General features: G+C 41.1%; 10 protein-coding genes across 18 annotated transcripts; 4 read left to right on the plus strand and 6 right to left on the minus strand.

The window, feature by feature from the left end:
* Nucleotides 1–7,095: 7,095 nt before the first annotated feature.
* rbbp6 (retinoblastoma binding protein 6) lies at nucleotides 7,096–20,942 on the minus strand. 5 transcript variants are annotated; one of them, XM_048246894.1, is made up of 17 exons: nucleotides 19,666–20,942; nucleotides 18,744–18,843; nucleotides 18,564–18,600; nucleotides 16,415–16,459; nucleotides 14,474–14,562; nucleotides 14,297–14,393; nucleotides 13,999–14,138; nucleotides 13,629–13,801; nucleotides 13,417–13,520; nucleotides 12,918–13,297; nucleotides 12,722–12,800; nucleotides 12,579–12,639; nucleotides 12,361–12,487; nucleotides 11,865–12,269; nucleotides 11,574–11,669; nucleotides 9,563–11,485; nucleotides 7,096–9,459 (listed from the first exon to the last, which is right to left on the minus strand). In XM_048246894.1, the coding sequence occupies exons 1-17, from the start codon at nucleotides 19,829–19,831 to the stop codon at nucleotides 7,839–7,841; spliced, it is 5,643 nt and encodes a 1,880-aa protein (XP_048102851.1). In that variant the 5' UTR covers nucleotides 19,832–20,942; the 3' UTR covers nucleotides 7,096–7,838. The 5 variants fall into 5 exon arrangements, with proteins under 5 accessions (XP_048102851.1, XP_048102850.1, XP_048102848.1 ...); XM_048246893.1 differs by having other exon boundaries at nucleotides 13,999–14,141; XM_048246891.1 differs by having other exon boundaries at nucleotides 11,574–11,693; nucleotides 19,666–20,941.
* A 139-nt stretch (nucleotides 20,943–21,081) lies between these two features.
* Nucleotides 21,082–33,610, minus strand: flii (FLII actin remodeling protein). The gene is made up of 30 exons (XM_048246895.1): nucleotides 33,490–33,610; nucleotides 32,371–32,481; nucleotides 32,204–32,275; nucleotides 31,962–32,042; nucleotides 31,472–31,557; nucleotides 31,188–31,349; nucleotides 30,973–31,076; nucleotides 30,271–30,446; nucleotides 29,911–30,068; nucleotides 29,732–29,816; nucleotides 29,223–29,370; nucleotides 28,912–29,045; nucleotides 28,391–28,603; nucleotides 28,114–28,293; nucleotides 27,602–27,684; nucleotides 27,436–27,510; nucleotides 27,244–27,327; nucleotides 26,599–26,770; nucleotides 26,252–26,356; nucleotides 25,877–26,068; nucleotides 25,394–25,582; nucleotides 24,447–24,586; nucleotides 23,978–24,194; nucleotides 23,667–23,821; nucleotides 23,463–23,523; nucleotides 23,250–23,378; nucleotides 23,029–23,135; nucleotides 22,815–22,920; nucleotides 22,481–22,546; nucleotides 21,082–22,360 (listed from the first exon to the last, which is right to left on the minus strand). The coding sequence occupies exons 1-30, from the start codon at nucleotides 33,550–33,552 to the stop codon at nucleotides 22,226–22,228; spliced, it is 3,789 nt and encodes a 1,262-aa protein (XP_048102852.1). The 5' UTR covers nucleotides 33,553–33,610; the 3' UTR covers nucleotides 21,082–22,225.
* A 352-nt stretch (nucleotides 33,611–33,962) lies between these two features.
* On the minus strand, nucleotides 33,963–46,516 carry top3a (DNA topoisomerase III alpha). Of its 3 annotated transcripts, none has more exons than XM_048244802.1 (20): nucleotides 46,360–46,516; nucleotides 45,900–46,065; nucleotides 45,713–45,772; nucleotides 45,553–45,626; nucleotides 45,391–45,466; nucleotides 45,191–45,299; nucleotides 40,652–40,795; nucleotides 40,336–40,506; nucleotides 39,868–39,971; nucleotides 39,624–39,698; nucleotides 39,462–39,544; nucleotides 39,160–39,367; nucleotides 38,208–38,393; nucleotides 37,766–37,895; nucleotides 37,537–37,650; nucleotides 37,011–37,176; nucleotides 36,472–36,615; nucleotides 35,481–35,603; nucleotides 34,512–35,266; nucleotides 33,963–34,293 (listed from the first exon to the last, which is right to left on the minus strand). In XM_048244802.1, the coding sequence occupies exons 2-20, from the start codon at nucleotides 45,999–46,001 to the stop codon at nucleotides 34,142–34,144; spliced, it is 2,976 nt and encodes a 991-aa protein (XP_048100759.1). In that variant the 5' UTR covers nucleotides 46,002–46,065; nucleotides 46,360–46,516; the 3' UTR covers nucleotides 33,963–34,141. The 3 variants fall into 3 exon arrangements, with proteins under 3 accessions (XP_048100759.1, XP_048100758.1, XP_048100757.1); XM_048244801.1 differs by having other exon boundaries at nucleotides 46,210–46,516; XM_048244800.1 differs by having other exon boundaries at nucleotides 45,900–46,516.
* Nucleotides 46,517–46,696: 180 nt separating this feature from the next.
* On the plus strand, nucleotides 46,697–52,118 carry smcr8a (Smith-Magenis syndrome chromosome region, candidate 8a). Its single transcript, XM_048244803.1, has 2 exons — nucleotides 46,697–49,444; nucleotides 49,680–52,118. The coding sequence occupies exons 1-2, from the start codon at nucleotides 47,193–47,195 to the stop codon at nucleotides 50,128–50,130; spliced, it is 2,703 nt and encodes a 900-aa protein (XP_048100760.1). The 5' UTR covers nucleotides 46,697–47,192; the 3' UTR covers nucleotides 50,131–52,118.
* A 108-nt stretch (nucleotides 52,119–52,226) lies between these two features.
* On the minus strand, nucleotides 52,227–59,733 carry shmt1 (serine hydroxymethyltransferase 1 (soluble)). Its single transcript, XM_048244804.1, has 12 exons — nucleotides 59,632–59,733; nucleotides 58,769–58,874; nucleotides 58,422–58,567; nucleotides 58,084–58,199; nucleotides 57,825–57,985; nucleotides 57,648–57,729; nucleotides 57,063–57,275; nucleotides 56,115–56,231; nucleotides 55,854–55,976; nucleotides 53,233–53,349; nucleotides 52,938–53,048; nucleotides 52,227–52,742 (listed from the first exon to the last, which is right to left on the minus strand). Exons 2-12 carry the CDS (start codon nucleotides 58,859–58,861, stop codon nucleotides 52,570–52,572), a joined length of 1,452 nt encoding a protein of 483 aa, XP_048100761.1. The 5' UTR covers nucleotides 58,862–58,874; nucleotides 59,632–59,733; the 3' UTR covers nucleotides 52,227–52,569.
* A 960-nt stretch (nucleotides 59,734–60,693) lies between these two features.
* pdap1b (pdgfa associated protein 1b) lies at nucleotides 60,694–63,697 on the minus strand. Its single transcript, XM_048244807.1, has 6 exons — nucleotides 63,551–63,697; nucleotides 63,096–63,187; nucleotides 62,919–63,011; nucleotides 62,713–62,831; nucleotides 62,434–62,585; nucleotides 60,694–61,203 (listed from the first exon to the last, which is right to left on the minus strand). Exons 1-6 carry the CDS (start codon nucleotides 63,561–63,563, stop codon nucleotides 61,148–61,150), a joined length of 525 nt encoding a protein of 174 aa, XP_048100764.1. The 5' UTR covers nucleotides 63,564–63,697; the 3' UTR covers nucleotides 60,694–61,147.
* Nucleotides 63,698–64,131: 434 nt separating this feature from the next.
* bud31 (BUD31 homolog) lies at nucleotides 64,132–65,269 on the plus strand. The gene is made up of 4 exons (XM_048246359.1): nucleotides 64,132–64,339; nucleotides 64,485–64,607; nucleotides 64,713–64,879; nucleotides 64,969–65,269. The coding sequence occupies exons 1-4, from the start codon at nucleotides 64,246–64,248 to the stop codon at nucleotides 65,017–65,019; spliced, it is 435 nt and encodes a 144-aa protein (XP_048102316.1). The 5' UTR covers nucleotides 64,132–64,245; the 3' UTR covers nucleotides 65,020–65,269.
* A 15,801-nt stretch (nucleotides 65,270–81,070) lies between these two features.
* On the plus strand, nucleotides 81,071–83,810 carry cpsf4 (cleavage and polyadenylation specific factor 4). Its single transcript, XM_048246971.1, has 8 exons — nucleotides 81,071–81,419; nucleotides 81,796–81,846; nucleotides 81,941–82,093; nucleotides 82,189–82,284; nucleotides 82,386–82,479; nucleotides 82,570–82,642; nucleotides 82,803–82,967; nucleotides 83,051–83,810. The coding sequence occupies exons 1-8, from the start codon at nucleotides 81,317–81,319 to the stop codon at nucleotides 83,117–83,119; spliced, it is 804 nt and encodes a 267-aa protein (XP_048102928.1). The 5' UTR covers nucleotides 81,071–81,316; the 3' UTR covers nucleotides 83,120–83,810.
* A 91-nt stretch (nucleotides 83,811–83,901) lies between these two features.
* atp5mf (ATP synthase membrane subunit f) lies at nucleotides 83,902–85,446 on the minus strand. The gene is made up of 4 exons (XM_048246972.1): nucleotides 85,349–85,446; nucleotides 84,365–84,472; nucleotides 84,164–84,280; nucleotides 83,902–84,069 (listed from the first exon to the last, which is right to left on the minus strand). Exons 1-4 carry the CDS (start codon nucleotides 85,362–85,364, stop codon nucleotides 84,041–84,043), a joined length of 270 nt encoding a protein of 89 aa, XP_048102929.1. The 5' UTR covers nucleotides 85,365–85,446; the 3' UTR covers nucleotides 83,902–84,040.
* A 15,631-nt stretch (nucleotides 85,447–101,077) lies between these two features.
* slc29a4a (solute carrier family 29 member 4a) lies at nucleotides 101,078–118,217 on the plus strand. 3 transcript variants are annotated; one of them, XM_048246974.1, is made up of 12 exons: nucleotides 101,078–101,114; nucleotides 103,776–104,126; nucleotides 106,178–106,461; nucleotides 108,460–108,591; nucleotides 108,827–108,940; nucleotides 110,191–110,319; nucleotides 110,448–110,522; nucleotides 111,510–111,778; nucleotides 114,361–114,487; nucleotides 115,293–115,480; nucleotides 116,552–116,792; nucleotides 117,412–118,217. In XM_048246974.1, the coding sequence occupies exons 3-12, from the start codon at nucleotides 106,299–106,301 to the stop codon at nucleotides 117,549–117,551; spliced, it is 1,578 nt and encodes a 525-aa protein (XP_048102931.1). In that variant the 5' UTR covers nucleotides 101,078–101,114; nucleotides 103,776–104,126; nucleotides 106,178–106,298; the 3' UTR covers nucleotides 117,552–118,217. The 3 variants fall into 3 exon arrangements, with proteins under 3 accessions (XP_048102931.1, XP_048102930.1, XP_048102932.1); XM_048246973.1 differs by lacking the exon at nucleotides 101,078–101,114 and having other exon boundaries at nucleotides 103,680–104,126; XM_048246975.1 differs by lacking the exon at nucleotides 101,078–101,114 and having other exon boundaries at nucleotides 103,680–104,126; nucleotides 111,510–111,769.
* Nucleotides 118,218–131,066: the final 12,849 nt, after the last annotated feature.

The following is a 131,066-nucleotide window of genomic DNA, read 5'->3' on the forward strand; positions in this document are numbered from 1 at the left end:
CTCCCCACCCCGTCTATGTCGGCACCCCGTCTAACGTGCATCTGAGCATAACTGCTTGCTTTTGAGGTAAAGTTTTTGCTTGTTGCTAAATGAGCAGAAATCAGGTGTTGTTTGATCCACAGGAAAGGCAGAAGAATGAATTGTTCAGCATAAAACAACACTGTACACAAGACACAATAACTACTCTGAAATATATACTCTGAAAAGTATATATACTTATACTTACTTAAATAGACTATTACATAACAATTACAAGTACTTCCTATTGTACTTTGGGATGAATCATATGGGTGGTGTTAATTTGCTTCCAGGGAGGCATCTGTTTCTAGATCCAAAATGCAAAAAAGAAAGTCTTTTGAGGGACACCTTTTTTATCGCCCTCACCAGATTTAATTGAGTATTTTACACTAGGAGGTGTCTGCCCTCAGATTAGTCTTCTGAATGCATGAGCTAGGAGAATCCCTAAAAAGTTAGGTCACACACAGTCTTACCTGCACGTTTCCAGTGGCTGACTATGATCACATGGTCACTCACACACACACACACACACACACACACACACACACACACACACACACGTATAAATGACAGCTAATCATCGATTCGAGGAAAAGAATAGTGTCTGTTGCATGCCATGTTGCCCCTAAACACAGGTATATTTTTTGGAAGCACTTCCTTCACCATCACCATCACAGAGAGCAGCCGCGGAGATCCATCCCCCTATACGTGCTGCAGGAGCTGTGCATCCAGGCAGTCAGGCAAGGCTCCGTGGGGCGTGCCCCCTTTCTCGCGGCCAAGAGAGCGTGCTAGCCTATGGCCTAATGACGTTGCCAAGGTGAGAGGAAGTCCCAGGCATGGTCCTGTTTTGTCAGTAAGACACAGAAGCGTGCACCACATCCCAACACCGGGGGTTCGTTACAATCACTGACACAATGAGCAAATGCCCCCAGAGAGGCCAAGGAGAAAGACACATGAGCTTTTAAGTAACAGCTGCAGAGCAAAGGAAGGCTGCAGCACACACACACACACACACACACACACACACACACACACACACACATACACACCCAAGACAAACCAGACATGGTACCATACTTACTTTTAGTACTTTTGATAGGGAAGAGTGAATAGTATTCATGAAAAGCAATAAGTGTATACTTTGATCCTCAAGGAAAACGTGCATATGAAATGGGAAGACTGTAGCCTAGAAATCTAGACGCACCCTAGCGGCAGCAAATGTATAGGAAGACAGGAGAATGGAAGGAGAATACTCACAGGCCCTGATGCCCTCTGAAGAGGATGCTTCTTTTCCCTTCGTGCAAGGTTGTTATGACTGCTCCAAGCTGCACACTCACACTCACTGTGAAAAACAAGAAGTCGGTGCTTGGGGAGTTGATAAAAAAAGACATCTGTTTGCTACAGGCAACACTCTGAGGCCAGTGTTGTCAATTAGAGAAACCCAAACAACTGAATACTGCTGTCTGGTATTTGCCCATAGGCTATCAAACAAACTGCAGTGAGAAGAGACATGGCATTTTATTTCAAAGCTTAAAGTGAATGCTGGCTTACCACAAAAGTATGCTAATATGTAACTGAATACTTAGCTATGAAAATGGATGGGAAATATCATGATTAGTATCCCTTTTGAAAGGAATTACCACAACATCTTTTGAGTTTCAAATATTTTGCACATGAAATGTTTAGAAAGATTTTTAACATCAACATCAATAAACAGAGCTAGGCAGTTCCTGAATGTAGCTGAATCATTTTGTTTGACTCTCCTATCGATTTCCCTCTCTTTCCCATCTCCTCCTCTGTACTGTACACCGTGGCAACCTATCAGCCTGCCTGTACTGGCTGACAGAGACGGCTTGCTTGTTGTCGGGGAAAAAGTGATTCACGGCCTCGGGGAAGTTTACAGTGTAGGGGTGGCAGAGTACTCAGGTGTGCCAGGCAGTATGTGGTGCTAGGTCCAACTCACAGAGAGCACACTGTGACAGGACTTCCACCCCCGGGCCAACAAGCCTGCCCAGTCTCCCTGGCATTGAGCTCTTGCCCTGGGGGAGGTGGGGGACCCTTCAGCCCCCCACGGTTACTGAGCATGACGGAGCCAGGGAATGAGGTTACCCTGGCACAAACTCAAACTGGTAGAGTCCGACCAAACACCAACGGGTGACACAAGAGTGTGTGTACGCTGCTGCAGGCATACACCCTTAACATGCATTGTTAGTCCATGTGAAGAATCAACACACTCTGTAATTGATAAAAAAAAATTTGATTATCTGACTAACTAGCTAACCAATTGGCAGAGACAGCTGATTGCTTTAAAGGTTTACAGGGTTCTGAATCAGACCTTCTGTAACTCTGACCTGACTCTCAACATGTTTGAGTTCCATTGTCTGGTGTGACTTTAGTTGTACATTGTGAATGAAATGAGGCAAATGGCACTGTGGCACACTGCTGCCGATTAAATGCTCAAAAGGACTGAATTAAAAACACACTGGGAGGTATCCTATGAAGACAATGACACTCTTCTCTGGGTGTTGTGAGGGCATATTGGCTCTCTGCTGCCATTGTTTCACGCGGCGACGAGCCCAGCCTCCACGACTAGGCTGAGCTTCTTCAAGGACGTGACAGACTTGGCTACCTGCCAGGGACTCAGACAGACAGCAGGGCACTAAAACAGGCTGGAGGAGATTGAGGGCTCCTACATGTGAACTACAGCCAGACACCCATCCGCTCACAGAGGTCCTTCCCAACCCATTACAGGTTCGCACCCAGCACCCAGGGGAGCTGTAACTGGCTGAGGTAGATAAAAACCACTGAGGATGGAGTGTCAAATCAGGATTATAGTCTTAACGAGCACAAATGACAAAAGCAATTTGTCGTTCCTTATGAACAGTTTATGATCAGAATCCCCCAAGTGGAGGCAACATCTGAATGTGTGAAGGTGACATCTGAATGCTTCATTTTAATAAATAACATCAGACTGTATATATTCATAATCAAATGCGAAACAAAATTTGATCAGTGAATCCAAGATCCCAAGAATGAGCTCACAGATCCCCTTAATCAGCACAGGCACTCACAAAGATACGCAATCGCACCCTCATGAACAACCCCCCACACACACACACACACACACACACACACACACACACAAACACACACACAAACGTACACCCACACCTTTTGCCAATCAACAGACCACACGCAAGACAAATACGTATTTGCAGCTGCTATTTGCCAAAACAAGACCGATCTGCATATGCTTAATCTTAATTAGGCAGACTTGGCACCAAGCCTGGAGACAGCAGCACCAAAACACATCCCTAACACAAAGGAAGCGCACCGACCAAAATGGGCACGAGGAGAACTTAGATATCCTGACAAAATAAAACTCAACGAAACAAAAAAACAATAAAGAGCCCAACAAAATCTGAGCGACAACAAAGCCACAGACAGTCGGATTGGATGATGACATAGAAACGGTGAGTGAAGCAAACCATTCAGCTGGCGTTCTTCGGGAGGCTCTGGCGATATCGGTGCAAGCGTGCTGAGATTTCTTCACTGCTGTGCTATGTATGGTGGGCAGTTCCTCCTGATCTGTGAGCTACAAACACATCAGACACAAGAGAGAATGGGGCCAGATGCACAGACAGACAGACAGACAGACAGAGAGACAGACGGTGTGTTGGAATACTAACAGCACTGAATATCCCCAAAAAGAACACAAAAACTGATGCCAGTCATTAGACCGTTGTTCACCCTGATGTTCTGCGGAATGTTTAATCCTCGTTTATGAAACATATTGATATCCTATCATGATATTTTTTCACTTTCAAGAGACTGTGGGTTTGCACATGATATGTTTGTAGGGCAGGGATGCGGAAATAGAAACAAGTTTATGTTATGTTTTTTTTTCATGATGGATTAGTGTGTACCACATATTCAGAGTGCAGACATGTACGCACGCGCAGACACACACACACACACACACACACACACACACACACACACACACACACACACACACACACACACACACACACACACACACACACAGCAAGCTATTTTGACAAGATTGTACAAATTGATTCTGTCCAAGCAATGCTGACCACACAGTCATGCAAGTGGCAAGCTCTTGCAACTGTTCTCTACTGATGGGTGCCAAGCATAAACACAACCACAATAACAAAAGCACCAAGGGAGCTGACCATAAACAGTGATGACACAACCTTCAGTTCCCTCTCAATTCATAGTCCTACCTAGATGAACATTTCAGACAGTCATCTGCTGTGAACCAAACAAAAACAAGCAAACAAATATGCCCGGGGGGGGGGGTTATTACAAGTTATGCTGGATTGCTGCCATGTGGCCAGCTCTGTGGACAGTTTTCAAGCACCAACACAGACACAACACAGCATTTGTATCCCTCTTGCCCATTATTTATCCATGTGATCACACCACAACAACCACACTCGCCTACAGTCAACCCCCAGTCATGTTAACAGCAAAACACCAAACCTGATGGCAGAATCTAAGGTGGGGTGGGGGCATTCCAATACCACCCCTTTATCCTATTTAGCGACATGTTCCCACAGTGCGTGCATAAAAGTCCTTACCTGACAGCAGAGCAGACCAGACTGGCAGAATGGGAGCCGTGAGAAGGCAGGCTTCAGCAGCAGACTAGCACACTCTGTCAGCACACAGGCAGTGGCACAGAGAAGCACCCCATATGGCTGCAGGAGGGGGAGGCTGGAGACGAATGAAAATGTCGATAGATGGAGAGTAAACTCCTTGGGTGCCAGATCCTAACAACAGAGCGTTCTCTCCTTTAAAGTGACGCCCTTCTTTAGTAGTAATCAGCCCACAATCAGGGCTTGACATAATCCACATACATGTCTGTATAACTCAAATATGTGAATATGCAGGATAACAGGATGTTATCATTGCTGACAAGACTTAGCAGCACCCAAACAACACTAATTGTTGCTACAACACCTTTCTGTCAATTTCATCCTTGAATTAATGTTTCATTTTAGAACTACACCACTTCAACTTCACTTCACTTCAATCATATTAACAAAATGTGGTAGTGGACAGAAAACTGGACCACACTAGGGTACTCTGTAATGTTACATTGTCATGTCTGGGGAATAAACCCAGAATTATGATAATTTTGTTGGAAATGGCAGGTATTTGAAATATAGGTAAACTTTCCATCAAACATAAGATTAGAAAATATAGTTGACCTTGTTGAAAGGTCAAGTAGGGCTATTTATGAAAGTTGAAAGTATTCATGCATCAAGCTAAGTAACCGAATTTCAATTTCAATATCGTAACTGATATATAGTTGTAAAACTTAACCATTAAAGTTTTATGTCAAACAGATTTTGTCCACTCATACACATTTGTTGTAAATATTGTAGCGTTTCACCGAGAGCCAGAGTTTCATGAACTGGTTTATTGTCACCGAAGCACACAATGCAGCATATAACACACAGCGGCCCGTGTCAGGCCCAAAACTCAAAAAGGCAGAACTTCCTCGAACCATAGCCTATATTCCCCGGGGGTCCCGCCCCCCTCTCGCCAGGCTGCCAACCATGAGCGTGCCCGGGGTTATGCATAGCACGGGCACTCCCTGATTGACAGCCGGTCGCTACAATATGCTTATAAAAAGTAGGCTATTAATATGATGATGCAATTTATTTAACCAGTCCTACTTAAATGAACACAAGGAACAATAATACATGGTAAACAAATATTTAACCCTATACTAATGGCAAAAAAAATACATTCGTTTCAGATGTTCACTCCAACACACCTATAGCATTGGACGTGCATATCTATGAGATGGAAGATTTTTTTACCCCTCTGAAAATGAATATATTAGCCTATTAAACAAAACAAAAAAAACATAAATAATTATATTTAAAGAGGATTGATTTTTTACGACAAAGCACTTAGACTACCCTGCTTGTGAAACTACCCAAATATCTCTCTTTTAATGGAAAAAAATACAGGCCTCTTCAATGATTGCTATTATTGTGATTGAATGCTACTTCTTAAACATGTCAAACCCGTGCATTGTCAGACTACTTGACGAAGACTACAGCATGTGCAGGTAGCTTAGCTGCCAACATTGTGCTCTGAAGTGCTTCAGGCAGGGGAGAAACGTCATGCTGTTTAACAAATGAGTTCCACTCAGCATGGTATGATTATTGGTGGAGTTGCATTGGATTTTGATTATATTGATATGTGTTAAAATGTCAATGTGGTTTTGCTCTGATGAAATGAGGTAGATCTAAGCTGTTGTAGGGCAGTGATATGGAAGTAGAAACAAGTTTATGTTTGTTATGTTAAAATACAACGAAATCGAAAACTTACCCCAACCCCTGACAAGCCCCTTACTCACGTCGAGCACGTGAGCACGCTGCAGCCAGTGGCCCTTGCCATCTCACTAATGAAACGCATGTCTCGTCAATACAGGACACTATCGATGTGGTCGTCACCCGCCCTCTCGTGGTAAGACGAGAAATTGCCAGGCACGCAGAGCACTTGGTGAACATGGTGTTCTAACCTTTCCCTCTCCTGTTACGATTCGATACACAGAGCAACGCTTAGGAAACGTGTAAAAAATGCTATTTCGGTTGGTAACCAAAGGTGAAAATACTTATTGTTGCAATGACTATTTAGCTTAGACTTCTAAGTTTGAAGACATGACGGACATCGGCCCATGATCGAGTCAGCAAACGCATAAAGCTAAAACCTATAACCTATAAATATCAACATGCAAAACGACACAAATAGGCCTACACAGTTGCCAACCAGTCAGACCCATACTATTGTAGATAAGCATCAACATATTTCCCACATAAATTACACTTTAAGTGATCTACCTCTAGATCTTTGACACTTTGTAACCTTGAAGTAATTAGTGTTAAGTTGCAAGTTACAATCAAACTTCTCCCCTGGTAGTTTTCAATGTAGGTAGATTCCATTTGTTTAACCTTTAGACCATTTACGACTAATTAAACTGGAGACTTTGTTGTGCATCACATAAAATAAATAAATAAATAAATAGACACAGAATTTTTAATTTGCTGCAAAACAATTTTATTAACCTTCAAAACTCAAAAAAGAAGAGAAAAAAAGACAACTAAAAAAAAACAGCTAAGTTAAATTAAATGTGAAGGCTATGTAAAATAAAATATTTTTATTTTGTTTTCAGAGTAGAGGAAATATTCACAGTGCAAAAATCAGCCCACACCCTTATTATGTGCCCGATGCCAAAAGATCACTATCCAGTTCCACAAGTATGAATGCTTTCATAATGGCATAATTATGATATGATTTTTTTTAATAGACTGTAAGATACGAGGTATGAAAGGGCATGGATTTCCAACTGCAACAAGGCAGTAACATTCATTTTTCACATCTCTAAAGTGCTTCCTCTACAACATATTGTTCAAATTATTCTTTTTTAAATGGTATGTGGAATTGTAACCAAATTCATTGAAACTTGAGGAAACCAAAAAATAAATACATAAAACAAAATTAAAACAGTCATTTGTAAGGAGCCCTAGGTGTCTAAGAGAACGCATCAATCTTAATCATTCAAGTAGTAATCTTCATAACAACTGCATTCAATATGAGCATGGTCAAAGATTAAGTTGGTGAGCAGTTCCCAAAGTCTGAAAATGTTGAGCAGAGCAGTAGTCCTTGCAAGAGGAAAAAGTAAAGTCTGCGTATCTACATCCACATTTAAGAAATAAAAAATAAAAACAAAAAAAAAAAGTTGTGTGGATAATGTCCGAGGCTCAACTTGAATATTCTCATACAGATACTTTATCCTCCTTTTGGTCATCTGCTCTCTCCTTCTCGTCCTTGTCTTTGTCCTTGCTCTTTTTCGATTTCTTTTTCTTATGCTTGTGTTTCTGTGCCTTCTGCTCTGCGTCGGACTCGTTGCCCACGTGCTTCTTATGCTTTTTGTGTTTCTTGTGTTTCTTATGCTTCTTCTTCTCCTTTTTGTCCTTCTTGTCCTTTTTCTTTTTGCCGTCTGGCTGGCTCCCAGTGGAGCTGGCGCTGCTGCTGCGCGCATGGCTGCCGGCGGGACTCTGGCTCTGGCTGGGCGAGGCACTGCTGTCCCCATCCCGCTCTCTTCCCCTGGCCTCCGCCCTGCTCTCCGTGTCCGAAGCCTCGCTTTCGCTCTCGCTGTAGTCCGGCACAAAAGCAGCCTCGTCCGTCTCGCGGCCTAGGTCAGACGAGAGTCGTGCGGACCGGGCCGACGGGGGCTTGACTTTGGGGTGGTCTCTCTCCACCCGTAATGTAGCGGGGGCGGCGGCCCCTCTTGCACCTTCAACACGAACCTCGGGTGAAGACATCCTGTTGTCAGGGGTGCGGTGTCCACTGTGCTCCCGGTCACGGTTGGGCCGACTGTCCACATGCCTTGTGCTTTGGCCCTCTCTACTCACCGGACGCTCCGTCCTGTGCTCCTCAGGTGCGCGTTTTGACTCGGGCGCGCTCTGGTGCTGCCGTTTGTCTGTTGGCTCAGTACTGTGGCCATCACTGGTGGAGGAGCGCTTGGCTGACTCAGTGTGAGCCTCCCGGTCCCTTCCTCTTGAAGTGGAAGGTGGGGAGTCCCTCCTCCTAGCGGGATCTCTAGGCTTGCCGTCTTTGGGTTTGGTATCGGAGTGATCCCTTCCACCTGAGCGGTGGTCGGTCCTGCGGTCAGTGGAGGAGGCAGTGGTGTGATCCCTGCTGACAGGCTTGCGGGAGGCTGGATCAGGTCTGTCTGACTGTCGGTCCCTGAGGGAAGACTGGGTCGAAGAAGAGGAGCCCTTTTCACTGCCATGGTCACTGCTTCGCTCCTGGGTGCGTTCCCGTTCCCGGTCACCATTGGACCCGAGGGGTTTTCTCTTCTCGGAAGACTCGCGGTCAGAGGCAGGGCGCTCTCGCTCCCTCTCCCTCCCTCGCTCTCGGTCCTCTCGGTCTTTTTCCCGCTCCTTGTCCCTCTCCCGTTCCCTCTCCTTTTCTTTATCCTTCTCCCTGTCTCTCTCCGTCTCCTTCTTCTCCTCCCTCTCCCGGTCAGTAGGTGTGGAGTCTTTACCTGGCTTGGCTTCCATCTGGCTTTCCTTGGAAGAGGCGAGAGCCTTGTCTCCTGGGGGGGTTGCCTGATCATTCACTTTCACAGCAGCAGTAGGGAGTGGCTTTTGAGGGGCATCCGTTCCAGCACGACTGCCATTACGATTCAGTGCCATTTCCTTTGACTCGTCCTCTTCTGACTCAAAGTCCTCCTTTTCCCACTTGGAGCGTGGCACTTGGATCAAGACAATCTCATCCTCAGCAGCAGAGGTGCGGTCATTGGTGTATTCTTCAAGGGTCTTTACTACGGTCTTTCTCAAATCGGCCTTGTCTTCCATCCGTTTGACGGGACTACCTCCAGTTGAGCTAGTGCTGTGAATTACAAACAAAAAAAGCAATGACTTCATTAGCCAATGCATTTAAGCATATGATTCAGATATAACAGGATATAACTTTTTGATTCCCAGCAGCTTACCTCGTGTAGTCCACCAGGACCGAACCGTCAGCAGCCTGCACTCTCCGACGCATCTTTCCCCTCGTCTTGTCAGGTCGGCTCTTTGGGGGGACATCAACGGCTTCAGGTGAAGGTGCCGTGTCTGTGCTGATCCTTTTCCCAATCTCACGGTTGATCTTGATCTTCCTCAGAGGCCCTGGTTTGATGTCCATCAGAGGTGGGATCGCAGGCTTTACCTTCTCCTTCTCTGATGGCTTATCAGTCTCTACTTTAGCTTTGGGCTTTGGTGAGCCCTTAGCCATATCAGGAACATCAACTCGTGGAGACTTCACTGAGCCCAAATCAAGCTCTTTCCCTGAACCTGGATCATCTTTCCTTCTCCTCTTCTCCTGCTTGATTTCGGCTGCCTTGACAGATGGCTTCTCCTCAGTTTTAATGGCTTTCTCAATGTCCCTCTTTGACTTAACCTCTTTGGTAAGAACTTTCTCTGGTTTGGCTGTCGAGTCTTTTACCGGGTCCTTCTTGGCCTTTGGTTCATCTTTGACTGGTTTAGTGTCTTGATGGTGCTTTACTGGTCTTGATACTTTGCGAGACAATGGAGCCTTCTCTTCTTTCACAGAGGTGGATGGCTTGATGGTCTCTGCCTTGTGAGGAGGGTCTTCCCTGGTTCGTTTGAAAGGAGGCTCAGTCAGAGATGTCTTAGAATCACGCTCCATGTCCATCTCTTTATCCCTGGAGGACTTGGTAGCCTTCCCAGATGTTTCTTTCTTTGAGGCACTGTTCTCAGCTTTCCGCTTTACCTTCTCAACTTTGCTCTTCGTTTTCTCCTTCCTCTCTTTGTCTGAAGCACTTTTGTAAGTAACTGCAGCGCCGTCCATGGGCTCGTCTCTGACAGGAGTGGCATCACGACTGGAAGCCATCAGAGGACCATCCCCTTTGCGCTCATCTTTTCTTGTGTCGTCCATGGAGTCAGAGTGGCTGAACATATCACTATCGTCACCCTTCCTCTTCTTCCTGTGTTTCTTGTGCTTCAGGCCTTTGGGGTCGACAGCCGCACTGCTGAGGGTCGGCTCTCTGTCTTTGGGCCCCTTCAGGGGCTCCTTGCCAATGCTCCTTCTGCTGGGCCCAGCAGTGGGTAACGGAAGGAGGCCATATTCCTTAGCACACCGCTCCTGGTATGTGAGTGCCGCTGCTGCTGCTGCTGCTGCTGCTGCTGCGGCTGCTGCTGCTGCAGCTGCATTGCGACCTCTGGGTCCTCCGCTTCCACTGCCTGAGTGGCCCTGGGCAGGTGGGGAGTAGTCATCTCTGCGCCCTCGTGCATAGGGAGAATTCTCTCTTTGGCGCATCAAGGGCAAACGCTCAGGGGTGTACGGGTCCCTCGGCACTAAGGGTGCCCGGCCTCTGGGCTGATCAGATGGAACGTTGTGGTAGGACTTGCCATACTTCTCATACCACTCGCGGTACTCCCTCTCCCACTGCTTGTACCTTTCCCGCTCATAGGGGTCGGACATATCCACTTCCCGTCCATAGCAGGCTTTGAGGTCGTATGGGATTGGGTCCCTGAACCGCCCTGGGTATTTGCGGTCACGGTCAAGGTCAAGGAGCGGCGGAGGGCCGAGCTTCTTGTTAGGGCTGTGGCTCCTGTACGGTGGCGGTGACCTTGAGCGTGACCGGTAGGGTGCACTACTCACTGGCCCACTGTCTCGACCACGGAATGAGGGGGAACGGGAGCGAGAGCGATGGTAGCCATGTGATCGAGACCTGGAACGGTAGCTACGGCTGCGGGGCCTTCCACGGCGGGAGTAAGGCGAGCGAGAATAGGAGCGAGAGCGGCTGATTGATCGGGAGTACGATCGAGACCTAGGAGAACGGGACCTAGAGCGAGACTTGGAGTAGCTGTAGGATGACCCGCTGTAGGATGAGCCTCTGTATGGAGACCTGGACCTATGAAAAGAATAACATGATCAATTTTTTCCTATAATGTATGACAATCACAACATACAGAATAATACTCAAATTGACTTGTACTAACCTAGAATAGGATCGTCTCCTTTCCTTTTGAATCTTTCTATACTCCAGCAGCTCCTTGGCAAAGTCATTGGTAAACTTCTCCAATTTAGACTTCTCCCTGGTAACGAATCGACATTGCGAACTATTTACCAAAAACAGGAAGGAAAAAACTTGACAGTTAAAATACAGGAAAAGGGAAACAGTCAACAAGCTACATCACCAAGGACACAATAGAGATGAAATTTGACAAGAGTTTAAGAAACATTATTTTTTGTGAATCCCCAAAGGGCAGGCTTATTCAAAAAGCACTCACTCCTCTTTAAGCCTCCGCTGCTGCCGGTAGAACTCCTCCCTGGACAGAAACGGTGTTGGTGGCACAGGGGTGGCTACGGGAGTCTGGGTTCCAGGTGGCACCCAGGGAGCGGGCACATTGGGCAAAGCTGGGGGATAACCGGGAGGGGGGACATTGTAGCTGGGCGCAGGCTGCTGACCGGGGTTGAACGGCATGGGGTATTGCGGGGGCACCACGTTTGGCGGTTGAGGCATGGGAAGCTGAGGTGGGGCATAGAGGGCGGGAGGTGCGACCCCAAACACATGAGGAGCCACAGGAGGCGGCTGCAGTGGGGGCTGCTGCGGTTGCTGCTGGGGCGGCGGCTGGACAGGTGGTGCTTGTGAGCGTGGTGGCCGGTCACTGTGCATCCTACCTCTGCCAGAAGGGCTGTAACACATATATAATGGATCAGTTTAAGCACTGGACACATTTACAGAGCAATGAGATCATACAGGACCGCATTTGTGGCAGTACTTACGGATCCCATCCGGATCGGCCGCTTGGCCTCGGGCCACTGGATCTCATGGGTGGTCCTACTGGATGGCCTTTGAAAGGATCACCTTTGAATGGATCACCTTTGAATGGATCACCTTTGAATGGATCACCTATTCATGTCAGAAATAACAGTTTTACTAGTCAGTGTTGATCGTTAATATTCAATACAAAGGCATCAATGGGACATACTGTTTATCTCACCTGATCTCTGCATAGGGTGCCCAAGCTGGTGTGGCTGTCCAAGTACTTGAACCTGGAATCCCTACAGACAGTGCATGGAGTTGTAAACCAAAAAGATCCAATTTAAGAGTCATTCATTAAGATGGTCTAGTGCAGACACTCACCTTTGGAATGAGAGGAAGTGGACCAGATTGATCGGTGGAGACAGTCACAGATGGGACCGGTACCATTGGGTCAGACTCCCTGCAGGATAAAAATGCAACGTTTTGCAAATACATACGAACTGTAAAATCTGATGCCATCAAAATTCCCCTCCATGGCAAGACAGAGGTGGGTAAAAGAAGTCTGAATATCACTCACCTAGGTGCTGGGTCATCCTCCTGCTTAACAGGGCACTGCGGAGAGGACACTGCAGGGCTGTAGCTGCCTGCACTGGGGGAGGCATTACTGCTCACCAAGGGGTTGGTGCTGGATGGAGGGGGGGTGCTGGAAGCCTGCTGGGTGACAGCTGAGGGTGCTGGGGCAGAGGGTGCTGATGGAACGTGTGGAGGGGTGTTGGCAGCCGCAGGCCGGGTCGGCATGTTGGCCATCAGGGGGTCCTGCTGGCGAGAGGTGGGGGGCCGGACAGCCTGGACGGGGCGCTGAATACGGGGTTGGGGGGCCTGTGCCATCGCCTGGGCTTGATTTGCCTTCCTGATCCGCTTGGTATACCCGGTCTCATTTTTGAAGTTGTTCACCGCCTAGTGAGGGGAAAAACGTGTCAAAAATGATTAATTAATGCTATTTTTCAATCATGCCAACCTAAACACAGGAAGACAATGATCTGAAATATTTGGCAGAGATCACTTCAGGGTCTTACTTGGCGTAAGAACTTGTTGGCGATTAAGGCATCTGGGGAGACGTCTGATTGGGTACAGGTGGGACACGTGTGCTCCTCTGACTCCAGCAAAGAAGTACGGATACCTGTAGCAGCAGCAGAGGAAAACATAAGAGAAGATAGACAGTGTCAATCTATGAGATCACCCAGAACTTCACCTTGTGGTTAAGCAAAGGGGACCTGAAAAGACTCACATTCGTCACAGTAGCTGTTTCCACAGCAGGGGATTACCACTGCGTCAGTCATGAGGTCTTTGCAGAGGAGGCAGAGCAGTTCATCCGGAACAGGGTCCTCTTCCTCTGAGGAAGACGACTGTTCCTGAGGGAGGAATGGGGGCTTCTCCTTCTTCCCGATAGCATAGGCCTCCCTATAGTGCAGTGATAAAAGAATATTTAAAATCCCAAATGGACAGCTACAAATTTGTACCTACTTATACCTACCACAGATGATCAGTAAAACTATAATGTCAGATACACCACCACTCGGATAATAATTTTGAATTGTACAAAACACTAAACCAACACCAAATTAGGATTAGCGATCACAATTTCAATATTCTCTTACGCGTCTATGGTGGGGATGGCATAGCGTCCTGTGTTTGTAAGCATCGCTCCCTTCATGCTTGGGTCATCCACCTCCATCATAAAGCTTCGAGGGATTCCTGTGCTTTTTTTGATCCGTTGTGGAGCCTCAAAACTTTTGTCCTGCTGGCACACAAGACATGATAAATGATTACTTCTCAGGTTAGACTGAGGGTAAACACAAAACACAACATTTAATGGATACACATACTTCGCTTAGAATACTCACAAAACATATAATGGAGAAAAATGACACGCAAATATAAAGAAAACCCACTTACCCCGTTTGTTGGACAGTTCCGGATGTAGTGTCCATTCTTCCCACATCGAAAGCAAGTGTAGTTTGGAGGGGGAGGTCCTACAAGCTTCTTCATGTAACTGCTCAAACAAGGCTCGTGTTACATTCTGTTTTCCCCACATTCAAATCACTTGAACATTACTGAGAAAAACATACTTACTGTACGGGATCATAGTCATGATTGGACTGCGACATCATGGCTTTAATTTTATCTTCCTCAGATGCGTTCGCCTCCGCAAGATTGGCGGTCTGTTTAACAGGCAATGTTTTCATAGACAAAATGGTCATGGCATTAAGTATCTACACTCAATTCCTGAAACGCACGCCTATCCTGTAAAGAGTAGCCAGTTGCCTTTTCCATGAACGTTGCTCTCCAATAGGAAGTGGTCGGGGAGTATCTTGAGCCTTAAATTTGGTTCATCACTGCAATGACACATCACTTTTGCCTGTTAGCCCCTGTTCAAACTGGCAGAGTACGAGTAAAAGTTTAAATTAAACGTATTTCTTCACCAGATAGATTTGAGAATAACTTTGACTTGTCAGCTTGTTTAGCTATAGTGTCCCAAAGCAAAGCACTGACACTAGATGCATTAAAAAAAAAAAAAAAAAAAAAAACACAGTTAGCAGAATTCACACTTTCTAATCTACAGAGACATATATTACACTCATCGCTCCCAGTAATGCCCAGGGTCTAAGAGATTTAGCTGCTGAATTCCACGCATACATGAAAAGAGCAAAATGATTAAGCCGTTTATTCACCAATACACATTACTTAAAAAAACAAAAAAAAAAAAAATTAAAAAAGGTGCTTCAGTATGAAATGGTTATCCTCAAAGCAAAAAATGTATAATTAAAACCACAAATACACAAGGAGGAAAATTCCACATTGTCTATACTAATGCATACAGATAATCAGCTTCAAAATGGCACTAACGGCAGCTAAGCCAAGACGACAGCGATTTGTAATTCCAAATGTCCATGACAGTCATAAAAAAAAAAGAAGTGCAGGATTGTATCGCCTTGTGGTATCTGAAGTACTCAGATACATCACTTTTCATTATATAATAAAAATGATCAGCGCTGATGTAAGTCCTTTGTGTAAGGGGTAACTTGGAAAAAAGACGTAGCTCTGGAGGAAAAGTCTTTGTTTCACACAGGGAAAAAGAACTGTAGGGGCAAATCTCTTCAGTGGGGTGCACGGCCCAGGAATAAAATATACATATATATTTTTATTTTTTATTTTAAAGGGGTGGGGGGGGTTGAATTGGGGGACAAAACCTCCCATCTTCTAGCCAAAGGACTTGGCTTGGCAAGCGCAAGGCTTTAAGTGTACTCCCCTCCACAGCAGCGTAGAGGCACATAAGCTGACTCTTTACAGGATAAAGGCATGCACAAAAGCAAAACACTGACTGACAATTAACACAGCATTTCAATGGACACAGATCAGTAACAGCAGCCAACTCATTTCAGTCACTGGAGGTGTATAATTAAATGACACTCATGCTGATCAGATTCACTTTTCACATTTACAGAGGCAAACTTTGAGCGTCAAGAATGCTTTCCTTTGCAACATTTTGCTAGTGAATCACATTTAACAGAGGATTAGGATCTCTTGCAGCAGAAGAAATGGTTCTGCGTACTTCAACTTAATTAAGCACATCATAAGCCAATGGCAAAAATGCCTTAAATCAGAGTTCTGATTTCGCTGAATCATTTCCTCTGCTACACTAAAGCCTAGACAAGTTGCAGTTGTCTACTGAAGGTATACATTCCCCCCACTTCAAGACAAAGATATGGCCACTACAGTGTCACCACATAACATTTACACCACAACACAAGATAATTTACAGAACATAAAACATCTCATGGAACACAGTGAACTGGCACACAGATATTGTTTACATCACACTACAGGGGGATATGTCCAACCATGAAACCATAAGTAAATTTCACAAATTGCAATTAACATAATTTCAATTTTCACAACAAAACGGTCACTGCAGACAATAACGAGCTAGAAAGTCATGGACAGACATATCCACAAATATTGCATTTGACACACTTCAAAGACAGCAACGAACAAAGGGCAATATTGGTATACCTTTGAGAGCTGGGCCAATGAAATTGTTGCAGGAGAATCATCAATCTGTTTGTGGAAAAATTAGAAGACAAAACAAGTTTACTATTGCAATAAGGAACAAAGTGGAATGTCGCCCCACTGGTAGACACTGGCCATCCAAAACTGAGACAGAAAAGAATGCACCCTACAAGGACTTTAAAAGACTTTAGCACCAAAAATGTAACAGTGGTATTGAATGTGTATACTGCAGAATATTACAGAGAGAAAAAATAAAACAAAATCACAGCTAATATTGTAGACAACCCGATATTTCCGTCTGGCAGAGAAGCTGCTTAAATGTTTCCAAAATATCGGTCTCTCCTACGGTCATACAAGGACTGACCAAATAAAATAAAATAAAAAAAAGTTATACATAGGTATTAACTGGGAACAGCTGCTGAATAACTAATGGAGTATCCAAACAGAACTCTCCACTTAAGTGGTTACAAGAAAGCTAACACTGTTGTTTGCAAGAGATGAACAGTGAATATGCTGCCAGACCAGATAAGGCTCTCACCAGTGAACACACAGGGCCTTGCAAGAGGTATCCAGTAAAGTTACAAGAGGTATTTTATTGACAAAAGTTGTGTTCATCATCATACACAGCACTGAAACCGATCAGTTTGTGTAAACAATACACTTGTCAAATACCCATGGTACAAAAATCCATAGCTCGGCAAGTTATTAACTGCGATGCATCAGCTATGTGAGCAAGATTTATGTCAGTAATGAAATCAAACCAACCCTTTGTCAGGGATCAAATGTACACGTACCACAAGTAAACCAACAGTGCGACAATGGCAGCAGATATATTAGTAGCATGTTTTGAAAAATAACATGTTTTTTTTTTTTTAATTACAGCAAGAGCAAAATAACACAGAACCCTTAAATCCAACCACCCACCAACTTGTTAGCAGAATTTTTCTACATCTCGCAATATTTCTAAACTAAGGGGCTTGTACTGTACATCAAAACCCAGTTTAAATCTTTTCAAAAGAAATCTACCATCTCATTTGACTTCAACAATGTACCAAGACATACAGATTCTTTTTCACAACATCCGCATCACTAATCACAAGTCTATTGTAAGAAGAATAGCTGTGCAATTATAAGCCGCATGCTTCGATGCACAGCACTGCATACAAATACTGTAAACTCAAAAAATGATCGTAATAGGCATCTTTCTGGTTTTAAAGATAAATTTATATATAGATCAAAATGCACATCATTCATGACATGTTAGTATGCGTCTTTTTGCCATCATTAATAACCACTATTGGTGCAAGCCACAAAATATAGTCAGCATTTTTTTTTTAAGGAAAATCAGGTAGGTGTTACTGTGAAAATCCAGATGAGCATATTGAAAAAGAATTAGAAGAAAAAAATAGACACTAATTTGGGGGTCCTTTCCTATAAAATACTACAGAAATTATTCTGGTTTCAAGTGTGATTTCATGTTGGGAGTGAAAATACATCAATTCCATCAATGCTTTAACATTAAGTACACAAAGTTTGCTCATCATCCTAATTATCTGAGATTAGGAAAACTACATGAAGTTTTATGAGGGCGAGTCCTAATCCATTTAGCATATACAGTTGGGTACAGAAACAGGCATGAGACCGATACTTGTCCCTTATCATAACCAAAGTCTTTAAACATGGAAAGTCAGACATTGAGCTGTGTGATACAAAGAGAAATTAAAGGCAAAACACAATTTTTATTTAAAAAAAAAAAAAAAAAAAAAAAAAAACTTTTACAGATGTAACACTTCAAAGACAGACAGACTGAACATGCCATGTCCAATAACCATCAGAATTTGAATGATCAAATACATAATTCTGTACAACAGAATTCAATTATAACCTGGTTTTCAATGTGAAATACAGTGCAGTGTGACATGCACTTTAACACTTATTACATATTATGGGATTATGCTCAAAAATGATAAAAGCATCATTTCAAAACATTACAATGTTATAAAACGCTACCACCACACACCACATTGTGGTTTTGGGTTAAAATGGGCTAAGTTTATACTATAAATGAAACTAGTGTATTATTTGTTGAACAAAAATACTGTGAGTGTAGTGTAGTTTATGAATTGAACAAAAGGGAGTGTTTTTTACATACTGCTTTTGATGGTCCACTTGAAGTTTCTGATCGATCACTATAGGGAGATCCAAAAATACAAAATGTTATTAACTTCATACTTAAGAACCATACATTTGCATCTAACTGCAATTACAGTTAGTAATAAGTCTTATGTGATCATCTAAGTTAGTTAACGTTTCAACAACCCTTTCAACTTACATAATAAAGGTTTTACTTGTTGCCTTGACACCACCAATTGGGATTCGTCTAATGATGACAGAAGAATTTTTTGGTATAAGCGCTCCATCATCAGTGTACTCTGAAAAACATAGAGTAGCATACAGTACATTAACATACAGTAACATTTAACCACGACACAACCGACTTTCATTCTGTGGCCAGAGGATTACGTGTATTGACAAACGTTGTAACATTGGCTAAAGGAACCCGTGCCAGGGCCCAACCAAAGCATAATCATTTATTTATTCTCCAGTGTAATCTTACAAACCCAGAGGCCTATGACTGATGTTATGTCAGGTGGCAATCACATAAGTTTGGAAGTTAACGTTACTTAATATCAAACAGGAAGCCATGTGTACTGCCATCTTAACGTGTGTTTTTTCATTCAGTTTATATGTAAAGATGACAATCTAATGTACTCAAATCGAGCAAGTTAACAAAGTGATCAACCGGTATACTCTGTAATGGCGGTCACAGTGTGGGCTGTTCTCGGTGTATGTATTAGCAAGCTAGCAGAAGCCATGATGGCTAAGAGCTAGCTGAGCTAGTGCAGGCTGATGTAACTACCGTTAAACACACGTGCCAATACATTGACTTGCTGCTGATTCAACTTATGCAGCACCCTTGTTGAATTCACCGAGAGACAATTGGATTAGCCCATACCGACAGCCATTGATGCGACTGGCAAACCCTGACAAGTTGGTCAAATGAAGACAGTCACCCTTTGTTATCAGGAAACCAAAAGTGAAAACGCTAGCCCACGTTGTTACTAGCGTTGATGGGCCTGGTGAAGGCTAGCGATGATGTTGGACAACTAGAACTGCTAGCCAGCAATGTCAATGCCAAATGTAACTCAACAAATCACCCTAACGTTGATCATTTATTTGGTTTAGGAACTTACCCTCTTTCGTCTGGGCGTTGGTAATCTGTAAGTCGCAGTCAGCAGCCTTGAGTTTCTCCCGGCCCATGATCTGTCTTTTCAGATCACTCAACGTGATATGAAGACCATCAAATGTGACCGTGTCATAGTTTAGCTTTGATGAAAACTTGTAATGAACACACGACATGTTGGGAAAAATGCGTTGCTATCGATTAACCAACAAAAATAAAGTCACCTATATATCGAATAGTTAGAATGGCCCTTGTTCGAAAGCCTGCATACAATGCTAAAACACAGAAAACCAGTCGATTAGCTATGCGAGCTAATGCGCTAGCAACAAACCGTATGAGTTGTCCATTTTGCTAACTGCTAATCTCGGCCCCAAACATGGCCAAAATTGTGAGGGTGGCAAGTTGATGGTAGCTTGCTACCCACCGTTAGCTTTCTACCCACCCAACAATAGACAAAACTGGTGTAAAATCCACAAATATAAAGAAAATATTAGCGTGTGTATTCCCCACGGATATGTTCAACTGCCTACAGCTAAGTTAACTCAGTGGTTAATAAATCTTGTCATTTGTATGTTGAATAAATTCTTTTTTTTTTAGTTCGCCACAATCAGTGCCATGACAACAAATGATCTTCCAGAAGCATTCGTGACAAGAGTCCAGGCGATGCTTTCAGGATGAAGCACCGCAAAGTAAAAATGTCCCAATTTTTGATACAATGAAATGTTGTTGCTCAACTGTCCGTACAGTTAACGATAATGTTAACAGTTCCAAGAAAGCAATTGTAGAAATCTCAGTTGGCATCAGGTTTCGTTTAAAGTCCCTTGAATGAGTGACCGAAAAGTCCAATGGTCAATTGAGCAACCGTGTAGCTGCTAACGTTATTAGTCACCAAGTTAGGCAATCCAGTCCAATGTCAACGGAAGTCCAGATATCCAAGTCACACGCTCCTCGGAAAACACAAACATGAAAAAAGAAAGGAAATTACAGACTTGAAGGCTTCGTTGATCTCACAAGGCCTCAAAATGGCCTCCCAGCTTCCTTGACGTTTCCAAAACAAAAAACGACGTACGCTGACTAGCAAGTTAACATTGGCTAGCATGTAGTCCCGCTAGCAGAAGGGCTGATTCGCTTAGACAAAACAAAACGAACGTTTAAAGAACTGATTTTATTAAAATATATTTACAAAAACATCTTTAACGATGATCTCCTCTATCCAACCGTTCAATCATCAAACCGAATCCGCTATTCGTCTTCAACCCAACGACAAAAATAACCTCCTCACAGACACAGTTGAGTATCATTTGGGGTTTCCGCAACGATCGCAGGGGCTACTTGTATGCGTATAGGAAATAAAGTGCGCATGCGCAAAACGGAGACATTTTTCACACAGGTTCTCATTGAAGTAAATAAACTATTTGATATGACATATTTTAGAAGAAACTTTATTTCCATATAAAATACATAAATAGAGCATCTGCAGGTGGGTCTACAGGCAAGAAATATTTTACAAATAGCAATTAAAGCACGTAATTATTTAGATATTAAAGAGGATGTGGGACAAAATGAGACAGTGGCTTTTGAGCATATTTTGCCTTATATTATAAAGTGGTGAAAATATTAAATGCATACCAAAACTGTTTTGTTTCTAACTAGCAGAAATATCTCTCACTTGTGATCGATCTCCTGGCATGACCACAATTCTTTTAACTTTATTTCTTACATCATGGCAATCTTAAGTTACACTTGAGGCAGCCATACATTTTGTAGAGATAGTAAGGGGCTTTTAACCATGTAACAACATGCTAATTGTATCACAATGTATGTGGGGGAAGTCAGCCCCTTACAAACCTAGCCTTTTCTCCACCAGTCATTCTTGGCACAGTCATTTTCCATACAGTGGGGCAAGGGCTCACATAATTGCTAGGACGGCATTCTCATGCAAAATAATCCAAACCATATCAGCTGTTAATGGCACAAACCACATACAAGAATGCATGACTGAAGGGTTCCTTTGTGCTTTTCATTCTATATAGGCATCTTTTTTATGTTTCCATAAGGTGGACTAAAGCCTCTAAAACATCTGTTTGATATGGAATTTAAAATAATAAAAAATACAAAAACATTCAACAGAAATATATGCACAGCAGTTTATACAAGCTATCCTGCCGACGCTGAAGCATCAATACACCATTTCCATTTTTCCCACATTCATTATAAATTCTTTCTGTTTTTGTTTGTTAATGGATATGTTGTAGAAAAAAAAAGAGTAATTCCTTGAAGATATCACTTTAAAGTATATGAGCTCTAAGATATTGCATCTGACCTCTGAAATGATCTCTATGACCCTTCGCAGGCTAACCACCAAACACGTAAAAATACATCTCTATTGTTTAAATCCATAGCAAACGTACCATACATGTATACAAGCCTTGTGAAGAAAGGTGATGATCATATATATATATATATATTGCAATGTCCTATGGGAACAGAGGGTTTCTTGCAGTGTAAATGTCTACGGGCTGTGGAGCAAGGTGGCTGTAGGGTCGGCGGTGAAAGACCTCCTGAGGGCTCTATGCAGGAGCGGTCTTGAAGGTGCTCCAAGCATGGAAGCAGCGTGTAAAGCAATGGGGCTCGTTGCCCTTGCGCACCAGTCTGAGCTTCCTCGGGTGCTCCGTATCCTTGGACCTCATGTGCTGGATGTAGACCTGATACAAATGACAGGTAGATAGCATGTCATATTCCCAAGTGTATTGAAGAGCTGACTTGTTTTCAGTGTACAGTTTATTAGGTCTGTTGATGTTAAAATGTTGACCGCTTGATCTCACCTGACAAGCTTTCAGACTTAGTTTGATTTCCACTTGGCTGGTTTGGGTGCCCACCCACATGTAAACCTGGAAGGAAATAAGAAACACCATGGCATCATCAAATCCTCAAAATGAACAGTGTTCTTGCATCTTTTTATATTCACACTTAAAGAAAGACGAAACAAAGACATAGACAAAAAGACTCACGAACAAAGCTAGATAGACAATACACTTGCACTGCAAACACATTGAGTGACTTGTGGGCCAAAACATCCTCTTTCCAAAGAAACTTTATACAATGCAGATGAATTCTGAATCAGCTACATGATAACATCACCCCCAGAGAAAGGTTTACCTCTTTTCCATTGTCCAGAAGCATAATGTCATCATCAGCAAGGTCATCTTGACAAAAGTCTGAGCACTTCTCAGATACAGCAAAGTATCCCTTTTCATTGGAACACCTTAAGCATGCAAGTAAACAGACAAATAATCAAGGCCAGACACTTTTTTTGCCTTTAAAATCAACATCACCAAATTGTAAAAAAAAAGAGATAATGAATGATACCAACCTAAAGAGTCTTGCGTATTTCATGTAATCAGCATCCTCATCATAAGGCTTTTGTGAGCCAATGCCAACCCAGAAGAAGTTTTCAGGCTCTTCTCCCTCGTTTATCACCTAGCAATGATTAGAATGGTGACAGGTCAGCACTTGTTTTTCATATTTTCTACCGAATGTCTTCTTAAAAAGATGGTTAACTCAATCAGCTTTGTTGCTGATTATTCATTTTACCTGCTTACTGTAGGTGTCATCAAACATGCAGTTCATGATGTCCTCAGCGAGTTTGGCTTCATCTGGGTCTGCGGCTCGGCCAACCCACGTGTACACTATTCCCTGGTTGTCTGTGCTCTCAAATGGCACCTGCAGAAAGCCAAACAAACAGCTATTGGACACTGGTTATTGTTATAAATGGTTAACAGGGCATAAGCACAAATATAAACATACCTTCAATATGAAGCAGAATTCTGAGTTGAGGTTGCTTGAATCGGTGAGTATTTGAATCGTCCTGAAATTCAAAAACAGGATATTAACACTGTCCATTCATAACAGAAAGGAAAATGTTTGGCAAACATTTTCTACTTAGACCAAGATTTACTGCTCAACTATCACTGGTAACTAGCCAGTTAGTAAAGAGTAGCTTATGGTTACCTAGTACACAGGGCACTGCCATTCGTCCTGATGTGGTACAGACTTGGCTGGACATTGTCCACCTTTAACTTTCTCTTCCCTTTATGGATGATGAACTTCCTCTTGAAGTGAGAAAGAAACTTGAGGTTTTCTTGCTGTTGGGTCATTCTGACCACCTAGAATAGAAAAATATCACATTACTCCAACCCAATCCAAGAGTCATCAGAAAATAAAGATTAACCATTCTACAACACACCCCCTAGTCCGATCTCTATGATCACTGCTCAAGACAAAAAAAAAAAAAAAAAAAATTGAAAAGGGGACACACACACCTCCAGCTTGCCGGGAAACAAACTCTCAAACTTCTTCTGCAGGCTGAAGGTGAATGTGAGCCAGCCCATGTTGGAGGCCTCCCTGCCTTGCCAGAAGTACACCACACACTGGAAGTCCTCTTCTGGCTGCTTCTCCTCATCATCAGCATCGTCTTCCCCTTTCTCCTTCTTCTTCTCTTTCTCTGCATCATCCTCGTACTCAACAGGCACCCAGTACCTGGGCAATCACCAGAATAAAAACATCAATTTATCACCGTCTATTGACAACCAAAAAGTAGAAGTTGCAACTTAGACGATGGTTATGCACTCTTGACTTAAATCCACAGTACACGATTCTGGTACAATGTTATTGCTATTAGAGCTCACAAGCTAATCAAATCACATCCAGGTCCTGAGTCACTTGGTTTGCGTATTGGATTAGAATTGTGGACTGCAGGACAAAAGCAGGACAAAAGAAAGCCATGTTTACCTGCATAGGAACACATAACAGTCCTGGGTATGAAAGTGACCAAACTCTTCCTCTGGCAAGCGCGCAAATTTCTTCCCTTCCAGAACAAAACCTTCCATTCCATCCAAATCTTCATTCCATTCTTCCATCATCGTCTCAGCCTGAATGAAGAGATAAGAATTAAAAGAAGACTAGCGGCTTGAACACACTGCCTGCGTTGCGTGTTTACATTTAGGTGCCCATGTGACCAGTTTAGAGCAGCCACACTGCCTCAGTCATACGAGCGAACCAGCCAGAGAATAGAAGGGGGCGTCTATATTTTTCCGCTAGATGCTAGAAACTGGTTGATAGTCATAATTTACATTTAAAAGAGGAAAATGGAGGCTACACATGTACCATAAAGTAACAGAAACTGAAAGAAGGTTATTATCACATTCTGTCGATAAGTTAACATTAGGTTAAAGACAGCAGGCCTAGTTTTCCCAGCTTTCTCTTTCTCTGGCAACCAAGGGTAAACAAGATGACGTGACTGCTTTCTGGTAACAACTAATCCGCTTTCTGATCTTCATTTCAGCTCTTTAATGATTTATAGAGATTAACAAAGGCAAACTCTATGTAGAAATGATGTGAACACACAAACAGCGCCGTTCTGCAAATGTGACGGATGCAATGCGTCCAGGCAGTAAGACTAAATCCCAACTGAAATTTGTTTTTGTTCATATTGGTAGGCATTTTGTCTGATAAAGGTGCAAAAGATGTGATTAACAATCATCATGGTCAAATGATGGAATGATGGAATATGGTCAAAACGTGACATTCTACTTGCATGTAAACAGGTTAAACGGAATATTGACATAAACGGAATTTGGGCAATAAACTGATTCAAAAACGTTTATTCCCGGCATGAAAATGTGATAAATGTAAAATGTCAGAACACTACATCAAAATACCGGTTCTTGATTGGTTACCTCACTGAGGGGCATTGGGGGCTGTCTAGGAAGAAACAGGGCCGTCAGGTCTGCCTTCATCTGATCCTTCTGCTCGGCATCCTTCTTCACCTTACCAGACAGGTTATCTTTCTGTTGGACACTTTCAGCGTTCCTAGTATAGTCCACCTTCAGCACATCATCCCAGTTCTTGAATTTGGACTTGAACACCTTCAAAGTGGGTTTGAGGTGACAAAAAATAATGAATGAATGAATTTTGACAAACAGTGAAACCACTGCCTCAATACACAAATATCAAAACACCTCCACATAGCCATAATAAACAAAAAAAGCACTGGTTTAACATTTTCCTGTTAGGTTGAATTGTAATTTTTGTTTTTAATTTTATTGTTTGATCAAGTATTGTTTCTTTTTCCTTCATCTGTCTCACTGATGACATAGTTGCAAAGTATCGAATGAAAGAATACTATGAAATCTCATGTCATTCTTAAACCAGGGGCTTACCTGGTTCTCGGTCCCCTCCAGGTTCCGGATGACCACAGCGTGTTTGGGCCGGTGCAGCATGCTACATAACTCCTGTCCCAGTTTCAGCGCAGCTGCTCTGACCAGCCTTGGAGATTTGCGTCCGATCCATATGAACACGTCAGACCAGCAGTCCAGGATGTAGACTCCTTTGGTGTCCAAAAGGCTTTGCAGCTGGAAACGACAGCAAGAAAGTGAATTACAATGGTCACAAACATAAACACAGAGCAAGAGATACATGATTTACTTATTATTTTAATTAGCATTATTTTTTTATTTATTACTATTATTATTGACTACATTGACTTGAACTACATTGACTACATTGACTTTATAGACCAGTTAGAAGATGTTTACCAGTCTGAGCTCAGGAATGACATCCAGTTTGAGCTTGTTTTTGTGTTCCACAGAGAGCTTGTAGTTGATCTGGGGAAGCTCCAAGTATCCCAAGCCCAGTCCAACCTAACATAACAACAATTGTTTTCAACAAGTCTAATAATTCACTAGAACTTAATTCTAAATTTTGATGGGGTAAACAAGGTGTAAACAGGGCTCAAAGTGAGGAATATGTATGTGCCTGAATTTATCAGAAAGTTGTTATATAAAATGATCTGTTTTCAAATCTTTAAATGGCCAGGCCACGCCGAGTGCCTGAAAACTTTGAGCCCTGTGTGGATCACAAGAGAGCACAGAGAGCTCCAGACCTTGTAAAGTTTGGGCCGAATTGGAGCAAAATCGTCGGGAACATGCTTCTTGATCTCCTCGGGTTGACCTCCAAGTGGTTCCCAAAACTCAGGGGGCTCTGCATTCTGCATAAGTGTTGTGATCTCAGCTTTGCTCTTTCTCTCATTCTTGTTGATCTTTTCTGCAAATAATCTGTTGGGACACAACAATGATGCAACTGTTCCACGATGATGGAAAACTAAGCACAACTATAGGTTTCAGTGATTTAACATGGCTGTCTAGGTTTACTGTCTACAAAACAAGGTGGACTCAACTGGTATGTGACATGTCTGATGACACAATATGGTGTTAACACTGCGCTATGGCTTCACTTCTCAGGTAAGATCAAATTGCAATTGCAAATTTGCAATAGTTGATATTTTTTTATTAAATGGAACATCAACATTATGTTGATGTTCCGTTTATTAGAAAATATCAACTATTGCAAACAACACAGTATATTAGTGGATCAGACATAATATTACATTGATGGTGCATAGAAATCTGATGCCGAAAGGATTGTATGGCAAATCTTATTTGTGTTTATACTCGCATTGAGGGTCACTATTGGTGGCAGCATTGGAGACCACAACAGAGGTATTGTCACAGCTTAGTTCGGGGCCTACCTGGCTTTTGTGGTGCCACTAAGTGTGGCATTTGCACCTCTCCACACAAAGAGCTCCAAGCCAGCGTCCAGCAAGAAGACAAACCTGAGACAAACAAGGCATGTGATTAGCATGATAAGGGCCTCAAAGCCACAAGGACCAATGGGCAGCCTTGTTTACAGAGGGAAGGATTAGAGATAGTCAGGGGCTTACCGTGGGTCGAGGGAGGATGCCTTAATAGGGACAGATTCCAATCTGATATTCTTTTTTCCATACACCCGGTACAGCCTGTAGTCAAAACAAAGCTTAAGGTGAGTAACAGTGGAACGTGCCCTGCACCTGTTCCATCTTAAGTCTTCAAGCAACGTTTCCCCCTCACCTTGTTGGGTACTGCGTGTCCTCAACAGTGTAGAATCCACTGGCAGTTCCTCCCTCAATGTATGAGATTTCATTATCAAACACCTGCGGGTTACAAGCATGTAAATTGAGTTTACTCAACTAGGTCAATAATCATTCTAAACTACACAAAACCACTGTGTTATCAGAATGCTCTACAGCCAGAAATAATATATGGCAGAATGCCATACCATTACTTCCTGGAATAATGTACGAGAACAGCGGTCACAAAAGCGGAAGAAAACTTTAATGACTGTGTGCAATACTTTTCCTGTAACATCTTTACATTTTGGTCACCAACAATATTAATGGGGAATCAGATGTTTTGGTTTACATTGGCCGCCACCCGAATAAGGCGAATTGATAGCTAAGGTCCCTACAATACAAACACACCGATAGATAAGCAAATAACCTAAACAATAGCTGAAAGCAATCCCTTGTTTTGGGGTTTTCTAGCTTCCTCAGAATAGTCGAAAAGGGAGTCACTATGCTTACTGCATTGAACTCCTCACTCTCATCTCCCATTTCCTCACGGATTGTCCGGCATTCCGCTCCCAGGTAGTTGCGCAGATTGACAGCGTGGATGGCAGAGCCGGCCTTTTTGTCCAAAGTAGCCTCCTGCCCAATCCAATAGAAGATCTGCCAGTTCAAGGCACCATTGTCATCCAAGCTTGTCTGGAAAACAAACAGAGAGAACATGAAAACATGTTTCCAATTTTGAGAAGATAAATACGTGTTCAATACATGTTAAAGACTGGGTGGTGGGTCCAACCTTAAGCACAATGTAGGAGTCAGCTTCGTAGAACTTTCCATGGAAGGCCTCTTCCACCTGCATGGGCACAAAGTTCTCAATCTGCCATATTTGGATGCCAGGTATCTGACCAGCATCTTCAGTGAAGAACTCAGAATAGTCAAGGTGAGGCTTCTCCAGCTGCTTGTCCCAGCGCTTCGTCTTCAGGTCCCCATATTTCATATCCCCGTTTTCCTGATGATACGCAAGAGACCAAGGTCCAACTTTAGTGGAAATGCACTTCATGTAGTTATGTTCATACAACATACTTGTGAGGATATCTTTTCTGGAATTAACTGACAATTAATTCCAGATCCTTGGTGTCCTTGGTGCTATTTGTGCTAAGCAACAATGACATTCTTAAAATATCTTAAAATAGGGGCCTTATAAAAGGTGGACTTGCATCAGCAATGTTCTACTTAATTTTTCATATCTCAAGGCACACAAAAGTTAGGCTTAGGTAACTGCACTGCATGTGTGCTGAGCGTGCTGAATATTCTTACCTCAATGGATTTGTTCTTTTCCTGGGCCACGTCCGACATGCCCTTCAGCACCTGCTTGGCCTGGTCATCCTGGGCTGAGTCCTTGCGTCGCCTCAGTCTCATCTTCCTGGCGAGTGGATCTCGCTGACTGGTTCCTATACATGCAACAGGCATAACAGGGTCAGACACCATCAGGATAGGGGGAAAAAATATTACACACATTGCCGGCATGGGAGGTCACCTGCAGGTGTGTGTGTGTGTGTGTCACACAAGAGAGATAAAGATTAATTTAACAACAATGGCAGTTAAAACTCAAAAAACCTAAACAATACCTCCACCTGCTGCAGCCACAGTCGCCGGTGAGGCTCCAGCCAAACGCAGCTGGTTCTGCAGTGAGAAGTCAATGTTGTACCACTCAGCTGTCCGATCCACTGGCTTGGGAGGCATCACCAGGTTAGGATTCTCTCGGACATCCAGAACCTATAAACAAGATTTAAGTTACACACTAGTCCATAAAACCTGGAGAATAAAGTACTTCAGAACAACTACCATTTTCTGTTTTGTTTGCTCTAATCTCAGGGAATACCATCACCAACGTTGTTCAAAGTTGCATGAGCATCTATCTCAAAATCTCAATTTCCATGTAACATAAGCAAACACAACATACAAAGAGCTCTACAAACAAAGAGAAATAACAGAGAGGAAAGATGTTGCACCATCTCTTGATGTTTATGAGGCAGGTGATGTAATTAGTGGGCAAGAGAAATAACACAGGTATGGGCTTTTTTTGTAAGCCTCCAAGTGCCCTAAGAAGCTGTTTAAAAGTTTTGATCACACTTACTTCCAAATCAGTAAGGAAATGGATAGCCTCTGGCAATGTCACAAGGCGATTCTTGTTCAGCACAAGTTTCTTCAGCTTGCCGCACCTATTGCAGAGATTAATGCCATGTGTCAACACAGGAAAATACACCACATCTAACTGTACAACATCTCAGAAGATAAAGCATCAGAAACACACACCTGCATAACCCTTCAGGTACGAGCTCCAAGTTATTATTAGCGGCCATGAATTCCACCAGGTTTGACAGCTTCCCAACTCCAGATGGCAATCCATCGAAGTCAAGCTTATTAGAGTTCACATACAGCTTCTTCAACTTGGCCAACTTGCAGATGGCAGACTGTGAATGAAGCAGACAAGGAGAAAAGGACATCTCTGGAAATTAGGTAGAGTAGTCTCACAAACCTGAATGATCTTACGATTCAATAGCAGCCCTTCTAGCACTGTAATCTGGCCAACTACAAAGTATTACTGACAAATAATGAGCTTGAAATCTGGGCATGCTGTTTCAAACATACAAAAACAGCAAGGATGGCCATTACCGGAAGTGAAGTGAGCTGATTTCTGGAAAGGTTTAGTGTCTCCAGCTGTGTCCACTGATCAATGCATAAGGAGAGCTCAGAGATCTGATTGCTGCTCAGGTTAAGGCGCTTCAGACTGGCCAAGGAGTAGAGGCACTCTGGTACCCTAGTCAGGTCATTACAGGACAGATCCACATCTGGAAATAAGGGACACACACACACACACACACACAAGTCACAGGTTGGTACCATACTCATTCTTCATAGCATTAGCAATTTAAGTGGAATGAATGAACTCCAGTGAGTGATTGCTATTGTTCTCCTGATTGCATGCAATTCAATGCATCCAACAGTTGTACTGTATGCGAACATTCATTACCCATTAATACCCATGAGTCAATGCTGCTGTAATACAATGCTATCTACATCCACCATATGCGCACACCCCTCCCCCAACATAATGATCAAGGGTTAGAGATCAACATTGAAATGTCCTTGTGAATAGCTTGTGAGGCCATTGTTACATGTAAAATATGTCCAGTTTCAGCCTAGATCTGATTTTATCTTTCTGCATTCAGTTCATGGCAATGGCATCAGGTTCCTGTTACAACCACTGAGAGGAATTCTGGCTCAGCATGATTTCAACATAATGGTCAGCAGACCAGGTTGGGGTTCTGCTTTAGCCTATTTCACGCCCCACTCAAATAACATGTTTGTATATACCTGCTAAATTAGCAAGGCCTTCTAAACTGGTGGGCATGTTGCTTTGAGTGCGTTGCGTGTTTCTCAAATGTAGGGTTTGAAGAGCAACCATGGCTGGCAATTGTCTGTTCATAAAAAAAGAAAGACCGAATCAGTAAGGCATGTTTTCAACAAATAACACATGCTTTTGTAGCATGCTAATAACTAGCTGTATATCAACAATGGCTCTTATTTACCTTAACTGGGCATGCATGAGAGGATTGTTGTTCAGTATTAACGTCTGCAAGTGAACCAAACGTCTCATCTGGGGAGGCAGGCTATCTAATTTATTGTCACTTAGGTCTAAGTACAGCAGGTCAGTTAGGTTAATGAACAGCTGGTTTGGTATGTTGTCAATGCTAGAGTAGAGGGGGAAAGGAGAAAATAATAAGTTAAAAGGGAAATAGTAAATACATCAAAGTACAGAGTAGTCATGACCGACATGATAACCATGTCTATCAGGTAGGTTGTTGTTTCTCACCCATTGTGACTGAGGTTAAGAACCAGCATATTCCTGGAATTCTCCAGGTCCCTTGGAATTTCAGTCAACTGGTTATAGCTCAGATCCTGAGAAGAATATAAAATGGCTTAATCCTTGTGCTATGTCTCTAATCCAAAAAAAGCATTTCACAGTATCAAGGCTTAAAAAGCAAGGAAAATGTCTGTACCTCAAGTTATCAAAACAGCAGTCATATACAATGTCCTATTTTCAAATCGTAACGGCCCAGCCCATGCCTGAATTTAGGCACAGTGCCTGAATAGTTTAAGCCTTGCAGTATCTTTGTTATAAATAGACTGGGTTATACATCTGGCTATTCCTCCTCACACAGAGGCGTCCTCATAAAATCAAAGGGCGCAACAAGGGCAATGAAAACAGGCAACTGAGAAGTTGCACACTTAACAGATTAACAAGTGGTGTTCCAAGACAAATCCCCAGTGTGTGGTAAAAGAAAGGGGGAATGTTTACATACCAGTACCGAGAGGTCATCCAGCTGAAAAATATCATCTGGAACTCCTGTGTTCTTTAAGTTGTTTGCTCTTGCCACAACAGCCTTGGGTGTCAAAAAAGAGGCATAAAATAGGCGTAAAGTTATGAAGACAAGGATTATTATATTAGAACTCTCACAATTCACATATGAGGCTAAACTACACAGATGTGTTGACAAATAATCCATGTCGGCCTAAAATATGCCAAAATGATTATTTCTATTACCCTTAGGTTGGGAAGACTGGAGAGCTCTCCATGTAAGGTTGTCAAGCTGTTGTGACTCACTGACAAATGTTCCTAACAGAAAAAAAGAACCAAAAAGTTATGAAAAGAAAAATAATTAAAATAATGGTAGTAGCGTATTTCAAAATAGCTAAAAATACTGTAATCACCAGCTTCTGGAGGGAGGCCAGCTCCTCTGGAAGATAGCAAAGTCCTGTTCTGTTTAACTTCAGCCATCGCAGGCTGGACATAGATTTTACATGCTCCGGAAAGTAGCCCCCCTGAAATCAAGACATAATGGTTAGAGTCAAAATAAACGCCGGGACGGCCATTTCTGAAGTTAATGTGCATAGTGGTGACATACTACAAATCAATGGATTGAAACATTCAAGAAAGAAATGATGTCATGCCGTTTCCTGACTCACTTGTGGGTGTGCCTCTAAAGCAACGCTATTTCTTACACTAAGACAAAGACTATAACTTCTCCAACAGGACTTGAGCAGTTTCGTGGTAGTGGTTAAATATGCTTAAATATACAGCATTCATAACATGAGGTAGCATAACTACAAAAAACAACGTCCACCAAAGACAACATAAACACAAGACAGGCTGGCTAACATCAGAGACTGCTAACGTTCACACCAACCACACTCAACAATGTTGAGAAACCCAGTTAGCTGTTAATACACAGCTGTTGGAAAGCAGACCTCGAGCTATATTAACCTACTTTGTTATTCTTCGTTAGTTTCTTACTTAGAGCATATCTGCTTATTTAAATGAATAGGATGAACTTATAACAGATCAGCAGCGGCACAAGACAAGGGGTAACGTTAATCAATCAGCTAACATCAGCTAACCGACCAACTTTTAATGTGCTAACGTTATGCCTGTCTTAGCCCAGACACTAACGCTATAAGACAGACGCCAATATAAGTAATATTCCTGAAACAGGCGTCGATATTTACCTTCCTACTATTAAATGACCAATGTCTGAGCAAACAAAACTAAAATGCCTTAAATTGAGAACACTTGTGTTACCATGCAATTTATGACAGTCGATTGCTACCGCCCTGGCAGCTAGCTAGAGAGCTAGGTTAGGCTTCTAGTTTTACATGGTAACTGCTTATATTATGCTATCATAGCTAGCTCATGTTAGCCACAGTTATCAAGCCCTTATGCCTAGCAAGCTAAGGCTAACTAACATTCAGAAGAATACAAAACCTAACCCGACATAAATACAAACTACTAGCTTCTAATCAACCATTTACAAATCAACAAAAGGGCCTTACTTTAAAATCGTTCCCACTTAGGTCTACCCCCCTGATAAAGGGGAGAACTCCTGTAGCAGCCATCACGGATTCAGGTTGACAGACTTTTCAGGCTATTTCTGGTAGTGTTCAAGAATTTGACAAGACCCTGCAGACAGCTGCCGGAAGACACACCCGTTTCTCAAAATGGTACAGTCCGCTTCACCCATAGACAGTTAAAGAAAGGCTTTACCCCATGACTATAAAATAATGTGACCCCAATGCCTAAATGTTTTTGTTTTCAATATCCTCAATAATATGTTTTTCCCTGTTTGAATTAACCTACACCTTATCCTTAAATTTATGTCCAAATCATTGACTGTATACAGTCAGTCACTGTCAATAAGATGACTGCATACAGTCAATGGTCCAATGTAATGTTTCAGCATTTACAGACATTTTAATGAATCATTCTATGTTAGCGGAAAATATGCAAAAAAAATATCAAACACAGACAGATTTATTTACATTTATTTACCAATTCAACAGAAATAGTTATGTAAAATACAGCTTAATTTAAGAAAGGAAATCAAATTTCAATGGCATAGAGATGCAAAGCCAACTATAAACTTCATTTAAATTCTATGTCCAATATTTGTTTTTTTACATTAAATCATGTTTTGGACAGTCCTGCTTAATTGCCCTGGGGGCATGTTGTCCGTGTGTGTCCAGGCTGATGGCATATCCCACAAGTCCTGGGTCTCTTAGCCCCCGGGGCTTTTGTCGAATGAGGTCCTGTCTTTCTTCCCCTTCTTTCTGTTTCTCCATTGTTGAATCCTCTTGAGACTGATGGAGAGATTTAGAGGGGAACATTTTAACAATACATGCCACAGCCCACAGTATGTCAATATTGTGAAATACAGAAAATGTTGCTAATACTAGAAATGTTAAAAATATATTCATATATATTATATATGTACATTGTATTTGTATGTGTATTTATATTTTAAACGGTACGAGTCAAACTAGTGTTTTATCAAGGGTGGAGTACTCGAGTATCATACCTGATGGTGGGACGTTCTCGTCAGCCCACTGGAAGAAGCCACACTGCTGCTCGCGCGGTTTCCCACAGGTGTGAAACATGCGCCCTTTATTGGGCCCATCCTTCATCACTGTTCTGGTAACGGCCGCTTCATTACAGTTACACATGGTCTCGTCTCCGTTTCCACCACCAGACCCTCCGTTCATGAACCCTTGGTTTGTGTTGCCAAACCCAAGAGATGGCCTGGGAGGCTGAGGGGTTGGTCGAGGAGGCTGGTTTCTCCCTGTGGTCTGCCCTAGCCCCTGGTCATTCGGCTGGTCTGCCCACAGGAAGAAATTACAGTTGCCCGAGTTGCACTTGTAGAACTGCCGACCCTGATTGGGACCTTCCTTGCGCACGGTGAGGAGAAGGGCATCCTGACCACAGTTGCACACCGTGGCGTTGTTTTGGACAGCGGCAGGTGGCTGGCTCGACCAGACAGGTGCAGGGGGAGGTGGAGCAGACGGCCTGCCACTCTCAGCCCGAGGCCTTGGGGCGGGAGGTCTACTGCTGTCAGCCCTGGGCCTTGGACCTGGGTTGGCTCTGGGCTGAGACTGCTGACGTGGGGTGGCACTGAAACTGGATTGACTGGCTTGTCCTCCTCCTCCTCCTCCTCCTGGCCTCAGGTACTTCAGATTCAGCACCTCTCTCAAAGTCTCATCACATCCACCGATGCAACCCACAAATTCTAAGGGCATCATGGGAGGAAGGCTTCCCCTCTTGAATTTCAACTTCAACCTACAAACACATAGAACATATTACTTTGCACAGTCTTTTAAGTGACAGATTTTTAGTGATGATGATGAATTGTTACTGAAATTAACTACACATAGTTTTGAACTATACCCTTCAGAATCTTGTTTTGTATACTACTCCACACAAGTCAGCTAAATGTGTAAATATACATATGTGAATGAAAGGTAAATGATTAAGCATAAAAGTGAACCCATACATGTGCACAGGATGAGGTCGGCAAGTTGGACAGATGCTGTCGTCTCTTCTGACCTCCAGCACAGAGTCTGGGAACCACACGGCTGACTTGCAGGCGGGGTATCCTGTACATGACAGAAATTTCCTGCAAGGGGAAGTGAGTGAGGGAGACAGATAAACATTCACAACATCACAATGGATACTAAATAAAGGGCAGTAATGTTTTAATGTCAGGCCAATACTGCCTATATGTGCCATAGTAGACTACTTGCCAGAATCTAACTCAATATACTTTACCATCTGTCTCTCTCAATAGACCAGGGTGCTCATGTACGAAGCTTGCGTACGCACAAAAATGTTGCGTACGCCATCTTTCATGCTCACGGTCGGATGTATCAAGAGTAAATTAATGTGAGAATGAGCATTTCTCCTGGGTTTCTCCACGCCAAATCCCCATCAAACCCTGTTATGCAAACCCTGTCACCTACTTGCAGACTGACCAATGAATCTGCCACAGTGTCTGACCCTATAGCCACTGCCACTCTCTGCCACTCACATTTTTCATCACTTTTTTTTCATTTGCTGATTTTGGAGGTTGCAGGTTCGAATACGGATGGATCCACAAATGAGGCCATTTTCTTGAGTGGCCTTCTAGTTCTTGAATTTCCCCTGGGGATCAATAAAGTATCTATCTATCTATCTATCTATCTATCTATCTATCTATCTATCTATCTATCTATCTATCTAGTTAGTATATTAAAATTAGTGTGATTGAGGGAGGAGAGAGGGTGGAGTGTAGTGCTCGTGCATATGTGCTTAATTTCACGTTATTTGGGATGTACAAAGAAAAGCTGCCTGGAATGCTGCATATGCACAGTTACATATATCAGATTTCTTTTGTGCGTACGCTACTTTCCTGGTTTGCATGTACGCAATGTTTTGGTATGAATTCTTCGCAAGCCTTTGTACATGAGGCCCATGATCTTTTTTGGTTTCGTGGGGGGTTGTCTTACGTGGTGCTGTCCTTCTTCTGTTTCAGGACCATGTCTCGATTGCAGCTGGGACACTTCCGCACAGGCATGGGCAGCTCTATCTCCTGCTCTTGCTCTGTGTACTCCTGTGCCTGGCCTAGGTAACTTGACAGAGCCTCATCCAACCTGCCAGGGCAACAGGAGAGTAATAGTAACGACCATATGGCCATGAAAAACATAGACAACTAGAGAGGTGCTCAGGCAGCGCAGACTTCCACTGAGGCCAAATGCTATAACTAGAGTGGCTCTAGGCCAGAGCATTTAATGGGTTCATCTTATGCTGCATCTTTCCATCAAGTTTCATGAAAGACGAGTAGTTGTCATATTGCTCCAATTCACAACTAATCAGGAGCTGGCTAACAATAGCTTGATGTACGCAAACAAAACAAATCAAAACTTACAAATATTCTTCAGTTACAGCATGTCATTAACTCTTTTCAGATAGACTGTTCTGCTCCACTGCTCTTCCTACAGAAAACAATACCAGGAGGCATTTTAAGGGTGCTGACTGTGGAACTCACTTCTTTGCCTTCTGTACAGATTCGATGAACACAGCCTTGTATTTGGCCACATGATGTCGCAGGACAGAGGCTTTATCTTTCCTTCCCTCAGAGACCAGTTTAAGGTCCGCTTCCAGCTCTGCTCTCAAGTCCGGCTTGGACATCTCATAGCCCATGGAGTTGTAACCTGCAAGTTATAAAGGAAATGCTATGAATCCATCAAGGGAGAGGGGAGAGAAGACACCTGGGTAGTTCACACAAAACTAAAAATATCAGATTTTTACAGTATTTGCTCTACGTCCTACAGATACTGTGTGACACTAAACTCAACACAAAGAATTTTGGCAGACACAAGCATGCTCTAACGAGAGGTCATTTGTGAATTATCTTTGCCAAAGTTTTATAACACAACAATATTTAAGTGCACGTGACCCTTAATCTAGTGTAGCTGTTGTAGTAGTACATAACAAATGCAGAACAACCTTAGTGCCATTTACTGGTATTGCATTTGTGTTTCCAAAAACAATGTAGAACAGAAAGGGCTGACCTTCCACCAGGCCCATGCCAAGCTCCCCTGGGAGAAACCTTTGGTCTGCAGTCAGTCCAACATACATTCGGCTTTTAATGGTCTCGATGTGATCAGCATGTGTGGCATCGGTGCCTAGAAGATAAAGTCATTAACACTTGTCTGTCACATTATTCACACTTGATTCTCAAGCACTTCATGAACACATTCAGGTACTCTCTGCATTTAATTTTCTTGCAATTAGTCGTACCAATGCCATGTTTTTCCATGAGGGAAATGAGGTCAGCTTCTGTCAGCAGTTGTGGTGGGCTCGTCTGTCCATCAACCATCTCTATGGCCGATGGCTGAAACTGAGACCCCTGTTCATAGACTGGAATTATCTAGGGCAGAAACACACATGAGTAAATCCACACGGATCATTCCATGTTAAATCAGATACGGTTGTTGCTGCACCATATCAGATTTTGTTCAAACTTTCTCTATATCATAAATGGTTCCCAAACCAAGGTCTGCAAAATACTTCTGTTCAAATCTTAAGTTGTCTTATACACACTCAGTGCTGTGGTAAAGGATGTCCATGCTCTCAAATGACAGGAATTTACTTAAACTAACAGTAACATTTTATGTAATTTATAACAGAATACAGCAGGTTGTTCACCAGATTACCTGTCTGTATGTATGTATTTGCCTACCTTTGTGTACCATTTATCATAGGGGTAAACATCCAGATAGTTCCGGGCGATGATCATAAGGCCACTTGCAGAGAATTTCTCCTCAGCTATATCAATATCAACTGTGGTTTCCTGTCCCTGGGCATCCTGGGAGCAACAAGCCAGGAAATGGCGGACTATGAACTCATACAGACGTTTTTCGTTGCCCTGTTTCAACAAAAAAGAAAGTGTAAGTAGTGTAAAACAAGGCTATCTAATTTGTGAAAATACAACAAATTATAAACTGGCTACATCTCTGATTGAAAGCACATTTTTCCCATATATTTACATTTTACATGTATTCATTTAGCAGACACTGTTGTCCAAAGTGACTTACATATGTCAACTATATTACAAGGGATTACATTGTCCCCAGAGCAACATGGGGTTAAGTGCCTTGCTCAAGGGCACAGCGGTGGAAGCTGGGAATTGAACCCACAACTTCTAAGGCTACTGCACGCTAGCCCTAGCCTGGCGAGCCAGACCCACATTAAAATGTAGGGTCTGGGCACTCACCGTTCGCAGTGCTCAGTCCGAGGGGCGGGATAATCAGTTGTCTTTCAAATTCCCTCTGCACGCAATAGGACGCAATAGCACATTTGTTTTCAAGTAGCAGGGAATTCAAGCCAAACCGTTGCAACTCTGCCATCAATCATTATGTTAAGCCCACCAAACGACTCTATACACGATTTCAATGCCTGATTAAGTTTCGATTTCTGGAGCTCACAAGCCAACGGAGAGTTGCTAGACTAGCCCTGGCAGCAAATGTAATTTGCTGCCGCTAGGGGCGTGTCTAGATTTCTAGGCTACGCTAGCCCAGCTACTTAACAACTACACTACCACCACCCTGTGCATATAAAGTGAATTATTCTCACTACACTACAATGCACTTCATCAACTACAGCAGCAATTATGTTTAATTCTGCACAGTCACCTGCAGGCTGTTGGTGTATTTGGTGGGGTGAATGGGGGGATGGGCTTGATCAGATTTGTTTCCATTTCGAGGAGTGGGCCCACCCCTATCCAGAATGCCCTGTGCAAATGCCCCCCACTCATTGTCCTGAGTCTGTTGCTGTACCAGGGAGGTCAAGTTGAGGTCTTTTGGGAAGATGTTGGTCTCAGTGCGGGGATAGCTGATAAGCCTGATGGGAGGGGGAAGAGGGGTTATTAGTTAATGCTTTCCATTCATGTTCATGTTGCCACCAGCTCTGTAAAACAGACAGCCTACAGACTTACCCTTGAGTGTAAAGTTTTTCCGCTATTTTCATGGTTTCTTTCGCATTGATCCTCAATTTGCGTGAGGCCGCTTTCTCGAGTTCCTGAAAATATGAAAATCAAGAATGTACCTCCAAGGGGCTGTTTGGGAGCTATGTTATGTTTTTGAGTACTCATACTTACAACAGTGTCAAGAGGCTGTGGTCTCCATTTACTTTTGGGTTTACTTGTGACAGCAACCACAGTGGCAGTGGGATCCTAAGATAAAATAGGGAGAGAAAATAAAATAATCACACTCAGATGATATTGTCACAACAGTTTATGGCACCAAAATCCTTAGAATAAATTCCTGTTCAAACTTCAAGTACATTTTTCTTTGACATCATCTTTGGAACATTGCATTACTCTTTCACTATGACAGACCCACCTCCATGCAAATCTGATAGAGTACAAGGCAGGCAGTATGGCTGAAGAGACGATGCCTTTTCCAAACAAATTCTACCATTTCCTCCTCATTTGGTTCATGGAGAACTGAAAATACAGAACCTCATTCATTTCAGAGTAAACAATAATGAAATGATGCATATGTTCCCGTGCAGAGCCAGACATATACACCTTTGTCTGCAAGACAAGATGTAACTGTCAGTCATTCCCAGAATCATATTGATTGATTGTTAATGAGTTCTTCATCAGCGGCACAGTGTCTGGTCTCAAACTAAATATAAACTGCTTATTAGACATGACCTCTCTAAGAACACACACTGTTAATATGACCACACTGCATTCTTTCTTTTTATGAGTGTCAGGTAAATGAAAGCCATTCAATATACACCATGCATTGCCGTATATTAGTAACCCACTTACCATGCTCTATCTGTTGACAATGCAAATTTACCTTTGATCTTAAAGAAGGTCTCAGGGATGAAAGCTTGGATAGATTTGAACCGCTCCACCACAAATCCCAGTGTAGGAAACTGGCAGCTTCCATAGCTTATGAGCTGATTGGCCAGAGATTCTGGGAAGATCTTCTGTAAGCGCATAGTCTGAAACCTCGTAAATGCTGCTCCTGGAGAAATATTCATTAATATCACAGTGTTAAGAATTTCAGATATACTTTTAGATAGTCAAATACATCACACAAAACATGCATAATGTTTTGTTGTGCCTTAATTACCAATATCAAAACAATTCAATGAACAAAAAATATTTACCAATTCGCAAATCTAGCTCTTGTCTGACATCCACTGCATCACTGATGTTGACATTTGGCTCTGTCAGTGTCTCACATGCTCTCCTGATAGAGTTTGGTGTGATTTCAGAAAAATGGGCTCGAAACACTTGGATGTTTGGCTTGACTGTAAGAGAGTTATAATGGAGGATTACATTTTGTATTGAAACCTTTGTTTTCACTAACCATTTTCAAATCATCAAGTATACCGTATTTTCCGGACTATAAGTCGCTCCTGAGTATAAGTCACATCAGTCAAAAAATGAGTCATGAACAGGAAAAAAACATATATAAGTCGCAGCGGACTATAAGTCACATTTATTTAGAAAAGTATTTCACAAAATCCAAAACCAAAAACAGAGACTATGTAACTGGATTATTGAGGCCAAAAAGATGAATGAAGACGAAGGAGTGAAGGCAGCCAAGAGGAGGGCAGGAAGGTAATTGCAAAGCAAAAGATTCACTGAAAGAAAATGCCATGTGGTACACCAAAATGTATTTAAAATGAGAATACAATGCAATCAAGCATTTTGGGCGATGTGGAGTCACAAGATGGCAGCAGATTAAATGCTCACGAGAGAGAAAAAGATGCAATTTGACTGAAGCAAGCCAGGCGATAGGCCAATAGGCCCGACGGTAATTGTAAAGCAAAAGATTCACTGAACAAAAATGCTGATATTGATACATGAAAATGTAGCTAAAAATGTGGAGAATGCAATGCAATCGAGCATTTTAGACGATGTGGAGTTACAAGCTGGCAGCAGATTAAAGGCTTGAGAGAGAAAAAGATGTGGTTTTAAAAGGACGTGCAGACCGAAGCTGCAGCAAGCAGGTGATATTTAGAAATGTATTTTACAAAATCCAAGACTAAGAACAGACAGACTACAGCAGGGAAAATAAGTATTGAACACGTCAACATTTTTTTCAGTAAGTATACTTCCAGTGAGGCTATTCGCATGACATTTTCACAGACATTAGTATTAACTTAGGTAATCCACACATATATAAAAATCCAAACATCAATGTCTAAAAGTAGAGTTATGAGTAAAAAAGTGGAATGGCACAGGGAAAAAGTATTGAACACGCTAGGAAAAAGCAATACACAAAGGCAAGGAATGGCAAGGAACAAACTGGATTTTATCAGTAATTAGAGAAATTATCCCTCCTATCTGTGCAAATTGATAAAAGCTGGGTTAGTACATACTGGTGGGCTATAAAAAGGTTTTTTGTTACCAAGGTGTCACACAAGAAACATTTCATGATGGGTAAAAGCAAAGAGCCCTCCCAAGACCTTTGCAACCTTATTGTTGCAAAACATATCAATGGAACTGGTTACAGATGCACTTCAAAACTTCTGAATCATCCAGCAAGCAGTATTGGAGCCATTATCTGCAAGTGGAAGGACCATCACTGCATCATCAACTGGCCATGCACAGAATCTCCTTGCAAGATTTCTAAACCAGGAAGTCAGAAGGATAGTCAGAAGAGTAGCCCAAGATCCAAGGACCACTCAGAGAAAGCTCCAGAAAGACTTGGAGGCAGCAGGTACAATTGTTACAGAGAAAATCATAGGTAATACATTCCACCACCATGGCCTCTATGCACGCTCATCCCGCATGACTCTATTGCTGAAGAAAAACATGTAAAACCTTGTTGAAAGTTTGCTACACAACATTTCGACAATCCTATGAAATACTGAGAGAATGTATTCTGGTCTGGTGAGGGCAAAATTGAATTTTCGGATGTCTACATACACACCAAATTTGGAGAAGAAATGGCACTGTGCATCACCCTAAAAATACCATACCAACAATGAGGTTTGGAGGTTGTGGCATCATGTTGTGGGCTGTTTTTCATCTCAAGGTACTAGCAGACTTCATTCAGTTGAAGGAATGATGAATGGAGTCATTTTGTTCTGGGAGAATCTTTACATCCACCAGGATGATGAGGATGAGACGTGGCTAGACCTTCCAGCAGGACAATGATCCAAACCATTCAGCAAAGGAAACTCTCAATTGGTTTCAGAGAAAGGAAATCTAGGCCCTGACTTCAGCCAGAATACTGTGACTGATTAGTTTTCGTCATGCAGGAAATGCCTTGAAGCTGTCATTACGAATAAAGGCTTTTCCACAAAGTATTTAAGAAATTTCAGCAGGCGTGTTCAATACTTTTTTCCTGTGTCATTCCACTTTATTACACACAACTCTACCTATGGACTTTAATGTTTGGATTTTTTTATATGGGTGGATTACTATTATTAATAGTAATGTCTGGTGAAAATTTCATGCAAATAGCCTCATTGGAAGTATACTTACTGAAAAAAATTTTGACGTGTTCAATACTTATTTTCCCCGCTGTATATCAGACAGAGGCCAAAAATATTGAGAATTCTACAGGGAATGTTGAAGATGAAGGAGTGAATAGTGGCAAGAGGCAAGCCGAAGGCTGCTGACAAGGGCCCGACGCTATTGTAAAGCAATTTACAAAAGATTTACTGAACAAAAAAGCTGATGTGGTACATGAAAATGTAGCTAAAAATGTGAAGAATGCAATGCAATCAAGCATTTTGGACGATATTGTGGCACAAGCAACAGAACAAATGCTCACTGGCCACCTCTGAGGGAGCGAGAGAAAAAAAGATGCGCAAATAAAACCAGGGCCTAAATTTCAGCGCGGGTATTGCGCATAAATTATTACGTATTGAGCATACTAATAAAAGTCCCGCAACTCTAGCCATCATAGTGCGAGAAATTCCCACACATTTTACAGCGCTGTCTGACGTTAATCTAATAATGGAGCGGCCTGAATGCGGGACTATTGACTGGACGGACCAACTCTGACTTCAATTGAACCCCATGCAGAGACACACACACACACACGCACGCGCGCGCACACAGGACCACTTTGGGGGTGCCTCTCTCTCTCTCTCTCTCAGCAGGATTTGTCACCGCTAAAGTCAAATTATAGCCTATAGGTGCTTCTACATCAACCGCTATCGACAGGAATGTTATAATCAATTGCGGACGTGAACAGACAGCTACAGACACGGAGCATAGTAGGCCTACTTTCACTTTCTGCATATTAACGTGAAAGATAATTAGTAGCAAAACAGCGATCAAATATTACATGGCAGTGAGTTTTGTTTTCAAATGTTTTCATGCATGTCTAGATAACGGGTGAGGAATGTTTAGGGGACAGACTATCGTAAATCCTCAAAGTATGGCTGGGCAAAGCACAGCACCTTTATTTGGACCATGGCTTGTAGGCTATTCGAGTCAGCTATAGGCCTTTATTTCTTGCGTTTTACTGTGAGACATAGGCCTATACTTTTCGTTATAGGAGCGGCATAGGCCTATATCAATGGCAATGGTTCATTAAGTTTCATGTATGAAAGAGTGTCTGGATTTCCATCCGCTTATTGCGAGATAAGGCATCCGCTTTCATTCATTCATGGAACGTGTGCTGTGCTGCAAGGGAAAACTTATTCCATATAGCCAAAGAGGTCTAAGATAGCCTACATTAAGTTATTTTTTTAATTATGCATGATTTACTTTTTTTTTTAATAAAATTTGTAGGCTGATGCCTGGCAGCAACAATTGTGTTTAAATGTAGGTTATTGCTTCAGCCTCTAGCTCAGAAAGGGGCTGCGTGCGACTGGTAGCTTGAGAGCAACGTGTTGGAGACTCATGGTGTAGGATGATGACTTTACATTGGCAACAATATTACACCAACCAACAATATAAATTATTAAGAAGAGCTCTTTTATGAGTTAAATTGAAGCAAAATTATACTGGCTTTTATTTGTCCGAATCTGAGGGCCGGCTATAAATAGAATCCCGGCCATAATTTGAGCATTTAAGTATGCACGTGTGTTTCAGGCATAGCGAGTACTAATCTCTGACTGAAAGTGCACAGGACTTGTGCATTTGAGAGCGCTCTCTCGAAGCTGTAGACGGTAATGTTTCATGTCAGTTAATATAAATTAACATTTAAAAACATGTTCAATTATATAATTTTTTTCATATATAAGTCGCACCTGACTATAAGTCGCAGGACCAGCCAAACTATGAAAAAAAGTGCGACTTATAGTTCGGAAAAAACGGTAAGTATAGTATATAAGTCTGGTCTCTGCATTTATCCCAATCTGTGAATTAGTGAAACATACTTCTTGAATTTCCCCTTGAGGATCAATAAAGTATCTATCTATCTATCTATCTATCTATCTATCTACTCAGCACACAGTGAACACACAGTGAGCTGAAGCACACAGTAATCCCGGCGCAGTGAGCTGCCTGCAACAACAGCGGCGCTGGGGGGGCAGTGAGGGGTTAGGTGCCTTGTTCAGGGCACTTCAGCCGCCTTCTACTGGTTGGGGTTCCCTCCGGTTCCAAGTCCGAAGCGCTAACCAGTAGGCCACGGCTGCCCATCATTTGTTTTATTCAATCATTCAGATTGTACAAGCATAGATCAGTTCTGGTTCATAGGTCAGACCACATTTACATGATACTGGAAAAACACTCACCTGCTTTGCAAACATCAATGACCTCAAAGCCAATGTTTTCTCCCTCTCTGTCACAATCTGTCCATATCATTAGGGCCTGGCATTGTCGAACCTCTCTCTCTAGAGTCCTCTATATGTAAACACAATAAAGATACCCAAAAAAGTTAATTTGGCTCACTATATTATGACATGTGCAATTTTTGTTAAAACCTGACTTGTACCTTTATTTGTATGAAGTTTTCTGGGCAATACTTTTCAACCTCTGCTTCAAACAATAAAACTGGATTACAACTGTGCCTGTAAAATGACAGGGGGACAGTTTACTGTATCTGTTGTTGGACACTGTACCAAGTCACTAGCTGACTAACCCCAAAACAACTCACCATTTTTGAAAAGGAGTTTTGAATTCCAAACCTAAGAGATGTCCAGACACTGAGGTCATGGTCACAGAGACATTCTGTAACAAGCCATGTACAATATAACCGTAAGTTGAAATATTGTAAGTAACATAAAGAATGTTTGGTATTTAGAGAACAACCTTACCTGTCCGAACAAGTTATACTCATACTCATACAACTTGTTGTACACGGATAATCCTTCTTTCTAAAAGTGTTCAAGTACACAGAGAGCGAAAACATGTTATAAACAAGGGGACGCTATATGAAGTGAAGATGCACACAAATCTGCCCATGATCGTGTCAATGACGGAACAAGACGGCCATGTACTTACCCTTCTTGCCCTTCCATTTGACATAATCTCAGATATCCCCTTGGCTGCATCGTTCTTCTCAGCAACGCACAGAACTTTCTTAATCTGAGTTCGTCTGATCATGTTTTCTGACCCTTGCTGACAAAATCGTCTCTGCACTAACAGTCTTCTCACTTGGAGCAGTGATCTATTGATAACATTAATTATCATACTCTACTTGCTGACAGTGCAAGTAGTTACATTCTTAAAGGCAATTACAATGTCCTTAAAAATCGCATAAAAATGCCTAACATGTATATTACAAACGTGTGTGGCTAACAAGCTAAGTTACCTTGTGTCCAAAAGCTCTAACGTTAGCTCCAGTAGTGAGCTAACGTTAGCTAACTTTAGCTAATTGTGGTTAGCCAGCTATCTGGCTACCACGTTAGGAAACAAAATCATCCGTTTCAAATATTCGTACTTTACTTGATGTACTACTTACAGACTACAAACGTGAATGGCAAGTTGTGATATGACGTTTATTTGGCTAGCCTGACGCTAGCCCGTAATTTTACAAATTCGGCGCCTATCAGCAATTGTCGTAATGTCCTACCGTAAAACTATTAAAAGGGCCGTAACATTGGTTCGTATTTCTCGTTTTCTGTGGTTACTAATTTTTCAGATTTAAACAGTTCAATTAATTTACGTAGATCTAATCTGCAATCGTTAACACATTCGTATCGACATATGAATAACACATTTTCACATTTTCCTATACTTCCTTGTTTAGATTCTGGTGTAGAATTAGTCACGTGAGAATGAACCACTGCCCACTCGCTTTAAATATGGCTGATGTCGCTTGATGCTGAATTGATATTGAGTTTTCATTATTACCACGGACTACATTTTCGGAGAAGGTCGCTCTGTTTCTCATCACTGGACGGCAAATATTATAGCGGGGTTTGTGATGTCTTCTTTGGATTTTACAAAAGGTTAGAGGTGTTGAAGCTAGTTTTGAATACTAGCAAAAAAATGTTACGTTACGTGTGTACAACCTTACTGACGTGAAATGCTCTTATGACAGTATGTAGCTAGCTGGCTAGTTACTGAGTGAATAACATTACTTTAAGACATGCCTTGGCATTCAATCGTATCGAATATGTCAGCAATTACGAACACAGTCTTAGCCCCTTGTCGTCTAGATATATCCTTATTTTAATTAATAATGCAACGGGACCGTCGCCCGACTGCTGTGTTGATGCACACTATAGCATACACACTGAAGGAGCTGTAGACGTGCAATTCTCCTAATGTCGTTCCGCACACTGGGAAAACATGATCGGCTCACCAGACGTGGTGGCTTTTACCAAAGAAGATGACTTTGGAGAGCTCTATCCGGATCCGTATGTGCTCCCAGAGGAGTTTTCCGTGCCTTTGTTTACCCATGCTACGAATCCATGGACAAAGACCACCTACGCTAAATTTTCCAAGGATTTTATCCTCATCTCCGAGTTCTCTGAACAAGTGGGTCCACAACCCCTGCTCACCATTCCAGATGACTCAAAAGTATGTGGAACGTTTGACCTTAATTATTTCTCACTGCGCATCATGTCTGTGGACTACCAAGCTTCATTCGTTGGGCACCCTCCAGGGTCCAACTACCCAAAGCTCAATTTTGTGGAGGACTCTAAAGTGGTTCTGGGGGACTCAAAGGAGGGTGCCTTTGCCTATGTTCATCATCTGACCTTGTATGATCTGGAAGCTCGGGGCTTTGTCAGGCCATTCTGCATGGCGTACATCTCTGCAGATGAAAGAAAGATCATGCAGCAGTTTCAGAAGCTCTCCTCTGAGTTCTCTAAAGCCTCAGAGTGTTTGAAATGTGGGAACCGAAAAGCTTTTGCAAACGAACTGCTGAAGAAACTGAAAGATCTAGAGTACACCAGGTCAGTAGTCCACAAAGAGGCTGAGTTGCAAAAGATGAACAATGGCTGCTACTCCACACAGGCCATTGAGAAAGCTAATGAATTGGCTAATGTCGAAAAGTCCATATATGAACACAAAGACTTGTTGAGGCAGATCACGTCTTACCCCAGCAGAAAGAGGAAAGACCCTGAATGTGTTTCATTTGAACCAGAGAAACCCATCGACACGAGCGATGTAGACCTTGCACTCTCATCCATACCTTCGGACCTCGAAGACAAGACAGCAGCAGGAGACGAGGCTGACCAGAGACCGTCTTACATACCTCAACTCATCAAAGCAAAATCTGCTAAATGTTTTGACAAGCGACTGAAAACACTGGAGGAGCTTTGCGAATCCACTTTTTTCCATCAGACTATGGATCAACTGAAACTCATTGAACAGTCTTTCAGAGGGGATCTTTGCTACATATACACCAGTCAGATAGACCGAGCTTTGGTCCGGCGGCAGAAAGTAACCAATTTTCTCTTTGAGGAGGAAGAGGGATGGCAAGAAGAGGGACCCACAAAGCAGTATGAGGCAGCTGGTCTCCCTGTAGTGAACCAACCACCCTCGATGTCCGACATGTGTGCAGAACCGATGAGCCTGGAATCGTATTCATCCTGTGTGGACACCATTCAAATCAAAACAGAGCCTGAATTGGCAGAGGGCCCCCCAGAGTCCAGCCCCTCCGATTTCACTCAGGAAACCTCTGAGGAAGCTGCTGACACAGAAACAAAAGGGAGCTTCAGTAGTGACCGAAGCATAGAGGCTATAAGCCCAGGCAACCTACAGATGCAATATCAAGATACTGTAGAAGTGGGGACAAGCGCTGGCATTGAGGAATGTACTACCATAGCTGACAGTGCATTTTTGGACCAGGGTGCAGCTGACTCCTCCAGTCTATATTATGAAATGCCCTCTGTTCAAACTGGGACAGATGGAGTCGTCAGTACATTTCCTTTATTAGAAAATGACATGGCCATGAACCATGCTGCTGTCACGTACCAAACTGGGAGCATTGTTCAAGTGGATACTGCCTGCTGTATGGGGCAGGAGGGTTTCATCAGTGAGGAGCCCTTGTCCAAGCCGCCGCACGATGGCTGTGGGGACATGGTGGTGAAACATGAACCTCTGTCTTTGCTCCAGAGGGACCCTGCACTCCAGGGAGACTATGTTTTAGGTGAGCCTGCCTTAGAAAGCCCTTGCACGGGACTGTCTCTCCCTGAGCTTAACTCAAACACACTCTCGGAGGAGATGGCCAGGATTAATGTCGAGGACGCCTCTGATACTACCAGCTACATGAGCACGTCCACCAGTTCGGACCGGGCACCGTCACCATTCTGCCATGGTGACCCAGTCACCCTGAAACAGAAGAAGAGGGCAGGGCAGAGCACCCTGAAATTCATCCGGCAATACCCCTTTGCGCAGCAAGCCATATTCTGCCTCCTGAGCGGACGGACTCTAGTGGTGTTAGGAGCCGAGGAAGGCACGGTGAGGAAGCTGGTCAATGCGTTGTCTATTTTTGTGCCCAACCTTGGGAAATATGGAGAAACTGTACAGCCTTGGCTCTCGACACCGTTTCAACTGACTGACCTACACAGATGGAAGCTCATTGGTCTTCAGAGGTAATGTAGTGATTCAATTCCATAATAAGTATGACCATTCAAAAAGAAACAGTTTTGCCAATCAAGATCCTCATTTGTTATGGTTGCATTGTTATTAACAGGTTTCTATGCACAGGTGGGTCTTAAAACCCACCTGTATTTATCATGCGGCTTGTTCGAGAATAAGAATATTATGTTTTATGTGATTATTTTTTCTTTTTTTGGCTCTGTAACTGAAGGCTTGTCTCTGTTGTAGGATGGCATCACCCACAGGATCCAGCATTCTCCACTCTCTGAGCCGCTATAGTCGTTACATAGGCATTCTGGACACTGACAACAAGACAATGCGGTGCCCTCCGTACAAAGGCACTCTGCTCGGCCACATGGCCGACCACAGGACTCAGATCAAGAGGGGAAGCACTTACTTCCTCCACGTCCAGAGCATGCTGACCCAGCTCACCGCCAAGGCATTTCTTTTCACGTTCTGCCACCACCTCCATCTCCCTGTCGGTTCGGAGGATGAAGACTCCGTCGTGGCGCGCAGGACTAGCTTTTTGCATCATCTGGGCTACAGCGAGGAGGAGAGCAAAATCGTTCACTTCTTAAGTGAACTCATCAAACAGCATTACATTCAGGGGCCTTCCAAGGGAACCAGCCAATCAGTCTTGCGTTTTAATTACACCACCAGCTATTTGTACAAGATCTAATTTTGAATGTGTCCTTGTGCTCAATCGAGATGCTTGTGTTTACCCCCATCTTGAAATCAGGAGACCAAGAAATTGTGAGCGTGATTTATTTAATTTGCATCCCATTTTAAAGGAGATATATTTACAGGTATTCCAGCAAAAAAAAAAAAAAAAAATGGCTGCTTTAAACAGTCAATCACCATAGTGATTTTGAGCATCTCTTTTACACTGTCATAAGTGTGTTATTTGCTGACCGGTTCACACTAATGCTTTTAATGTATGAAGCTTTCTGAGGGCTGTGCATTGGAGAGGAATGAGGAAAGGAGAGCAGTGTTCTTCTGTGCTCTTGATGTGTCCGTTGTTTCACTGCACTCAGCAGCCGAAGTAACTAGCCCAGTACATTGCACTCACTATTGAAAGCACAAGTGGATAGAGTAGTGTTTCACTCTATTTATGTGTGTAATCAGTGGAATTTACGTCATGACTGACATTGACTTCCTGTGCCAATGGGAAAAACACAGGTCATGTAATGGTAATCTATGATCTCAGCAAGTCTTTTGGGAAGGACATTTGGTATGTTTCTGGTGGGGGGTGAACCATTTTCACAGCTGTCCAAGTCTGCACAAGCTTTTGCCTTTTTAACTACTAACTGCTGTAGTGGATATTTTAAATTTAAAGGTTATATTTTTTACAGCTTTCTTTTGAATGACCATTAAGTGAATTTATGCAGAGCAATGTTTTACAGATCACTATACTCACATGACACTCTTCTGATCAGCCTAAGATATTACTGTTGGCCTTACTTTTTCATACAGATATATAGTATGTCATCATAAATGGATATGAACTTCTATAAATATTTTAATTTTAAAAACAAATAGTTTACTGCCCAACAACAACAAAAAACGGAAGTCATCTTAGCTGTCACCTGATTTTGTTTTTAATTTTTTTTCCCCTCCATTTCTCTAATCATGTCTCCTTTTAAGAACAAAGCCATGCAGTACACCCTGATATGATGTTGAATCATACAAAACAAATTACTGACTCTTGAAATGTCAATAATTGATTATTGAAATGTATCATTGTAAACTCCATAGATCTCTACAACTATTCAATGGCACTGTGCAACATTAATTTCTGCTTTCTGATAAGGACCGAATTGGATTAGTGACAAAAAGCTGGGGAGGCACATGGACCCTCCTATCTCACTAAGCCTATCAGTCCGGCCAGGGTTTAAGGCAAACAAAATAGGTTGAGTAACCAATTTACCCTCTGATGTAATCAGGATACAAAGGAACAGGTATGTTATGCATGAAATACATGAATAGGGTACATCTGTTACGCAAAATGTTGCATGTTTGGAGAAGCAACTTTTTCAGTGGGGAAAAAGTACATTCCGGTTTCCATCGTACCTTATTGTCGTGAATATTCATCCAATGAAGCACTTACTGTTGAATTTGATAGTCGTTGTCCAAGAATTGTGACGTCAGCATGAGTACAGACATGGAATAATTGGTACATCATTATGCTGGATGTTTTGAGCTGATATTTTGTGAGGTAAATTTAGTTGTGGCCAGAAGTCAAGGCACTGTATGTAAATGTTTGCATTGGTTATGTTTCAATCGTACCATGGCTTAGGCTATTTGTTTTGACGCAATTACGACTATAGGACCACTAAAAGGACTATACAAACATAAGTCTGAAAAAAATTCACTAAGTGTTAAAAAGCCATACTAGTAAGCATGTCACATTTTTTCTGCCATCTTTAATTTACCTTTTCCCCTATGTAGCCCATCCTTCATGCTGTTGCCTTGTATCCAAGTTGATGTTATAAAGAAAATATTGTGATTTTGAGTTGGAGATACTTGATATGTGAATCGTAAGCCTTGTATGTGTCCAGTGCGGGTTAAATAGTTACTCATTTTGTCTCAGTCCATGGATGTCTATTCCACTGTGAAATAATCAGTACTATCTACCAACTTTTCATTAAAAAAAACAAACCCGATTTACATTTCCTGTGCACAGCCAGTTCTTTGATATTGTATCTTGAGTGCTGTGTTTTGGTCATCAGATGAAATGAGGAAGGAAACATGCAATACAAATGGAACTTGACACAATTTGAAATTAAGGTCGGTGTAAATTTAATTTGGTTAATTAAATGCAGGATTTTAGCAGAAACATAGTCAGCGCACTGCAAATATTTTGAACCTATCAGAATCAGCAGGCCTGTTTGTTGCCATGCGCCTTGCTTTCTATGCAATGTACACAAACACTGGGGAAAATGAATAGACTCCTAACAATTCAAATGTATGAATTATGTATTCAAATGTATTGTCATCCAACCCCTGATTAAAGGACAGAGGAACAGAACCCATTATTGCCTTATATCAATGTCATATGAAATGTAAATGCTATGACCAAGGGAGAAAACAAGTCAGAAATGACAGAACAAGAGCACTTTTACAACTGTGGAAGTCCAGGCATGGGGAACTTGCCACCAAAAGCCTCAACCTCTTCCTTTATCTCTTTCACTTTCATTTGGAACTTCTCACTTTGGGCCAGTGTCTCCTTGAACTCTTTCAGAGTGGCCTTGGGGTTCATGCTGGTCTGGATCTCAATGGTGAGCTCAATGCCTGTGAGGGAGGAGGAATTAAATAATAGTGAGCTCAATGCCTGTGAGGGAGGAGGGATTAAATAAACAAATAAGTCCCATCCATCTGTTTGTAAATGTTACATTAGCATGATGACACTGGAGGGGGGTCTTCCTGCTCATCGCTCAGAGTTCCTCTCCTTCATCAATGTTTAATAGCCTCCCGTAAAGAGCCTACCTCTGTGGATGAACTCGGCAACTTGACAGAAGTCCTCCTCCACGAGCCCCCGGGAGGTGAGGGCCGGTGAGCCGAAGCGCAGGCCGCTGGGCCGCAGGGCACTTTTGTCTCCTTCATTAAAACCAAACAAAACAGGTGAAGTCAGAAACACCGCAGGGCGAGATCGCAAAAACAATGCATCATATCACTGACATGACAGCTAGGAAAAACTGATGCTAGTTATTTTTGATGCAGTTATACACCTTTATCCATTTTAGTCTTTTTTGGTAAAATATTCACTGCACTGAGTTGTCACCTGGGCACGTATTTTTGTTGCAGGCAATAGCACACGCCTCCAGGACCTTCTCTGCCCTCCCTCCATCACTGCCCTTGGGTCGAAGGTCAAGCAAGATAAGGTGATTGTCAGAGCCACCTAGAAGCAAAGAATGAAATGAGTGCCTGCAATATTTCAAAGGATTAACATTAGTTAACAAGCCAGTTCGGCTGGGAGAGATGACGGATTTATTTAGTTAAGTGTGACAAACACAAAGCACTGCGTCCAGCGTTTTCAAATGATTGTCGAAAACAAGTTTTAGACCTTTCCACCAAGTTACAGGGTTCCCACTTTAAGTGAAATGTAAAATTCAATTACTTTTCCCTGACAAAAGTGAATTTCCATGATCTACTACATAATGAAGGGTACAATATTCCGACCAAAGATTTCAGAACAGTCGTGTAGCATTCAAGAATCTTTTAATTTTTTAATACTTTTTACATATTTATTAATGTATTTTGGAAAGTAAATTTTAAACTGCTACAACAAAATTCCCTGATATTCCATGACTTTGTCCCCAAAATGATAAAATACCCTGACATTCCATGTCTGACATGACATGACCCGTGGGAACCCTGTAGTTAACTCATTGAATGCAAAGCTGTTTTCGGAAGCTTTGTCCTAGAGTGCCAGCAATCTAGACCATTGTTGATGATTTTTGTACAGCCACAGCATATTCTGTGTTATAGATATATACACATACAATGGCTCTTTTAAAAAGGTGAGACTTCAAGCTCTCAGTGGGTGCAAACCGTGTATTTCCAAACGCCTCTGTTCCTGAGAAATCCCAAGCTAAACCGTGGCTAGTTTTCATTAAAATCGCTGGGGTTTTTTTTTTCTAGAAATGGAGATATAACGTCTTTCATGAAATATGAAGTGTTGCCTGTAAACTTTCCGGGAAGTGATCAGCGAGACCTGGCGAGACTGCCACCTAGTGATAGACCCACGAAAATGGCCTGGTTTTGACCTGACGTGCATGAATCACTGATTCGACCCAAAGCGGCAACCGAGTTATGATAAAATGTCCAGATTGTGCGTTTTCATGAATTTTCGATCGTCATATATTTCATTTCCATTCATCACAGAGTTCCCAAAATCACATATAAGGTGTTAGAGTGTCTAGTTTCGTAATAAAAAATAAAAAAAGCTAAAAACTTAATATTACGTTTTTGGCACTCAACGCATGGGTAGCACTCGATGAGTTAATATGCAGCACACCAATGCTTTCAAATCGACAGACATGTGACTAGGCATTGTGCTTCTCAGCAATGCACCAGAGAATGTCTAATAAGGGCTCTGAATGCACCAACGATTCCCCGATGAGCTGTGAGCACTTCCTACTGCATGTCTGTTACTGATTACTGCCCCCATGTGGCCATAAGAAGTGTGACAATTACACAATAGTTCACACAATGAATCTTGATGATTGCATTAATATACTGTCTGGATACGATGATGAACTTTAGCTTAAGGGTGGGAATCATTCAAAAGTTAACTGGATTACCGGCATTTTCTAAATTCATGGCGTGGAGAGGTTGTAGACAGAACTAAAATAATCTTCTGAATCATAGGCACATTTGGCCTCATTGAGTGTGTAAGACTGGCTCAACACTGGTAAATGACAACAGGCCAATATGAGAATAGCTTGAATATATATTCAACTTATTCCCCAATTTCCAGAAGAATAAATGTACTGAAATTATCTTTACGTAGAAAGGCAACACTGTACTGTAAGGTACTTCCTGCGGAAACTCAGGCGAGCAAGTGCTCCACCAGCCATCATGACCACATTCTACCGAGGCACCATTGAGAGCATCCTCTCCAGCTGTATCGCTGTGTGGGGCGGAAGCTGCACTGAATACAACAGGAAAGCCCTGCAGCGCATAGTGAACACAGCTGGAAGGATTATTGGTGCTTCACTCCCCTCCCTGAAGGACATTTACACCTCCCACCTTACCCGCAAGGTGACCACAATTGTGAGTGATGCAAGTCACCCCGCTCACAATTTGTTTGATCAACTGCCCTCTGGGAAGAGGTACAGAAGCCTGCACTCCCGCACCACCAGACTCACCAACAGCTTCATACACCAGGCTGTTAGGATGCTGAACTCTCTCCCCCCTCAGCTACATAACATCCTGGACTTTGGACCCACAATGGCTGCCTTGCACTACTCCACTTGCAACTTGTTGTTGTTGTCCTGTTGTCCTGAAAACACTCTGAACACACTTCTGCTGCTCTTACATAACTTGCACCACTATGCCACTTGCATACTTAGGTCAAACAGAACTACCTCAGCCATTTATTGGCCTGACTTTTGCACTATTATATTGACTGTCTACTGTATGCACAATTGCACATTTTCAACTCAAATTTTGCTGCTCTTATTTTCTTCATTGTATGTGCCTTCTTATTTGGTAAAATATGTCTTGTCTCCACCGTGGGATAGTGGGAAACGTAATTTCGATCTCTTTGTATATCTTGACATGTGAAGAAATTGACAATAAAGCAGACTTTGACTTTGTAAAAAAAAGGTTCCATAATATGACATTAGTGCAGAATCATGTGAGAAGAAACCTCTATCCAAGGGCAAACACTGTGCTCACCTGTCACAATCTTATAGCCCTTATTCATCAGTGTGGATGCCAGAGCTCTGCAGTTTAACAGCACCTGTCTCTGGTAGACCTTGAACTCTGGGGTTAGGGCCTGTTTCAGTGCCACCGCAACTCCTGAGGAACCATCAAAAACACATCAAAACAGGCCCACCAAGTACCACGCAAACACAAACATTCAAAATGGCCACAACTTATCACCAGGGGTCTGGTGGATCTTTCATTTCTTTCATGTGTGACTGGGAGATTTCAAACCTGCAATGGCGTGGTTGTGGGGACCCCCTTGCAGCCCTGGAAATACAGCCTGGTTGATCGGGCTCTCCAGGTTGTACATGGTCTCCTTGCCACTCTTTGGGTCGACACTGCGTACCCCTGAAATCAAATCATTTGACCCATTGAGCCCCCTTAGTGACACAGAATTATATGACCTTATGTGACCTTAGTGGTATGAAAACTCACACCAAACACTTGTGACTGTGCAGACAGTTCGACTGCTGATAAGACAACCTGATTGTATTTGAATAGCTGCTTTACATGATGACTCGTGTTACTTGGACATGTATCAGGGCCTGGCTAGTATCCCTGCCAGATCAGGACCACAGGGTGGGGGCTGTGATGGTGAAAGACCTCAAACAGCCTGTGAACCCTGGTTCGATTAGGGAACTGATTAAGGACCAAACTGCACTGAATAACACAATAACACAAAAATGACCCTATTGACTCAAGCTTTTTGACCTAATCAATGTTTACAAATACGTCTGAATCCAACTTCTATCATGAAGTGTAGTTACCTAACCAACTTTCAGGAAAAGACTAACTACTAGTCAGCAGCACAATTCATGTAATGGACACTTAGACACAGACAATGAATTTGTGTTTGATGAAGGCAGGTATTTGAATTTGAGGGGATTGAAATCTAAAAAGGTTAACCAAATGATTTTAGATTTATGTACATGTTTCTTTTAAACGTTTGGGAAGCTATTCAAACAGTTGGAAGGCTACTGGTAGTTTGTAAGGTAGCTTTTGGAGACCCTTAATTTAAGCTGTCAAAATTTCCCTGCAATAAATGGATAGCCCAATCCAAAGTACCTCCAAGGTCCACTCCATGCACTGAAATGGGCCTCTTTGCACTCTCTCTGCACAACATTTCCATAAACAGTGAGGAGCATTCAACAGTGAGGAGCATTCTTCAGCAGTACTGACCCCTCCTGTAGAAGATGACTCCCGATCTGCAGCCTCGGAGAGTCTTGTGTGTGGTGGTGGTCACAATGTCGCAGTGCTCAAAGGGAGAGGGCACCACTCCGGCTGCAACCAGGCCACTGATGTGGGCCATGTCCGCCAGTAGATACGCTCCGTTCTCATCCGCTATCTTCCGCATGCGCGCATAATCTAGGTTGCGTGAGTAACAGCTTGTGCCTGTAGGATGTAGAGCATAGGGATATGACATATTCAGATATACCATCATAACAACAGATACTATTAAACATACATAATTCCCATCTCAAAGTTGGTAAACGATAGAGTCTGGTCACTCTGGTGAGGTACATCATCAACATATACCATCAACATAATCTTTATTCTTACTGACTAACAGACAGAAAGACCTTATTGTCACTAAGCAGAGCAAACAAATGAATTAGAGGTGCAACTCCTAATAAAAGTGTGTAATTTTTCACTTCACCTCACTATTTGAACAATTCTTTAATTATCTGATTACAAGTTAGATGTGTGTGTACAATGTAGCAAAAGCACAAAAAACCTAAGAACAACATAAAAGTTTAAAAGTACCTGCAATGATCATTTTTGGATGAAAAAGGCGGGCATTTTCCTGCAGGCGATCATAGTCGATGTAACCAGTATCCGGGTTGACCTTAAGTAAACAGCGTTAAAAAAAAGTTAATCATTTTGTAAAAAGTTATGCTCCAACTCAGTCGTGCACACAGAATTCCTGTACATCACACTCACCTTGTATGGCATAGATTCAAAGAATATGGAGGTTGCTGAAATTTTCTTTTTGTCAGTCATGAAGCCATGTGTGAGGTGACCTCCGTCTGGAAGGTCAAGGCCCATAATTCTGCCATGGGGTTCTACTAAGGCTGTGTATACAGCAAAGTTTGCCGGCGACCCTAATTCACAAACAAAAGTGGGACAAACATGTTACCTCCTTAATGTTTATCTAAGTTCAAGTTGCCTTGGTCATACCAAATCACCTGTGGTAGCCTACCTGAGTATGGCTGAACATTGACCCCCCATTTATCGGAGTCAAGGCCGTAGACTTCCAAAGCTCTCTTCTGACACAACAATTCCAGCTCATCAACATGCTCGGTGCCTCCATAATACCTGAAAAATATTTACTTGGGTGGATCAGTATTGCACAATCATGACACAAACTAGGCCAACATCATATAAAGAATTGTAATAGAATGATGTTATCAGACCAAGCCTCTCAATGCATTTACAGAATGGCCTTGGTAGAATTTCAATGGGTTGCTTCATTTTTTAAGAGTTAAAGATTATGAGGCCATGGTGTGTTTGTGCACTGCACAGGACACAAAGTATCACCTTTGGCCAGGGTAACCCTCTGAGTATTTGTTGTTCATGCAAGAGCCCAAAGCTTCCAAAACAGCCCGACTGGTGAAATTCTCTGAGGCGATGAGTTCCAGCCCATTCGTCTGCCTTCTTTTTTCATTCTTGATGATTTCAAACACCTTCAGCAATGATTATCACAGAGACAGAACATTTTAGAATAGATCAAGTTGGACTAGACTTTATAGTCATTGCTGAGAGAAACATTTAAGGTACAAAACCAAATTATATATTTTGTACTAGAATAATAATCATTCATCCAATGTAACCTACATTTCTAAATCTAGAAATGACTACACATGACTAATTCATAAAAGCCTAACCTCAGGATCATTGGTACATAGCGGTTCCAGCATCATTTTGTTGTGAGACTCCCACGTGTCATTGTCAACTGGGTGACCGTTTGCATAATCCATGATTGCTGGTGTGCTGAATTTCCACATTGAGATAAGAACATTTCGTCAGGGAACAAACAATCAAATATCTAGAAACTGCATTCGCGGATTTATATAACAATTCAATGGTTGACCCATGAAGTAAGATTCCATTCTGAGCTAAAACAAGGCTTTAATGCGTTAATCGTTAACATTTGTCCTTGGAAATGTTTACAAAGTAGTATGGTGATTTAACTTCCCAGCCAAACTTGGTCAGGCGACAGCGCAGTCCCACATGTGCACAAAGATCAAGTGAACCTATTTTAACATTCACCATGCATGATGCAACCAAACTGCAGCTGGCCAGGGCGGCAGACCTCTCGTGATATCCATTAAAAAGTGAGCACAACAAAATGGTAGATCTACGCTTACATTTTTATTTTTCGATCACTTCGAATTCACGTCGGTTAACACTTTCCCGCGAAAGTTCTTCCTAGGTTGTTCGTAAAAGTTACTAACTAGTGGACACCATGCGACATGATGGAACTCTATGAACGGGTAGCCTTACGATTAAACTGTGTAGGCTACTCGTTAGGCTAATGTAAATGTGATGTGGACACAGACAATACGGGTTGCATTAACAACAATTAACAAATGTCACCATCCCAGCAACGTAGATAGCATATTAGCCTATGTCATTCTGAGGTTTTACAAAATATCTAACGCTACAACGCGCATACGTCTTTACCACGGGTAACTAGACCATTGAAGAAAGAGATAATTCGTATCAAGTGATCCAGAACGCCCCTTACCTTCCTGCAGTTCCCGCGGCAGACGACGACTACAATAACTTGTTCTGTCTGCCGAATTCTACTATCAAATCCGCGAAAACCGTGGACCAATCATGACATACGAAGGCGTGTTCAGAAGATGTCACTTGCACTTCGATGTCAGATGTGAGTTCGGAGCGACACAACGTAGGCTAGGTTGCTTTCTTATAGACTTTTCCACAATACTTGATGGAAATCGATGTAAATACAGGTTTCATTTTCTTATCAATTTTTCATTCAATTACTTTAGGTGGATATACTGGGCTCACTAGCTTTTTAATAAGCAGGTACATTGATGCTGCGAGGATAGCAAATCTGACAAATTCCACCACCAACAAGAAAAAACTAAATGCCTCTTGCACATAGCTATTCACATTAGAACCCTCATTCTTTTGACTTTTTTTCTTAGTTCCAATTTGCCCATATAGACAGTTCGCATGTGAAGTACAAGTGACCTGCATTTAACTCTAAACAGAACCTATCTTCCAAAAGGCCACACACTCAGGACAGGAGTCATACGTGTCACCAGCAACAATAATGCTGCATTCCAAACAACTAGGCCTATAGTTCAAACTTTGACCCTGCTAATTGGGTTTGCCCCAAGTGCACAAACAAGCTCCCTTGAGTGATGTTACACTGTACTTCAAGGAAATAAGAAATACCTTTTCTAGAAAAGACTTCTGAGTTTGTCTATAACAGAGATGAATTACAATGAATAGAGAGAAATGATTACAGAGTTGTCATCCTGAAAACCTACAAGAAATGCCTACAAGTGACTCAAATCTGATTGGAAAAGATCAGATTTGGTACAGTCACACAGTCTGTCACAAGGGGAAAACATCTGATTTGAGTCACTTTAGCCTGGTAATGTGAACATGGCTATAGTTGCACACAGTTGTTCAATCAAGGAACCATTGCAAAAAGTGCAAAAAATCTTGCCCCAGCTATCTACCGATTAAGACCAAACAAAATGTCTCTGATCGTAAAAATCTTTAGCAACTGTTCATTTACTTTATGAACAGATGTCATGGAATCACAAACTCATTAAAACTCTGAGCAACATTTATTTACCCCAATCACTTCAATATTTGTACCATTGACATAGCCAACATAGTTCTTAAGCGTTCAACATTCCATAGGGCGTCAACAATAAATTCCACCATGATTTCCTCAATATAAGTAGTAATTAGATTAATCTGGTATACAGGCAAAGTGGCTTCTGGTTCAAATACACCAAAAGCTGTAATATTTATGTTGTGTTTCAATGAAACAGGGTATATAGATGCATCATGTTAGCAACCATAGTAAAAGTGTAGTAACTGAAAGGTAGATGTCTGTAACAAACGCTTTTGGTTCTTTTCTTTCCATTATCTTTCAATATTTTACATTCATATACTACAGTGGATATCCTTGCTTTTCTTTAAAAATAGTCAAGATCAGGTAATGCAGATTCAGCATCAGTCCATAAGTGCATGACCATTGGTCTGTTCATTTATCATTATTTTAGGGATAAAGAATTCATTCCTCTTGCTGCTGCAGCTGCTGCTTCTTTGGCTGCAAGACAAATGGAGAAGAAAGGCATTTTATTTATAACTGAATACTATAACTGAAGAGGAAAACCAGCAGAATGTATCTGTAAACGAGACTATAGATGTTTTGCATGTGATGTCATCTTTTTCACACCACATCAAAATAGCCTAGTGAATGGCAAGTGTAGGAATCAAATCAATGGGTTGTAAAAGGACATGTCTCCCACCTAGCTGATTATTAGTTATACAAATATATTTTGCTTGGTTTTCCTTGTGTTTGTGGAGTGTTTCAACCACCGCTGCACTGTTATTGCAACAGTCTATCAAGCATAGCAAAGGTTGCTATAGACTTTTATCAAGCACTTCAGCAAAATCTTAAGGTCAGTCTTCTACAATAGTTATTCACTGACTGAATTGAGTGAAACCTTTGTAGACTTCTTCAATTTAAGAGATGCTTGTATGCTGCTTGTTCATTGGACATGGCATAAACTGACAAGATTAACACCATAGATGTAGCCTCAGAAATGACAACAATGGGCTAATCTGATTCGTTATTCTGAAATATCAACTACACTGCCACATCTAACACTGCCCACATCTAACACCAAAAATACTTAAAAATGGTGTTTACTGCTTATTTTGTTTGTGGTATGTATTGTGACACATCAAAACACATAATGGACATGTTAAAAGAGTTGATTTTTGCTGGAATGAGTCTTTAAAATAATAAACGGAAAATTATGCACATTTTGTATTATATATACATCCTGACACACATTAGTAGCCAGAGCACATGCTATTGACGACTATGACATGCTTAATGCATAGAAAACTAAACTAAGGACACACACCCCAAACACTATTTGTTGGAGTCAATGCAAAAAGGAAAAAAATGCTCAAAATGTCAAGCACAAGAAATTATAGGCAGGAACTGTTTTTGGTGCACAAGTTGCTATTTATTTTTTATTCATTAATGTATAGGCCATAAAGATCCTGTAAACTTCATTTTTAACTGTCCCAAGTTATTTAACACATACACCTCTGTAACTAAACCCCTAACATATAAAAGACATGGAGTTTTCGATTAAGCACTAGTTACTTTACTTTGAAATGTCTTTGATAATCAGTGAATGTATATTCTCGGGAAAACTGCAGACACTACAGACAGTCTGGGTTGCTTGGAGTGTCACTTGTCACTCACACCATGCCAGTGATGTGTCTTTTGAAAGCTGCCTATTGTACCTATGAGACTCACCTTTCTTCTCCTCCTCTTTTTTCCGTGCAGCTTCCTCCCGCTGTTTCCGAATGATCGCAAGCCGAGCAAGATCTGCTTTTGCTTGATCCGTCTTTCCCGCTAAATGCATTTTCATATACCTCTCTTTGGCTTGCTGCTTCTCTATTTCTTCCCTAAAAACAATGAAGAAGGAAATTTCAGTGAGTATCATGACATTAGCACAACAATAAACTGTCTTCGACATTAAAACATGACAATGACTGTATTTAATAAGTACTGCCATGGACACTGTTAGGTTACCTCTCTCTTCTTGAAAGCTGTCGTGGCCCTTCAAGCTCTATGTCAGTCACCTTCTTCGTTTTCTGTGCCACACGATTGGGGTTCTCGATTTCTATTAAACCCTCTAACCCCCTTTTTTTCTACAATCAGAAATTATTAGAAGGTTAACAACAGCTATCAAACTCAAAACAAAACAAAATTGCTTATGAAAATGTAGCCCAACTAACCTGACTACCTTCATCTTCACTGTCATCAGAGCCAGACCCCTGGAGCTTCTCCTCTGCCAAGTTATCATTTGATGCCCCTTCTTCTTCTTCTCGCTACACATTGGGACAAGTATTAGTGTAGGCTACATATCAAATATACAATTATCACTGACATATTTATCATATATAAATGTCAACCTTCTTTCGTTCTTTTTCTGCTTTCATCTGAGCATCAATCTCCTCAGGACTTGTGTACGTCCTCATACGACCTTTATGGCCACCTTTCTTTCCTGAAATAACATTATTTAAGACCCATCAAAAGGATATCTTTACCAACTGAAATGGCTTAAAAACAGATGCAGTTGGTGACATGACATCTGGTGAGGCTATCATGAGCCTGACAACATCCTGACACACTAACAAACGTATAGTAAGGTCTACATTCAATTAATCAGATATCTTAAGAAAGGTGTTAAATAAAAGCAATCCAATACTAAAATACATAAATATTTTTTATATGACAAGAACTGGGCCACTACTTATGCTGTCCACATAAGCAGTTTGTTATGCTCGAGGTAGCCACCTATGTTATAAAAATGGATAAAACACTGTAACAGTAACGTTATGTGCAAATATAACATATCCTCCCTTACCTCCTTTCGGCATTATGAAGTACTATACTTTGACAACCGTTTTTATGAAACACGTCAACGAAAAACACCTTCCAAAACGCTCAAAATAGTATGTTGCAAGCTAATCGCAATCTGGTCACTACCATAGACAGTAGTACTACACTCCGATGAGAGCATGATCATTGAGTGAAGCTACCTATCTGTTCTCCTTGCGAAAATAATGGCACACTACAACCATACGTTTACAATATCTTAGTTCTGTCTTTGTATTTTTAAGTTAAATCCAGATATTGCAATACACGTGGAAAATTACTTCAGAAAAGGGCATATAAATTGTTTTAAACGTATGGTTTTATTCAGGCACTCAAAAAGACGTCTAAACTGATGCAATATACCAGTGCCAGAAGAAAGAGATGTTAAATAAATCCTGACAAAAAATAAGTGATGGTTATTTAAAAATATATATATATATATCAAAATATACACTACATATCAAATTATATTGTATATATGACATGTGTATTTTCAGAATTTACTTCTTGAAATACTGTGACGTATTTTCTGAGACACTAGGAGAGAAAGGTCCCAAAATATTTGACGCAAATCTGATGTGACGCAGGAGAAGGCCCTGTAGTAGCCTATCTTTTACTGTCTGTGCCTGTAGCAGACTGAACACTCTTGCAAATTGAAGTGCTTTTTAGAATAAAATTACAATAATGCCAAAAGTGAAGAGGAGCAGAAAGCCTCCTCCAGACGGTTGGGAGTTAATCGAACCCACTTTGGATGAGCTCGATCAAAAAATGAGAGAAGGTAAGACGACTTAACGTGTGAGTAACGATGCGTTCTCGGTTAGCCAACAAGTAAACAGTGGGTAGGCTAATTTCGAAATCAATAGCTAGCAAGCTAACTGGTTATATTGAGCATTGTCGATTTATATTACTGTTTTCATTTGCAGCTGAAACAGAACCTCATGAAGGCAAACGTAAAGTTGAATCCCTCTGGCCAATATTCAGATTGCACCACCAGCGCAGTCGGTACATTTTTGACCTGTTTTATAAAAGAAAGGCTATCAGTAGAGGTAAGTTATACTTTCTATCAAGCACATTCAACGTACGTAACGTAACGTTATATCGTGCATATTTCTTAGAAACATGTGTAATTATTCTTAATATTATTGTCCTAGAGCTGTACGATTATTGCATAAAGGAGGGCTATGCGGACAAAAACCTCATCGCAAAATGGAAGAAACAAGGTTATGAAAACCTGTGCTGTTTGAGATGTATTCAGACACGGGACACCAACTTCGGAACCAACTGTATTTGCAGAGTTCCCAAAAGCAAACTCGAAGTGGTAAGCGTGTTTTAAACCTGTTTGTGATTTTAGGTCATTGCAACTTTTGGGCAGAGTAGTTGTGTCAGTTTGTTTCTATTCTCTTTCAGGGACGCATCATCGAATGTACACATTGTGGATGCAGAGGCTGCTCTGGATGAAACGCAAGATGCCTTCAATGGGACATCAGGGCTCATTCAACTTTGATCTATATGTTTTTAAAAGATCCCTGCCCATACTTGGATTTCCATTCCAGATTATACGTCTGTAGTGTATATCATGAGAGGTCGTGGATGTTTTTTTTTATATATATAAATTTAATTTTCGTGATGAGTTGTTATCATACTTTATTACATATTATTTCCCATGCCACTGTGTATTGTCATTTGAAATAAAACTCTTTTTGCTGTATTATCCTTTTGTTTTGATTTGTGCACTAGTGGGAGATCATTAGGCTGGAAGCCATTCCAAATGGCCGAGGCTTTCAATAGTGAACTAGGTGTCCTGCTTGACAGAGTGGCACCCTTAAAGACTAAAAAAAGGCCCTGTAGCAAACATAGCATATCCATGACCTAAAAAGATCCTGTAGAAAAGCTGAGAGAACATGGAGGAAAACTAAGTTACAGGTTCACCGTGCCATTCTAAAAGAAAAAATAGCTAATTATAATAGAGCTATTCGTAATGAGAGAATGATTACTCTAAGGTAATTGCTGAAAATAGTGGAAACTCTAGGATGTTGAATAGGCTACTGCATCAAACATCGTTTGACACATTTAGTCAGACATTCTCTTATCAGGTTCTGTCTTGACACCGTTAGCTCAAAGGATTTGTCCATGTTAATTACTGCTATTGTTTGGATAATGTCGTCAAGACTAAAGAGGAAATACAGATTTTTTTGTGTTTTTGCATGCAAATAATACCACCACTACCCCCCCCCCTTCACCAAAATAGAAAAATAAATACTAACTTTTCAATGACTCCTCCTGTCGGACTGAATGACACTGAATTTAATTCTTCCAAATTATGAAATCAAAACAGGTTTGATAAATGACTAAAAAAAGCTAAATTAAAAGGTTAACAAGACACCTCAAAACATTTTGCAAGGCATATAGCAAATACCTTTGGCCACAATCGCTGGCATGTGCCTTTAGATCTGCAGCTGGAAAGGTATTGCAGCATATTGGGCACCTGACCTCATTTGTATATGTACAGACAGGAAATAAGAGTTTTGTGCTCAAGACACTTTGGGACATACTGTAGCTACAACATTAATTTGATTGATAATCTTGTTTAAACAGGCTACCTGTGGGCTACAGTTGTCAAAGGTAGTTGTGGCATCTGTTTTTTCAAAAAACACCACATCCTCTTTCTATATGTAAAATTAATTGGGATCAACAGGTAGAAAGGTAAAAATGTTGCACAAATCAAATGTAAAATGTCAAAAATACAATTCCCTACTATAACAAAAATAACTAACCTCTATCTCAGATACAGACAGGCCACAGTCTTGGCTGTGTAAAGCCAGCATTTGAAGAGGCATCTCAGTCCTACAGATCTTGCAGGTAGCCTTTGCATTGTTTGAAAACTCAGGGGCATGTGTGACATCCAACTCATCCTGTTTAGAGGGACTATGTAGATACCCCCATGTAAGCTTACCCCCTTACCTGACACACTTCTCAGGATTTCCCCTTTGTAGCCATCGGCCTCTGGGATGGCAGTGGTCCTCCTCCTCCCATTCCCACCTGTTGCAAAATAATTGTGCTGATACATATAGGGAATGATGTTCCATTGCTTATATATACTGCTCACACTTACAGTTTTCCCCAATTGTTAAAACACGTTTTTGAAACCTTCCACCCTTTTCTCAATTCTCTAACTACATTCACATAATGTCTGACAGTCCTTGCAAAATAAAACACTCGCCTCAAAAGTTTTACTTGTGCTCAGAACCAAACAGTGTCAGAGTACCGATCCAGTGTATGATTAAGTGTTCCCTTAATATTTTTGAGCAGTATATATTTTTTATAATGACATCTGCAACAATGTAGACTGCTGATGATACCTGCAGCCTTGAGGAGAAGCCAACAGTCTTCAAGTTTACTCATGTTGTCATTAAAGAAAATCAAGTATTACATTTCTTGATTTAGATTAAAAATAAGACAATGCACTTGTTTTAGCATTATACCTGATCATGTGTTAAATCGGAATGGACAGTTACTGTTCTTTTGCCCATGCCAACTTGCATAAACTCCAATTCTTCATCCATCGTTGGTGTAAATTCCACTTTTGCTGGCATTAGGAAAAAGGCTATGTCGAAAGGTTTGAAATGTTTCGTTTTTTCTGCTGGCATGGGTCCCCGAGGGAAAAACCTTTTCTTGCCCTTGTAGTAGCCAGAGAAAGACCTGCAAACAATACATTAAAAATATGGTAATAAAAGCTACACTTAAGCAATAGGCCTCTACAAAAAAGGGATAATGGCCGCAGAGGTGTACATTCGACTGATTTAATGGACGCAGCAGGCTAAGTTGTCCGCCAAATCCATCAGAAATTTATAAAACGCCTATATTTTAAAAATATGCATTACAACCTGATGACTTCTTGATTTGTAATCTAGTGCTGCCATTAGAGAAAGCTTCACAGAAGAGAACTTCTGATGGCAAATTTGAGGAAAAGTCAGTAAACCATCCTTCTTATCTTTGGGGTGCTGAATCAGAATATTGTTTTACCAAGCTGAATTCTGAGTTTTAAGACCACTAATTAGCATATTACCATGGACCTCCATAGACAATACAGTAGAAAATGAGATGTGAAAATGTTACGAGATTTCTCCATGTAACTTGCCTATATGAATTAATACATGACTCATGAGGAAATCATGCATGAACTAATGCATGAAGTCATGATAAATCATACCCTTACTCTAAAGTGTTACCGAGATATTATGTAGGCCTAGTTCAACTTTCTACTTTCTATGCAGCTGCAATGGGTTATGGAGACCTATGTAAATTTGCTAATTACCAAGCTCAAGTTCAAAATTCAGCTTGGTAAACAAAATGTTTGAATTCAGCACCCTCAAATTGGGGGAATTAGCCTGTTTACCAACAGGACTTTTTTACGAATGTTTTCTGTTGACAGGGACAACAAGGAGGCAAACGTTCTGCCCCTCAACACCCCGACAATTCATCCATGATATTCTATTTTTATAAAATGTACATAGTTACACTAGCTATATTCTACTGCTCTTTATACTGTTCATACTGCACATACACTTATTTTTTACTACTCTTTTAATATTACTGTTACTACACTGCACATACTGTAGGCTACATATCTATACAGTCAAACTGAATATCCATATTCTGTTTTTTGTATATTATGTTAATACACTGCAAATATTATTTTTACTACTCTTATAATGTTATATTACTGCTACTGCATATCTACATCTATTCTGCTCTTATAAGGCTACTGCTAATACTTTGCACATATTTATATTTAATATACTGTAAACCATACCACTTTCTTATTTGTATACTGTCTACACTGCACTATTCTCTATGGCTTTTTTGCACTTCTGGTTCTGCATTTGCAATATGCAAACTGCATTTAATTGTCCTCTGTACAATGACAATGAATGATTCTAATGATTCTAATGATTCTAGTCATGGGTTTATATAATCCCAGATGAGTGCACCCTCAGAAGGCCCAGAAGCTATACTGAAACTGAAAATATAGTATGCAATTTGCAAATATAATAAGTTATAAACTCGGACACACTCTTGTCTCTTCTCAGAAAGTTTAATTTAGAAAGTAATAATTCAGAAAATTATTTTAGACAGATATCGTCCTACCAACAAAAAATGCATCAGATCACATGATGGAACTATAACAACAATCCCAACAATGACAGGGAAAGAGAAAAGTGACTTGTGTGCAGGAGCATTGGGCTGACTTGGATCTTAGAATCTTGCTCATGATATTAAAAAACAATTTCCCAAGTTATTAAATTATTTTAATCATCCCTTTCTATCTTCAAACCACACTCTTCCCTCTCATCCTTCCTCTCCACTTTTCTCTCTCCCTCCTCATACCTCCCTTTTCTACCACTTCTCCTCCTCCTACCATACTTTAACTCATGTGTAGGCACTCATATCCTCCAGTACTAGTACTGACAGATGCAGTGGTGATTTCTAGTTGTCTCCTCTGCATTGTAACTTAAATGTTATTCTATTGCTTATCTATCTTAAATGTTAAAATGTTTAAATATTAAGCTTAAATGTTATGATATTGCCGTAAGTCGCTTTGGATAAACACGTCTGCCAAATGAATATATTTTAATGCAAATGTTTTTAATTTTAAAACAGTTTCAAATTAGATAATTTCTGCTCAATTCATTAATCTTCTGGGACACTGTTGTGTTTATTTTCACACGTGTCTCCATAATAGCCATCTTGACAGTCACATCGCCATTCATTGGAGTTTAGCACCCTCATGCACTTTCCTTTGTTAGAACATTTGTTACAGTCAATGGCAACTTTCGAGAGTAATGCACAGAAATCATGTACTGATAGCCATTCATATAACAAGTATTTTGGTAATCTCTTGATATGGTTGTGGTCGTCAGGGACTGAGGTACTGTGACAAGGCACAGGAAGGCATCCCCTAAAGAAAGATCAGTGAAGCCAACAGCATCGATGCAGGCCATCTCGAAGACATCATGACTGCGAAAAACATAACAACAATTATTTCATGTTATTGTAGAGTAAAACAATTCCCTCTTTTATGTGTTTCCTGTTTATTTGTGGATGGGAATGGCAGGTTTCAGTGCAGGGCTTTACCATAAAAGCAATTCAGAATCCTACAGAGAACAACGAGATGTACCGCAGAACAGTACAAAATATGACCGCTGCCCAGTCCTGCAGATCTCCTCAAAAATTAAATCACTGTTGTCAATTGTCTCCATCTACTCCATCCTCTACTCTTGGATGTAAATGAGTGTATGCATGTGTGTTTGTTTTGGTGAACATGTGTGCATCTGTATGTGTGTGTGTGTGTGTTCGCCTGTGAGTGTGTGTGTGTGTGGGGGGAATCCAGCAAAAAAAACTCTGACTAACCTACATATGTTCACGCTTTGCTTGCGTGGCGGTCATAATTATGCATCTTGTGAACCACATATTTTAAGGTCTTTGCTGTCTAAACACTGTTTTTGCTGTGGAGTTGTCAGGATGAATTTCCCCTTGGGGATCAAAAAAATCTATTTATCTATCTATCTATGTTAGATGTCTCACGATTTGAGGTTCACGATACAATTTTCTTATACGATTTGTTTTTAACTGAATAAGCTGCAGACAAATCATGAAAAATATTAATGTATTTACATAAACTGAGAACACAAGGTCTCAACTCGTTGCCATAGTGTTAATGCATATTCCCCCATTAATGCACAAATAGGCTGACACCAGACATAATTTCACTGCATTTCTTACTTCCAGTAACTATATGCATGTGACAATAAACTTCCTTGTATCCTTGTATCCTGTCTAATCCAGCTCCCTGATTTTTTTTTTTTAAGTTTATATACTTTTTTGATCCCGTGAGGGAAATTTGGTCTCTGCATTTAACCCAATCAGTGAATTAGTGAAACACAAACAGCACACACAGTGAGGTGAAGCACACACTAATCCCGGCGCAGTGAGCTGCCTGCTACAACGGCGGCGCTCGGGGAGCAGTGCCTCGGGGAGGTTAGGTGCCTTGCTCAAGGGCACTTCAGCCGCAGCCCACTGGTCGGGGCTCGAACCGGCAACCCTCCGGTTACAAGTCCAGAGTGCTAACCAGTGGGCCAAGGCTGCCCAAATGATGAGGTTGTTTTAAATTAGAATAATCTTTTGAGCAATCTGACTCCAATTTTACTATTATTACAGATCATCATACTGACGTCTGAAGTCGAACAAGTGAAATCAAAAGCAGATTATGCCTATTCTGTTCAAAAATCATTTTTCATTGTAATTCATTTTTCCTCTCATTTTTTTTTTATCTCAACTAGTTGTAATCTTCACACATTTGTATGGATTTTTAACCAATTCATGTTGCATTGTCACATCCCTTATCTAGCCTATAGCCTTTTATTCATATACATGCATTCAATACATACCCCACAGTAGAGATACATAAACAGACATGCATAAACACATTCAAACAGTCAGTTTTATCGGTCCAAAAGCTCATGCAAGCATGGGGTATGCAAACTACTTCGCTTTGATGCCATATGGGTTACATGTCACATGGCTAATCTGTGTAATACTGTAATAACATATATGTAAATGTTCTTAATAAATAAAATAAAAAACAAATAAATAGTTAAAGGAGAAATCCAGTGTTTTTCTCACACAGATCTCCGTTTCTCGAGGTCACCGAATACTGTCTGTACGGAAAAAAGCTCAAGTTGCTGCAACCAGCAGCTAAAGCAGCCGGGCAGCTATACAGCTACACTCAGGGGGCATGTTCATGAGCCCCCATGTTCATGCCCCCAGAGTGTAGCACTGTAGCTGCCTGGCTGCTTTAGCTTTTTCGTACTTGGTGACATCAACAAAGGGAGAATAGTTATATATATAGATAAATAGATATATAGACTTTATTCTTGCACTGTTGGACTTACTCATTTGCATTATCACCATGACCACTATCACCATTTCACTATCTGTACTATCACCGTGACACTCACTCACACAGAGCACCTTACCTTACCTTACTTACTATGCACAGAGAATCACAGGCTCAGTCCCTGCCTCAGTCATTGCAAGCGCCTCTTGATTGATTAATCACCACTATGTGGATACTGTTTTTAGAATTGATTTAGATTAAGTGTTAGTATAATTTGTATTTTAGTATATTTAGTATATTCTTTATCTTCTACTGTCCTTATTGCTTAGTTGTGTTTTTATATTATATACTTTTAATTACTTTTTCTGCTGTTAGTGAATGTGTGTGTGTTGTTTATATGCTGAGACCTTGAATATCTATCTATCTATCTATATATCTATCTATCTAGATCTATTTAAAAAATCACCGGATTTCTCCTTTAAAAAATCAGCAGAGCAAGCAGCCACTGACTACAGACCTGCAAAGATGCTTGGAGGTCCTCGTGGATGATGCTGCTTGTCTCGTCAGCAGGAAGGTTGAATGGCTTGTGAGAGTCTGGAGGTTGCTGCAGTCTTGAAGGAAGCCTCTGATCTCTGAGCTCGACAAAACACAACCAGTCCTTTTTATTGGAAGCTGGTTGGTTCCCTTAAATTACTTTCTTCAATGTCGATGACCAGGCAAAAAACTGTGGATGACTATGTTAAATGTTCTACAGACATTTATGATAGATAAGCATGGAAATCATATGATTAAACATTATGTTTCATTACAAATGTGTTATAGGTTGACAGATACGCACACATAGACACACTGAATGAAAATCATGTCATAAGAAATCATTAAATCATTTCATCTTAATATTGTCATGATGAGCTACTTCCATGCTGAAAGAAAAGACGAGGCAATTGAGAAGGAGGTGCTGTAAGCTAGAGTAACTATACAGTGCTCTTTATTCAAATTATTCCTATAATTCCTCACTCCTCGAGCCCCCCTGACTCTTCATCCTCATTACATCCTGATGTTGAATTGTGAGCTGGCCAGTACTGCCCTAGACCCGCCATAGCGCTTATAACATTGTGTTTAAAATGTGGGCTGCTTTAGGGCACACCTGTGCATTTTTTTTCCAATCTGCCATTTGCATTAAGACTGATTTACTTAATAACATGCCTTTTCTGGGCAAACAATATTCACAAACTGCAGCCTAACAGTACATTTTAGTTATTCAGGAATTACTTTGCCTATTACTTTACTTATAGCTTCATGACTGCATCACCGTCTTTTCTGGCTTTTGGTGCTGAAAGACGTGTCTGCACCCACCAACGCAATAATTTCCCACCAATGTAATAACCCAATAATTATTACGTTTGCAGGAAGTTATTATGTTGGTGTGAAGGTTAAAAAAGGTATCAAGCAATGTAATAAATCACTGATTTAGTGAAATTATATCTGTTTTCAATTGTAAGGGTATAGTTGTCATCAGTTGTCACCATCTAAACCAATCTTCATCTTACATGTTGGATGAATTCATTGCTTTGGCAAAATATGTTAGTTCAATGTAATAACATTGTGTTTTAAAGAGAAACATGACTAGTTGTAGTTCAGTTATTTATAGGTTTCAAGAAACCTCTCAGCTATACAGGAAAAATAAATGAAAGTGGTCCTTCAGATAGAATAATGTTGTGCCCTTTGTCTGTTATTTTAACATTAATCAGTTTGAACCACGTACCCCAAAGAGATTTAATCCGACCCAATGTTCCACACCTTATAATTCAATGACTTTTCAAGGATTTCCAAGGTCCAATTCCCTCAAATTCAAAGACCCAACAGATTAAGACATGGTTTATCAAGATTATTCGTTACAAATTGTTTACAATAACTTTATAGCTTTACAGAAACTCAGAGACAACATTTTAAAAAGAAAGAGGCTTGAATGTGTCAACGCTTAAAAATTGTGCTATGTTTCAGTGATGGCTGACAAAGCAGTTTTCTTGTCTTCTCAAACAGAACATATAGAAATTGAAACACTTTTAATTACCTACACTGTATGTCTATTTTATGTCTATTTTCAAACATTTTCAAGGCCTTAATTTCCCCCCTCTTCATAAATTGTTACGACTTTTAAGGACCTGTGAGAACCCAACTGACTGTTAGAAGGTTCATTTGCACAACTCTCACCATGTTCTCCTTTTTAGCAATATTCAGACACACAAACATGATGCAGCATCTTAACATATGAAGATAAAAGGTCAAGTGTTCCGACCGTCCAAAGATAGCAGGACTGTCCCACGTTTCAGTTGATTGCTGAAAGTCGGCCAGTCATCTTGAGCGATGCTTGCCTTAAATGGAAATACCTATGCTGAAGTTTTCCTCTATGCCCAGTAAATATTCAGTCGAGCATTTGTGATTGTATCCATGTCATTTAGGGTCCAGGTTGACAGAAAAAAATAAATATGATTAATTTAAAAGTTAGGAGCATGTTCTTATCCAGACACCGCAACGTTCATGTCAGTTGACAAAAGACCATCAGGATCTATGGTCTTTTGGGCCCCCATCATCGACTTCAAGGCAGCGCTGATAGCGTTAGTCAAGGGTCATGGTAAGGGTTAAGTTTAGGGTTAAGGTTAGGGTTAGGTGCCTTGAAGTCGACAGTGGCAGCACTGCCTTAAAGTCGACAGTGTGGGCCTAAAAGACCATCAAGTGACTATCAGGAGAATGTTCTTAACCACACACAGCAATGTCAGTTGACGAAAGACCAGGCCTATTTCCTTATTAGTGGGCTTGATCAAGCAAGCCCACCATTGTTCTTCTTAAACATATTATTCCCGTTCACCCACTTGTTGTACCGACTACTGCTCCTAGAGTGTTTGAGCTATCAACACGGTTCCAACTCCAAAAATTCAACCCCGAACTGGTATATGTTGCTTAAGTGTCACTGACCCTTGTCGCTTTTGTGTTATTCCTGTTTTTCGTGAGTTTTTGCCAGATAATTAAATGTTTTTGACAGATAGTTAAATAGTTGTATTCTTAAGAAGCAAATGGGAAATAATTCAAATCGAAATTGATATGAGAACCGAATTTCAAATATAAATCAATCAAGGGTCCGCAAGAAACTGTGTTGCCGCCTGGGAGTTTGAGACCACAGGATTGAACTGTTCAATGCTGACTTCAGTGAATGAAAAAGTGTATTTCCCTTTATAGCAGTGGTCTCAAACCTCCGGCCTGCAGCCTTTCAATAGAATCATTTCGATCAGTTATTGATCAGTTATTGAAATTGTCTGTTCAGTGAACGTTGCTGGTCATGTAAAGTAGGGCCCCTTCTCTTAGATGTACTTTTTAAATATATAAATATGAAAATGTCACATCAAACAAAAATAATGTCATAAAGTATACAGTATGTAGTTTTCTTTAGTCTCAGAGGGCTGTTTAAAGTTAACCTGGATCCATAGGTTATGGTTCTCATGTTAAATCTGTGTTAATGAAATTCTACTTGGTGTAACCTGCGTTGTGTTGAACCTACGCGATTCAGCCCTGCACACGCCCGGACTCGAACCCGCGAAACAGCAGCACCTCGGATCGGGAGGCGAGCGCGCCAATAATTGAGCCAATTGAGCCCAGGCTACTGGCTCGCATGCCAGCAGCCCTCTTGAGGCGTTGGGGAGTGAGGTTTACCAACGTTCCACAAGCACAGCTAAGCTAGCTGGCATCCATTACATTGGCATACCCCCAGAGAATGACAGGTTAATCATACACATTAAATTTGGTGCAGTTCTGAACATCTTAACTGAAGATAGGGCGATAGACCAATTTCACAGTGTCCAGGTGTCCAGCCTCATTGATGTTAATGATACCAGAGAATGTCTAATAGGAAGAGAATTGGCACTGTCTGGTTACTTCCGGTTTCTGGACTGGTTGCAGTTCCTCCTCAGATTCCACTTGAGGGCGCTCGCAGGCGAGTGCAGAATGCATGGAGGTCTATGGAGCTTTACCCCTCAATATCCACTTTTCTCTGGATATAATTTTTTGAGTAGTAATTTGAATGTTGTATTCGCTAGGAGAGGCAAAGAAAATACACACTGTTGATTGTTATATTTTTTTAAGTCACGTAAGTCCTCTAAAAAGCCTTTCAAATATGTCAATGACGTCATTCATTAGCACAATGCTAGCGTGAAATGGGCAACAACGACCCAACCTGTAAGAAATGAAAAGGACATAAGTACTCGTTCATTCAACTTTAGATCTAAAATCTATATTGAACCTGCATAACCTACAATAAAATCTACGATTCTTCTACGACAAGCAGGTGAAAGAGATACATTTAGCCGTCTAGTTCCATAGACCCCCATTCAACCTGCACTCGCCCGCGATCACCCCCAGTGGAATTCTAATGGAACTGAAACCAATGTCAATACAATGAGGCTTAATAGGAAGTGCCAAGGCTCTCCATAGACGGGCTCTGATGATACCTTAATCGGCAGGGTAAAACCAAGGGGGCAGGCGAATTCCCGGAAGTAGAAGAATCGACGTAGGCTGAAGGGACCACCTCTCTGCTAACTCCCATAGAAGTCCATTCATTCTAGGATTTTTTTGAAATACCATAACTTCATATAACATATATCCTGTGCCGATATTGTAGCTTCTGTGTAATCCACATAAACACTACAAAGGCAAAACAGACTCCACTACCTCGTCCGTAACGTTGGTTACCCGTAAGAAGAATGGTTAGCTTGTTCGGTTGGAGGGAAGCTAGCTTTGACGTAATCTCTCTTTCGCGCCGTAGGGAGATAACCGTATTGTTTGGATAAGAAGCTCAGTCCACCTTACTGTCTATGACGGTAACTCATAAGCAAAACCTAGCATACACGACCGTATGTTAAGGTAAAGCATTACACAGAGGCAACCTAATAATAATAAAAAAGTAAACCTAATTTTTTTAAAAATGGCACTAATCATTACAGAGGTTTTCGATGGATTGACCGTAGGTCGGGAAAGTGGAAAGAAGATTATCTTCAAGGCTATAACTTTTTTGTTTTGTTGACTGTTTTTGAAGATCATGTATGGTAGCTTCAACATTAACACGACTTGGTGAGGATGATATTAATAATAGTACATAAATAAATGTTTAACTTTGATGACTTTGAAGGCGAAGGAAGTGTGAGAAGAATTTCTGTGTATCTATCATATGAGTTACAAGATTCAGTTCGATGGCTAACGTCACGAAGTTAAGTGTGAGTCTGCGCAGTACTGGGGGGACCAACTGAAAAATCGTTCTATTTGACTCAGTGCCCTCCCATTGAAAATGACGGAGTCTGTACGTCCATTTCTTTTACTGTCTATGGGTAAAACGTCTTCCTGTTTCTGTCTTTCCGGACTTTTCTTTTGCTGTCTATGGGACAGTGCTCTTCCACAGGAAGTGGATTTACACAGCGGCCCCATCTTGTGAAATGGGCTAATTAAGGCTACGTTTATATGGTGACGATGAAAAGAGAAGACGCAGATGTGGCGTCTTGTCTTCATTTGTTTATTCGCGTTTAGACGAGCATTCTCAGGGGGAAATCTTTGTTTATATGAAGACGCAAGAGTAGCCTATGTAATATTCGATTGGATATGCATTCCAGACTGCTGGGTGGTGGTGTGATAGAACCCCGGTACGTCACGCGCAGACATTCTAATTTGACAGTTTAGCCAGAGAGGTAATCAAGGATCTTTGGTTTAGCCGTTTAGACGGAGATGCAACCCGGGTCGTCTTCAAAACTCTACACTCTGGAAGGAGTCTTCAGATTTTTGCGTCTTCAAGTCCTGATGGCGGGGTTGCCGTGTAAACGAAAGGCACTTATGATAAAATATTTTGTCGTCTTCCTTCGCAATCGTTCTCGTATAAACGGCCCCAAAAGCAGAATGATATTGCATTTTCATTTTATTTTTTTTGGGGGGGAGGGGGGTGCAAATCACAAATTAGTGATTATGGGCTAGGTTGATGTGGGCCCTTGAGACCAACATACCATTAAAATTTCGGTGCCACGGTTCAGGTAGTTATTTAGGAATAACTTTTTCGCATAACCATACAAATCTCATATTCTAGAAATAAACTACTGTAGCCTACCGCATACCGCCGCTTAGTCCTGTACATCCGTTCAGCGAAAATAAATCACACTAATCAATTTGTCTCCATCTTATACTTCATCCCCCACTCTTGAAACGTTTGTGTTGTTTGGCATGCCTGTGTGTGTATGTGTGTGTGTGTGTGTGTGCGGGCCGCATAGAAAGTAGCCTACTGGCGCTGCAAAGGTGAATAGATTTGTAGGCCTAGCACTAGCCAAAAAAATGGTAGCATTGTTATAAAACCTTTAAAATCTCTAAACAATTACAAGTAGGGCAGTTCATCACAGTTCATCCATTGCAACTGGACTGATGAAAGGTCATGTAGGCCTACACCTGTAGGCTACATTGTATTTGGGAAAAGCAGAAGGTATAATGTTTTATTGTTATTTATTAATAAACAAAACAATCCATGTCTGTTCCATGCAGTTTTCAACGTCATGCCATGGATTTTTGTGAATGTTTCGTCTTCTACATATGCAAGATTTTAGTCATCTTTAGTTCATATGATATTCAACTGTATTGTCAATGCACAAATTGAGTACCAGTAGTCTAAAACGAAATGCAGTTTTACATCTAGGTGCAAATAACTGACATGTCCAAAAGGGCCTTCATGAAATCCGTAGCTAGACTGTTCATACACATTTTAACGGGCCAAGTTGAAAAGCTGTTGTCCGTTATTGTTCGTTCAAATAGGCTGATTCATGTTCCCTTGCATTTTGCAACTGTGAGGTCTATGGTTAGTCTGGCTTTCACCAGACCAAGCTCAATATTTTAAGAAATCGAAAAAGAAATCGCCGGCAGATCAGGCATCACCCAGCCTAGTCCATAGGCGCCCGATAGAAATATTGTTTAATTTTGCAATTGAGATATCCCCGGGTCCCCTCTGCGACGTGTTTGCCCCCCAGTTTCAGAGCACCACGGAGTCAGTAAAGGGGAAATGTACAAGAACATGTATAAGATACAATGGGGTATTACAATTTAGAAAAAATACTTATTACATTACATTACATACATTAAATTGTGCCACATTTTGGAACATCACTCAAAGTGACTTTGGGAGTCACTCGCCAGCAAATAACGCTTAATAACACAAGAAACAATGATGCACAAATGTTTATTTTGCCTGCACAAACGAAGCACAAATAATTTCAACCATTTTTGAGTCATTTGGATGTTGATGGGGTGCTGGGTGACCCCAGGTCACTAACCATTATAATGTGAAATATTGTTAAGACGGTTTGAGCACAAATGTTTATTTTGCCTGCACAATCGTGCACAAACAAAGCACAAATGATTCATGATCATTTTCGAGTCATTTGGGTGTTAATGGGGTGCTGAGTTACATCACTCGACAGCAAAAAAACACTTAATAACACATGAAACAATTGTGCACAAATGTTTATTTTACTTGCACAATCGTGCGCAAACGATTCCAACTATTTTGGAGTCATTTAGGTGTTTATGGGGTGCTGGGTGAACAAGTTAAAGTTTAATATCCTTAAGACGGTTTGTGCACAAATGTTTATTTTGCCTGCACAAACTAATCAAAATTGTAGGCCTATTCATATTTTCAGCATAATGGGTGCCAACTTCAGGTTGTTTGTGTGGGAAGTCAAATTTGAAACCTGTCATTCCCACAATAGGCTACACGATAAGCTTAAGGTGGTTGTCTGAAGCACTTGCTAAATAGTGTCTGTCTGCATCATCATGTCTGCTTGACAAGAAATGTCATATTCACACTGAAAGTGTTTCGTGTTGACCTTTTACTGTGGTGTTGACTCCACAGTAGCTCCAGGCAGCACTAAGCAGGCGAAACGTCTTTCATACTTACACTTCAAGACATTTATAATGCACTCCTGCAATTTATTCATGCAATATTGTACACAGTAGCCTAAAATTAGATTCCGTATTATGTATTGTAGAAACTAATGTTTATTTCTTTGTTTAATTAGAATATAACTATCTGCAAATATCTCAATATTGTATAAAGTAGCCTATAGGCTAACTGTTATGTTCCTACACTCTAGGCCTACACCTCAAAATAGGACGTTCTGTGCAGACTACTCTTGGCCTACACTTTCTTTCATGAGACACAAAGAATGCAACAATTTGTTAACTTTTTAAGAGGTGGTTTTAGGAAAATAGTTTTTGTATTATCATTATCTTCAAATTATTTTAAGCATGTTTTATGGACATTTAAATACTGTCATTCCCACTATTGCCTATTACCATGACACCAGCCAGGTTCAGTGCCATCTGCACTTCTGATGGTGTTTTCAAGGATTCTGCAAGCTTTTTAAATTGATTTTACACCAACCTTACTCCTGCCTAACAGTTCTACAGCCATAAGGCTACAACAGTATCTAGGCCTGTTATTAATCTGACATGAGGGAGGCACGCTTCAGTTCAAATTATACAGTTCTGCATAAGTCATTTTACACAGCAGTTCAGCATAAGAATGTGAGGTTGTAGGCATTCAGTGGTGTGTCTGAGTAATGTAGGGCTACATGTTTATTTCAGGACAGGGCCCAGGTCATTTTGGCAGCCGTGGCCTACTGGTTAGCACTTCGGACCTGTAACCGGAGGGTTGCTGGTTCGAACCCCGACCAGTAGGCACGGCTGAAGTGCCCTTGAGCAAGGCACTTAACCCCTCACTGCTCCCTGAGCGCCGCTGTTGATGCAGGCAGCTCACTGCGCCGGGATTAGTGTGTGCTTCACCACACTGTGTGCTGTGTGTGTTTCACTAATTCACAGATTGGGATGAATGCAGAGACCAAATTTCCCTCACAGGATCAAAAGAGTATATATACTTATACTTAATTCAAATGACATCGAAAGTACTATAATAGGCTAATTCACTAAATAGCCTAGAATTTCTGTTCTGTCTGCCTGTCTGAGGCTGTTGTAAATTGACTATTTTTGTCTATTTTTGTCTGTTTCAGGCCTGGCTAAAACCTTTCACATGTGAAATACCTCAAGGATCTTTGAGTGTAGCCTACAATCCTTGCCACACTTTGATGCTCATGCTCTTCACTGTCTAATATGCATCTTGACAAATTTCAATTCACAACATAGCCTATTCCCTTCTAATAAAGTTTCTTAATATTGGGTAATTTGTATGTTGTCATGTTCATATTCTCTTGTGTTTAAAAATAAATATGATAAATAAAATGATTTAGATTTGGGTGTAGCCTACTGCATGGTTTTGACGTTTTTGAGAAATGAAAGAAAAATGTTTCCAGGCTAGATGTCTTGCGATCCCCACACACAAACGATGTATAAATTCACAAACAAACATATAAATTCAAGTGTAAACATTTTTCATCAATAGATCAAATAAAATCTCATTGCAATGATAGACTGCAAAGATTGTCAACAGACGAACCATCACTGATTAGATCTAATTATTGAAATCGACAACTCAGAGTTCGATTAAGTTGTCTTTGAAACGTGAGTTCAGAGTTCAGAGTTCACCCCAACACTAGCGAAGCTTGTGGAAGATCGGTTGTTGGGACAGGTGTTGTTGCAGTGTACTTCTTATTATATTATATTGAGCTATATTAAAAAATTGTAAACAAATTGATCCTAATTAACATTGAAAAACAAGTTGTTTCTGAGATTTAATGTCATAATTGCTTAGCCAAATAGTACAACAAAGTAAATAACACCATCACAAGCTAGCTGGATAGTGAGGCAAGCTAGCAAACGAAAACAGGCAAAATGCAGGATCTAATAGCGACTGTTGACCACCTTAAATTTGATCTGGAGATTGCTGTTGAGCAACAGCTGGGTGCCCAACCGTTGCCTTTTCCTGGAATGGACAGTAAGTATGAAACCTCATCCCTATTCGGCAGGAGTTAACGTTACCTAGTATCTAACGCTAGCTAACATTAGCGGGGTTAGCCTAGCAGCAGATAACGCCTCCTAGGCTCGCCATAACAAAGATGCAAGAACTTTTTTGCGAGTGTACAATCATACAAGTACACCGAACAACCACTGTATTTGTATTTGTACGTGTATTTAAAACATGTGCAGGCTTATTGTGAATTAATGTGTGAAGGATTGATATTTTCAACAGTGAATTACTCTGTAAAATTGCACACCGTCCGTGTCTTGGACAGTTATGGGCATAGATATTATGTTTACGGGGCTTTTTTATATACGCTGTCAGTAACAATGCATTTTGGTTACTTATGCAGAATCTGGTGCTGCTGTATGTGAATTCTTCATGAGGGCATCTTGCATGAAGGGTAAGTTGTCTACAGTAGAAAAAGCAGGCTTGTTCTTTAAACTTCTAAATAACGGTGTCGAAAGTAAAAATGGTTATTGTGGTGTTTTGGACAGGTGGCATGTGTCCCTTCCGGCACATTAGTGGAGAAAAAACAGTTGTTTGCAAACACTGGCTTCGAGGGTTATGCAAAAAGGGGGACCAGTGCGAGTTCCTTCATGAGTATGACATGACCAAGATGCCTGAGTGCTATTTTTATTCCAAATTCGGTTAGTATCGGTATCTCCTCATTCAAGTTCATTGTGGCTTATTGTCCACTGTCTCTGTCTTAATGACTATTAAACATGGCATTTTCTATAAACAGGAGAGTGCAGCAACAAAGAATGTCCCTTTTTACATATTGACCCTGAATCAAAGATTAAAGACTGTCCGTGGTATGACAGAGGATTCTGTAAACATGGTAAGCTTGATGTCGTTCTGCCATCAGATTGTTTACTAGAAGGATAGGATATGAAATTAAGATCCTGACATCCTGTTAATATTTTGTGCTCGTATGTTTAGGCCCGGATTGTAGACACAGACATACACGAAGAGTCATTTGTGTCAACTACCTTGTTGGCTTCTGTCCGGAGGGGAGGTCCTGCAAGTTCATGCAGTGAGTCTTAATTTCGCTGATTTTTAAATTGCATTAGGATACAGGGAAACTGATGTGTCATACTAAACTGTAGACATTTTAACTTCTCAGCCCACGTTTTGAGTTGCCGATGGGTGCTACTGAACAACCTCCTCTGCCTCTGCAGGCTCATACTCAACAGAAGGTATGCAACAGTGGTCTTGTTTGTTGTAAACTTCCAAAATATACCTAAAAATATGTAAGTGCTTATGTGGTGATGACCGGAAATTGTGTTTTCTGTTGCCTGTGATGGTGTAACATGGTAAATTACATTTAACTTATCATTTATGCTTCACTCTTAACAGACCATGCAGTCCACAAACAGGTCGTCACTGTCACTGATTCAGCTGACCAATATAAATTCTAACCACCAACAAAGGATGCCGCACAATATAGGACCAATGAATTCTCAAAACAATATGGGGGGAAACAGAGGTCCTCGGCCATTAGATCAAGTCACCTGTTACAAGGTTTGAATGTTTACACGTATTTAATTACTGTTGGGTATGCACAACATGTTTTTCTCTTTAACACCCCCCTTTTTTTTTTGCAGTGTGGCGAGAAGGGTCACTATGCCAACAAGTGTACAAAAGGACATCTGGCTTTCCTCAGTGGACAGTAGCTTTCTATGGGGACCTTTCATCTCAGAGTTGGAATCTCAGGGCCTTCAGTGTGCCAGTCATGATACATTCAGCCTCTTAAAACAAGACTCTGATAAGGCTTTTCAACTGCCTAAAATCTTAAGGTGTTTAGACTTCACCTTGTTCAAGGGACAAGTGTATATTGTACAGCACATCTTTTCCTACCCATGGAACTGGTGATACTAACCTTTCATTTCCTGGGTTGGAAACATGAAATGTAGTGTGAAAGGGCTGTGGCAATTTGGAGCTCTAATAAACCTTTACCTTTTTGCCTTACTAAAAGAATTGGAAAGCAAATTAGTATTGTTCACCATTAAGTTGTAAGATCGGGAAGAAGCTAGGCATTCTCTAGGTGCGAAACTGTACTGAAAAGGAACAAAACAAGTTCATATGATTAAGGTGTAGACTATTTGGACAAATTGGACTTGGAATCTTGACCAGCCAGATCAGTCCTTCAGTTGAATCTAATCTAATCATAATGGTGTGATTCATTGTACATTTGTTTTTCCCTTTCTTTTCCTCCCTCCAATACATGAACTTGCCGTTTTAGTTGTCCATGAATGCAAGATCAAGGCTGCTTCAGCGTGGCTGAAACCAGAAATGGCTACATGGAAACTTGTTGTAAATGAAATTGCCAGCATTTGTAATAAAAACAGGATCTGTTTTACTACACCCAACTTCACGTAATTATTGCATGCCAAAGTTAGGGTTAGTTCCTTCTTTCCCAAAGACAGATTCATTAATAATCTCCAAACAGACAACATTGTATTCAAATAATTTTAGTTTTATTGTTGGTCACAATTATCATTTTGTACAGACAACGAAAAGCTGAAAGGGGTTGCATGAAGACACTGCTGCAGACATGGCCACTTCAGAGCCTTGTGGTCCCTGATGTGGGCGGTTCAGTGGTACTTCCTCCAACGGTCATGCTCTACAGATAAAGCAAATGTTTGGACAGAGATTTAGAAACAGTTTTGAGGTGAGCGAGATGTGGATTTTGCTTTTTAATGAAACATGCTACTTACTGAGGTGATCATATTCCCAAACGTAGCTCAGCACAACATATCCAGTCAGTAGCATAGCAACACCACCAATGCCACCCTTCTTCACATTGATGTATTTATTGTAGTATCTTTCCTGACCTGTGGCACAATGACTTGAATTAACACAGTAATATTTCAATATGGCACTTTGAGTTTGCCGTCAGGCAGACAAACATAACCTACCTTTGCGAACTGAACCAAGTAGTCCATTGGGAGTGAAGTCCCTGGTGCCAAGCCAGGAGAAAAACTCTCCAAGCTTGACGTCCATAAGCCTCTTTTCAGCCAGGGCCACTGTAATAAACAGAAATACATGTATTTACCTCAGCGATGTGCAGAGATGCGAGGCTTGTTTCAGTGTGGCTTCTCGTGCAAAGAATGAATAATAATTCATAAAACTACTCGTATGTCAGTACGTTTATCACGTTCAATTGATGTATACATGTTATTGGCATTATGTGACGTTAGCTTAAAAAAGCCTTTCCTTGTGTTCTTAGTTACCTACAGTCGCTTTTAGAAACCTGACTTATGTACGAATTAACGTTACGTAATTCTCATAGACATATTAACATACATTTTTGTCAAAGACTATTGGGCTGCTACAACTGACATAAAAGCTATTAGAAGTCAACACCAAAGAACTACGACGAGAGAGATAAGTTATTCTAGTTTAGTAATACAGAAGGCAAACTGGTGTGCAGCTGCCCGCTGTAGACACAGGTTGCAGAGGTCTACATTAGCCAGCACTAGCGAGTGGCGAGTTAGCTAACACTATCGTTAGCTGAATTTTAGACTAACGCTTAATTGGAAAATAGGGCGACACAGATATCCAAAACAGTTTTACGACTACATAATAGGTATTAATTCGGATAGAGAGCTGGTCACTTAGCCAACATATTTTCCTTGGAAGTTGTTTCATGGTAAGTTAGCATCGTAGCTATAATCGTCAAGTTAGCACACATTTGTCTGGCCAGTTTGGATGACAGAAAGTCCTTGACGTGACTCTTAAGAGTAAAATGTTCACACTGAAGCTCTGACAGCGAGAATAAAGCTACGCGACAGCAATTGGCAATGGTTATAAATACACACATGTCTTGTATAGTATGGGTTTTCATTAAAAAACAGATACAACATTAAAACCAAAACTCCTAAGGTTAAATGCAAGCATACCTGCTTTGTCCGCCATCTTGCTCAGCTCAAACCGCTGTGTATGTCGGGAATAAAATGGAGTGGGGGCATTATGGGACGGAAAATACGAGGAAGGAGGAGCACAGGGCTCTGTTTGGCTGCCATTGGCAGAGAAATCTAGATCATAAGGCTTTTGACTAGGCCTACTATACTGAATCAGACTAAATTAAATTACAGTATGGCACAGTATGGCTATGTTGTCCCCGACTAAGAAATGACAATTTAGGCTACATAGTCTAGCCGATTTCTTCTTCATCTTGGTCGTGTTAAAGTTTAAATAGGCATAGGCTACTGTCATAATTTCTATGACATAGGCCTATGGCATTTCTATATTTTCATGTTTCTTGTGCACTTTGTATTGTTAACTGTTAATGTGCTGTAGGCTTAACAACTGCAACATTCACAGACCCCCATACACATGTATCCATTTTTTTGTGTGAAAATATCAGCTCACCAGATGGGAGAGATGTATAATGGTTGTTGCGTCTCTTCATAGTGACAGCATAAATATAGCCTACAGCCTGGTTCAGCAAGAAATACAGACACGGAAGATGCATGCCCTATCTGCCTCTGCCCCTCACCAAGTAGACAGCCAAAGAGCAGAAAATCCAACCAATGGATCTTTTGTCAGATACTAGGCCCTTTCACACTTGCAAAATCGCCGCGATTTTATGTACCAGAATCGCAGAACGACTGTCCCTTTCACATAGACCGAGGCGGAACGGCGGGACAAAGTGTCTCGCCAAATTTACTACCAAGCCCCCTAGACATTTTGCTGAGTTTTTTCGTTCCGCCACCAGTGTGAATGGGTCAAGGCGGAATGGGGAATCTGGGCGGGCATTTCAATGCTATGTCCAGCCCACCACAGGAGATTGCAAATAAATCTTAACTGATCAAAAGCAGCAATCGCAGAGACAGCACATTATGTCAATCTATAAATTCACAAAGTCTCCAGTCATTCAGTGCCTGCTAGAGTTGACTGTAGCTTGGAATGCAATCAGTTGCCATAATAGGCTATCTTAAAATCCAGCGATAAAACAAAGCATGAACTCATGAGCGTCTCTCTGCCCTATATGTATATCCTCTGATTGTAATGCTTATCTAGGTGATATTTGTAACATTTATTTTGTATTTGGCCTGTTATAAAATCATGTAGACTTATTGAACAATTGAAACACATTAGGAACCGCAAAGTTGGAGACATGCATAAAGACATTGCTGCAAATTTAAAACCGGATTACTCTGGAATGGCTAACTGTGCAGGGGAATGCTTTCCTTTATGTTCGGTAAGGTCTGCTGTTTATTCTGATATATGGTTTGTCATGTGTTGAGGGAAAGTTCGCGAAGTATTCCACCAAGATGAATGGGTAGGGAGACGGGCGCAAAAAAATGCCTTAATCAAATGCCTTAAAGTACCAGCAACCAGGCAACGTTTTCGTGTTAATTAATCATCTTCATAAGTCAGTATATGGTTAAATGACTCATTACAGGGCGAATGAAGACTCTCGCCCGCCCCTACTGCCTGTAGGAAGAATATCCCACTTACAAGTTTGGTGTATCCTACCCGCCAACCTTCAGTCTCACAAAGTCTCAGACATCACGAGAAGCAGGATCAGTTTACATCCTGCATCCCCATCAAAGAGGCAGGTTAACGAAACGCTAGCGATTGTTGCAAACGTGTGTATAATGGCAGAGCCGGCAAAAAAGCATGCGAAAACCCTTGACGGAAGATGCAAAGAAAAGGAAAAGAGCTTCAGACCGGGCGAGGGCTGGCACAAGTATCGACACGTACAGACAGTAGGGGGAGCTTCGTAGAGAAAAAGCATCAGGCTTGCCTGGTATCCCTTTAACATTGTTTTCTGGTCTTTTGTTATAGTGCCGTCAATATCTACAACACTCATTAGCGAAATACATAGTAGGGTAAGCTATTAAAAAACTGATAGCCTATATCCCCTTTTTAAAAATAATTCTGTTGAACACTGATATGCTACAAACACATTATAAACAGCTGGGAAAGGCTGTCGCAAATTCCTCGAACAGGTGGTCAATCGGAGATTTCAAACGAACGAGGGAACAACATGTCACAATGCAACATGCTGTTTTCCCTTGATGAAAGTGAAACCATGAGTTTTCCCACATCTCAACTTTGGCCAAAGTTTTCAGAAATAATCGTTTTCAGTGATAAAACCTCATTAAATAATATGCATTTTCCATATGGGGTCTTAAAAGCATGTCTCCTTCTAGCCACAACATTTTTTTTTTGCAAACATAGGCTTAATCTAAGCGTGCTCAGATGACGTGATAGACCAGGCGCTGTTGCTCACCTGTCCATCATCATAAAGGCTGATTTGATTGGTCCGCCAGATCTAGGGCGAGCATAGTTGCTCACTTCCCGACCTCAAATGTTGTGGGCGGGATTAAGTTCGCATAGCAGTGGTATGAGAAGCTGTGCGAATGGATAATCTGTCCCAAAGAATTGGCGTGGATAGCAAAGAGAAGGGGGCCCAGTACTGAGCCCTGGGGGACCCCTGTGGTGGGATGGTGAGGTGCGGACAGCTGTCCAAGCCATGATGCGTTAAACGAGCATCCTGTGAGGTAGGATTCAAACTGATATGGACTGGGTAATATGTTAGGAACAAAAGGATGCCACTTCGTTATTTGGGAATGAAAATGATCAATCCACAGAGGACTGAAGTCAAAGACCCCCCGAAAATCTAAGTGGAAAAAATGATGCGGCAAGCTAGTCCATTTTGCTTGAATTTCAGCACAGCAACTCATGATTACTCAGTAGTTCGTATGGCCCCGACATGCTTGATGGCATCGGGGCATGCTCCTAATGAAATGGCGGATGGTGTCCTGGGGTATCTGCTCCCAGATGTAGACATGGCCATCACTGAGCTCCTTGACAGTCGGTGGTGCAACCTGGCGGTGTTGGATGGACCAAAATATAATGTCCCAGAGGTGTTCAATCGGATTTAAGTCAGAGGAGTGTGGAGGCACAGTCAATGGTATCAATGCCTTCGTCCTCCAGGAACTGTCTGCACATTCTCGCTACATGTGTCCAGTCATTGTTGTGCACCAGGAGGAACCCAGGACCCACTGAACCAATACAGGGTCAGACAATGGGTCTGAAGTTTTCATCCTGATGCCTATGAGCAGTGAGGGTGCAGTTGTCTTGCCCGTAGAGGTGTGTGCGTCCTTCCAAGGATATCCCTCCCCAAACCAGTCATGCTGAATGATGTTGCAGGCAGCATTACATTCTCCAAGACATCTTTAGACGTCACATGTGCTCAGGGTGAACCTGGTCTCATTTGTGAAAAGCACAGGGCATCAATGGCGAACCTGCCAATGTTGTATTCTATGTCAAATGGCAATTGAGCTTCACGGTGCTGGGCAGTGAGCATAGGTCCTTCCAGAGACCATCGTGCCCTCAGGCCACTTTCATGAAGTCTGACAGTGTGGTCAGAGACATTCACACCAGCGGCCTGGAGGAGGTCATTTTGTAGGGCTCCTACTGTTTGTTGTTGCACAAAGGAGCAGATACTGGTCCTGCTGCTGGGTTAAGGACCCTCTACCATCCTGTTCAGCTCTCCTAGAGCAGCTGTCTCCTGGAATCTCCTACATGCTCCTGAGACTGCACTGGGAGACACAGCAATTCCTCTGGCAATGGAACATATTGGTGTGCCATTCTGGAGGAGTTGGACTACCTGTGCAACGTTTGTAACCTCCAGGTACTGGCTTATGCTACCAGTAGTGACACTGACACTAGCCAAATGTGAAACTAGTGAAAAATCAGTCAAGGAGGATAAAGATGGAAACACCTCTAAAACCATTCCTGTTTTTACAGACCTATCTCCCTTCTTCCTTTCTTGTCAAAGTTTTTGGATAAAGTGGTCTTCAAGCAAGTCTTGGACTTACTATATCAGAACAACCTGCTAGACCCTATGCTGTCTGTTTTAAAGAGTCATTCTACTGAAACTGCTTTTCTGTCTGTGACCGAAGCATTGAGAGTAGCTAAGTCCTCATTTAAGTTGCTAAGTCATTAGTATTCATTCTACTAGACTTATCTGCAGCCTTCAATACTGTTAACCATGACATTCTCCTTTCTACACTATCTGAACTGGGATGTCTAGGAAAGCCCTTGACTGGTTCAAATCCTACCTTAAAGGGCACATGACCTCACCACAGGTGTGCCTCAGGGATTAGTATTAGGGCCCCTACTTTTCTCTATTTACACACTTCCTTGGGTGAGACCATTCGCTCCAATGAATTTGATTATCACTGCTATGCGGATGATACTCAACTTTACCTGTCTTAAGCTTTTGGTGTTTCCACCACAAAGCACACCCAAGGACTGGGCACTGAACGCACTAGCAAGTGTCCTAAAAGTGCTGGTTCACTGACTAGCATGAGCCCTAATGTGTCAGGAGGGAGCTAAACTTATAAGGTATTACATATTTAAATTAGCTTCATTGACAGGCATAATCATTTTATGGGATGTAAAATCCTAAACTACAATAAAAAAAAAAATGGACCTTTTCAAACAATCACTATAAGTCCTTAAAAGAAACTTTAGCATATGCTAATTGGCCCCACCCACCTCAATTGAATTAGGCTAACAGTAGGATGTGTTGGACTGGTTATGTACTAATTTATCTAACTATGATTGGGTGTATGTACTAATTTATCTAACTCTAGGATAGAAGACAAAATAGCTAATTTCCCAAAAGGCAGCATTTAAGAGACTTGACGCTAGCATCCATGGGTTTTAGCCTCCTTGCTAGCATGCCAGCCTCTAGGGGGCAAATTAGAAGGATTGAGCCCAGGCAAGTGCAGGGTTTAGTCACACAGTCGAAACTTCACACATAGCCTAAACGCACCCCAGTTTTTGACTCAGTGTCAGAATGTATGGCTATTCCTTAAAATCCAACATGTCTGCCATTTTGCAGTATTAGTCCGTTTCGCAATTGCAAGCTCGTGCATTGGTCAGCTAAACAATACAACAAAGTAGCCTACTTTATTTACGCCTAACAACAGCCTAAATTAATTTGGTCAAGTCCTGTAATCGATGCCCCTGCGCGTCATTCTCTCTCCTGGGCAAACAAAATGTGTGCGTTCCAAGTAGCCTAGTGCGTAATTCTTCTTCATAAAGTTGAACAAATGCATTTGGTTATTTTAGAGAAAAATATAAATAGCCTGTCATGCAGTTTATGGGCTACAGTGCAGAGTTTGGAAGTTATGGTAGGCCAACTTGAATATACCAACTGGGGGAATTCTTTCTCTACTCGTAGATACAGCAAAGATTGTTAAGGCGGAGATACAGTGCGTGCGGCCGTACACAGGTGCCACTGAATCGTGCTCTCACGACAACCACGCTGTCATCTTACATAGTCTCACTGTCGCCTTCAAGCAAGCAAAACGATGCTTTGAAAACATCTTTCGCTGGAAGGGCAAGGGGGTAGCAACAGGACAACAGTACATAGACTGACAAGTCCGATGGTAGAGCTAATGTTATGAGATTGTTAAAATACGGGATATTTACGGTAAAATATTAAAACGGGAAGACAGCGGGAAAAAAGTTAAAATACGTGAGAAACGCGGAAATATCGGGAGGTTGACAGCTATGGGGGTAGTAGCCTACTATAGCCTACCTGCACCAAGTTTCATGCTTTCTGCAAAAACTGAACGATTCAGGTAAAAATCTGGCCTTAGCCGCTTACTAACAAGGAGGAAGAACAAAAAAATGCAAAGAGCAAAGCAAACTAGTAATTTCTACTTGATGTTTTCGTTCATCAAAAGACAATGACGGAATTATCCCTGCGAACTATATGTTTTGAATAATGTGTTTTTTATTTTTTGGTGTATTGTTTACTGACTGCTTGATAGTGTACTGTATATCATGTTGATCACTTTGTTTATGATTTGAGAGCAGTGTTTGATTTTGAGCACAAGTAAAACTGTTTTGAAGCGAAAGTTTCATTTTGAGCACATAAATCTGTTTTGAGGTGAAAGTTTAATTTTGAGCACAGGTAAAACTGTTTTGAGGCGAAAGTTTGATTTTGCAAGAGGAGTCAGAGGTTTTACAAATAGTGCTTGAAGCTGAGATTTTGTGTTTAATGTTTTAAGAAAACGGAGCAAGGTTTCAGAAATTGTGTTTTAGCAATTGAGAAAACCTGTAAACAATCACAGCCTTCCTGTCTCTTTAGACACATTGATCTGGGCAAGAGAGGGTACTAGACTCTATTTTTTTAATGCACCTCAGCATGTTTAGTCAGAATAATGATGAAACTGATTTATTTGGCATCAGATCAATTTGCACATGGTCTACTGACACAATGCACAACCACTTTGAAATATTACGTAAAGTAAAATCTTTGAATTCTGCATTACGCATACAGTATTTTAGATAACCACATATCACATTTCTGATATAACTACATATGTGTGGATTTAGACTTTAGTAACGAACATTTTTGCTTCTGTATAACTCAAACACTGAATGGGGAAAAAGGCTCTGGGTAAGAAGTAATGGATTTCATTAGAATGTGTGAACGGCACCCAGATGCCTGATTCACACAGTTTGCATGTCCCGGACAGGAGGTCAGAGACTCGAGTGCTATTCATTACTTTGCTAAGCAGTTAAACTCGCACAAATGGAGATTTTAATTATGATGAAACCTTACAGCAGATGACCACGTCTTCATTCCAGAAATCCTTAGTTCTCTGAAGTTCTCTGAACATTTTTGAAAACGTCTTTATTCACAAAATGACCATGTTATTTCAAAAGACAGGGAGAAGAAACCACAGATAACATTCTGCATCTTTCCTACAGAACTCAAACATCAGTCAGCCCTGGAAGAGGTCTAGACCAGATCAGTGAGATATTGTAAGCAATAACTGACTCATGACATGATAATGATAAACCAAAGCTTCTAACTACCACTGAATTATAAAGCATAATAAAATTGAGGACACAGAGATCAGATGTAAAAAAAAAACCTAATTGTCAAACAAGGCCATGTAACAATAGCCTGGGTGAATGCAGACAAAGCTGTTGCCAAATCTGAATTTGCTCTGCAGGTCCGACATGAGACCTGTATTTAAAATCTTTGTTTAAGAAAGATATTTGGCTGTTGTTCCAAAAAGCTTTGGTTAAAGTTCAATGTACCAATTTAGGTTTAATTTCACTACTGGTTATGCCCCTTGGAAATTGGAAGTGAATGAGAGGTCCCCAGATCCATTTTCAATCTCGAATTGAGATTTAAGAAGCGTTGTGACGTTAGCCAGACTAACGTAACAATGCATGCTAAAATTCTTAAGGCTAAGGCCTCTGCTTTAATAGCGTCTTATCATCCCAAAGAGCAGATTTTGACAGAGATGACAAGTGAAGTGCTTCAGTGCCAGGCGAAGAGATCAAACATAAAAGATTTCTTTGTTCTGCTGTCAGCCAACGTTGATATCCCGTTTTTACAGAGATATGACCTTCCTGTTTTACAGAACATATGACCTTCCTGTTTTCAGATTCCGTTTTATTTCTCTCTGGATTGAAGGACTTAGTTTGTCTGTGATATCCTTGGTAGGTTGTTTTCGTAGTAAAAGTCAGCAGCCATTGATCAATACCTCCCTTTGTAACTGGATTCTGGACATCCTAACCAACAGACCGCAGTCTGTTAGGTTAGATAAACCAAATCTCCTCAACTTTTACCTTCAACTCATTAGCAACAATGATGAGACGTCCTACAGGGAGGAGGTCCAGCACCTAATATCGTGATGAACCGACAACAACCTGGCTCTCAACATCAAGAAGACCAAAGAGCTCATTGTGGACTAGAGAAAGTCGAATGCTGGCACACACACTGTATCCCCATCCTCATCAACAGGATGGAGGTGGAGCACGTCACCAGCTTCAAGTTTCTGAGTATCTCTGAGGACCTTTCTTGGACCCTCAACACCCTGATCAAGAAGGCTCACCAGCGTCTCTTCTTCCTGAGGAGACTAAAGAAGTTCCACAGATCCTGGTGAACTTCTACCGCCGCATCATTAAGAGCATCCTCACCATCTGTGTCACATGGTATGACAACTGTTCTGCCTCTGGCCGGAGAGCATTGCAGAGGGTGGCATCACCGGTTCCTCACTCCCCTCCATCAAGGCCATCGAGGGCAAGCAATTCTTGCGTAAGGTGCACACAGCATCATCAAAGACTGTTCTCACCCCAAACACAGACTGTTCACCCCACTCCCCTCAGGGAGGCGTTACAGGTCTCTCCGCACCCGGACCAGCAGGTTCAGAGGAAGCTTCTTTATCCTACTGAACTAACTCTACACCTCGGTGACAACCAACCAACTACAACCCCCCCCCCCCCAACCTACTGACCATGGGGCTGCTTTGACAGGGACAAGGAGGTGGCCATCAATCCCCCCCCGGACAACTAAACTACCCTATCCCGTATTCTACATTTACAAAATTGCCTCTCTTCTAATCAGAAATTCATAAATAGTTCGACTGGATCTAACTGTTGTATAAATTCTGATAAATGACTGAAATAACTATTACTCCATGCATCACTACCTGAATGATCTGATTATGATATCCTGAATTGGGTACTTTTAATCAACCTTGGGATCGTGTGGCAGACAGGAATACTCAAGAATAAGAAAATCGTAATTCATGAAACACCTGAACAAGTGCGTCAAAATTATTTTTTTCCGTAAGTTTCCGTCTGTTACAGCAGTACAAACCAATTTATGTGGAGGCTAACAATATCACATAGCACAGCAACTCAATGAATAGACAGAATGGGCTTTCAAGGCTCACTTTACAAATTGTGGTTATACAACACTGCTGTGCTTACTCTTGAGACCTTGTGAGTCACACTGTGAGACCAATCTCGCAATGCTCCAAGTAATTGACTATTCGGTCTATTCAATGTTATATCAGCAATGGTTCAGCAGTGTGTCACCCATCAGTTCATGATTATGAAGTAAACAGCTGCTGCTAAAAAATGTGTGGCTCTTCAACCTATACATTCTTAATTTGAAAAACCATTATGACTGCTGTGCAGCGAAGCGGCAGTCATATAGGTTTAGTCAGAGTTTTTTTCTTCTGGATTTTGTTTTTCTTCAGTGATTTTGTGTCAACGATTCCCGGGACACTGAAAGGCCAAGGTACATGAAACTTGGTGGGCATGTAGCCCCACAAGGATGACACGGAACCATTGTTTTTCATTTAGTGACTGTACACTACACATACGCACACACACACACACTCATGAACACACGCAAACACATGCACATGAAGATACATGCACACACATACACACACACACAAACAAACACACAAACAAACACACACACACACACGTACGTAAAGACACATGCACACACATACACACACAGTAGACATAGGGCATTTGCATGCACACACACATGCACACACACAGGTACGCACGCACAGACTCACACGCACTCACACACACAGGCACGCACACAAGCACATGGACGCGCACACACACATAATCTAAAACATGTACACACATCCATGCACAAGCACACACACAGACATAAACACACGCGCACACACACACACATAAAAACACTCACATGCAGGCACATATACACACACACACACACACTCCATTACCCCCACACACACTCACAAGCGAACATACACACACACACACACAAACATATAAAACACACAAACACATGCAGGCTAGCAGACACACACAGACATATAAAACACACACATGCAGGCTAGCAGACACATGCACACACACACTCACAAGTGATGAAAGCTTACACACAGAGAAGCACATATATACACAAAAGCAAACGCACACATGCACAAGAGTAGGGGATGAAGTAGGATATGGAGACCATTGACAAGCGTGATTTATTTTTGCAGAGAGAATGTGCAGGACTGAGCGGTGGTCATATTTTGTACCACGCTGCGTTACATCTAGTTGTATTACCAAATGTATTCATAAACACCCAGCCACCATCTGAAGTAAGAACAGTCTTTTCCATCTAGGCGTCAAAGCATTTCCTTTTTTTCCCACAGCACCAGCACCACCCCATATAATGACAACAAGCTGGTAGCTCTACCAATGAGCAATCTTCCTCGGCATTTTAAAATTCTCAATACCGTTAGATCTGTCATTTCAATGGGGCGGAAGGCCCTCTTCAGGGGAGGGTTAATTAGGAACCTGTCTCCTTGACGGAGCAACACAGTAAGTGTCTTATACGAGACCTTTTTTAAAAAAATCTTTTAGGCTATGCTTTGGTAGAATCAGAGCTCTGCATCAGTGTGTGGCTCTCAGGATGGAATATTTAATGACAAAGCCCGGTCTGCTCAGACTGTGCACACCAGGAAAAGCAATCTCTTGGGAGAAGCATACCGGAGAACAAATTAGATTCTTCTTGGATGAAAGAAACTACCAAACCAAGAATAGAATAATCTCAGCCGTGTTAAAGCATTGTTTTGTTTTTTTTCTCTGTCTGTTGCTCCCTTGCCATCGCTGTCCTTCTAACAAGTCACAAACTGTGGAAAAAAAGAGTCTGTGCGTTTTTATAGTCTGCATTCACTCTGGCTTAGTTGATGTGGTATGCTTTTGAAAGTGTTCCTGAGCTTATAGTGTAGTTTGTGAAATTCATTGTTTTTTTGTAAACATAAACAAAACACCACACGCCTCCATGTGCTAAATAGCTTCCAAGCAAATCAGTAGTTCCATGCTTGCCATAAAGGAATCTACACCACAGTCAAAGTATCTGACTATTCAGTCTATTTAATGTGTGATGGGGTTTAAAACAGGAATGGTTCTGCAGTGTGCAAACTATCCGTTTCACTTCATTTCAGTGTTGCCGACACACATTCCTACTTTAAGCCTGAAGTAAGGTCATCACAAAACACTTGGGGATCAATAAAGTATCTATCTATCTATCTATCTATCTATCTATCTATCTACTTACAGGTAAGAGCACTGGATAGAGGATGCCATACTGTGTATTGGTTGTGAGTTTCACCTGGCTTGCACTGGCAAACACGTTATTGACAGATTGTTCATTTCACAGTCCAGTGCTGAGGGAGAAACAGGTAATAATCAGTATGCATAGCCACAGTTGGATGCCACACTATAAAATACTCCCCACGTCCAAGCTCGCGCCGGATAAATATAGACCAGAGTGTGTCTCAGCACTTTCAAGTCCTGGCGAACAGACCGACAAATCTTCACCTCTGCAGATCAAGGCCACTGTGCAGTTCCCTTTCCTGATTCCGTTTCATGTCACAGCGTAGCTGACTGAGGTTTTGTCAATCACATAGGCTACTGCATTCTGGTATATGGTAAATCATAGGGAACCAAGCTCTGTCTGTAGTACCCAAGCAAATTAAGGTTATGTGCAAAACATTTGAGAACAGGCTTAGATGTAGACCTACTCAGCCATTTTATTTGCCACTGTAGCACACTACCCTCATTACTAAATGCATGGACAAAGGAGGGAAAGATATTCTTTTGTCTAACTGGGGTAGACTGAAGCTACTTTTAAAATTTAGTTTCTTTAATTAATCTTTGCTGTCATTATAAGGATACCCAGGTAAAAAAAAAAAACTATTAAAAGTATACTTTTTGAAAGTGTACTAAGTACCGTTTGTACTTTTTTCGTCAAATCCAAGTGTATTGAATTATGTATTAAGTTCAACTTAATACCAACTTGACTATACTTTGAGTGTAATTAGTGTGCTAAAATGGAACAACTTTTTTCAAACTTTAAGTGTTCTTAAGTACATTATACAAAAAGAGATTTTATGAGCATTCGAAACACAGTCGCAGTACAATTTTGTAACATCCCAAGTGTGTTGGAAATGTACTTAAAAGGCATTACAGTATAACTAATAATAGTGTAGTAGTGTATTTTGAATACTCTTATCCTCCTCATTTCTATTCATTTGGCATGCTTCTGTAATATTTTAAATGAACTTCAAATGTACTTCCTGACTACAATAAGTGCCTTGAAAGTTTGCAGTTATGTTAATAAAAGTATAGTCTTAAGGTACTTTAAGCATTATAAAGGCATACAATTTAAGTATAATATTAGTGTGATTTAAAATTGTACTATTAGTACTCTACCTATTCTGTTAAATGACAAATTACACTTTGATTATGAGAAAAACATTTTATTGACATGAATGAAAACAAAACATAATATTCATCCATAACAAAAGTAAAACATTTTTCTGAAAGTTATGGATCTCTTGAGCATATCTTTTCAAGTTGGATTAGGTAACGCGATAAAACATGCATTTGGGCGTATTATATTATTTCACATGCATAGATTTTTTCGAGTGGCTGTTTGGAGCGCTGGTCAGATTCCTCCTCGCTCGCAGCATTTTCTTCCATGCTTGGGGAGCAGTTTCCTCTGAGTGCGCACGCGCAGAGAGAATTGGTGCGCACACATTTAATATCTATGTGTGTGAAATAATATATAATATAATACACCCGAATGCATGTTTCATCGCGAAAGTGCTTTTTGCCACTATTGTGTCGCGATACTCTACAGCCTCATTGGTAGACCATCAATTCAAAATGCAGATTTCATGAAAAACAAAAGTTGTTTACCCTCCTAGGTGAGAGAATTTGCCCTCTAAGCTTGAAATTGTTTACTGGAGACCCAGCCTACAAGCCAACAACTTAACAGTCTAACATGGCTAAATTTGTAATGCATGATCATTTATTGCTTATTTGTTTGCAAAGTCTTCTGGCCCAGAAAGAAAACCATGGTGGTTACGGATCATGGCTGAGGAGGAAAGGTACAGCTGGTAGAGTTGTGCAGTGAGTGAACTTCCTCCCAACACTGAGATGTGGTGGCAAAGGCTGTGGTAGCTAGCTTCCTTTACTAGCACACCATCTTCCAGTCCAAGATGCATAAAGTTTTCGGTGGCAACCGGGGCTGGACAGCAGTCAAATGCATTGACCTTGGTATTAGAGAATTTGTCTCTGTTGTCTGTGAACAGAAAGAAGATGGACAACATTTTACAAGATAAACAATATTTTACACAGAAATCCATTGGCAATGATGAGATTAATACAGATTATCTGTACCTATTTGCCATTTACTTTTATGGGTCAAATTGGTATTGACACCATCTGTTTGCCATCCTGGTATGGGTAGACCTGGCCAGGTAGTCTTTCCTTAAAGCCAAAACTTTGGCACCGATATGAGTGCAACCACCCTGTTTTCTGCATTTGATTACCTTAGATTCCTTTGTTTCCAATACAACCGTGATACGTTTTTTCAAATGGCATTTTAAATGGGAGTCGAGGGGCACTAGCCCATTATTTTGATGCATGAATCAAAATCATCATGTATCAAAATAGTTCTGCCCCCTCGACTTTCCATTCAAAATGGCATTTGACCCAGAAACGACAATACAGTCAAAAAACTGGTGGCGCTTCTGACTTAATTATGCTTTCAAACGAAAGTTTGACTCAGGTACATTCACAAAAAGACCCTAGGTTGCATTTTGGCTTGAGTTATGCTTTAAGAGTAATGGGACAAGGTCCTGGATGAAGAATATTTACCTTTACTGCTGATTATTTGAGGCGTTCAGACATCTCGGTTTCAAAACTGTCCAGGAACACCTGTAAAAACATAGTTAGGCTACAGATTAAAACTAGGTAAATTACAAACACTACCATGAAATGAACTTGAATGCTCTGTCAAACACAAATAATTAAAAAAAATCTAAATCTATCGCATAAACCAAGGCATAATATCAATCATGTAGCCTAAGCTTCATAGCATTAACTTAGTAGAACACCAGGTTTAATTCCCCCTCTAATATCAATTGTGGAAAAAAAACGTTCTACTTCATAAAATGCATGTAATTTGTCATGTAGACTCATTTTAAAAGATGTCTCCACGATTAAAGAAAAAAACAGCTACAATGTCATTAGCATGCCTAATGAATGTGAAGTGTGACTAGCCTAGCACCATCCTCCTTTCTGTGAGTTAACTTAGCCTACACTATAATATTAAAGAACATTGGTGAACTTTAGGTAAACGTTGCTTAATAAAGAACACACTTTCTTCCATCATAGTTTGTCTAACGTTAGTGTTAGCCAACGCTTGTCAATAATCCCACAAACACAAAGCAGGCTAATGTAACGTTAGTTTTATTCTTGATAGGGATCTGGTCGACGTTTATGACGTTAACATTAGCTAAATTAGCTAACGTGATCTGGCATTGCTAGCTTGTACTAGCAAGGATAAAAACAAACTCTTGAAAGATTGCTAAGCCATCAATTTAACTTCTCCAAAGACTACCGAAGGTCATAAAGAGTAAGCTACATCAGAATCATTTAACAATATGCTTTGGGACTCACCTGATAACCAATAACTTGGCACTTTAGATCCAACTGGCTTCAGCCCTTGTTATCTCATATGACGAGTCCTTCTGGCTCTGTAGGACCAACGTCTCTGGCATGACTAGAATTTATGGTATCTTTAATTTAGACAAACCTGTAACCTTATACGGACCGTAAACGTGTGCATTTTCTGGTTTCTACAGTCCATCTGTCTTGCAAATAAAGTTACAAGCATAGACTGTATAAAATAATGTTAATGTTTGCTCACACCACGTTTTGCTCGAAAGCTGCACAGATCCGCCCACTCCATTTCAAATTCAAACAACCATGTTATTGGTCAACTGGACTGCCTACATTTAACTGTGTTGCCTATAAATTTAACAAAATGCCACATTCATCCTCTCACAAACGTATAGGCTACTACCTTGCTAAGACACAAAATCAACAAAAGAAAAAATATTATTTGATGACCAAAACTGATAGATCAGTGTGTCTAGGCTAGGTTATTGCACATTGCCATCCATGCGGCTGACATATCAGGCCTAAAAGCTACACACATTAGTATTTTATTAAAGGTGAGATGACTATGAAACTATGCAAACAATGTATTAGGCCTACCAAAAATATATACTTTCCATAAGTAGACTATATTACAACTCTAAGTATTAGCAATTTAATACACTTAAACTAAATACACTTCTTTACCATTTAAAATACACTAACAACAAAGTACACTTTTAAAAAGTACATTACAAAAACACTTTGAATATTGCACAATAAGTATATTTAATTTTAGTACACTGAAGTTGAACTTAATAACATCTACTTTGAAGTATACTTTCTAAAAGTACACATTAAACATACTTTACATAAAGTACAAAAAGTGTAAGCATACTTGCTTTATACTTCATGTACTTTAATCATATTTCTAACACACTAAAGTATACTACTTTTTTACCTGGGTATCAAAGCACAGAGTCAAGCATTTGTCACTTTCAATATGTTTGACAAGAATCCCAGGCTTTCTGTGACAATATTGTGACCCAAAGATTTATTTCATTTAAGTTTGGGTGATGAGAGCAATCAAAATACCTCTGAATATCTTTTATAAACAATCACCAAACAAAATCGTAAAGAGCACAAAATAAGGGTGTACAGACTACAGAGCCATATTGATAGCCTTTGCTCTCGAAGAAGTGAAAACTAAAGCATCACTTGAGATTTCCACCTTGGCACAGAGATTTTGATGTGTGTGATTGAACCTATTCTCACTGTGATGTTTCAGATATTCATCTTAAGACATAAGAACACCTCTGTTTCAAGGCACAAATCAAAGATGCTGCAGTGCAGTCACTCAAGAGTCACCATGTGATCACGCTCCCATATGTAAGTAACAGATGAGGGTGTCTGATCAAAACCTTTGCTGACAACCCCAATTGTTTATGGTCTGCTCTAGTCAGTGATTGAGCTACAGAGTACCTGTAAGAATTGGAATATCCTAATCAGAAGCCTTGCATTTTTCTTAGCAATTTTTAAAGCAACATCAAACAACACTGCAAATAATAACCATTCACATGTGATGACATGCAGCAATTGAAAATGTATTTATTTACAAAAAGAATCAAGTAAATTAGAATAACTGTGGAAAGTTTGTATAGAGGTTGCTATTCAGACTGAATCCTCTGAAAGACATTTACCCTGGAGGATTTGTATGGAAATGCCTGTACACCACATTGTATTTCTGATGCCAAGAGATGCTAGCCTCTAAGAGTCAGGGCTGTGCATGGGGAGACAAAATATTCACACCGCTGCTCATTTCCTCTTGTGACTCAAGAACAGCAATATTATGTTCAGAAAAGCTTTGAAACATACTGTGAATAAAGGGGGGAGGGGATTGGCCAGTAAAGCAGTATGTTAACTTTAAAATGTATCACAGTAGGTAGCCAAGCAAAAGCATTTTTTTAGGGCTGTCAATCGATTAAAAAAATTAATCTAATTAATTACATACTCTGTGATTAATTAATCTAAATTAATCGCATAAATGATTTTTGCTGTGAAAGTATTTTAAATATTTAAATTCAAATGCATCATTGAATAATCAGCATTAGTGACATTAAAGTTCAAAAACTCTTTTATTATTATTTTAATAATGGCCATAATCTATGATATGACCTAATATGCTGAGGAAATCAATTCAAAAGTTTTTTTTTTAATCACATACATTGCAGAGGACTTTTTTTTAATCAACACTTTATTTTTATCAACACCATCAAGCCGTTTTTGAAAACTAAATGTTCCAATCAATGATCTAGGCAGCACATTTTCTTCTCTCTCCTTCATTTTACAGTCTAATGGTTACTGGCTACAACGGCTCGGGGTCAAAGGTCATACAGAATCGATTAATCTGCGTTATTGTTTTTAATCAGTTATTTTTTCTCAAATTAATTAATCAAAATTAATCAGTTATTTTGACAGCCCTATTTTTTCTTCTTCATTTGATTGGAATATGGAAAGTGATAAAGTGTTATAAATTCAAATCATGGAAATCCGCCACTGAACTGAGTAAATATATATCCTTGAAAAAAAGCTATGTCCAATCGTGACACAGTCAATAATATGAATCATAGAGGGTCTATCTGAAATGTATAAAACAAACAGACAGAGACACAGTTGTGCAAAAGGGATTTGGTTCAAACCTCCATAATCCACCGTTAAGGTTTACATGCAATCAGAAATGGGTATTTTCATTGGCTTGTTCATTTGAAGGCAAGGGAGTGGTACAAGGACACCTGTTGAGAGAATGTTTAAAATATCATATAGCATCCTAGATATTCACATTTTAACTGAGTGTGAATGAACATATGATGCTTAAATCTGACGAACTCTCAACAACCCACCCCCAACAACCATAACCAAAAAGAAAACCATAAGACAAAATATAAAAAACAATGAACCTTGGTGATCCCCAACAAGAACTGTGTTAATGACACAAGATATGACAAATCTAATTGTTTAAATTAAAATAAAGAGACAATTCTAAGCAGCAGACATCCACGACATCCAAACACGGTGAAGCATGTACACAGTGTGCATGTGCAAGGACCTGCTCTGAGAATTTTCTGATATGCAAATAATAGAGTCTGTATTAATTTTCTGTCTAGTCAGTCCTCACTGAAAAACAGTGCAATGCTTTGATCCATGGCCAAGCTTTTGAAATGGCTGTGGCTTTGCAGGGTTTGGGACCAAACGCTGGCAATTAATGTAGGCTACCTACAACAGTAAGAAGACATAGACCTACTGACCCAGTACCAATGATTTATTGGTAGACCTTATATCACTATAGGACAAGCCCTGTTCTCCCTATACTTGTCTTTATTACACCTGGGTTGTCTAACTACCTGGCAATGTATAGCCTACCACAAATTAAAATTTATTTGATCTAGCCTTCATGAAGACAAAATTATGAGACCTAAGTACTTACTACATCTACTGCTAGGCTACTAAACTCCTCTAGAATTCATCAGAGATTATTTTATGATAGCCTAGGCTAAAGGAATAATAAGGAATATAAATTGAATAAAATTATCCAGGCGCTTTCATATTACTCAGAGAGTCTGAGCAGGTGATAGAACCCATCTAGATAGCCTATACTAACATTACAAAGATGTTTCCAGCTAACTCTCTCTAATCTTCAATAGGCTACACACTATTAAGTAGCTATGCATACAATAGGCCTACCGTAAGACTACATGGAATCCATGGTATAGCCTACTTTTGACTTTTGCAAACACAGTCCCTCAAATCAACATGCACCTTAGTTAAATGTAAATTTGCAACAAACAAAAAGCTTACCATTTTTGTTTTTACTCAGCAGATGTGCTTTGGTCAGACCATGTAGCCTCCTACTATTTACGTAACAGGCTAAAGTATCATCCTCATCATCATCATCATCATCGCCCTGTCAACATCAAAGCACAAACAAAAAAAGCTAGTGACAACGACAGTTTTATTAACATACTGCTGGTCTTTTTTCCACAATTTGAACAGGACCAACAAAGTATCTGCTTTGTCAGAGGCTAAATGTGCTGGAAATGTGCTAGCGTCCTGGTCCCCTTTAAATCGCCGAAATGACATTAAGCAGGGCTTCTGGCAGCCTTTGCTGGATCCAGAGATCGTTGATACGGTTTTGCTGTGTGGGAGGGAGGAAGACAACGCGAGCGGCTAGTGCTGGATGTGTGTGCACCTTGAAGACCTCGTTGCCGGAGTGCTAGTCAATGGATTCGTCCCTGAAGCGCAACTGATGGTTAATGCAATATTACCATTATATTTATGGAGGAGACTACAGCCTACATGCAGGATAGCACTACGTTACATTAAACGTTAAATATTTCGTCGAAGGTAAGCATTAACCTGTTGTTTCCCCCCTTTTCATGGGTAAATTGCATTATTTGAGAGGTTTAAATGTGGTTATGGACAATAGGTAATCTACCAGAATAGCATGGAAAACATGTTTTCCGTCTACATCTTATAAATACTTTTACTCTGCATTGTTGTCCATCCAGTCTCCGAACAGGCCATCAGGCGAGAATAATACCAATGTTATAGGCATTATTTACGTGTTATTTTTTCAGAAGCTTTGGAAAAACTCTTAAGGATTTGGGGCATTTATGTAAAATGTATATTTTAGAAATTGTCTAATATCCTACCTTTGTGATTGAATGTTCAAAACTAAAACAAAGTGAAGTTTGTTAAACCACATGATGATTTCATTCTGCTCTGCTATTATTTGAGTCGTGCGATATTGTGAGCGCCTCCAACTGCTGAGACACAGGAGAAAGATTGGTCTATTAATGTTGCTGTGTTGCTAATTGCTTGGAAAATGGTAGTGTAAGTAAGCCTGGACGAAATTGACTGCCTCCCTTGCTAAACACCTCCTCTGACCTGTCATCGTCTGTTTTTGGAACCTATATAGAAATGAAAATATACAGTCTGACTGCATGCCCGATAAGCTATTTTCTGAAATAATCATTTGGCACTGTTTGACTTATTGCACTCGCATGCTCACCAGCTGTTGGTGGTAATTGTAGTTTTCAATGTGGACCGCCCCAAGCAGTCCATTGCTGGGGAGGCGTGGACCAGAGCCAGACCCTATTTACTTTTCACAACACTGTTGACATGCAATAGCTTAGGCAAACAGCATAAGGCACTAGATGAATGATGTGTGTGGCTAGGTCAAGTTGAACTCGGGGTGAGCATGCCTTGCTGCTCCATGGCCTTTTTCATCACCTTGTTTTTTAATCTGCATCATTTTCGATGAAGCCACATAGACCACCATAGTCATCCTAGCATCACTATACAATCATTACATCATTTTTCTTTGGCCACACATGGATAGTTTATAATCACTGAACTCACTGCAGTCATGGTGAAGCTGAATAGAATTGTCTTAATCATCTGATAGATGATTATCTCAGGCAGGTACTTGAAATAACCTAAGATTTACTTCAGCAGAGTCTCCATAAGACACTGCTTTTTAAAACAGAATCTCTGAATAAAAAGGGTCTCTATTTTAGTACCAGACAAATGAGAGCGAGAGAGAGAGAGAGAGAGAAGTGAAACATCAAATAACATGTCTAACCAGGCAGAAATTTGCCTGCGGGCAACACTTGCTTTACAGGGCTAGTCCTGTAATATTGAAGGCCGGTGTGACGTAACCCATCACTTCCAAAGGCCCATTGTGTTTCCCCTGTCTGACAGGCAGTGCGATTTAATGTCTATTTGCTGACGGACACCCAGCGATCGAGCCATCTCTCAACTTATGTGGAGCCGGCACAGCAGATGCAATTACCTAATTGTTACAACGAAAACGTTTTATTGAATTTCCCCTGACTATTGTTTAGAGGCCAAATTCATAATGATGCCCAGAGGAACTTCATTTATATTTATGAACTCTGGGGCTATTGGCTGGCTTCATATTATATGTGTGTGCTTACATTGCTGCAAAAATGCATATTCATGTGAATTCTTTAATGATGATGAAAAGAACTTGGATGAAAAGTAGAGCACCTTCAGAAGACAGTGAGATTGAGAGGGAGCTTTACACACTAACATACCTTGGCACACACACAGAATGAAGAGAAATACCCCTGCAAAACAGAGGCTTGCATGGGCATGTATGTTGTAATCAACTCAGTATTATGGAGAATCACAGCAGTCTGTGCTTATATATTGCTTTGGGGTGTCATTATGCATAATCTCAAGATGCTGTTAAACATGTGGGGAAACATTGTACCATTTTAAGCAAATCAAGCAAATGTTCTGGTAGCTCATGGGTCATCTGCACATAGCAGCATCACCAGCACAGTAGTAGCACACACAATATGAGCTCATATGTGATATATGATAACACTTCAACTCAACCCGGACGCAACATCTTTGATCCTCCACAGATTGCTCCCAGATTGTGCCGTTTTTCCTGCAGCCTCGTGCCCTTTTGACACCTGGCCGCCTCAAGTGTGCGGAGCGTCGCCGCCATCTGTGTCCAACCGGAACAGGGTCTGATCCACCGCCATGGGCTCGAAGGGTGTGGAGAGGCGTAAGCCCCACACACCTGCGCAGACGCCCGAGGGCAACGTGGTCATGAGCTTCAGCTTCGAGAGCTACCAGCTGGAGGAGGAGGAATGCCACAGCAAAGACATATCTGAAAAAGGAGTCCTCGCTCTGTCTGAGCCAGGTGAGATGTGATATTTACCTGAGTCTATTTGAGTATTTACCTGCTTGATAAGTTTAGTGAAATGCTCTCGAAGACTGTTCTGTTGGTGATGTTATCTTGTTTTTGATGGTAAATAGGCTTAAGTGTTGATTGGGAAATCCCCCGTTGCACTAGGAATTTAACATCTCTCCTGTGTATATCTGAAAACAGTGTATATCTGACTATGGTGGACTAAACTGTTGTTTCGGCTGTTAAGTCTCCCAAGGTTGAGATAGACTTTGATAGACTTCATAATGCATCTTTTACCATTTACCAGTAGGTGATATTTACTCAAATGACTGAAATCTTGGAGGTTTACAAAAAGCTTGACATGTGATTGACAGTGTGAATGTGTGACGCCTTCCTGAAGAAGATAGCAGAATATATAGCTGAGATATTTTCTCAGTCTTTAAATACAGTAGTCGGTTATTTGTGAATTTCTTGTGATAATGTGTGAGTGTGTCTTTTTGTGTCAATCAGCAGATACTGTGTGAACAAAAGGCCCTCTTGTGCCGGCAGTCTTCACTTAGCATGAAGTATGGCCACTACATATGCAATTACATTTCTTCTCTGATAGATAGAAAAATAGTAGATTTTGAATATCTACTGAAATAATCACTTATGTGTACATGTCAGAGACTGAAATGCACTGAACCCTTCCGTATTAAAGCTGTGGATGAACAATTCATTCATTGTCCCAGCTAAGAGGCAGTCACAGCGTGTTAGGCTACTTCACTACCATAGTAGCACCATTCTTACACAGCTGTGAAAATGGTTTTAAGCCTGGCTTAGGTTTCTGAAGAGTCTACTTCTTACGGATCTTGCCTTGCAACACCACATACATATTTTTGATATATGGGAGCCAATGTTTTAGTCTGTCCGTCAGCTTGTAGGGTAGGGGATTTAAGTGCAGGGATGCACATATCAACTTAATACTATGTTCAGACATGATAGTGTATTTTAGTGTTGTAAAACAGAAAAAGGTGTACATTCGTCTTTATTCTGTAATCCAGTATAAAGCATGGTTTCAAATGACATTAAAAAAAATAACATTATCTACAGCTGGATAAGCTCATCAGTGTGTGTGCACTATGACAAATTAGTCAACATCAATAGCTGTCGAGCTTATTCTAAATATTAATTATTACTATGCACATGCATGGATGTACTAGCATAGTGATCACATTTTAAATGAGTTTGAAGATTGTAATTGCTAGATTGTTGTTATAGCTCAACGTCTGAAGACATCTTCTTCTTTGAGAGCATAAATCAGTCTTAAATAGACTGAAATGCAATTTTTTTAAAACGCAAAATATGGAATGTATTTGCCAAAAACATTTAATAGAATCATAGCTGATAATTCTCTCTGACTTCAACCTGTCATCTGCATTTTGCCTGTGGGTGGGGAGATGGTGAGGGTCTAACATGGTTGTAATAATGACCACTGATGCGATTCCAAGGGCTCACCAAAGCCTAATTGTGTTATTGTACACAGGCACTCGTCTCTCTGTATGTTGCCATGGACACGAAAGGTTACTTTAATCAAATCTCCACGTACCAAACATGACATTTTCCTTTCAGAGCCCTGTTTACACTCTGAGCATGTCCCATATGAGATTTTGTCATTAAAATAGCATTGCTGATCTGATGTTTTGATTGCTCTGGGTAAAATATGAGGCTAGAGATGGAGTGCTAGGTTCTTAGCGCAGTATTAGAAACGACAATTTTATTTTATATTAGGAATTTGAAACTTTGTCGGTCAAAGAATAACATAATATGAATTGAACAACACCTCATAATGATAACGTTCTGATCAGAAATCAAAGAAATCAAGACAAATGACAGGATGTTCAGGCTAGCTAGTGGGGTTAGCAATAGATGCAAAATGGTGTTTACACATCAGCACCAATTGTGAAATTGACTGCAATCTTAAACTGATGCTGTATTTACAAGGTCTTGCATTTGTGCTGTTACCTTAAGCGTTTGAGGAGCCTATTCCAGATGATCGTTACCATGGGATATACTTTGCCATGTTGCTGGCTGGAGTTGGCTTTTTACTGCCTTACAACAGTTTTATCACAGATGTGGACTACCTACACCATAAATTCGAAGGTACGCCGTGTAGTCCTGCTATCATGGACACAAATGACCTTTCTTATTCTCAGCCTAATTGTCCAGGCGAGTTGCATTTTCTCTACCATTTTCTCTAAATGTCTGTCCTCTGCTGGAACACTTGACCCTGGTTTGGTTAGTTTTGTGCTATTCAGTGTTATTTCAAATCATGAAAATGGCTGTTCTTTGCAGTTAAATGCCATGTCAGACGGGCCTTTTATGATGTCCTTTTCAGGCACTTCCATTGTCTTTGACATGAGTCTGACGTACATCCTCATTGCCTTGGTGGCTGTGATTCTGAACAATGTTCTAGTGGAGAGGCTGAGCCTGCACACCAGGATCACAGTGGGTAAGGCTGTTTGCTCATGCGCATTGACACAAGCACACACACACACACACACACACACACACACACACACACACACACACACACACACATACACACCAATGGGAGAAGAGACATGTTTGGGAAAGAAAAGCAAATGCGCACAATGTAAGCACATACACACACACACACACACATACTGATCTACACCCAGGCCAGGTAGGCAGCAAGACAAAGACATAAACAAAACCTGGCACATGAACAACACCCCACTCCACACACACACACACACACACACACACACACACACACACACACACACACACACACACTCTTACAATGATGGACGGGTAAACACACAGACAGGAGCAAAGGGCTGGCTATGGCTGATTGACCTGAGAGAGAAGTGGCCTCTAGGGATTTGAGAGGCAGTATGCAATATGCGCATGCACACACACACACACACACACACACACAGAGAGAGACGCAGCTACATCAGTCATGTCTTCTTCCTGACTGTGGTCCTTCCTGTGTTGTTTTGCTGTGCAATTAATGAACACCCTGGGAAATGGATAAAAGAGGCGTTTAGCATACAGTATAAAAGACTGCATTTACCGCGGGTTACCGTTAAGATGCATTTCCTTTAGAATGTGCCACACACACACACACACACACACACACACACACACACATGCACACACACACACACATTAGCAGACATACATTTTAGTCAGCCCACATACAAGCTTTCCCTCTGTGTGTACCAGGCTGTGTTCTGCATAATTAAGCCGTGGTTGGGCGTGAATCCCAGTTATGGCTCAGACACAGCTGTACCTGTTCTGCTTTGATAAAAATGTTCTGATAGTTATAATCGCATTTGTGCATTGCACACTGTTTGACTGTAAAAATGCCGGAAACATAATTGGCGGATAAATACTATTCGCATGCTGCAGTTTTATCTTGAGTAGAATGATCTGGCACCACTGAAAAAGCAATACTTAAAAATAACTGAAGAAGGTCTTAAAGGTTGTAAAATATGGAATTTCATGGATGCAAAGAACTGTGGGGGAGTAGAAAGTTTCGCTTTTAGTACAATTTCGCCTGATTAGTCATAAAATGAGTGTCCTCGAAAATGCTCGAATCGCTTTTCAACATGAGTGCTGCTGTCTCTGGTTTTCTCTGGCGCGAGTTCTGTCCCCCGGTGTGTGAATCATGGTATCTGTCAAAATAGCTATGTGTTATGGATGCCAGCCAATTGAATGTGATCCCTTCAGGTTACGTCTTTGCTCTGGGCCCGCTGCTGTTTGTCAGCGTCTTTGATGTGTGGCTGGAGAAGTTCACCACAAAGCAGGCGTATGTCATCAACTTGGTCTCCGTGGGTGTTGTGGCATTTGGATGCACAGGTATTATTTCACCCCCTGCCTATATCTGTCTCTGCCTCTGTACTGATGGATTGTTGTGTTAGGTGTCTGTTGTTTTATTTGCTGTTTGTGGCACTATACATGTCTTACACGCCTCTTTTCTTTCTCAGTGCAGCAGTCGAGTTTCTATGGCTACATGGGGATGCTTCCAAAGAGATACACACAAGGCGTTATGACAGGAGAAAGTAAGATTACAAGGCTGTACACACATCTCTCATGTTTCACAACACATATGCATTACTTACCACTGTCACTCCAGTGATATTTATACTGCACTGCATGGGTTATTTTTAGCCAGGTATTATATGATGTACAACTAGGCAGAGACAGACTTTTTTCAGTTTCAGAAGGTAAAGTTATAGGCATGCAGTAACTTAGTACCTTGTGTAAATGTAATTAATAAGTAATTAAGTAATAATGTAATAATAGCAATTTAATTAGCCATCTAGACTAGAGTAATTGACTACTGATCATGTATTATTTATAACTACTTTGTCTGAGGCTTTCACTCAATCATTCAGTCAGTATTACTGCTGTAGTTTTTAGCTGAAATACTGCAATGCTCAAATGTTGCAGTGCTCAACACAGTTCCCTGTCTCTTGTCTCTCTCCCTGACACAAAATCCCATCACACCAGCACTCCAGATTTGCCTTAGGTTGTACCTATTATTCTTTTATCCAGCTGAAAGCTGTCATATCTGCCTAACTGGAGATAGGAAAATCAAACATCTGAGCTACCTGTCCTCACGGGCTGTGATTGGACAATAATGCCACTCTATAAATAGATTAAGCACTCACTGTGCTCTACATGCATTATTTATGTACTTTTTTGCTATGCCAATGAAAGACTCCAAAGTATTCTCATAGAAGAGCCTAAACAGTATGCCAAGGCAGAATAAAATAAGATGTTTTTCCTAAATATTCACTGTTTTAATGCTAGAATGAATAATAATGCCCTGTATTATTTTACATTCTTATATTTACAGTTGAAATAATATGATACCAAATGAAAGTAACATCTTTATAAGACTTCAGTTTTTGGGAAGTTACCTGACTGAGTGTTGTTGAATTAGTGTTTGGACTTGAATTAGTGTTGCAAAGAAAGCCAAATGGTCAAAAAGGGCCCCACACTTTTAAGCACATGGTAAACAAGCCTCAACTCCTCCTTCCTAGGCACCGCAGGGGTCATCATCTCCCTCAGCCGCATCTTCACCAAGTTGCTGATCAAGAACGAGAGGAAGAACACCATCATCTTCTTCCTCATCTCCATCTGCATGGAGTTCATGTGCTTCCTGCTGCACCTGTTGGTGCGACGCACGCACTTCGTCCAGTACTACACCAGCCTTGCCCGCCAAGGCCTCAGCCATCCCAAGGATCACGGCCACCAGCCCGGCTCCGAGTACCAGGTCCACCATGATGTCATTACAGAGGAAGTAAGATTTGTAAGTTTATTTCCTCTTGCTGTGGATTTTTTTTAGGTTTAATAATTTTTGAGCGGATTGAGAGAGAAAGAGTATAGTGGCAGTGGTGTAAGGGAGTTGCGACGGAACATGAACGTTTTTAACTTTGAACTTTAAATTGGAAATGGACTTTTAAATTAAGGTCTTGAACACCTGTGTCATACAACTCATAATCATATAGCAGACTGCAGAGCATTGTGGACTGCAAAATATCCGCAAAGCCCCTGTGGCTGCTAACATTAAGGACATTATAGCTTATTAGCTCATTATAGCATATTGCAGAGCACATTTCAATGGAAAACAATAATGCTCTCCAAAAGAAGCATATGTCAGCCTTTGAAGATACCTGGAACCCATTCATAACCTTTCTGAATTTAACCAATACAAATTCTACCAAAACATAGCTGCAGTACTTACTCATCTGCCCTGTCTTAGTCTTGTCTACCTGTCTCGTCTCTTGTCTATCTGTCACCTTGTCTTGTCCTAATAGTCTGATCCTGTCCCACTGTCTTGTCATGTGTCTGTTTTTCTATCACTATGTTTTGCCTTGTGTTTCTGTCCCACACTAGATCTATGTATGCTACCCTTTCACTTTTTACAATTATCTTCTTGCTAAAATATGGTACGACAAGTGAATGTAATTCATTGAGCTGTATTAAAAAATAAAGTTGTCCTCCGAAGGGGATAAAAAACCAAAACAAAAAAACAAGACAAAAAAAAGCTAAAGTCAATGACAGGAAACAGTGTGGCAATATGGCTGGATTAATATGGTCTTCTTACAGCACTACTGCAGATGGTACTAATAGTTAATAGTAGGTAAGTGTTGTTTTCTCAAAACAACATCCGACTGCTGATGATCTCTAGTACATCTGCTCCTACCACCATTCGTAGCGCGACATGCAGAGTCATTTGCCCCAAGCCTTCCAGTAATCTGAAATATACATCTAAACATCGCTCTGTTGGTGCTGGCACAATTAATGGTGTCTACTGGCCAGCCAATGCCATTTAATTAATCATTTTTGTAGGCGATACAGAGTAAGTTTTTCCTCACAATTGGCAAATAAGATATTGTTTGGATTGCTCTGCAGAAGGTCATCTACTCAGCAGCAACACCTGAAACTTCATTTTCACCAGTAGTCCTGAACCAAAATGGAGAATCCATTCCAATTCTCATATTTGCTTTAGGGCCCTAATTAAATAAATCAATCCTGTATGCCCAGCTTGGATCAGTTGTTGGTTATCTGCTGGAAGCAGTTATCTCCAGCCAAACCGACATCAATAAGCCACAATAAATTAAATCAGAACTCTCCCTAAGCACTTACGAAGCCTGCGAGGGAGCATTATGTACTTTTTTGTAACTCTTTTTTTTTTAAACCTAAAGCAACAATGAAATTAACAAGGCTTGATGGAAACAGCATAATTTAAATACTGGTGTGCAAGTTATTTCTCTTGTTTATCTTATTCTTTTTATCCCCAAAAGATTTAAGCAATTGGAAAACTTCTCATTTTGACTTTTTTATGCAGACTTTTTAATCGATCATGATGCTGAACGTGAGATAAGGGAGCAGATGATGATCATTTGTTCTCATCTGGGTTTTGTGTCCTCCTTGAAAATCAGTCTGCTAATTTATTCAGTTTTTTGATGGCTCACTTCACTGGTGGCTCTGAATGACTCCAATTTGTTTCAGTGAAGGATCCCAAGTAAGCGTGATATAGTGTCCACTTAGCCTGAGGCCGTTTGCCGAAGATTTATTTAAGCACTCCAGAGTGAAATAATATTTTTCCCTTCAAGGTGATAGTCTGAATACTAAGAGCCATATTCCAAGATGGAAATGTGTTCCTATAGTAACTGTATGTCATAAAGGCGATGGCCTTGGGAACCTAGCACAGAAAAACGATCAATTCCCTTATGAATGAAGACGCTTACAGTATATGTGGTCACCAATGGTAGCTTATTTGGTTTTCTTTAGCACTTATATCTTGTGGTATGCTATACAAAAGGATATTTTGTTCTTTTGTTTTGATTATGGAACACCGTCACTGGGAGTGGTCAATTTCTCCTGAGACATTTTTTTTGCATTGCTCCAGTTCCAAGTTGCCCTGGGCCACAGTCCTTTTTCTTGTCAACCAATTAAAGAGAGTGCTTTTACTGGCCTAGGCATGCACTTAATCAGCTAATAGTTCTCTCCACATACCCCCACCCCTCTCCACACACACAATCCGCCCACCCCCCTCTGTACCATTCTCCCAAGAGCGCTAGCTCATCAGACTATCTATCATCATAGCTGAGTCCCGGCCCTGCACTCTCAAACAAGGTTACGTCGTCCTGTTCATTTTCGTCTTTGACATGCTTTTTTTTTTCTGTTGTTGTCGCACTGAGGGAAAAAAAGCAAGGAAAAAAAATCACTAATTATCAAGCTATCTGATCAGAAGCTAACTGACAGATGCTTACTGACTGATTCCTCCTTCAAGGAAATGTGTTCAGTACAGTCAGGGCACGTGTGTCCGTCTCTCTCTCTCTCTCTCTCTCTCTCTCTCTCTCTCTCTCTCTCTCTTCCTTCAAGGGCAATGGTGCAGTGGGCGGTTCACCCCTAGAGGAGCGGCAGGAGGGGGAATATGCAGGGGGAAACGCATATGTTAGGTTTGGCATCCCCAAAGCTAAAATCAAGAAGAGCTGGCCAGGGTTAAAGGGTAAGAAAGAAAATGACAGTTTGCTGCAGCAGTATTTCTCATGACAGTTGAATTGCATGTGATATGAATATTCCTACACAGTGTGATATAGATCAACAAAGTACTCTCCTATATATAGGTATAGTGCACATGTCCATACATGTTAACACATACATACATACATACTAAATATTATTGATTCAACCACATTTACTCACACTTGTTCACATTAGCCTGGTCCAAACTCAGTTTGGACAACACAGTGTTCGGGTATCAGAAAAATAATGCACGTTAAAGGTGGTAATGCTTCGTAACTTGGTTGGTAATGCTATGTAACTTCGCTGTGCGTCGTAGCTGTTACACCCTGGCGCGTATAACCTGTGTGAGAGAGAATAGTGTATGCTTCCTCTATGCCTTGACATAGCATAATGATTCCACTTTTCTGCTGTGAGTTTCTGCAATTTGAAATGATTTCAGTATCATCACGATCAACATTAGCAACATTCTATTGACCCTCCTTATCAGGATTAACCCTACCACACTGGTCACAGTAGGCTAATGATTTGTGGTCAAGAGATGGCACTCTAGATAACAATGTTCCTCAAAACAAAATGGAGAGTACGTTGTAGGAGATTTAAGAGGAAACAAACATAATTGTTTTCATGAGCTAATTTCTGCAAAACATTCTTTATGTTCAAAATTATAAATGTGTCTGTGAAGTTTGTTTTAATATTTCATAGTGGTATTTTTAGCAATTGAAATATGATGACAAATATGATAAAGAATAACAAAGTTTCCTTAACTTGCTTTAAACTTTCTTTTGCAGATATGATCCTGCACCGATATGTAGTGTCCCGTGTCATCTGGACCTATATGCTATCAATAGCCATCACCTACTTCATCACCTTGTGCCTATTTCCTGGTCTGGAGTCTGAGATACGCAATCCCACGTTAGGGGAATGGCTGCCTATCCTTATCATGGCTATCTTTAACATGGCTGACTTTGTTGGCAAAGTAAGTCAACTGCAGAAAGAAGACTTATTCTTGTCTGTATGCACTTGTTGTACTTATGTCTGTAGATTTGGATTATAACACTTGGTTAGGTATCAGTTTTTGCAATGAAAGCAAAGAAATGCCCATACAATATAGAGTATGTACAAACTGAAACAAACCAGTATTTTATATGTGCCCATCCCTGTTCCTTGTTTCATATACACATTACCATGTTTAGCACTTTTATCAGTGTCACAGTATGCACTGACTCAAAAGCCTAAAGGTGTTATCAAGAGCCTAATCTGCTTTGAGTCTAAAAAATTATAAAGGGGTTATTTTTGTTTTGGTCACTAACAGGCTGTCTTGCATTCTCTCTTTTGCTTTGTCCTGTACAAATGACGGTGATCTCTTGGCCATCTACCTCCTCCCACCCCCCCCCATGCCCACACTCGCTCCCTTAATTGGTCACATCAATTGGTATCAACTGAGTTGTGCCACCAAACTCCACCCCTGTGCTATTGTGGAGCCATTTCAGCAATGAAGATAAATTGCCGCTTCTTGGAGTTTGCTGCAGTCCTCCCTGTAGTCTCTTTAGTTATTTATGGCCGACAAAGTCAGGCTACGAGTTGGGGAGTGGATGCTCTGCTGCTCCTGTCTCTCATTTGCTGGAGGTTGTTAAGGATTGTGTCGCCTTTTGGATCTCCCCTTCTTGACTGTTAATTTATTTCCCTGGGTCTCTCAGCCAATTTATCTGTCTGTTCTTTATTTAATTCATTATACAACAGTAACTCAGTGGATCTATTTGTCTATCAGATCTGTTTACCTGTTTGCCTGGCTGCCTGTCTGTCTGTCTGTTAAATGCATTAGTTTCCTACAATCTAAACAAACTACCTCACAGCCTGAGTCGGCTACCTGACTCTAGACCTGTGACATCTCCCAGCAGAAGTCACTGCTCTAGTATAGATCATTTATGTACTTTACTTTCATTAACTATTATCTGTTGTTTAGCTTTTATTTATGTAATGCACTTCAAATTACCTTAGTGTATGAATGAATTGCACTATATTAATACACTTTGCCTTGCTTTTGCAGATCCTGGCTGCTATTCCCTACGAATGGCAAGGTAGCCGTCTGCTATTCTTCTCCTGCCTGCGAGTGGTTTTCATCCCCCTGTTCATCATGTGCGTGTATCCCGCTCAGCGGCCTGCCCTCGGGCACCCGGCCTGGCCCTGCATCTTCTCCCTACTCATGGGCGTCACTAATGGCTACTTTGGCAGCGTGCCCATGATCCAGGCGGCGGGCAAAGTGGCCCCCGAACAGAGGGAACTAGCAGGTAGGTATCGTAACACTTTGAAGACACGTTACATCTTGACAATCGGACAGGTGTGTGTGTGTGTGTGTGTGTGTGTGTGTTGTGTGTGTGTGTGTGTGTTTTGAATAGGGGTGTGTGAATGTAGCAGCTGTGGTGGGTAAAACAAATCTAGGCACTGTATATCCATGTCTGTTTGAGTAGGTCCACCATTCTACTCATCACATATTCACACACCCCTATTCAAAAGGCAAAACACACACGCACACCCACACGCACACCTACACGCACACACACACACACACACACACGCGCACACACGCACACACACACACATACACACACACACATACACATACACATACACATACACATACACATACATACACATACACACACACACACACACACACACACACACATATGCACGCAAACACACACACACGCACACACACACACACACACACACACACACACACACACACACACACACACATACACACACACACACACAAACATACGCAAACACACACACAGGCACGCAATCACACACACACATACACACACACACACACACACACACACACATAACAGACACATGTTCTCCACCTCAGTGTTTTTCCTGTGTTTTTCCTCCTCACAGGTAACACTATGACGGTGTCCTACATGGCCGGCCTGATGCTGGGATCTGTAGTGGCCTATGCAGCCTACAGTTTCACTGCCCAAGGGTCCTTGCCCCACCCAGACACACACTATAACTACACACTACTGACTGGCCACTGACTCTCTGCGACCCAGCACGACCTCTCTGCCAAACAACAATGTCTACAATGTCCATTCCATGAAACACGTCACAAGGTGACTGTATGTATGCTTCAATGTAGCAAGATCTCGGCTAAACACCATTTCACATACAACCACACATATCGCAGGCTCTGTGCTGTGCTAACCACTCAGATTTATACAGAATGTAGTCCGTGAAGCGGAACAGGTCATAGACGTGTAAAGAAATAGATGTATATGCTGCATTGTGTTGCCTCTCACTGTGTACTTTGGTTTCGCTATAAATCTACATGGCATATGTGCGCCCCCTTGTGTCAAAACGGGTGAATTTTCTCTGTTGCTGTTCAATGTTTATGTTTGTTAAATGCTTATGTTTGGAGGATCCATAACGCTGTGAATTTTTATTTGGCCCAATACTGAGCTGGTATGAAAGAAGACATACAGAGTACAGTCAATGTGTTGAAACTACACTGGACACTGATGGAGGTTCTGCCAGCATTTTTGTTTAGTTTTCTAAAAAACAAAAAGTCTAAGGGATCCACAAAGGGAATCCGTAAATGTTTACTGTAAGATAAAGTGTCTTTTAAATGGAGCCTGATTGATTTACCTCTTTGCTAATGCAAGTTGAATGTTCATTACTGTGAATAAAAGCTTTTTTTATTTTTAGTTGTGTCTGAAGTTGTGCAGACTGTACGTATGTAAAGATTTTGCATTTCACTTGTATATTAAAAATATAAAAATATAGCCTGACGTAGCCATACTCAATTCTAGTCAGATTATGAGTCTGATACTGCTCCATTGGGACGTAATTATTGGGCGTGTTTCAACCGATACGGGGGGGGGAGTGGGGGGGTGCCTCTGCACTCAATTGGATAGACCTAACCAATCAGAGCAACGAAATAGCTTACCGTGAGGTGTAGGAAGAACACACAAACCATCCTTCTTCTCCACAAGTGCCTTAACATTGTTTTCTGGTCTTTTGTAATCGTTATTGTGCCGTCAATATCTCCTACAACACTCATTAGCGAAATCTAAGAGATACATAGTAGGGTAGGCTATTAGGAAAAAACTGATAGCCTATATCCCCTCCGTTTTTAAAAATAATTCTGTTGAACACTGATATGCTACAAACATATTAGGCCTATAAACAGCTGGGAAAGGCTCAGAAATAATCGTTTTCGGTGATAAAACCTCATTAAATAATATGCATTTTCCATATGGGGTCTTCTTCTAGCCACAGCGTTTTTGTTGCAAACATAGGCCTAATCTAAGGTGCTCAGATGACGTGATAGGCACTGTTGCTCACCTGTCCATCATCGTAAAGCCAGATTTGATTGGTCCGCCAGATCTAGGGTGAGCATAGTTGCTCCACAACGGAGCAATGCCAGACCGAACTTCCCGACCTCAAATGTTGTGGGCGGGACTAAGTTCGGCTGGCACCTAGGCTAATAAAAATATAGAAAGACAAGAAAATTGAGTCTTGAAATATAGAAAATTTATTTTGATATTCAATGAGAAAGAGCTTCACAGACCCTCAAAATGAGGGAAGTCATTGAGGAAGATCTAGTTTTTCTTCCTACTGTTGAAATAATAAATAGCTTCAACAGCTAACTCTATACAGTTTGAAAGTGTTGACTGCATATATTTGATGAAAAGCTATATAAAATGTTATTTACATACCTATCTGCTCTCATTATTACATTTGTCATGAACCATTTCGCAACAGAATTGAACAGACTTGGTGATTACATTCACTATAGAAAACAAATGTAGGAAACACTTTCTTTGAACAAACTGTACAATTTGAAATATTGAAACATCACAGCACTCAAATTGGTTCTTATAGCTACCAAGCCTCTTCATATCTCCACAATGATTCTGGTCCGCACCTTTTAGGCAACAAGCAGGAACGGTTCTTTGCCATCACTTTGGCGTTATGCTACCCCCATAGATTTTGATGGACTCTGGCTGGGCTTGATTTTATGCAGTGCCTTTATGACACAGTATCACTAGGGCCCATGTTATGTAACATCCTTGTAGGTCAGCTCTCGGCATGTGCTGAAAACTGTCAAATCCAAGACTGCGGCTACACTGACAAACTCCTCCATCAGAGAGCTAATATCGCCCTGGCCCTGGGCTCGGCTGCCTGACCTTAATACTTCAAAAGATGTCTGTAGTTGCCCTGTCTGAAATTACACACTCAGATTATGTTGTCAGACAGTGCAATGGAAATAGAAATCCAGCAGATACAGATGTAATCCTCACACATTTTTTTTATGTGATATTACTAATGATAGCAAATGAGAGGAGTGCTCAGAGAAATGCAATTTCTGCGATATCATGCATACATTTATGATAATGTGCCTTTTATGTGCAGCACACACAATGCCATACAGGTGTGTGTGATGAGTAGGTGTGATTAAAGCTTACTGAGTGATCATACAGACAGAAAGGTGCTCAAGACAGAGACTCTTCAATCTCATAGAGAAGCCTCTGTGTAAGGTACAGTGTTCACTTGCAAGTGTGTGTTTGTGTGTGTGTGTCTGTGTGTGTGTGTGTTTTCTCTTTTTAAATCAAAGACGTATTTGTCATCACATCCTAATTCGCTGTGGGAGGATGAAGTGCTACATTATGGACAACAGGTGGGGCTGTTGCAAAGTTTAGTGTTCAAGTAGGCCACCAGAGCAAGGTTCTTACTGAAGGATAGAATGAGGTGTAGGATTTGATATGGTCCTTTCTGGCCTTGGCTGCTGTTTCTTTTTTTGTTTTTTTGCGGTCAGTAAGCTAAACAAGACAAGGAGGCTATTCCTGTGCAATCACCTCACTGCGGCCGTATGAGCACACTGACAGTAAAGCTCAGCGGCTGGTCACATGTTGTTTTTATTCCTCTGAGAAACGAGGATGTCTGAGGGTGTTTGAGGGAATTTCAATTTGCCCACACACCCGCTCCTCTGAGGACATAAGGGAAGGCCCGTAACGAGGAGGCTGCCGGTCTTTATGAGCGGTAATAATGTCCCTCCGCTTGGGTTACCCTGAGCTTTGATTGCCCCATAATGAGGGATGTGGATGATGTATGTAGATTTTATTGTGTGTGAAGATATTGGATTTGGTTTAATGGTCATTACGGATGACTGCATTTATGAAGGGAATCCAAATCAGAATTTTGCCTCACAGGAGGGGAATAGATGTAGCGCTATTTAGTCAGAAGGGCCCAAGATGGAGTGATGAAACTTGGTGCAAGCCACCTGCACTGGTTAGATTACAGAGATTATGGCTGCTTCCTCATTCTATCTATAGGTAAAGCACTGTTTTAAACAGAAATATCCACTGAACCTACATTGGCACTGAACTATGGTCACAATGGGCCTGCTAATCTACATAAAATCTACAAAAGTTATCTTGCTCATGACCATATGTGCAGAGTGGGTAAATCTCATTTGTTCGGAGTTGTAGGACCAACAGGGAGCAGTCTGTGTTTGTCTGGTCTGCTCCAAGGCGTGCCGAGCGGCCCCTGCTCAGGCGGGCTGCTTTAATAATGTGGATAACAGATGCTGATGACAGCAGCCCTGACAGAACATTCCGCCGTCTCCCTGGAGACGCCCAGGAGTGTATCGACATGCTGTTGACACAGAGACGCATTTGAGCCAGGATCAGAGCTCGCGAGTGATCCATAACATTGTGCAGTCTACATCACTAGAGGCTGCTGGGAAGGGGTGGGGTGCGGGTGGGGGACTACGGGTAACAAGAGCGCTGAGATGAAATGAACGAGACAGATCAACCTTTCATGAAATGCATTAATGTGGAGGAATTGCAAACAGCTGTAATGAGAGAACGTCGATTTGGCAGTTACTCTGAAATTTAAAAATCAATCTCTATGCCCTTTGGAGGTTTAAGGCTGATTTGCCCTTAATTCAGTCAATTTATTCTCGGATAATTTATTCATATGAGGGTTGTGGGCTTGGTAGTGGCTATAGTCCAAATGAGTTATCCTCTCTCCAGCCTGTGTGCATTTATATCAACATTATTGAGATGAATTTATGGGCTACCTAACTACTAAAAGCAATTTTTCACACCAGCTACCAAAAAGCCCATCTTACCATTTACATCATCACATTTCTCAAGGGGCACCAAAGAAGAACTGCTGCCTGAATGGCACAAGGGCAAATAGAAAAGTCTGCTGAGGGAGAGGCACAGAAACACAAGTAAAGTGCAAGGGAAATAAACTCAACATATTTTCAAAGTTAGGAAATTAAAAGCTTGGTGACACGGGAGGATACAGTTTTATGATACACTGCAGTATTTCCTGACATGTTATCTCAGCCTGTGACACAGCCAAGGTTTTAGTGTCAGTGTGGGGACCTGTGCCACAGCCATCAGAAAAACTTCCAAAAAATCATTATTCAGCGACTCAAAAACTAGTTATATCCGTATTTACAGTAATGAGAGACTTAGAGCAGCACACATTTAATCATTCACATTGCATAATAAGCTCTGCCAGTGAGTATTGGAGGGCATGTGGACATCCATATTTTTCTCCAGATGAGACTTAATTAGCTGGTTTGATTGATAGGTTTCATATGGCGCAATCAGTCATGCATACACTATAGCTGAAACCTGATATCAACAACACAGCCTTCTGGATATTATTAGGCTACGAAACCACTGAAAAACATCAGCTATATACAGCCTATACTTTTCTAAATTGAGCGCAAATAAAATCTACATGGAGGGAGACTGAATAAATGTAACTAAAGACAACGAGGTGACCTAATTAATAGAGAGGACTACACCAGTTCTAGCACTTGAGCTTGGTCAAAATAACTGTGCTAATTTGGGCCTTTGCCCCATTAAGGGCTCCAGTGTATTTTGGTTGGTTTTGGTCAGGTAATTTTTCACCGCGCTCTAGTTGTGATCTGGTCTACCTCAGCTCACTCTGCCTTGCCCGAGGAGATGGATCAGTCATGGAGAGAGAAACAGGCCAGAGTGCGTTGATGAACTCCCAATTTCTCATCCGAATTGCACAGTCTCATCTACAGCAATGCACCTGTGTGGTGTCATGTTGACGAAGCTGAAACGCATCTCTTCTGAATGCACAGACCTGTATGCTTACCAAGGTTCCCACAGTTGAGCAGTGTAAACCGATTTAGCTTTGGGAAAGCAAACAGACACATTTAGGTTGACTATGTGCCAGTTAATAACACTGGGTTTACACAATCCAGGTGTTTACACGATCCAGGTTGATGGTATGCAAGCGTTTGTTGTGTGAAAATCCCATGGTGTTTAGGCCTACCTGCTTTCTCTGCTACCTACGATACATTGTGGCTGTGGACTTCATATAGAGAAAGGCTACTACAAAATACACAGATACTAAGGCTATACTGTCATACTTCCTTGCTATAAACTGACAAGGACGTTCCTTCAATTTCACGTCTCATTTTTTTCTTCTATTACTCTCTTTGGCAGATTATTATTGTTCTACCAAACAGGATGATGCAAAGGTCACAACCACTACTCAGACAATTGGCGAACTCCAGCTTTTCTTAACTGATATTCTGTTCCAAACACAGGCTTGACTGTAAAAATCCTTACAGAAGGCCTACTACAGCATGTTTTTAATCGTCTCTCTAGCTATCGGACAAACTTATACATGTCGCCTCGTTTCCAGGATTTGTAGTGATATAACATAATAACATTATTAAAATTATAAGTATTAACCTGAGTAGTAACATTACTTTGCTATTAAGATTGGGGAATGGGAAATTAAATTTAGGTTATACAATCTCTACAAAATGGCAGTATGCATTGTTTTTCAGGTTCAATTGAAGTTGTAATGCACAAAACATTGAAGCAAACAGTTGAGAGGTTTCCATTATTTTTGTGTACTCTCAGTAAACTCTGAAATCTACACAGTGTGTCCATATATACATATCTACAGCTTTAACACTGTTTGAAAACGTCTTGCTTTTAAATGTGAAGCTTAAGCTTATATCCACAGCTAAAATCTTCATTTCCTGATACCAGACACCATCATCCGTCTAAAAGATGTAGGCTTTTGGTCGGAATCTGACGCAGAGTGACTAGACACCGGGGATCAATCTCCCTTCCAGCGAGAAGGCGGTCTTAAACCCAGTCTTAAATATTTAATTGGCCACGTGGCATAGGGCACCAATAGTATGACTTATGGCTTTTCAGCTCTAAGTATCCTGCCCTGAGTATCATAAGCTGTCCTCATACTACTATCTGGGAGACTGACCAGTCCCATTAGTCACAGTGTTGTGTAATAACTCTGTGATAATATCTTCCGTTTCATTAGAAAGCTTCAGAGTTTTGTTATTCTTCATGACACTTTTATACTTTTAATATTTATCTATGAGTCACAAACCAAATGAAGAATAGTCTTTGATAGGACCTTGTAACAGCTTTATTACATTTTTCAGAAAAGTGACTGATCTAGTCTTTATTTCAGTTTTTTTTTATCTATAAGATGTTTTCAAAACATAGCCCTCTAATTTAGACCTGCTACTCTCAGAGCTTACCAACAGGGGGTGATAGCAGTCTTGTTTCTTCACTGACTTTTGAAATGATGCTGTCTGATTTCCCCATTCTGTGAACCAGCATAATCTCCCACAACCCTCACCAGTGGCAAGCTTCTTCACCTCTGTGAGGAGCCCACACCATGCAACATCAAGGCTCTCTCTCTCTTTTATGGAGAGTCTAGTCACATTTCGCCTTTTCTAATCGGGTCTCGCCGTGAAGCCAACACGCTAGCTGAAGTGGGTTTTAATAGTTGATTCAAGCAGAATATGGCATTAAGTCGCTAAGTCTGTGCTTTTGTTCCAACATTATAATGAACGGTGGGCTTATTCTCATTTCGACAATCAGGCTGACAAGGAGGAAGAGGACACAGCTGGCCCAGTCACTGCTAAGTGGAGGTAATGACTGAGAGAGTGTTAATGGGACTGACATCTCCTCTGCAGGACTCTTAAAGGCCTGGGCACTTGAAAATGTGATGTACACACACACACACACACATCCAGACACACACACACACACATACATACACACACACACACACACACACACACACACACACACACACACACACACACACACACACACACACACACACACACACACACACAAACACAGACACCCACACACACACACAAAAGAGAGAGAGGGAAAAAAGAAAGAATGAACAAATTCACAGACCATGTATGTACTCAACCTTAAAAGTCCACAAGAAAACAAATTTGCACACAGACACACACATATATATTATACAAATCTACATATACATGCATTCAATAAGGGTAATAAGTGTGTCACATATCTCAGAATCGTTCAAATCCATTTATTGTATGGATATGCAGACGGCATAGTGCTTGCAGAACTGAGACTAAAGCAGTATCTGCAAGGCTCAGCTGCAGTTCTCCAAAAAGCTTTTATGCCTTTTGAAGACCTGAAGGTTTGTTGTCCATTTCAAACATGTTGTTTAGTTCTCTCTTCATTTTCTTTTCTTCTCTTGCTGATTTAGTCATACGCAGCAGAGTGATTGAAAAGAAGTTCATTTTAATTGTTTCACCCCAAGTACTCAAAAAATCCAAGTGAGCTGTGTGAAAAGACTCTTCAAAATAATGGACGTGAAAAGCAGTGCTTTTATGCCCTTTTACTCTGTGGTGACAGATGTACATTTTTTAGTATTGGCCTGTCAGCAAGCATTTCGAGTTGTTAGAGCCAGACAATAGGGACTCCTGCTGCTTGTGTTTCGTGCACACTGTCAAATCCTGCTTTCTCACCCATGGATTAAGAGATAAACACAAACTTGAAAAAGTTCCATTTCCATCCGAAAATGTAATCAGGATTATATTTCAGTGTTTGGAGCCAGTAGAATGTAAATCAACTTTTTAAATAAATAATCATTTAGGTGGTGTCCATAACCCTTTCAGAAGAAAAGCCCCTTTATGCTAACAGTGAGACTACATTGATTTAGGATAGTGCTTTATAGCAACGCTTCGATTTCAGTGCCCTCCAGCCTCCACTGAAGTTTATAGGCTTTGGTGAGGAATTAAGCTTATGAAGTTTCAAAAGGTTAGTTTTGGATTGGATTATGATTGGACTGAAAGAGACAGGGGGGACAGATTAATATGACCTCAATTTGAAACGTGACTAGAATGTAGAAGTGAGCTTCTGAGTATAGAAGTAGAGGTAGCAGGCCATTAGGGAGCCTTGTTGCTTGCTCTGTGAATTACACCATACACCACCTAAAAAAAGAAGACGATTCGTGCCATGTCTGCAGTTTCTGGGATTGTAATAAAGCAGTGCTACACTGCTAACTATGTGTCAGGGCAGTGTCACACACAGCTGCAGAACTGCAATATTTCCCAAGCAGTTGGAAAAGCATGGACAGGGCTGGTAATTGTCAGGTCTATAGGGAGTGGTGTCTCTGTAAGCTTCAGTTGGAATATGGTAATGGGTGTCACTTTTGCAAATGTCATGCATGACAATGTGGTATTGGCACATAAGCTATTCAGATTGTAGGAAGGGTATGGTTTCTCCGCATACCGCCATACTGTATATCCATGAAAATCCATCCATAGGCCCAGGATGCGCTTATGTATTCATGAGAGCCACACATTTAACATCCGGTTTTCCTGAACAACCAAGTTATCTCTTCCTTTTCTTGTGTCAGCGAGCGACAGTGTGTCGTGTGTGGGAATGCACATTCTTTGCATGAGCACATGTCATTTTGTGTAAAGTAAATAACCAAACTGTGGATGAAAAAAAGATACACTTGCTCGCCCACCGCCTTATCACCACAATTAAGCAGATGTAGATAAACCCACTCAAGAAGCCACGAGCCTTTGATCTCCCCCAATCGTTCCCCGACATGCACGCCATATGGTTCCTGTTACTGGCAATCGACATCCAGAGGAACAATAACAAAGTCTCTTGGGTGGCTTGTTATGATGATAAGCAAGTGCCGTTGGTCTGTGGGTATTTCATAACCTTTGACCTTCACATACTAGCGCGTCTTAGGCCAAGTTGAGACCAATTTCTCATCAGGCCGTGGCACTCTTGAAGTTCTCCTCTTTTACTGGCAAACAGTCAGCATTCCTCTGTTTGAAAGGGCTGCTGGGAAGCCGAGGGGTATTGTGTTGGGAGAGAGGGACGACAGCCAGGTTTTATTGAAACCATAAACCTGTTGACGTCACTTCTGGTAAGCCAACCATTCAGGGGAAGTCTTTTTTTTTATGAATCAAAGAGGGGCTGTAACTCTTCTTGGGGTCAGGCTTCACAGTTGAGCTAATGTGCGTTTTATTATTCTATAAACCTGTTTCGGCTTGCCCATTACCTGCTGGTCCCCTGTTAATAGGATCCCCGAAGCATCCAGCCTTTCATATTTTTTCACACTAGTAATGGCTTAAAATGGACATCAATGACTCTTGTAGAAATTCGAACCACATGCTTAGATAGAGGTTGTTTGTCCATACCATGCTTGCGCAAGCTGAAACAGACGGAGTGTCCTCTAAACATTTACCAGCAGGAGAGGAATGGCATTCACAAAGGGGCAAAAACGTGTCACTTCATAAGTGCCTCGACTATGAAGCCTCTTGAGCAGAACAGAGCTTAGCTCCGTTGTCCAGAACATATGTTACTCATTTTTGTTTTTTTACAAAGCCTTGTTATGAACATTTAACCACAGTGGTTGAAATCACAAAGGACTTGGTGAGTGTCATGTGATTTGGCAGCCAGCCCTGCACCATAACCATCTCTTTGTACTATTCATTCATTTTTATATAAAGCGGACAAGGACAGCTCACAGTGATAACTGCTTTCAGCATTAGTAAATGTATGCTGCACAATAAACATATATAGTCAAACCTAATTTTAAACATCAGTCATAGCAGTAAGTTTACAGACATTTCAATCAATGTGTTTATAACTGTTGGTCCTATTTCTCAACTGTGCAGTTGTTGTACTGTGTTTTGTGTGTGTGTGTGTGTGTGTGTGTGTGTGTGTGTGTGTGTGTGTGTGTGTTGTGTCCCTTAATGGACTTTCCTATGAGAGGAAAAACAAGGCAGCCGCTGGTGAGAAATTCAAGGCTGAGGTCCTTGTGCACAATGCCCTTAACTCCTGGTGCTACCCGAGTCATATTTCCCTGAGCCTGCTTTACAGGATTCGTTCTGTGAGTGAGAAAGAGCTTTAAGCAGCAATTTCACAAGGCTGAAATCCTCCCTGAGTGATGTGGAGGTTAGGCTCCAATATCCAACCTGCATTTAATGTCACCATAAAGAAGCCTCAAGGATGTCTGGGATTCCTGTAGAAATAACATGCGGTGTTGCACAGCTCAAACAATCACAATTCTGGAAAATGGCTTACAAGGACACTATTGCAGTTTTTTTTGTCTGACAGAGGTTCTTCTATATTTTCTATATTTCTATGTCTGTCTCTCTCTCTCTCCTCTCTCTCTTCTCTCTCTCTTACTCTTTAACTTTCTGTGTCCAGTCCTTTGAAAAGGCAAGCAGGACAGGCTAGGGCAGTGTGACCCAGATTTCAGGCAGCTGTTTTTCCGCTCAGGATACGGGACACACCCGATAAAGCTAAACTGTAGCTGTATAGATGGCCACCTGGGAACAAGCACAAAAGAGCAAAGACTGAAATAAACTGTGATGGGATTTAACACAACAAAAAAGGGTGATTGTCCATGGTCAAGGGACAGTTGTAGCATGCGCTAATGTGCAGTGTGGGTAAACAGTCAGCGGAGGCACTGGGCAGTCAACGTGTGACCTCTAATGGGTTAGGCCTGTTGTTTGTCAGAATGACCCTGGGGGAATTTGCCCTGCTGGAGAGTAAAAAAACATCTGCCCCCAACAGAGCACTTCAGAGCTTGTGTCTCACACTCATCAAGGACAGTTGTTCTTCCCCATGAATAGCAACCAGAAATAGGCCAGAGAGGAGACACTGGCAAAAGGAGCCATTGGCAATTTAACATTAGTCTGTGTACAGGGAAAGTTAAGAAACAAATAATATGAATAAACAGCTGCAATAACTGCTCTTCTATTCAGGTTACAGTAATATACTTGCTACTACTACTACTACTACTACTACTACTACTACTACTACTACTACTACTACTAATAATAATAATAATAATAATAACCATACATTGTTTACATGTATTTCTTTCAACAGAGGCTGCTTTACAAAACATGCACGGAGGTTGAGTAGAAGTAGAGAGCAATAACATTTGCACAAGAAGTATTTGGACATGACAAGTACGTTCTTTGTTTCTGTGGGGGGTTTTGTCATGTGTGTAACAGCAGGGCCCTACACAGAGAGCACATAGCCTGAGCCGAGGTGATGCACTACATTAGTTAAGGCGTGGCTGCTGTACAGTCTTTTCTTTTCTGGCAAGCGAAGCCTGTCTGTGATTCTCGTGACTAATTATCACGCTTGCATTTTGATTTCGGGAATCAGGGGGGAAAAAATCAAGAGGTGTTTAGAACTTCCAGTTCAATCCAGATCTCAGCAATGGCTAAGAGAAGTCAGTGTTGAAACAGACCTAATGAGCTTTTTTTCTTTTCTTTTCCTTTCCGAGGGAAACTGAGAGAGTAATTACATAGGAGCTGGCACAGGGGCGGCCGGGACCAAGAGGAGGATCTAAAAATACGCCGTCTAGCAGGCACTAGTGACAGGAGCTGAGCAGAGGAGCTCATCACCAGTGCGCCTGGGCCACATGCGGGTCGGAAGGCAGATGGGTAAACAGAGCCCTTTTTGTTTTCTCTCTGGCAAATGTGCGTCCCCTTGATGCCTGGACGCCTCTGAGGCAGGAGGAGGGTGGATGTCTGGCTGAAGCTGGCCTCATTCTTCCTGGGGGCTTTTGCACATTTGCCTCGCAAACTGACAATGGCAGCTGAATTTTAGGCTGGCCCTCACCATGTGGGAAATCTGATGCCCTGTGATGTAATGACTCAAAAAGTACACATGAGAGGGGAAAAAATGGTATGTAGTTGTATGGAAAGGGGGGGGGGCATTATTTAGTCCCTGGTTGGCCATGACTTCCCGCGGAGAGCTGTGGTTTTTGTGCCCACAAATGACATGTGTGTGTCACGGATGAAAGCGGGAGACCAGCGTGAGAGCTTCCCCTGTGGGCCCCAGAGAGATATGGCTATGGGCATAACAAAACCACAGGCATGGAAGTTAGTGGTGAGCATTGCACAGAGAGAAAAAGAGAGAGAGAGAGAGAGGAGGAGAGAGAGATACAGAGAAAGAGAGAGAGAGAGAGGAGGGGGGAGGGTTCACATCAAAATGGACTGTCTTCACTTGACAGTGTCTCTTCTTTTGTCTTGCAAGAGATCTCATGCAGATTTCTTTTTTGGGAGGAGGGAGGAAGGGGGCATTGTTTAAGTGACCATACATCAATCACGCAGTCATTAAAGGCTCATAATGTGATATGATGGTAATGTGATTCAGCCCATCATCGAATTACGAAGAGCCACAACAATAAGTAAATCATCTACAAAAATGAATGGGAAGGAATTCAGTTCTGCTGCTTGAGCCATCTCATTTTAAATTATGCTTTAATTATAATCAATTCAATTATATTTCCTTTTCAATTATTATCCCATGGCTTACTGAATGCGTTGCATTATGCAGTGGCACAAGCTGTGCATTAAATTACAATGCCAATGGCGTAATATATTTTTATTGTTTTATATATAACCTTTAGAAATGTCTAAGAGAGGAATGATATCATACATATTTATCAGTATATTGACACTTTTTGGGATGAATTATGTTGGTTGTTAACCATTTTATAAGCTGAAGAACAACCTCAACATTGTTGTGAACAAAAATAAAATATTGCACCTGAATTATGATGTATTGCACATGGAGCTGGGATTTCCCCCCTAAAGCTTGAAGCATTTACCCTGCTCTGAGCATCTCTGTCCCTGCTTGAGAAAGATCAATAATGCAAAATGACACTTTTGATATTTGGACCTTAAACCTAAAGCCCTCAATTTTCTGTGTGATTTATTTTTGCAGCATAAGCTGTCATCTTCCATCACTGTAGCCTTTATCACTAAATAAAAACCTGGCAAATAAATCTGTTGCATCGTGGGTCATGCTATCCCCGCACACTTGTATTTGTGCCGTGCGAAAGCAATCCTACTCTTCATCTGGCCAATTTATTCAAAGCACTGGACCATTATTTAACACACGTGAGGTCAGGTGACCTTTGTGGTGCAGGTGTCTAGGAGTTAATAGTCGGTAGTTGAGGCACCTCACATCATTTTCCCCAGAATTCAGGATCAGTCTCTTCATACCATCTTGCCAAGAAATTGTCCTGATGTTCCAGAACAATCTGTTCCTCTTGCCGTACAGTCACAGGACTTATTTTCCACTTGGCTTCTCTTGGGATTGATCTTTGATTGATATTCAATACTCAGCCTTCTTTTCTGAAAATTAGAATTCCCACATGAAGACTGAAGAGGAGTCGCGGGATGATGG

Source organism: Alosa alosa, chromosome 6 (genome assembly GCF_017589495.1).
Source record: "Alosa alosa isolate M-15738 ecotype Scorff River chromosome 6, AALO_Geno_1.1, whole genome shotgun sequence".
In the NCBI taxonomy this organism is placed as follows: Eukaryota; Metazoa; Chordata; class Actinopteri; order Clupeiformes; family Clupeidae; genus Alosa; species Alosa alosa.

What these genes read in the sequence shown, in the direction of transcription:
- rbbp6 (XM_048246889.1), bottom strand. Translation starts at nt 19,831, where the DNA reads ATGTCGTGTGTTCATTACAAGTTTTCATCAAAGCTAAACTATGACACG. An exon ending in CACTTCCTCTCATTCCAAAG is followed by an intron (nt 12,640 to 12,721) that starts GTGAGTGTCTGC and finishes CACTGTCTGTAG; the next exon opens with GGATTCCAGGTTCAAGTACT. An exon ending in GCACCCTATGCAGAGATCAG is followed by an intron (nt 12,488 to 12,578) that starts GTGAGATAAACA and finishes TGACATGAATAG; the next exon opens with GTGATCCATTCAAAGGTGAT.
- pdap1b (XM_048244807.1), bottom strand. An exon ending in CAGAAAAAGAACGAAAGAAG is followed by an intron (nt 63,012 to 63,095) that starts GTTGACATTTAT and finishes CCCAATGTGTAG; the next exon opens with CGAGAAGAAGAAGAAGGGGC. An exon ending in AAAAGAGGAGGAGAAGAAAG is followed by an intron (nt 61,204 to 62,433) that starts GTGAGTCTCATA and finishes TTTGTCTTGCAG; the next exon opens with CCAAAGAAGCAGCAGCTGCA.
- top3a (XM_048244800.1), bottom strand. Translation starts at nt 46,088, where the DNA reads ATGATAATTAATGTTATCAATAGATCACTGCTCCAAGTGAGAAGACTG. An exon ending in AAAACTTCATACAAATAAAG is followed by an intron (nt 45,300 to 45,390) that starts GTACAAGTCAGG and finishes GTTTACATATAG; the next exon opens with AGGACTCTAGAGAGAGAGGT. An exon ending in GAAAAACTTTACACTCAAGG is followed by an intron (nt 39,368 to 39,461) that starts GTAAGTCTGTAG and finishes CCCTCCCATCAG; the next exon opens with GCTTATCAGCTATCCCCGCA.
- slc29a4a (XM_048246974.1), top strand. Translation starts at nt 106,299, where the DNA reads ATGGGCTCGAAGGGTGTGGAGAGGCGTAAGCCCCACACACCTGCGCAG. An exon ending in CCTCGCTCTGTCTGAGCCAG is followed by an intron (nt 106,462 to 108,459) that starts GTGAGATGTGAT and finishes TGTTACCTTAAG; the next exon opens with CGTTTGAGGAGCCTATTCCA. An exon ending in AGGCGTTATGACAGGAGAAA is followed by an intron (nt 110,523 to 111,509) that starts GTAAGATTACAA and finishes CCTCCTTCCTAG; the next exon opens with GCACCGCAGGGGTCATCATC.
- atp5mf (XM_048246972.1), bottom strand. An exon ending in ACTTGGTTCAGTTCGCAAAG is followed by an intron (nt 84,281 to 84,364) that starts GTAGGTTATGTT and finishes ATTGTGCCACAG; the next exon opens with GTCAGGAAAGATACTACAAT. An exon ending in TTGGGAATATGATCACCTCA is followed by an intron (nt 84,070 to 84,163) that starts GTAAGTAGCATG and finishes CTTTATCTGTAG; the next exon opens with AGCATGACCGTTGGAGGAAG.
- cpsf4 (XM_048246971.1), top strand. Translation starts at nt 81,317, where the DNA reads ATGCAGGATCTAATAGCGACTGTTGACCACCTTAAATTTGATCTGGAG. An exon ending in GAGGGCATCTTGCATGAAGG is followed by an intron (nt 81,847 to 81,940) that starts GTAAGTTGTCTA and finishes TGTTTTGGACAG; the next exon opens with GTGGCATGTGTCCCTTCCGG. An exon ending in CTATTTTTATTCCAAATTCG is followed by an intron (nt 82,094 to 82,188) that starts GTTAGTATCGGT and finishes TTCTATAAACAG; the next exon opens with GAGAGTGCAGCAACAAAGAA.
- shmt1 (XM_048244804.1), bottom strand. Translation starts at nt 58,861, where the DNA reads ATGGATTATGCAAACGGTCACCCAGTTGACAATGACACGTGGGAGTCT. An exon ending in CCACAACCACGCCATTGCAG is followed by an intron (nt 55,977 to 56,114) that starts GTTTGAAATCTC and finishes ATGGTTCCTCAG; the next exon opens with GAGTTGCGGTGGCACTGAAA. An exon ending in GGGCTATAAGATTGTGACAG is followed by an intron (nt 53,350 to 55,853) that starts GTGAGCACAGTG and finishes CTTTGCTTCTAG; the next exon opens with GTGGCTCTGACAATCACCTT.
- smcr8a (XM_048244803.1), top strand. Translation starts at nt 47,193, where the DNA reads ATGATCGGCTCACCAGACGTGGTGGCTTTTACCAAAGAAGATGACTTT. An exon ending in AAGCTCATTGGTCTTCAGAG is followed by an intron (nt 49,445 to 49,679) that starts GTAATGTAGTGA and finishes TCTCTGTTGTAG; the next exon opens with GATGGCATCACCCACAGGAT.
- bud31 (XM_048246359.1), top strand. Translation starts at nt 64,246, where the DNA reads ATGCCAAAAGTGAAGAGGAGCAGAAAGCCTCCTCCAGACGGTTGGGAG. An exon ending in CGATCAAAAAATGAGAGAAG is followed by an intron (nt 64,340 to 64,484) that starts GTAAGACGACTT and finishes TTTCATTTGCAG; the next exon opens with CTGAAACAGAACCTCATGAA. An exon ending in AAGAAAGGCTATCAGTAGAG is followed by an intron (nt 64,608 to 64,712) that starts GTAAGTTATACT and finishes TTATTGTCCTAG; the next exon opens with AGCTGTACGATTATTGCATA.
- flii (XM_048246895.1), bottom strand. Translation starts at nt 33,552, where the DNA reads ATGGCTGCTACAGGAGTTCTCCCCTTTATCAGGGGGGTAGACCTAAGT. An exon ending in TGTTATGTGTTCCTATGCAG is followed by an intron (nt 24,195 to 24,446) that starts GTAAACATGGCT and finishes GTGATTGCCCAG; the next exon opens with GTACTGGGTGCCTGTTGAGT. An exon ending in GGCAGTGCCCTGTGTACTAG is followed by an intron (nt 23,524 to 23,666) that starts GTAACCATAAGC and finishes TTTGAATTTCAG; the next exon opens with GACGATTCAAATACTCACCG.